At 35.6% G+C, this 144179-nt stretch overlaps 1 protein-coding gene across 1 annotated transcript; it reads left to right on the top strand.

The window, feature by feature from the left end:
• Nucleotides 1-35633: 35633 nt before the first annotated feature.
• On the top strand, nt 35634-96218 carry LRRN3 (leucine rich repeat neuronal 3). Its single transcript, XM_036758616.1, has 2 exons — nt 35634-36219; nt 92231-96218. The coding sequence occupies exon 2, from the start codon at nt 92589-92591 to the stop codon at nt 94713-94715; it is 2127 nt and encodes a 708-aa protein (XP_036614511.1). The 5' UTR covers nt 35634-36219; nt 92231-92588; the 3' UTR covers nt 94716-96218.
• The last annotated feature ends 47961 nt before the right edge of the window (nt 96219-144179 follow it).

The raw sequence follows: 144179 nt of genomic DNA, 5'->3' as shown, positions 1-144179 counted from the left end.
AAGATGTGGTCTACTTTAAGGATTTTTTAAAATTCAATGTTACCTATGCAACTATCTGGTGAAGTATATAGAGCATTCAGCATAAAGTCAGAATGTCTTCTGTTCAAACTCATCATCAGATACTTAGCTGTGTGACCCTGGGAAAATCATTTCACCTGTCTGTCTCAGTTTCCTCAACTGTAAAATGGGGATAATAATAAATCTACCTCACAAGTTTGTTATTAGGATCAGATGAAATAATGTTTGTAAAGTACTTAGCACAGTGTCTGGCATATAGTAGACATTATATGAACGATTATTCCTTTCTCCCTTAATATGTGCCTAGTCTACTAATATTAAGACTATAGAGGAATAAGAAATAACTCATATTGATCAATAGTTACTGATGTGACTTTTCATGGACTTTTTAATTCTTTTGGAATCATTACCTATTTGAAGAATCTTAAAAAACTTGATCTGTGGGTACCTTCAAAATTTTATCCCTTCTAGATGTGATCACTGGAAGAGGATGTCTTGGGAGCAACAGTCTTTCTCATTCCCCTTTGAAAGTTAACATAGCTTTTCCTTAAAAGGTATTAGAACCATCCTTAAGAATCAACTGGCTCAGGGACCTCAAGTGTCATGATATTGACATCACTTCCTGGTCACCTGAATATAAGACAGGCATGAGGAGCTCCAAACACCTTGGAGGCTTGGCTATGGACCATACTGGAAGTCTTTTTAACTTGGCAAAATCCAGCCAAATAAGGCAACCAGTTGGCATCCCCTTAAGTTACATGTGTCATCTCCACAGTAAGAGGAGAATAGGAATTCTAATCAGTTTTATTTATTTAGCACTTTAAAGCTTACAAAGCATTTTCTTTATGGCAACCTTATAAAGTAGGTAAGTAATACTACACCAATTTTAATGCCAGGGTGATTTGGTCAAAGATGTAGCAGAGCCAGGTCTTAAACTTGGAGTCTCCTGACTCCAAATCTACTATACCAAAAAAGCCTATCATTGTGATGTGCCAGATTTACACATGACCAACCTATTTAGATCCCTTTCATACACTCAGTTGGAAAAAAAAATGCCATGCCAATATGCACATTTTCTTAAAAGTCTAATAAATGTCTCATCCTATAGAAAGTGTGCATTTCCTCTCCTTCTATATAGATTCAGTATTATTCTCAGTAGGATAATTGTATTCCAGAAACATTACAACCTGTCCTTTCAGCCTTTTTTTTCTAGAAGTAGCTTTTGTGCTTTTAATTTTTCTTTGCAAATCTTGCTTTTTACTACTTCAGTGACCTCCTGCGAGCTCTAGCCAAGTTTTTTATACCACTCTTCAATAACAGAACCAGAATTGAAAAGAAGGGTTGGTGACTCACCAATAAGTGGAAACTGAGAAACGATGACAACATCACTCAGAGCAAAATCTTGGAAGTTTATTTTTATACTTGGGAGAATTCATGTCATCTATGGTTTAGATCCCAATTTATGCATATGGGTCTTTTTGATGAGGTTTTTTTTTATTTAAATGTCTGTTTAAAGTAAACACAAACACATTTTTCCAATAGTGAAGAGGCCCCCTGAAAAAGAATACACAGTATCTTTTCTAAATTTGGGGCTAATTATATTGGTAGGACCCCTCTACAGAACAACAGTATATACATACATACACACATACATACATACATACATACATATATATGTATATATACATACTTATATATATATGCTTATATATATATATACATATATATATATATGAGAGATAGAGTGAGAGACGGAGAGACAGACAGAGAGAGGGAGCTAGAAAGAGAGTTAGAGTTTAAGTTGGCATAGCCATGTCCACCCTCACATATGCATATGGCAGGCAGTAGCTTCCACCTTTTCTTTCCTTCAGGATACAAAGGCTAATTTATAAGCCACCAGCTGGCCGAAGTCCATCAAATTGTCACAGCAGAAACCCAGGGGCTTAAGTGGAGGGATTCTGAATTTTCTATCTGCCAGCAGACATTGTCTCCAATGTCCTGCTAAATTTATAATGAAGGAATAAAGGAACTTAGTAAAAGAGACAGTACAAAAAGTGGACAGAGTACCGGACTGAGAAACATGTCCACCTTTCTTCTTTTGTCCCCCACCCCATCACCTCTTCCCCAGCATCACCTCTCTGTCTGAAACAAAGGGCAAAGTCACAGCGGGTGATAAGTAATATCTATTTGTACACAAAGGACTGAAATCAGGATCAAGAGAAATAAAACTTATCATCCAGGATATTAAGTGACAGAAAGTGAGGGTGAACAGCTTCTGATATGGAAAGTAGGAGAGGAGCACAGGGGCTGTGGAATGGGATAAGAGGCTGAGGAGGCTGGAGTCCCTACTGGGGAAACCAATAGATAAACTAGGAGAAAAGAAAGGAGCAGGCCAGGGAGTTGCTCTGCCCTCTTTCTCTTTAACAACACCAATCTTAAGGTTCCCAGTCATGCCACTACGAAGTAATTAAAATAGGAGATAACTACAGCTCATTTTTACAGATGAGGAAACTGAGGCCAGTTTAAATGACTTGCCCAGGCTTTCATGGCTAAGTGTCTGAGCCTACATTTGAATTCAGGTCTTCTTCAGGCACTCTACCTATTGCGCCCCCTAGCTGCCCACGGAAAGTCATATCTGGTGAGATGTTGTTCTAGCATGAGAGAAAAAAGTGCCTGGGGGTGGGAGAAGTGGGGAAGAAGGCTTTAAGAAGGGATAGCAGAAGAGTGCTGTCTGTGTTTGGGTATGTGTGTGATGTTTGTGTGTATGTGTATATATACATATATGTATACATATATATACGTATATATGCATTATATATCTAAATCTATATCTATCTATAGAGCATAGATATATTTACATGTATACCTATAAATATGTATATATCTAGATCTATCTATAAATAGATAGGCCTAGATATATATGGATATAAATTAGGAAAAGAAGAGTAGAGAAAAATTAAAAGTGGTGAGAGTAGTGACTGAAGGCTGAGGTTTGTGGCCACCAGCAACTGGGAGTCTGTTCCTCTAGGTCAGTATATGCAAATAAAAGCTTAAATTATATAAAATATTTTCCTGACATAGAGTTTGCATCACCCAGCTATACAACCTCTCAGGTGGATTTCTGTAACCAACCAATGGGAAGGCCTAAAGTAAAGTACCTCTACCCTGCTAAAATCCTAACACACCATCCAGGACTGTTGTAAGTGAAGAGGTCAGAGTAGAACTAGAGTAGTTTGAGTTGACTATGCCCCCAAGATGGATGGATTCATTTGGACCCAGCTATGGGCCCTTTGGTCAAGAAAAATAAAAAAGATCTTTTTAGGACTTTGGAGAAGAGCTCTTTTGGTCATTGCTTTTAACCTCGTCAGGGGCTTTTCCCTGCTTTTGTCTCACTGTGAAGCACTTTTTAAACTGCCTTGGGAACTGCTTAAAGGACTGGGTGTCTGAATATGTTTTTATTAAAGGACTGATTATTTGAAATCATAGGTTCTAAGTGAGCCAATAGACCAGAACTAGAACCATGGCTTGGACAACAAGCATTTGTTCAACGCCTCCTTGTCCCAGGGACAATGCTAGGTAGTACAGATACAAATAAAAAAGTGTGATAGCTCTTGCCCTCAAAGAACTTACATTCTAATTGGGGGGGTGGGAGGTGGGGGTTGTAACCCATGTGAAGGAACAATGGCCAGGGAAGGGAGCTTGAATTTCAGTAATCACTGCGGACTGTGTAAGCAGCACAGTATAAGATCTTTCTAGTAGGAGGCGTATTAATTGGAACACTGTCCCCAGAACATGAGCAAGAGCAAAAGGCATAAAGGAGTATGTGAATTGCAGGGCAGATAGCAAGATGCCCATGTTAGCTAGGCTCTGGTATAGATCCCCTTTGGAAATTTTTTTCCCACATTACCTACCTTCTTCTACCTGGACACCTGAAGGGGCAGAATGATATTGGCAATAGCTAAAAACAATTCCAGCACAGGAAAGTGAGCAGAACAATTTAAACAACTCTGGTCAACTCAATGACCAGCTGTGAGGAGGACAAATGCTACTCGCTTCTTCACTAAGAGGGCATTGAAATGGACTCAGTATATGGTAACTTATGTTTTTGGATGTGGCCAATGTGAGAATTTGTTTTGCTTGATTATGTATATTTTGTTTTTTGTTTTGTTTTCTTGCAATGTGGATGGGGGGAGGGGAGGTCAGAGAGAGAAAAAAATACATGCTCATTAATTTTTAAAGTAATTTTAAAAGACCCATTTTAAGTGATAAAATAGTAGCAATAATGAGAGAGATGGAATCGTAGGGGAGGAGAAAAAGATAGGTCAGGCCAAGAGAAAGTCCTCTCCCCTAGCTTCTGCCATCTGTGCAAACTGTGTTAAGGAACTATACTACCCCTGCTCAGGAGAGTGGTGATGAATAATAAAGATGCTTTCCATTTTCCCTAAAGTACTGTGGAATTCAACAATATTTCAATTTGTAGTTAAAGGACAATTAAGTGCCTAGCCCAATCTACCTACCACACCTATTGTCCCTTAAAGATACTCGAGGAGACAAACATGAATTTCATAGAAAAGGTGCAAAGAATATTCTCTAGAATTTGACAATAGATTTTTACTCATTAAATGGAGTTCAATTGGTAGCTAAAGCAACTTTCCATTTATGCTAGATAAGTAAGACTAGATGTGAAATGACAGTGAGAAATGCATCAACCAAAGTGTAAATGTCTAAGAAATCTTTGAATACTAAAAGAAAATCTATAAATTCAATGAAAAGCCAATAGTTGCATGAGAATGCCTACCTACTGTGAAAAGTTAGAGGTTCTTCCTGAAAGCAAAATTCTTTCACTGAAAATTGTAAGCCAATACAGTGCAAAGCATTGTAAACCATTTCAGTGGATTTAAAATAGCATGTGGCATAGCAATGCTAATTGTCTTGATAAAATAGCATACATCATCTAGTCCTGGAGTAACAGCAAGCATAGACGTGATTATACAGGGAGAGAACTACCAGAAAAGTAGTTTTGAATGAAAATACTCTGTCTATAAAGGCAGTCCATGGTGGTGAATTTTTGCTAAAGCTAAAAAAAATGTCCATTAAAAATTATAGTACGCAATGTAGGTTGTGTGCCTTTGGGGGAGACGACTTTCAGAATTTGCTAATTGAGTTTCTATAATATGGTCAGGAAAACACTAATTGACATAAAAATAATTTTTTTTACCCTCTCTGTGTGGGACAGAGTTCATGGGGGCTACTTAACTACAATGAGCATGAGGGATGCCATTTTGAATCCAGGCAGCTCAGCCAACAGACTCCACTTCTACTTCAAACCCTAAATAAATTTATGTAATTGTAGACCTATGGAACTACTTCCATGATCTTTGTTTAAAAGGGTTATTCACACTAGAAAAGAGAATGAAGTAAAATTATACCCAGATTGTTAGTATTTCCTAACCCTTAACTCTTACAGGAACAAAATAGATAGTGACCAGCTTCTTCTGCCCTGACTCTGATTTGTACTTAGACCCTTTGAAGATTTATCTGATTTATCAACCTTAGACAAGCCTCCTACCTCTACCTTTTTGGATGTTTTTTTTTTTTTTCCCTCTGACCAGGTTCTAGACTTTAAGCTATATATTCACAAACAAGTCACCCTTGTATATTGGTTGATAATCACCTTTTGATCCACAGCTTTGTATAGTTTTATTCACTTTTCTGGGATTGGTTGTTTTACTCAAGTTGACTTGAATTCTTGGCAAAATCTCTCCCCTCAAGCCATGAGTTTAACTGAAGCCACAGAGGACTATAAATTTCTTTTCTACTGTACCCAACTTTCCAGGTAGGTCAGGATAGAAAATTCACGTTTAGATTTATCTTCAAATTTCATTTACATTTTTGTGGTCTCAAAAAACCTTGGTTTGACTTTTTTCTCCTTTCTACTATTGTTTCTAGGACTCCTTGATAAAATTTCATCTTAGGCAATAACATTTTGCAGCCAAAATTTTCTCTGTGGTTTTCACCCTTACATCATGCTATAATGAAATTTTCTGCTTAAGACTGAGCAATATTTCCCAAGATACAGAGGCACCATAGTATAAAGAGTTGTGTCAAAGAAGGGAGAAATCAAGGAGGACTGTCAGCTCTATAGGTATCTAAGAGAAGATCCAAGCTGATGCCACCAGTGTTCACACCTACTCAAGGATTGAGAGGAATGCAAAGGAAAGGTCTGTTCTTTCCACAAATACCCCTTTTAGTACCTTTTTATCAACAGATACAATAATATCACCTACTGTTTCATTATCCACACATTTCCAGTAAACCTGATTTTGACCAAAAAGAGGCTAGGGTTAACTGGAGCTAAATACAAATTTAAATTTCTGTAGAGAGAATAAACTATCTAAATGTTAGAAATTTTCCTTATTAGGAGCTCAGAGCAATTGTGATTTCATTCATAATCATTTTGTATAAAATAAAATCCCTTAAGCCAAAGAGCAGAAAACCATGTGAAGGAACCATTATGTTGTACCAAGGCTTAAACTGAGACTTCTTATCATAATGGGATATTGCAATTATATCATCTATAGAATGAAAGAGGTTTGGACTAAATGCGCTCTGAGAGCCTTCCCAGCTCTGAGAATCAACTCTTCTATCAACATAGAATCAACTATTCTATATTCAAAAGCCATTTATAAACATATAACTTTATAAGGATAATTGTTTAGTAATCAAGGATACATAATTGTGAATATGGGTACTTCTTCCACAAACACATCATAAAAAACACTTCATCCTGTAGCCAAGGTCACTAGAAACATAGATAAGCTGGTCCTTGGACATACCATCCATTACAAGGACAACACTCTCCACCAGTAAGGCTTCTAAGTGTCTGGGGTCACTTGCTCACCATGAAGAGATATTGGTAGTAGTATTTCAGTAAAAGTTGTAAACATAAAGCACTACATAAATGTGATGCATTAGTAAACTCTAATGCTTTCAGATCAAATTAGAGAGATTAATAGCTATTGTTTCCAATGTCATTCTATCTCCATTTGAGTCTCAATCCTCGCAGTCAACCCTGTATAGACCCAATTCTAAAATTTTCAGACAACTCATATCTAAATTGACATTTTGCTCTTAGGATCATGATAATAAGAAATTGAAAAGCCCTGTTTTATTTTCTAGCCTAGCTACTTGCCAATTCAAGATTGTTCCCTATGGCATCATTTCTGGTCCTGTTTCCAGTCCATTTTTTAGTGTCTCAAAATTAGTGAGATTCCATTACTTCCCAGGAGAGGTATCTTCTTTAAATTGTTGCTTGCTAAAATGAAGGTCTTTTCTAAACTGCATCTTTAGTTGTCTTTCCAATTACTGAGCAGCCCTGTGCATGCTGCTCATAAGGTGATAATTGTTTCTAATGGTCTGTAAACAAACTTCCTTTAAACTATTAACCTTCAGATTCCTCATTGGGAGACTCTAGAAGTCTTCAAGAGATGGATAGTGTTACCCTTATTTCTTTACTGCAACAGAAGCTATGTTAGGGCAGAGATAGTTTTTAAAGAAACTTTTGGGTCTTGGTTTTTTATCTGTAAAAAAAGGAATGGAACCAAAAATGATCCCTTTTGGCTCAAAATCCTATGATCCTGTAGTGGCCTACTGTGCCAATTTAGGGATTGAATCTATCACAAAATGGTGTTCCTTAGAAAGAAAGGAGTGATATCTAATTTTGGATTCCAACTAGCCCGACACAGAAATAATGAATATTTCTTGCCTAATATTTTGAATTTGACTCTGCTTCTCCCTTTTACAGCTAGGATATCACACCAAATAGATACAGAAAATTATAGAATTTTAGAACTAAAAGAGATTATGTACTGAAAGTACCTTATTTTATAGATGAGGAAACAAGGAAAGAGAGAAAATGGCTTGCCTAAAGTCACAGAGCTATTAAATGGCAAAGCTGTAATTCAAACCCATGTCTTCTGACTCCAAGTATAAAGCTCATTTCACTGCATCATTATACCTTTTACTACAAATTTCTACCTCATTATACAGCTCAAAATAACAAAAGGGTAAGCTTAGGAAAGGATCTGATATTTGGATAGCAATGATGTGTTTGAGAGAGCCTTTGACAGATGATAATTTCTTCCTTATAACCTTTTCTCTTCAACTTGCCCTTCTCCCTCTTTATCTCTCTAAGGTTTAAACTTTCAGCAAATACATCTTTCAAGATGTGCACTTTTGAAGGCTATGAGGAAGGACCGTAGAGTTCATCTTGGCCCTCTACAGTGTGCTTGGTTACATGGACTATCTCTGTAAATCCTCCCATTCTTGGCTAAAGCACTGCATGCTTGCTTCTCTGCCAACTAACTAGAACCCTCTGAGAAATATTCCTATTACCTTGGAAAAGTAAGTTTGGCTCAAACATAATCATATCCATAGAGATGCTACTAATCAGTTTTATTCTTTTGATGTCTTTATGTCATTGTTAAAAGAAATTAAGTACAATAAAAAGACTCATCTACTCCCCAAATTTTCTTAGAAGCCACTATTTTTTTAAAAAAATTCCTCAACTACTTGGATACCTATGTCTCCTCTCACTTCTTGCTCTGGCCAAGATCTGAATCACAAATACCAGATTTCAGCATGAAAAGTTTTTTTTTTCTTTGCAGTATTTTTGGCCAGGAAGAAAATCAGAACTGCCAGGAATCTCAAGAGCAAATCTGTTTGTATGAATTCTCTAGCTTGAGGACAAGCATTAAACTTATCATTTTCATGGTGATTATCATTGTCACCCCATCAAATCTGATATTTCTGTTTTGCTTTCATCTTTGTAGCCTGGGTGCCCAGCACAGTGTCTGGTACATGGTAAGTGACGAATAAATGCTTATAGACTGACCTCACAAATGACATTCTTACATTAAGAAAGCCATAAATCCTATTCCAGCTACTTGCTCTTTTAATTTTGAAAAATGAAGCCAGTCTTAATGTGCCAATTTTCCCATCTTTGGGCTGGAAAACATTAAAACTTACCCCTGGCCTCACAAGATTAAAAAAAAATCCATTCAACAAACATTTGTAGATCACTTCTTACAAATTAATAGAAAAAGCATTTATTAAATCTTATTATATTCCAGGTGCTATGGTAAGCACCGGGGATAAAAAACATAAAAATGTGACAGCCCTTGTGTTCAAAAATATTACATATAATTATATATAATATCAAGCAATATTATATATAATTATATTAATTGATAATATAACCATATAATATAATTATACATAATATAATATTATATCATATCATAATATATGAGAAAAAATAAATAGGAGGTGTGCCCCAGGGTAGGACTGTCTGGGGAATATTAAGGATGGTAAGTTGATCCAAAAGGCAGTGAAATCTTACACCTTCCAGAAACTATGGGAGGATGATAGTATTGAATTGATGGCTGTCCCAAAGCTGAATGATCTGTTTTACCGGGCAATGGGTCTGCCCTCACTAAAAGTCTTTGAACAAAACAGGTAGGACTACATAGCCACTGAGTTTATTAACTAGTGTATTAACTAGCAAATGAGACAAGACACATGCAAAAATAACTATAATACAAAACGATATCATGACTCAATTCAATTCAACAGAGATTAATTAGAGATTGAAGTAGCCTCTGTATGCAAGGTACTGTACCAAGCACTGGCTATTCAAAGATAAAAAGAAAGTCTATGCCTTCAAGGACCTTACAAAATATGAGATACCCATAAGTAAGTATGATGAAATTGTGGGGGAGGTATCGGAAGGAACATAAGCATTCAAAGATCAAAGTCAAGCCATTCATTAGTCACAGATTATAACAGTGCAGCAATCCAGTCTGTCAGTACCAAGGACAAGCATGAGTGTTGGCTCAGGTATACAGTGGGATGGGTATCCCAGGTCACAAGCCAGAATACTGAGTCTCTGTCCCTATATATGACTGCTGTTGCTGAGCAGGTTTACAGGGAGACATGGACTAAGTGAGAGGGAAACCTCAGGAGCAGTCAATAAGAAGGCGACCTGATTGCCATCCTCCTTACCAAACTCACGGACCACAAGAGCATTTTGTTTAGGAAAATCTCACATACATTACACACCTGGCCTAGATAAAGTTTACTAAACTGAGTATGATCAGAAGAGTCTTGCATAATTGCCTAAATGAAATAGGTAAAACCACTTATTGGATACACAAGAACTTCTTTGTACATATGCATGTCAATTAGTCATAAACCATGGATTCGCTTCTATTAACTAGGGCTTAGCAATAGGGCAATCTTCATAGTAAGTAACAACAACATATATGGTGGTATATAAATACAAAATATTGCAAAATAATTTTAAGAGGGAAACAGTGCTAAAACTAGGATGAGGTTGAAGAGCAATTAACAAAAGCCTCCCTCTCATAAGAGCTACCACTTTAACTTTGCTTTGAAGGAAGCTACAGATTCTAGGAGGATGTCCTAGGAGGATATTACAAATATGGGGGACCTGGACCACTTGTACAAACGGAGAGATAGAATGTCACCTATGGGGAATAGTTAGCAGGTCAGTTTGATTGAAATGGAGAGTTCAAGAATAGGAGTAATATGAATTAAAACTAGAAGGATAGATAAGAAGAAGATTATGGAAGTCCTCAAATACCAGTCTGAGGAATATATTCTTTATCTTAAAGATAAAAGGAACCCCTGAAAATTTTAAGTGTGTCTATATGCATGTTATGGAGGGACAGTCCCAGGCCCTCTTCTATTCTCCTTTACACTATTTCACTTGACCTCATCAGCTTCCACAGATTCAATGATCATTTCTATATTGATGATTCTCAAATGTTCTTAGCCAGCCCTAGTCTTTCTGCTAGCCTTGCATTTCCAACCATGTATTATATATCTCAAAATGAACATCCTATAGATATCCTAAACTCACCATATCCCAAACTGAACTCATTATATTCACCCCAAACAATCCCTGCTTCTGAACTTCCCTAGTATAGTTGAAGGCCCCCAGACTCTTAACTTAGGTATTATTCATGATTCCTCACTCTCTCTTACCACTACATCATATCCAATGAGATGCTAAAGTCTATTGATTTTACCTTCATAACATCTCTTACATATAATTCTTTCTCTTATCCGACACAGCACACTGGCATAGGCCCCTATCACCTCACACCTAGACTACTGCAAAAGCCTGCTGCTTGGTCTGCCTGTGGAAAGTATCTCCCTATTTCTTTTTTTTTCGTGGTTCAAATCTTGTCTCTGCCTTTTATTTTCTTATTATTGATTTATGTATTTTCTGTTTTCAACATTCACTTTTATAAGTTTTCAATTTTCTCCCCCTCCCTCCCCAAGATCACATGCAATCTGATATGGACTTTATGCACACATTCCTATTAAACACATTTTCACATTAGTCATGTTGCATAGAAGAATTACAATGAATGGGAGAAACCATGAGAAACAAAACAAAAGAAAACAAAAAAGAAAATAGTCTGCTTTCCTCAGCATTCTGACTCCATAGTTCTTTCTCTGGATGTGGATGGCATTTTCCATCATGAGTCCTTTGGTATTAGGTCCTTGCATTGCTGAGAAGGATTAAGTCTCCCAAAATCAGTCCTTGAACACTGTATACAATATTTTCCTGGTTCTGCTCACTTTACTCAGCTTCAGTTTATATAAGTCTTTACAGGTTTTTCTGAAGTCACCCTGTTCATTATTTCTTATAGCACAATAGTATTCCATTACATTCACATACCACCACTTGTTCAGCCATTCCCCAATGGATGGGCATCCCCTCAATTTCCAGTTCTTGGCTACCACAAAAAGAACTGCTACAAATATTTTTGTACATGTGGGTCTTTCCCATTTTTATGATCTCTTTGGGATACAGCCCTAGAAATGGTATTGCTGGGTCAAAGGGTATGCGTATTTTTATAGGGGGCACAGTTCCAAATTGCTCTCCAGAATGGTTGGATAAGCTCACAGCTCCACCAACAACTAATTAGTGTTCCAACTTTCCCACATCTTCTCCAACATTAATAATTTTCCTGTTTTGTCATGTTAGCCAACCTGACAGGTGTGATGTGGCACCGCAGAGGTGTTTTGATTTGCATCTTTCTAATCCATAGTGATTTAGAACATTTTTTCATATGACTATAGATAGCTTTAATTTCTTCCTCTGAAAATTGCCTGTTCATATCCTTTGACCATTTGTCAATTGGGGATCTCTCCCTACTTCTTGCCCATCCTTGACTAACCTATCAAAGTGGTATTTGACCATATCATGCCCCTCTCATTTCCAACCCAAACTCCAATGGCTCTCTCTCACTTCCAGGATCAAATATAATCTTTTCTGTTTGGCATTCAAAATCCTTGAAAATCCCCTTTCTAGTCTTCCTACACCTTACAACTCTTGATAATGTACTCTGTGATTCTGTGACACAGGCCTTCTTGCTATTTCTTGAATAAGACCCTCCATCTACTGACACTGGTCATTTTCTCTGCCTGTCCCCCATGCATTCATTGTTCTGCTTCCTCATCTTTGCCTCTTGGCTCCCATACTTCCTTCAAATTCTATGTAAAATTTAACCATATATAGACAATCTTTCCAATCCTTCCTAATTCTAGTGGCTTCTCTCTGTTGATTATCTATGTATCTGGTACACAGTTTGTTTGTACATAATTATTTACATGTTGTCTCTCCAATAAGATTCCGGGTGCCTCAAGATCCAACATTGCCTTTTGCCTTTGTATTTCCAGTGTTTAGCACAGTGTCCAGCAGCACATAGTAGGCATTTAATAAATATTTATTAATATTGCCTGATTCATTATAAAAGTCTGCCAGTTTTGTACTTGATGTCCTCATTGAAGATACTCATCATCCATGTGAAGAGGAGTCTCTTAAATTTTTTTGCAAAAGAAAATAGGTATATAATGCAGCTGCTATTGATATTCTATCATTTTGGAGGGGAATTAAGAATGTTTGAGATTTTCTCCTGTTTTTTTCCTCTTTCTGATGCTTGTTTATGGAAAGCAATTGATGCCATCCCAACTGGATTACCTCTGTCAAGAATCTCCTTCATGTAAGTTTGGTTCATTTGGTTTTTTCCCATGCTTGCTCTCTGTAGTGCCTTTTTATATCTTTTTATAAACATTTACTGGGCTATGATGTTAGAGTCCAGATGTTGTGGTTCTTATATCCTTAATGGTTAAAAAAACCCAATAACAATAATAATTTGTTATAAAAATCTTTATATATCTCTTCCATTTTTTTTCTTTTTACTCTTCTTCCATCTCTGTCCTGAAATGACTATGATACTATTTTGCTCAAGTGGGCCACTCATCAAACTTTATTAAACTGGTTTCTCTTTTAACTGCTTTTCTATTATTAGGTACTATTTAAACTTTTCAGGTTTCCTTGCTATGGCAATTGAATTATATGTTACACTTCTTTATAAAATTATTATAATTGTGTCAATGTCATCTCTACAGTCATTTTCCCATTTTACACTTCCAATAACTTTTTAAAATAGGTCAGGATAATAAATAATTTTTTTTAAAAAAAGATCAGTTATTTCTGTCCAGTTGGTGATCTGACTATACATAGGTAGCTGATTCAAGTATGAGTCCATTTTAATAAGTCTTTTACTGTCAATTATAATTATAACTGATTTAAGTTTATGATATTATTCAGTGTTCATTATTTCCAAAATGCCTATCAGATTTTTATTTGAAGAAAGAGATTCATTATGTAGATCAGGGCTGTCCAAAATATGGCCCATGGGCCGCATGTGGCCCGCAGTGTGGTTTCATGCAGCCCGCCTGTGGGTTTTAATTTTCACGAGAGAAAAAATAAAATAATCATTTGTATGGAATGCATATTAGATTTTTTTTAATTCCATCACTAATAAATAATCTCATTGATGTTAATTTTCTTTGGTGTTTTTAAGCAGTATTACGGACTGAACATATCACACAGAATTTTCAATCAATCTGTGGGATGCGTTGTCTGTACGATGCAGACTAGTCAGTATGCACCTACCTTTATACTGTTGTGTTGTCACTTTGTTGTTTTGTGTTTGCTTTCACACTTTCACCTGTCCTATTGATGACACTCGTTCCCCCACTTTCCATTAGTGTACTGTATTTTTTATTCTGGGTGAGACCTTTGAATAATTACTTTATTTTAATTCAGCCCTAAGATAACCTAAGGTTGGACAGTCCTGATGTAGAAGCATAAAGCTTCAGTACAGTCAACAAGTCTTTGAGCACCCTCAAATCTTTACTCTTGATCCTATGTTTTTACTATCCTTATTTCTCACATATATATTAAGGTCACCAAGTATCAGCGTGTATGTTCAACTAATTTGGAGAATCTAATAAAGTTTTTTTTTAATATAATTCTTCTACTTTTACATCCTCTGAAACCAAAGAGGGTGAATAAGCCACAAGCACTTTTATCAAAATTGTGATCTTTTAAAAAATATTTATGAGGATTTCAATATGAGACAAACAATTTTCCCATGAAATTATATTTCTTTCCTATTTGCTTGTGACACAATAAAACCAGCCCCTTTCTTTGCCTCTTTTTAAATATGAACCATCCTTTCATTTAACTACAATTTCATTCTTCTGGGATTTTTTACAGTGATACAAAATTGATACAATTCATTTCCTCCAGTAGCTTCTCACTGGACAAGCCCCTCACATATGGATTACTAAGAAACATGTTAAAGTTTACAAGTAGTCTAAAAACCATATGATTCTTTCCCATCTGTAATATTAATTAAGGGGGAACTATTTTACTGTTTTTTCTTTTGGAGCACTTATTTAATCAAGTGCCCTTGATGAGTCTGGCCTTTGTTTCTTTGATTAAATTAGGAGTCTTTGATGACCTCCTTGCCTCAAGGGAAAGGCTGGTTTGCATGGTTTTGAGTGACTTTGACACCAGAGGTTTTTAGGTCATGTGGGTTTGAGTCACACATTGTGACGTCCTTTGACCCTGAACAAGATAAATAAATGCAGAGGTTGGCATTCTCCCTTGGGGCTCTCAGTCACTGGAAGAGTGGTGTGTGACTGGGCAGCCGTTTTAAAAGCCCCCCAGCTTGTAAACCCAGATATTGATGCTTTTCTGGTAACTGTGAATTGTGATTTGGTCTGTTTATATTGTGTATGTTTGTAATTTGTTTGTATTTGCTATGAAGCTCAGGTTGCTGGCTTTTCCTCCTGAACTAAGTGAATGCTATTTGTATGTTGGATTAAAGTAAGATTGTTAACCCCTTAATGTTGCTTTCCTTAGTAAAGCAGATCTAAGAACCTGTGTTAGTGGCCTTCTGTGTGCTGGTTGTTGTTGGTTTTACACGGCCACAGTAGCTGCTAGCAAGACTGTTGCTATACCATCATACTTCCAATATTGCAGATTCGGAAGATAGTGTTTTTTTTTTCTAATTTTATTTGTTTCATGTGTTACCATGTCCAAAGAATCTATCGCAAAATTGCCAACCTACTCGTGATGAACCTCCATTCTTAGCTTGGCTGGTCCTTGGAAAGCATACTCAGTATATTGCCAATACACAGGCAAAACCTTTATTCTATAGTCAAAACTTCCAGTTTAGACTTCACTGGCATACCATTTGAATACCCTTGGTAATCCCCATATCTTCTTTGTCATGTTCTAATCACCAGTAAGATTTTTTTTCTTTCTGTACTTAGAAGAATATATCCAACTTTGATCTTAAAACAATCTTAAAAATAAAGCCTGAGCTAGCAACGCAAATAAATGCCTACATCTATTCATGCATTTGCATAATAAAATCCCAAAGTTCCAAATACACAGCTCCCTTTAATGCTAATATCTTCAAACACTATCACATGATTTACTAACTTTAACAAATTTGGAACTTATAAATTTATGTGGGAAACATCTATAAACTTTTCCTTCTTGCTCAAATTATAATCTTTTTGTTCTACCACCAAACTGGAACCTCTATACACTTAGCTCCTGGGCTAACTCATGAGTGTCTCCCAAAAAAAATGGTTAGGTTTTTAATTGAAACATGTCAGTTTTGCCACACATTGCAGATCTTACTGCTGCAGGCAAAAATAGAAGAATAATGAAAAGCTGATGTTTTCATAATACCTGGAGACACTTTGAGAGTTCTCCCATTACAGAAATGAAAGGCAAACAAAAGCAGGTTAGGATTGAAATGAAGCTAAAACAATGAGGCAGATTTGACTCAATAGTTAACATAATGTTGTTTTATTCCTTCTTTATTCTTAAAATATCATTTTAGAAGTATAACAAAAGGTCAAAAATTGACAATGTGATTGAACTTCATCAGATAAATGTCATGTACAGTTAAATATTTAATGTTACCAGAATTTACTCAATTAATTCAAACTAATAGCATGTCCTCTATGCAAACACAGCCATTTTTCTCTTCCATCAAATAATCAAACATAATAAGATAGATCTTGTATATATTATTTGTGTAAAATAAAATATTTCTGACTATGCTTCAGTTTGAGAATAATCCTCTTGATAGCAGCATAAACGTATGTTCCAGGTACATACTCACTAGTCATATAGACAGCTGAGTCATGATGAGAACTGATGAAGACATTATCAACAGAATAAATGCTTTTACACTTTTAGAAGGAATAAGCTTCCTTTAAAGCCAGCACCATTTTCAATGCACAAAAATCTTTGGATTTTTGTTTTAATCTGGGGGCAACACTGATGAACTCTCCTATTGCATCGCTTCTCTCATACTTGACATATGGTTAACTCAGGTAGGAAAGTATGTTTAAGACATTTACTTCAAAGACGCATAATCGAAATTAATGGTGAAAAATTAGTCAATATTCATTAATGAAGCATCTACTACATGAAGGTCATTGTGCTAAGCTATGGATGTATAAACATGAAAAAAAACCCACAGTTCCTTCCCTCAATGATCTTGCAATCTAATGGAGGAAAACAACCCGTAAAAGAAAGCTGAAAAAGAGGGTTAAGGCAGCGGATATACAGGAATGACGGAAAAACACAAAGGAGTACACAGTAGGGAATGAAAAGATGGCTGGCCTGAGCCAGCCTCCTGAAATGGAGTTGGGGGAGGAGCTCTTCACTCCACTGTCCAATAGAAGGGGGAGAGAGTACTGATGCGGTGTTAGTACCAACGCTGATGTGAGCTGGCAGGATGATAAGGTTCCTGATGGTAAGATTCTGGGGGTGGTGTGGTAATGGGGAGAGCAGGGAGGGAAGATGGAGAAGGCCAAAAGAGTGCAGCCAGGTAGGAAATGAGAAGAAAATATGTTGGGGGGATAAAAGAGACTAGAAGGAATCACTTAATAAAAATGTTTATGACCTGATATCTTTTAATTATGAGCTATGGTCCTTGAGTATATATGAGTCAAATACCTTCACATTTGATTCTTAGGGATGTTTCTAATGCTGAATACAGCCGAACATCCCTACAACACTGGTGTCTAAGAATGGGAATAGCACCCATTTTCAGGAAAATTATATATCAGCAGGTTTTGCTTGTGTCTACTGGATGCATTTTTTGAGGGGGGAAGGCAGGGCAATTGGGGTTGAGTGACTTGCCCAAGGTCATGCAGCTAGTAAACATGTCAAGTGTCTGAGGTCAGATTTGAACTCAGGTCCTCCTGACTCCAGGGCTGATGCTCTATTCACTGTGCCTCCTAGCTGTCCCATTTACTTGATTTATTTTTAATGGAAAATATATAAGCCAGAGTATACCCTAATCTGTATAATAACAAACCACACTATAACACATCCCACTATATTTGAATATTATTTTAAAAAATGAGAAAAGACCAGGAATCAAAAATTTCCTTAGGCTAGAAGTTGCTAATAACAACATCTCAGAGGGAGCTACCTGGTATGAAAGAGAACGGAACAGGAAGGGGCTCTAGAGTCTTGTTTTCTGATTGAACCAGGGCCAAATCTCATTAAAACACATAAAAACTCTGGTCCCAGTTGCCAACTTGTAACTCATGTAGTAACGTAAGAATTTCAAATTGTGAATCTGAACATGCATTCATTGACATCATGGGAGCACAAGTATTTTTTAGTAACAAAGTAGATCAAATCTAATCCAGATAAATATGAGAGTCCATATTTTGCCCTTCTTGGGCTGTGTCAAACTGTACAACATTGCCCTAACAAGGAATTCAGAGCAGGTCAGAAGAACATCTGTCCTGCTGATTTTGTTAGTGTGGATAGGCAGAGGAATTTGCTTTTCTAACACAAATAGAATTTGGAATGCTAAAAACAAATGTGTCTTATTTATTGTGCAATGTTACTACAATAACATGCTCTGTAAATAGTGGCATTTTAAAGCATTTTTTTTTTGTTTCTCCATTTCTTTCTCAGTGCCATAATGCAATGCTCATGGTTTGAGCACTAGACTTCAAATGAGACATCTATTCAGAACATGTTCAGACAAAATGAGTGGTTTCCTTAGTAATGGGGTCTATGTGAAAGCCTCCAGCACAGCCCCTCCCACTAGTCAGGGTTTTCTTTCGGTTTGGTAGTTCACACATAGGCTTTCAAAGAGCATTATACAGCTGGCTAGCATGCCCCAAGTCTTAAATGGATAAACCATTGAATATTCATTGCATTTCTAATTAAATGTACCCTTTATATAAAGGTTAAGGATGTAAGGAATTCGCTAATGGTGAATTTTGTTTTCTGCAACCTATTTACAGAAGAAAAATAAAAACAAAATGATTTTTCTTAAATGAACATGCTGATATCTCACATCAAGATATTATAAAACACATGCTATAGTTGCAATCCAAACTAGCCCTATTTTTCTCCCACCGTGCCAGCAGATTGCTGCTTCTGATGCTTTAATTTACTGCATAGCAATCATCCTTGACAGAGCTTTGAGATATAACTATTATGAAAAGAGTGAATTCTACCCCCTTTGTAATTCCCAAAGTATAAAAAATTAGTCATTTTAGCTAAACTAAATATGTTTCTGTGTATGTATGCGTGTACACACATGTTTCCAGGACAACAGCACAGTACTTAGGAAGAAGAAGCACATCCAATACAGTGACACAATTCTCATTCATCTGGAATATTGACTGTCAATGACAGCCAAATACAGTCAACTAGGTCAGACTAAAAATAATAAAATACAAATACTGTCTTTTTATATTTAATGCTTGTCTTTAAGCTTTCAAATCTGCAGATATTTCCTTACTATATTCAGATCATCCAAAAAAAGAAAACAAAACAGAAGATAAAGAAGTAACTTATTCCTCTTTGTTTAGGTGAGAAAATAGATAGAGCTATGTTATTATTAACATTTCAACAAGGTAGAAAGTCACTATGCTTTCAAACTATGACAAATAATCCATCAAGTAACCAAAACTGAATCTAGATGCACATGCAAATTGGTGGACAACCCAAAAAATCTTAGATTTGAAGGGAAGCAGAATGATGTTATGGTAAGAACCCTCATTCTTGTTTTTGGAAAGAGTGAGAAGCCTGCATTCAATTCCAACTTCATGCACTCAAAATGTGTATGCCAATGAGCAAATCACTTAACCTCTTGAAATCTTAGTTCTTTCATCTGATAAATAACTTACAGGGCTGCTGTAAAGAAAATAAATGAGAAGTGTCTTGGATCTCTATATTGTGGTAGTACACACTATAATCCCAGTTCCCAGGAAAACTGACTGATGGATTGTGTAAGCTTAGGAGTTCTGTGCTGCAGTAGGCTAAAGCAATTAGGTGTCCACACTAAGCATGATACCAGTACTGTTGGAGGCTCAGGAGGAGGGTGCACTGGGCTGCCTAGGAAGGAACGAACTGGTCTAGGTTAGAAACAAAGCACGTTTCAATGCTTCCATGTCAATCAGTAGGGAATTCAAGCCCATGAGTGATCACTAGATATCCAGCATGGGTGAAATGTGGAGAGAAGGAAGGAAGGAAGGAAGGGAGGAAGGGAGGGAGGGAGGGAGGAGTGGTAGCTCACACAGATATATATATATATATATATATATATATATATATATATATATATATATATATAATTCTTATTTTTATTAAACTTACTCACAAATTGTGGCTTCCTGGGCTGTATTACATTTAACAGAGTTATCTGAACAAAATGATTTCTAATGGTAATACCAGACAGGCCAGGCTTCAAGGACATTCACACACTACATTTTGCCTTAATCAATTAAACTATAATTTTTAGTAAAATTGATTTTATTAATCCTAAGTGGTAATGGAGAACATCTGGCCACTATCCTTTATATGATAACACTTCAGATGTTTAAGGTGAGCTATTATGTCACCATCCAGACCTCAATTATCTCCATTTAGGACTTTTATATGTTTCTTATCTTCAGCTTATATTTTATGGTCTTCAACTATCTAGATTTCATATTATAATAACAGTTTTCTCCATATAATTTAACATCTCTGGTTAAAAGGCTCAAAATTCAATGGTGGTTCCTTGCTTTAATCCAAATTTCATCTGCTGATAAAGAAAAAAGATTCAAATGCAATGGGATTTGATGTTCTCCATTTCCAATGAGGTAAGATTTGTACGTGTGATACCCATCACATCACAAGGCAACTGGATAGGTGTTAGCTGGAAAAAATGGTTATTAGACAACTGGTTACTCGGCAAAAGCAGTACTTGACCACTTAAGTATGTTAAATGGAAGTAGTTATCATAAATGCTAGGTCAGAAAAATATCAAAATTAAACAATGTATGAGAAGCAGCCATACTTATTCTTATGGAAATATTCATCAATTGATGCTTCCATTGCCAAGAAGTAACTTGCTTATTAGAATCATTGGCAAAGAGCCTCTGATGCTAATGAGGTAATTCTACAAACTCAACATATCCTCTTGGCTGAAGCATACAATCATCATGAAAAACACTTAGCCTTCACAGTTTGAAATAATCCAAAATTATATGACCCAGGGAACTCCTCTTTCATATTGTTGGTTTCCCACGTTTTATCAACTAGTTATATGAATACGTATGGCTCCTCAAGAGCTCAACCATATAGGTCTTGATTCCAGAAATCATATCAGTATTTCCAGGAAAGTGAAGACCCCTAGGTAGGAGACTTGTTACTATATATTTTCCTGTAGGCATTTGGAAAGAATTAAGGAACTGAATTAATGTGGTCAGAGTACTGTGAGTGGTTGTTGCTGCTGAGAACTAGCACAGAACAGCTATACTGGTGGAGGTCTAAGAGAGTTTCTTGGGCGGGGAGAGCTCTGTCCTTCACCCTCATCTCTGTTCTATGCCCATAGAGGACAGTACTGCTGACAACTCAAATGGAATCCACACTGAAACATACTCTCTTCACTTTTCTTAGTCTCTGTTTCTTCATCTGTAAAAATGGTGTTAATTAACTCTCTTGCTTACTTCACAAGACAGATTGAGACCACACGACTTGAACAAATTTTAGCACATGTGACCCTTTCTCTTCACTCAGGTTACCACCTTAGTTAAGGACCTCATAACCTTGTTTTGCTTATGTTATAGCAAAAGCTTCAAAACTGGACTTCCTGACTCAATCCTCTCACCATTCTATTCCATCCTACACATTGCTGCCAAAGCAGTCTTCCTTTAATTCACATATGACCCTATGATTGTTATATTCAGCCCACTCTAATGACTTCTTCCTGCCTGTAGGATCAAATATAAACTCCTCTACTTGCTTTTTAAACTTACCTAGCCTGGCTCTAACCTCTAGCCTCACTGGGCATTTATTCCTCTCTCACAATCTTATAGTCTGCCAAACTGGCTCCTCTCCATTCCTCACACAAATCTCTCTAACCATCCCATAAGCCTAGAATATACTCCCTCCTTACCCCTACCTCATAGACTCCCTCCCTTCCTTTAATTTGCAACTCAGGCACCATCTTCTACATGATGCCTTTCCTGATCCCCACAACTGTTGGTATCCTCCATCCAAAACTACATTTCATCTAATTACTTTGTGAATATTTATTTTACATATGTGCTATAAATATTATTTTTGTACTGCTTGTATTCCCCATTAGAATGTAAGCTCCTTGTGAGCAGGGATAATTTTTCATGCCTAGCACAGTGCCTGGCACATGGTAGCTATCTAATAATTACATACTAGTTGATTTGGAAAGCCTTTAATATTTAATCGGTAAAGAATAGGGAGCTATTTAATATTTTAATCGAGAGAATAAGGATTGCAGATTTGCTTTGGGGATTTAACCTCATAGGTTTCAGGAAGTTTTTTTTTCCTAGAAAGCAGTACCTTTGTTTTCCTTTTTGGAGTCATAAGAATTACATAGGGTGTCCCGAAAATCTTAGCGAAATTTTAAGCATAACTTAAAATTTTTAGGACCTCCTGTATTTAGAAGAAATAAAATCATTTCTACACACCCCCCCACCATGGCTATGAAAAACACTTCAAACATGGGAATTTAGTTTCTGTTATTTGTTTCTAAAACTTTTTTTAAGAACTGAAAAGATGAGAATCACATTTCCCCAATAAAACAAATCAAATTACAGTAGAAAGGTCAGCAAGGCTAAACAGAGCCTATATACTCTGACAGGCAGGCATACTATATTCACCTTAGAGAGTATCTTTCTAAGATCTTCTGTGATTTTCCTGTAGAAATACATCTTTCTGGTACATTTATTGTCTCAAGCAACATATATTAACCATCTGTAAAGGATAGGAATTTCTTAAACTTATAACAACATAGTACGTTATGGTTAAAAGTTCTAAGGAAAATGTTAGAAGTCCCCAAGAACAATGTCCCTTTAGAGCTAAAGCTTGATTGTCATAATTTCGTGCCACTTCCTGGCCAAGCTAAGAATCCAGTGCTCTGAAAAGAGGAAGGTAAAAAATTATAATTTACATATAGTACAAAATTCACCAATGCATCTCAATATACTTAAGATATAGAATCCATGCTTTTGATCTGTTCCAAAATATTTTATTGATAATTCAAGAAAATCAAATCTCTGCCTCAAATAATGATAAAAACTATTTTCATAGAGAGATACGATACAAAAGAACCTCCACTGTTAACTTTGATTTATATTTTCCAGGAGCATTGATTAATTCATCCTGATCTCATAGGCTCTCTAAATGTGACCAATAACAGGCATCTTTAAGAGAGTTGGTTGAGTAAAGTTCCTTGCCATAGAAGACAATAAAGGTAATTGACCCATACACAATTAAGCCCGTGACCTTGGCCTCATTAGTACCATGCTTAAACCACTAGAATGTAAAGTACAAGCTGAATACCTTCATTAAATATACAATTAAAGGCTTAATACTATAGTCCTCAAGAATTTTCAAAACTTCATTAATAGTTATTTCAAGATGTCTAATCAAGCAGAAAAAGCAGACGAAGTATCGTTTTTATTTAAAAATTAAGCACAAACCTGTAACCTTTTTGTATGCTCTCACATTGCAATAGTCAAAATTAAATATCTGTTTCTTAACCTTCAAAGGCCCTCCAACAATCTCACTCTCCTTATCTAATTATCTTTGTCTTCTATTATACCTAGTTCGAGCTCTGTGTTCCAGCTAGGCAAATCAGCTTTCTGGCCTTCGCAAGATTTATTTGTTCCCATCACCATACCTTCACACATTCCATTTCCCCCCATCTGGAACACCTCTCTGTCAAGTCATGTCTCTCCTGCCCTTTAAAATCCAGCTCAAAATTTATTCATTCAATCAATATATATTGAGCAACTATTATATGCAAGGCACTGTGGAGAAGACAGAGTTGTTTAAGACATCTGTCCCTGTCCTATCCTCTACTAGGAGAAATAAAACATGCAAACAAACAATTATAATCCAAGGTGCTAGATGCTAATATTGATGGCATAGACAAAAAAAAATGGCTTCAGAGGTTGAGCACATTTCCAGCTGGATGATCAAGAATGCATTATGCAACAAGGCCTTAAAGTATGGTTGAAAGTTTAACAAGTAGAGACATACATAGAGCATTCAAGGAATTTTCTAAGTGGAAGTGGGAAAAAAATAATGTGTGCTTATGTGTGAATATACATACCCCCTAGACACATGTCTATATACAAAGCATACTATACACACATAATATATTGGGAATGACACATGCATGTATATATTATATTAAGTATTCTTTTATAACATTATATTCTAACATCATATCATATATTGTGTATTACATTATAATGTATCATATTGAATTGTGTCATATCATGTCATGTGATGTCAGGTTACACATAATGGGAGACAGCACTTTGAGCAACTTGATGTAGCAGAGATTTCACAAAGGACAATATTGAGAAACAAAGGTGGAAATATAGGTAGGGGCTGTATTATGACTGGCCTTGGTTGTCACGTTAAAGAATTTAAACTTAATTTGGTAAAAATGAGCAACTGCTGAAGGTGTTATTATTACTGCTGCTTGTTAAAGCTTGATAATGTATAGGTATATTTTCTTTTTAAATGTGAATTTTATTTTTCATTTCCAATAGCAAGTAGAAGTATTCAATATACGAACAAAAATATAAATATATAACAAGAATGAGCAGGTAAGCTGAAACCAACCAATAAAATACGACTTTATGTCATGCATACATAAGACTTCTATTATTTAGCCATCACTGACTCTGCTCCATAGTATTATGCACACTGTTCTTATTTTCCCAGTCCTTTTCTGAACCTTTTTTTATTGTACTTATATCATGACTTTGTTGCTGTTTTTCCTCACTTAACTGGTTGTAGTTGCATATTTTTCCTTTGTTCTGAGTCACTTCATATACATTTTCACACATTTCCTTGAATGCCTCTCCATCATTCCTTTCAGTGCAGTAATGTGCCACTACATCCATGTACCATAATTCGTTCGGTCATTCCTCAATTGATAACACTGGATTCATTTCCAAATTCTGCCATAACAAAATGCTGCTAGGAATATCTTTTTTTAATACGTGTTTTTTTTTTTGCTTATCCGTAATCTCCTTGAAATATAATCCCAGTAGCTGGGCCACAAGGGTAAAGAGTGAGTATATAGACTTTGTGACTATAAAATTCCACGATGAAGGCTTCTGAGGACAAAAGGAATAGGATTAAAGCAATAGTTTTAAACAAAATATTAATCTAGTGATGCAGTAAAGATTGAGTTAGAGATAGGAGGTAGGAGAGGCAGAATATACTGTTTGATTAATCCAATGTGAAACAAGTACATCAATACATATTTTGAAGAAAAAAGTTGACAGAACTCAGCAGCTAAATGTAAAAGAAGGAAAGAGAGTAGAGGAAGGTAAAAATAACTCCCAAGTTCCGAGCCTAGGTGAATAGAAAAATGATAGCTTAAAAAAAGTCAGTAAGAAAATGTGGTTTAGGGAATTGAGGGGTCTTCCCCTATGTCAAACCACTCAGTCTGATCTATATGTTAGGCTAGCTATTAGGGAGGGTAGTGGAAAGGAAATTTGACATCCCTCTATTGAAACTTGGGCTCCAGGGCCCCAGGAGACATGATTTAAATATCTATGGAGCAAGCAAGCCAGCTTAGTCAGGTACTCTGATGGAGAGACAAGGAGCATGGGTCAGAAGAGTAAAATGATCATAACCACCACTTCTCCACAGACTCCACTGAGGAGCTCAAAAGTCCTGGGAAGATGAGCACCCCATTGACAACTGGTTCTGCTTCCACCCTGGAAGCCTGCAGCTATAATTAAGGTGAGTAATCACTGTGAATAAGGGATTCACCTTCCTTGGCACCACCAACAGCAATTTGGCAATCAACTGCCACTGATGGGAAGATAAGCCCCCAAACTCCTGGAGCAACATCCTCCACACCAATGGCCCTATTTCCAACTCAGACCCCAAAGCCATTGTCTAGGGGAATAACCTCGGTAATAATGAAAACCGGTAATTGCTTCTGCACGTGCTTCAGTCCCAATCTCCTCAGTAGCCACAGCTAGTGAAGATACAATAAAAAAAAAAAAAAACATTCTCACCAACAAAATTACTGGAGTTGTCATATGGTTCAGTATCAGCAATGGATATGATTTTGTTAGTGGAAAGGATGTTGAGGACTATATGTTAACATCTCCTTTGCCACTGCAGCCCAAGAACCAGAGGGCCTTTTGACCTGCATTGTAATTGAAACATACTCCATATGTAATTTCCTCCTTGAAAACAGGGATTGTTTCTGCTATTCTATTTGCATCCTCAGTGCTTAGTACAGTACTTCGCACACAGGAAGAACCTAACTAATTCATCTTATATTCATTCATAGTGTGATTTTCAGGAGGAAAAAAGAAGAGGAGGGTGTTACTGTATTTTAAACTTAACTAGACACAACCCCTAACTCACTAAGTAATCTCGGACAAATCACTTCAACTTTTGGACCTTGGTTTCCGCATCTGTAAAATGATAAGTTTATACGAGATGATGTCTTAGGTTCTTTCTAGCTCCAATATCCTTTAACTCCACAGAAGCCATTGTTTGATAGTAGCTCCCAAAACAGCTGAACTATAGGCTTCCCATGTGAGGGGAGTAGATCATCTTCAGAAGGGCAGAGAAAAAACTGATTCTATCTAGTTCCAACTACCTTTCACTTGCTATCTCCAAAAATACTTGGTTCAGGTACATTAAAAACCCCCCCAACACATTAGCAACATTTATTTACACAAACCATTTGCTATTTATGACTACTACACTTTGTAACAATTAAGTATAAGATTAAATGTTTTAGATGAATTTTGTAAGCTTTATTTCAGTCTAACTAAATTTTTGTTCAGATATGTTCAGTATTCAAAGTTTGTTGCTTAGGAGAAATGTCAACTGCTCACAATTTTTTTAAAGGTAGGAGAGATGTCATAAAGGACTTTGCCTACTAGTCCACTTGACCTTTCAGGGCCTCAGTTTTCATATATATATAAAATGGGCATGATAATAGTACTTATTTTATGGGGGATTTTTATAGATCAAATGAAATAAATTATGTTAAGTATTTTGCAAAACTTAAAATACAATATATAAACTATATTTATCACCATTATTATTGTTATTCCCAACAAATCTCAAAAGGAATAAGGATAGGAACTAGATTTGTGATTTCCTTGATATAGGGAACTCCCAAGTAAGAAACTCCTTCTACCAGTGTCATCTTCTTTGCAACTTACAATCTTAAAGAGTCACCTAGAGCACAACGAGGTTAAATGACTTTCCCAGGGTCATATTGTAAGTTCATGTCAGAGGCCTAGGATTTCCTGGTTTCCAGGCCTGCATTCTATCCATGATGACACAATGCCATTCTAATAACTGGGGGGGCGGAGAGGGGGCAGCGGTAGCTCTGCATGTAAGAGATATTAAATAAACACTGACTGACAAACCCGATTTTTACCAAACAATCAAAATTGTTTATAGGTTATATATAGTCAAGATTTTTTTATTCACATGCAAGTTGGTCATTTTGATAACTGTCCAATGCCACCATCCACTGCCTTCACCCTACTGTCTACTGAATTCCAGGACTCACCTGATAAAAGGGCTGACCAAGTATGTGTGAGTCACAGCAAATTACTTCTGAATTATCTGCCACTTTGCATTATCTATATCAGTGTTCCTTTCCAGTAGAATAGAAAGTCAAGGTTTTACTGTACAATCTTACTGAAAAAAAGTTTTTGTAGCCTACAAGAGAATTGTTGATTGGGCTGGAGATAATTTCAACTCCAGTCTTGAAATCTAAATCTAAAGGAAATAAAGTAGAAAGAATGCTGCTAGCAGTCACAAGAAGCTTTAATGTATACTGTGCACACACCCCCACATACACACCCCTCATCTGTCTCCTTTTGCTCTTTAAAACATTCTCCTTCCTATCTTTAAAATAATGAAGTACTAGGGAAATCACTAGAAGATTATAGACTGAAAGAACTTTAATACTGGGTCTCCCATACTCCACATCTTTGAAGGATGACAAGTAAGTAGAAATGACAGCAGCCACCTCTGCTCTTCCATTTGCTGGAAGCCAGATGAAAAGGACAAAACATTAATGGAAATTCAAGCAACCTTTTAACCTCTAAAGTAGCACAGTCTAACTAGATGCTTAAATATTTCCCAAACAAATTGTATGCTTTTTCTCACTTAGAAATGATAATCGCATATCCCTTAATGTAATCCTGTCGACTTTCATTAGTCCATTCTCTAAAAGAATAAGTAGCCCTCATCAAAACAAATAATGTTGTGCATGAGAACATCTAATAAAATGGGAACTTGATGAAGATTCCACCCAATCTTCTGGAGCTACATTAAACTTGAGAGCTTTTCAGTGCTCTCTAACATCTCAGTGATTCTTAACCCACCACTAAGAATCCAATGGCATTCAATAAATATTAATTGGTGTGGATGAAAAGAAAAACTGATTAACAGATAAAAAAGGTCAAGTTAAGAGACATGCTTTATGGTATCCATTATTAATGAATCACTCATGAATAATCCAATTTATCTGTGAATTCGTAGTTGACAAAAATCCATCCCCCCAGGGTCAATCTCTTGATTTGAGTGCTTCCTCTAACTAAACTCTTCCCTAATTTGTCACAGTTGTTACACAGAAAACTACCAAGCAAAATGTAGTTTTAAATATTTCCTTCCTTGTCTTTAGGCCATGCCTGTATACTACCATCTTCATCCCAGAGCATAAATCCTATTTAAATAATATCTATGGCTGAGAAATTTCTGTCAGTAATATAACAAACATAATTCAATGAAACTCACTAGCATGAACACAACCATAACCAGACAGCCATAAACAGATAATCTAAGTAGCACAGAGCCATACTTAGACAGGACCACTAGGGCTTTATCCCAGGATGCTGATGTGTGTGTGTACAACATTTTTCAGTGGTGACCAAGTCTTCATGACCCCATTTGGGGTTTTCTTGACAAAGATACTGGAGTATCTTTGCCATTTCCTTCTCCAGCTCATTTTGCAGATGAGGAAACTGAGGCGAAGAGGGTCAAGAAACTTGTCCAAGGTCATACAACAAGTAGGTGTCTGAAGCCAGATTTGAACTCACAAAGATAAGTCTTCTTGACTTCACATCCAGCACTATCTGCTGTGCCACATAGCTGCCCCTGAGGGGAATCATAGAGGAGTAGAATGGCATACTCTTACCTAGAGAAATGACAGTGTTGATTTGATTATGATTCCAGTATAGCAGCTGCTGAGTAGCAGTCGAAAGGGGCTGGTGGCGGGGGGGCGGGGGGGGAGTGGCATGTAAAGTAAAGCCTTGCAAGGTACCAGATCAAGATCAGTGGGTGACTGAGGCAACCAACAGACAAGACATTGGGCATGGCATGAAAGTGTTAAGTCCTCCAAGGTTTGATTTCAGGACTGGTTTCTGGGATATACTAGATCTCTGTTCAGAATCAAATAAAGGAATATATGTATAATGTTTTTCAAACGTTAAAACTCTTTTTAAATGTCAGCTGTTAGAATAACAGTATCCTAGTGCAATCCCTCTCATTTTGGATAAGAATAAACTAAGGCCCAGGGAGCTTAAGTGATTTGCCAAAGGTCACACATACAGGAAGCATCAGAGGAAGGATTTGAAGCCAGACCCTCTCTCTCTCTAGAGCCAGTGCTCTTTTCACTGTACCATAACATTATTACCTCACAGAGTAGCTGTGAGAATCGGTTGATTATGTATTCTTTCTAGGGTTCAACTCAAAGCATAGCTGCAAAGACAAAGTTCCTACCTCAGCATTACTCACCTTCTCTAATCCTCACTAATCAAAGGGTGGGGAAGGGCAAAGGCAGGTCTGGGAAGCCAGATTTCCCCATGCTCATTTGGTAACGGCCTTCCTTCTCTCGACTTGGTATAACACTTTGTTTTGTGCCTCTTTTTAATGTACACATGTTGGATCTTTTTGTATTATGCTGTGGCTATCATGTGTCCTTATGATCTCCTATTAAATTGCAAGCTCCATGATCAGAGGGACTCACTCTCATCTCAAAGTTTGTGTTTTCCTTGGTGGATATCATAGTATTTTACTTATAGTAGAAATTTCAATATTTGTTGAAGTGAGTTGAATTGTAAAGCATTATAGAAATTCAACTTGTTATCATTATGAATAATTCTAAATGAGCTGATAATTTTTACAGGGACAATCAAGTGCTGACTATATACAATTGGCAGATAGATGAAAATAGACTGGATAGTGTTTGCTTGATAGAATTTGGGCTTGTTCATGTAACAATTAAAGGGATAAATGGGTCTGGCTTTTAAGACTTTTCCAAGCTAAATCTGAATGGAGGAGGAAAAAATGCCAATTAGTGAATAGAAATATTACTCTGTTCTATATGGACTTTCCTGGATGCTTTCAATATTTCTATTGTAGATGTACAATAGTGGGGATCAGCCAGTGCTTAAGCCTCCACAGAAAACTCGTCCAGACTGGAAATATGGATAATGAATTCAAAATGCCCCCAAGCCAATACATTTTAAAATGGGGAGAGGTATGTGGAGGGGAAGCAAGTATTACAGAAGGTCCCTCAATGAGGTCTCACATATTAGACCATGTGCAGACACTCCCCTGATTCCTCTCAATGCATTTGCTCCAGTTCAAAAGACTGAAGACATTTCTCAACCATACATGACTAAGGGGTTGGCACTATGTTATGACAAAATGTATTGTTATCGTATGAGGAGCCAAAAGGAATAATGGTTCAAGAGATATTAACAGAATGGAGCTTTCATACACCAAGATATTTCACCCTTTTTCTCTCTTCTTTCCGTGGTTGTCCCCCATGCCTGGAATGCCCTCTGTCTTCACCTCTGCCTCTCAGCATCCCAAGTGTCCTCCATGGCTCAGCTCAAGCAACAACTTCTACGTGAATGCTTTCCTGATCCTCTGAGCTGCTATAGCCTTTTCCTCAAATTATTTCATGTCTATTTTAGATGGAGGAGGAAGGGGGAGAGAAGAAGAACAAGAACAAGGAGAAGAAGAAGAGGAAGAAGTCATGGTCATTGTCATCACAGTAACTGTGGTAGTAGTGGTAGTAGTAGTAGTACTAGTAGTAGTAGTAGTAGTAGTAGTAGTAGCAGCAGCATAGCTAACATTTATATAAAACCTTCTATGTACTACTAGCTTTACAAATATTATCTCATTTTATCCTCATAACAACTCTGAGAGGAAGGTGCTCTTATTGTCATTTTACAGATAAGGGAACTGAGGCAAGCACAGGTTAAGTGACTTTTCCAGGATCGCACAAGGACTTAGAGTCTGAGGCCCGTTTTGACCCCAGGTCTTACTGACTCTAGACCCAATACTCTTTGTACTAGGGCACCACCTTGCTGCCTCAGATTTGTATATGCTGTAACATATGGCATCTTGTCTCCCATAGTTAGATCATAAGCTCCTTGAGGTCAGAGTCTATTTCCTCTTTGACTTTATCTCCCTTAGCATGGTTTGTTGAGTGGAGAATTGACTGAATGTTTGTTGGCTGAATGGTTCATTGAACTCACATTTTTGAAGTGGAGTAAGGAGTACACATATTAAAAAACTCAAGAAAAAGCCAGATGCCTTTGCCAGGTGTGCCTAAGTTTAAGAGACTACATTGTTTGAAGGGGTCTTGCACATTGAAAGAACTCAATAATTATTTGTGAATTAGTACATAAATAAATGAAGTGTCTGGCTTTGAGTCAATAGCTATCTGGCTTGGGACTCATTCTAAAAGCAGAGGTATATGTTAGGAGGGTGAATTATGATTTTTTTCATCAAAAGCAAAAGGTTGAAATGCATATGCTTCTACATTTAAGACATGCATCCTTCCTTACAGGAAAGACTTTGATCCAGAGATTCCATTGTCTTCTTTAATTCTATGATCCTAATGAACTGTTACATTCTATCGATGTAGCCTGTTATCATACAACAATACTACTCACTCCTGCAGTCATATTTCCAACTTAAATGAGGAATAATCAAATAGCAGAACCACTATGCAATTCACTAAGCCGATCAGTAACTTTTTACTACATGTCAGCCATCTATCATGCATGGCCCACTCATATTTATTTAGCTTTCTCAGCACATCAACTTGTCTTTCCAAGTCAGCACTGCATTCCTTCAGAGCTCTATTTTTCAAACAGTGCGAGCAACAAAAATTCTGTCATCAACAGACTGAACAACCGTAACCATACAAGAGCGTTGCCTGTCTGGTGTATTAAATTCACTCTTTTTCCCCAGTACAGTTACTGAAATCCTTCTTGCTGACTATATCTCAAATCAGTTGATTCAGCAATTCATAAATCATTCATTCAACAAATATCTGTTTAATATAGAGTTTTGAACAACAAATTCAATTCCAGAAATACATCTGAAGAGCCTATCTATGTGTAAAGTCCAAATTAGAAATATAAAGATGACTAAGCATATATCGCTTAACTTTAAAATGTTAATGACCACACAGCATAAAAGGCAAGTATTCAAAAAAATTATAATTCAAGTTATAATGTGATGGGCCATAAAAGAAGTGGAAATAAAATTACACAGTCCCAGATTTGGAAAATATCTTAGGTCATCTTCACAGCATTCTTGACAATAACTATGTAGACTTACTTTAAATATTATTCCTAATAGGAAGGCACTGTAATTTAGTCAAATCGATAATCAATCAAGAAGCTTTATATGAAATATCTGATACATACTAAAACAGTGTTAAGCACTGGAGATACAAACACAAAAATATAACAAACCTTGCATGCGAGGAATTTATATTCTAATAGATTCACTCATTCCACTTTCAGATGTTCAAATTGTTAGGAAGTTCTTTTAGATGTTGCCAAAAATCTGCCGCTCTCCAACTTTCATCAGTTATTCGTAGTTCAGCCCTCTGGGTCAATAATAGCTTATCCCTCTTCCACAGAAGAGTCCTTCCTTTACTTGGATTAAACTGTCACATTCTACCTAAGTTTTTGTGTTTCTACATTGAACATCCCCAGTTTGTTCAACAGATTCATGGATACTATGATTTTTAGTCTTTTGGTTATTCTTGTGGCTCTACTCTGGACATAGAACAGTTTATTTTTTTAAATTCAGATCTATATTTGTAAAGCACCCTGCAATCCTTAAAGTGTTATATATTATTATTAATCATGATAACGTGAATAATGATATTTCACTGGCATAAGAAATTACCACTGAGACTTCTGTTTACCTATGGATATAGGTACCTGTGCTGCAAGTTAGAGTGCATGAGAATTGCCTGGGCTGTGAAAAAGCAGTGTGACTTTAATTTTTATTTTTAAATGCATTCAATTAAAACTAGATAAACACAATATATTTTCCTATCCTCTCAGATTGTAAGCACATTTTATTTCTACTACCAGAATATCTTCTCTGGCTCAGGAATTAATGAATGAACAAATGAATGGATTTATGAAGTGCTTGGTGTGTTCCAATCACTGTGTTGAGCACTGATGACACAAATTTAAAAAAAAAAGACAGGCCCTGTTCTAAAGGAGCTTACATTCTAATAAAGGCGACAACACATGTGGGAGATTTGTGGACAGTGAATTGAAACAATAGGGTAATCTAATAACAAACCCCTTCCAGATAATGATTTAATTATAATTGTCAGAGAAAGAGATGTGAAAGGAAAGGAGGTGTGGAGGTTAGGTACATGATAGATAGCTGAAAATGATCAGAGTGATAATGAGGACTCATGGTCCCATGAAGTGCAGAGAAAAGTGGCTTAACTCCCTCTGTACTTCCCAAAGTCCTATGATTGGTGTATACTGATGTGCATTCACAAATGAAATGCAGAGCATTGAGAAGACACGTTCCTTTGTCATATTTTCAAACAATCCATTTCAAGCAGTACCATATTCACAAAGGTAGTGTCTAAATAGACACAAAAAGAGGGAACAGAGAGTGCATTTCTTGCTTAAGTCAATTTGATTTGATAATTCTCATGCACTTACATAATTCTAGTAAGTTGTGATAATCAAAGGGATATATGATTTCATTCTTGATTTATAGATGACACTAACAAAAATACTTGATATTTAAACTTGAACATATTTTCCAAAAATCAAGGAGAAATATTTTAACCTTTTTTTCATCAATTATATGTGCAATACCAATCAACCAAAATTAAATCACTAAGCACCAAAGATATAAACTAAAACTTGTTTCCCAAATTATCTTATCACTCTCCACCACTGAACCTGATTCTTTTATAGGATACAGGTTTAGTCCTAGGACTAAGAGCAAAAAGTAATCTTAGATATCACCATTATAAGTCCAATCCTTTCTTTTTACAGATAAATGTTAAGTAGATGTAAATGACATAATGATTTCTTTCACATCAAGGTCACTTTTTAGTCAAAGGATGAATTATTTGAAAATATCTGCATCATTCTCATGACTTCATATACAAATAATCACTTTGGTAAAATTTGCTTTTATTTTTTAAAAGCATAAGTACTTTTTTTTAACATAAATGTGTTTTGTGATTTTTTTCCAGTTTTCCAAAACCACAGTGAAGAGTGTCATTTCAAAATTAAAAAAAAACAAATAAAATAAAGCTCAGCTTATTATAAGTCACAAATGCTTTCTTAAAACAAATCTGGGGGAAATGTCAATTTCTTTTTGTTTTTTTTTTTCCTTTTTAGTCCACTAGAGGGTGGCCTTCCTAAACTAGGTCTGAGATTATGAATTCAGCCTGCTTCTGACCTGTTGATAAACTGATTTTCACATGATATTCTTCTCTACAGTTTGCTTTTCTGACAAAACAATATTTTTAAAAATGTATTCTAATTATTATTGTCTATTTTCAAGCAATCTGTCAGAAAATATGTAGTGTTAAACTTCCATATATTTTGCCCCCTAAATGAGAAATCATGGATTTTCTAAACTTTCCTGAAATATAAAAGCACTTTTTATTATCTATTTTCTATTATGTGTAAAATAAATTCATAGGCATAACAATATATGTATTTATGTTTATATATGTATATATGTGTATGTATGTATATATATCAGATTTGTAATATTTGCCAAAGTACTAGAATCTGCATTCTACACACACACACACACACACACACACACACACACACACACACACACAGTTACAATTGACATTATACCAGAGAGGTAGAACACGACAAATACAACTAGAAATCCAGGTTTTAAAAACATCTTCCTTAATATATGTCAGTGGTGTGAATCGAGGGCTAGAAAACATACAGTGGATTAGGTATATAGGAAAGGGCAATGTTTAAAACAGTAAAAATGAAACAAAACACAGCACTGACAAGAAAATACCTGTGCTACATTAAGTAGGGTGAGTAAAGAACCAAATGCCACCCAGCACAGCTTCAAGCTGTTTTTGTTGAATCAGATCATCCTTTGTTGAACTTCAGAGAGAGGTGCTCAGGTGCTGTACCTATGAGGTGTTCTTTCTGTTTGGGAATCTTTGTAAATATGGTTTTCCTATTTCAGAACTGGAATCTACAGTGTCTCAATGACTGACAACTTTTTTTTCCAATAGAAAACTTGCCCCAAGCCTCCATGCAAAAAGGGGGAGAAGGCAAATGACACCCAGGAAAAAATATGTAAGCTGGTTTCATTTATTTGTGCCCTAAGCAGCAGTGTCATATAACAGACAGGTTGCTGCAGCCAACCAGACTTGAGCAGCTGCGAATGCTACATCTTGGCACTCTGAAACGATTGGCTCCTCTCTGGGGAGTGGAGGGTGTTCAGTTATTAATGACCGCTGAGCAGGCAGCACCATGTCAGTGTGACAACTGATCGGGTGAACGATGCACCACTAACCACCATGGAAACAAGGGGAAGTAAAAGGAGCTAGCAGCATCTCTCTTTCCTGGATCGCAAGCATCCGCCAGTCTGACAGAGAGGCAAAGAGAGCGGCTGGCAAAAGCCTGGGATCTCAAGTGCAGGCTGCTGCTTTCCCTCATGTTGTAGGATATACAGATAGGACTATATATACATGTCTATGCATGCAGTGTCTATTTGTTTATGCTCTGTCTGCACATATACATATGCACCTTTTCACACCCAGGGAAGACTGCAATTCTGTGATTCTCACACCTAAGGAACTAAGGAATCCACAGTCCAGAGACGCAAGAAGTCATCTACTACCCGGAAACTGCATTTGCAGGGTAAGTTTTTTTCTTTTTGTTTTGTTTTGCTTTGCTTTTTAAAAAACAGATATATGTGACTAAGTGCTGTTTATCAAAATTCACTTGGTGCTTGGCTTTGTGCTTCAAACCTCCTGTTGGTATTTTCTTCTTGGCTGCATCTTAATAGGCTTTAGCCTCAAATTTTGCTTCTAGAGAAAAATAAAAATTCAACACTTCCTAGTGGTGCTTGTGGAATTCTCCAACATACATTATACAAGCTAGAAAGCCCATCAAAGGATATGAGAGGGAGAAAGGGAGAGGCAATGATAACGGGAGGAAAAGATTTTTTTTTCCTTCATGTACTTAATGTAATAAGCAAACTACACAGACACTGTCTGGAAAACAACAATAACAACAAAAAAATGGAGCGGAACCCCCACTTCTCACCCCCCCCCCACACACACACCATAGGTGGATTAAGGCAAATGCTGTTATCTATCAAGACCCAAAACCACTGAGCACAGAGGTTGAATGAGCATATCACAATCAATTATTGAATTTCTGCCAGGCTACATCTTAAGGATTGTGGTAAATGATTTCCCTTTAATAACATCTCCTCGCCAGTCAGAAGGGACGGTAAGAATGTCTGATCGCTAATGCAGCTGGTACTGTACAGCCTAGGTAAAAAGGATCCCATGAACCAGAAGAGTTCTCATCTTCTTTGGTAATTAACAGGGTCACAGCAGGTTGGCTCTCTGAAACATTTCCTATTTGAGAAGACTGTTCCAACCAACTGTTATTCTATTCCCTTGGCTCAAATCAAGCTGGAAGGCTCAATTCTATTCTAATGTACTTATTTGAAACAAAACCAATCCGCCTTTTTTTTCTTCAGTGTCAGGTTGTATGAGTAAAACACAACCTTCTTTTTTTGAGGGGTGGGGGAGTGGGAGTTGTGGTGAGGGAGACAAAAAGGAGATGGAGAGTAGGAGGAAAGGAAGAAGTGAGTATTCAAAAATCACCACTCTGAATACATAAAACACTGAGGTAGCTAGCTATAAGCATTACTTGGTGTCTTCTATTTACCCTCTCTAATTTCAGAAGCAATGCCCCTGAGACCAAAACCATGCTCAGTCAAGTCTGTCAACAGCCCTGTAAGAATGATTCATGAAATACAGTGCTTGGTTAATTGATACTTTTAAACCCTGCAAAGGGCACCTAGCTACTTAATGCATGTTTTCAAATAGACAGGACAAATTTAGGATCTTGTAAAAACACTCACTACTCCTTTAATGGATCCTCTACAGACATTAACAATAAGCTAAGTATTGAAATCGGCCTCCTGGAGTGCTTCGATTTTCCCCATCCCCTCACCCACCCGTTACGTTCAATTCACTAAACAGTCAAAGGAAAAGGCTTTATAGAAAAGAAATGGTTTGTTTCTGCAATTGGAATTTCAGAATTTGTATTCTTTTGCAACATAAGGAGAACCTAAGGGACAGTTTCCTCTCAAAGACTGCCACTTTCCCATAAATGTGTCAAAAATCGAGTCACTTTACACTAGGTAAGGCAAGAAGTCAATTAATTCAGGTGACCTTTGTAAATGACGACAATAAAGCAGCTCTGACAATATGCCACTGTCTTCGATTTTCCCTCTGGAAAATGAATGAGCTTAAGAAGAGGTTTCCTGCTCACAGTGAAAAATGAAAGGTGCTGAAGCATTAGCTCTCGATATTGGCAAGCTTAGTTGCTCAGCTTCAAATGCTACGTGCAATCTGTTTTAAAAACAACATGATTTATTATATGGAAGAAAATATACTCCACTTGCTGTTTTGTTATTCATTAAAACTACTGGTTGAGCCACAGAGCAATCCTGATATTTGGTTCAACAAACACCCACTCCTTTTGAGTAGACCTGCAACCTCCTGCTTTTTAAGTCTTGTACAATGTGTGGCACTGCAGTATTGATCCTAGATTATTGTGGACAGCTTTGGGGCACAGTTCTGAATAAACTTTTCACACAAAATGTTTATTCCCCAAGTCTTACTGGCTTTTGTTTTCCAAACCTGCTTCAGGATTGCAATCTATAGCACTTAAGAAGGGCAAAAATCCCTGCTCTCTTTCAATCTTGAGTAATACTCCCATACATATTTCATGCACCACTGACTGCCACAGTGATGTGCCCAATGGATTCTGAAAAATTCATATAACTTCAGACACCCCCATACTTGGTTTGCCCTGGTGAGCAAGGGTGTTTTGTCTGCCAACGACAATGTCAAATGGTAAGGAAGGCAGCAAAATTTGAAGACTTTTCCATAGTCTCTCCCAATAATGTCATGATGACAGAAAAAAAAAAAAATGATTGCCTATCGTGATGGCAGTCTTCGATGGACCAACCTTTCAGAGGTATAGTACGTCATAAGCCGCAAGCCTGGTTAGAATGCCAAATACACACTATGTTGGTATTTTGGCTAGTGGGTAGTGTCCTAATAAATCCTAGGACTTGCTTTGCATGCTGACCCGAGAACATATAACAAAAGGGCCAAATTTGGGATGCCCAGCAGGTATCTGCCTGCTGTATGAATGCTGATTAAGATGATTATTCAAGGCATTTATTTCATTCAAAATGCCCAAATAACAAAAACTCAACACATTGTTGTTGAAAAAGCAGAACCTAAAGATTATCCTTAAACAGTATAGTATTAGTTATGAACTTAAATAACATCATTAATGGAAAATGAAAGATTAAGTGGAGAATGAGTTCCTCTCTTCTTGCCTCAGTAAGGATGTCCCTAATGACCAATTTAAAACAATGTGTTTCCTTTCAATCTGGAAATAGACCATGCAATCAGTAATATTTTTAAATATGCTACATAAATGTGATTCTAACAGTTCAACCACTCTTGTGTCATATACCATGGTACATTAAACTAAATAAAGCAAGTAAACACCAGGAGATATAGCATATACACCTCACGGATACTGTCAGTGAGAAATTCTTCATAAACTTCTATCTATGATGGTGGTTCTACAAAGAATACTTGGGGAAAGTTGACAGTTTGGTAACTGAAAAGAGATCTGTCAGAAACCTTCCTTAACATCTACAATCCCGACACAGTACACACACACACAAACACACACACACACACACACACACACACACACACACCTTCTTTAGTCTTTAATAAAAACAAAGCTATATCTACTGAGGGACCTAGGATGTAATGAGCTAAATAAGAATCATTCCTTCGGCCAAAATTTTGGGATTGCAATATAATATAAAATCAGTTAGCAAATGATTCTGAGAGGTCATTAAAAGCATTATTATGATAGAAAATGAAATATTACTAAACACAAATCTTTGTGAAGAAAGACAATGTGTTCCCTTCCTTACACTGAATTTGCATAATTGACAAATTTGTAAACGTTTAGTTGCTGTTATTATAATTCATCTTTTAAAGTTAGGGTGAGAGTTGCTTTTCTTTTTAAGGCATTCTGAAAAATCTACCCTGGACAGCTTCAATGTGAATAAATTAAAACCTAAAATGTATTCATGAGATCTCTGAATCTTTAAAGTGAATGGCACCTTGAAGATTCTCAAGTTCACTCCTCTCATTTTACATTGGAAGACCGGCACCCAAGGAGGGCCAGTGATTTAATCTGTAGTTGCAAATTTAGTTAGTTGTAGCACCTTGGGTAGCACCTTATTAGGTAGCACCTTATTACACTACACTACCTCCCCAGTATTTGAATGTCAAGCCAAAACACAACTCATTTTCAAAGTCTATGTAGATTCCAGAAAATTAGAGGAAACTTCTATCACTGGAATAAAGCACCCTAATAAATGAGAACTATAAAAATAATAAATTCAATAAGAAGTTATCTCATTTCATAAATTACATAAAGTTGTCCATGGATCCTCAGAATATATCTCAAATGTGGAATCAATTATTTACCTATGTTCCCTTACTTTGAAATAAAGTATTTAACAATTTTACAGACCTTAAAACACTACGCACATGCCACCTACTATTTTTATTAATACTTTAAGAAAATTGGAGTTTGTAAAGCACATAAATCATAGCTATTCAAAGAAGCTACTGGTCCACCATTTTTAGATCGGAGCTCTTTTTCCAGGAGTAGGGATAAGGTTTAATCTCATTACTTTCTTGTATACTTTTCTGTCTAGTTTCACAGAAGTCCTCATATTAAAGGCCATACAGTTCTTCCATAAATAAACCAATATCAATACTCAATGAGTGTAATTTAGTGCTCATTATTAAGACAATAAAAATCTATTGTTACAGAGGGATTTTGTGTAAGCTTGAGGGCTAGTAAGCAACAAGAAAGGTATTGCCTGTTAGCAGTTTTCTTATGACTTTCCGCCTCTTTGTGAATTTTTTAAATGCATTTCTAAATTCCCCACCTGGCATGACATAATTTGGAAGGAAGATATACCTTTTTTAAACACAAAGACACTTCTCAATTATAACCATTATCAAGTTTATTTTATAACATAGCAATAAATATAAATAAACCACATAAAACTGATAATGAACACAAATGCCATGATATAAAGTGGGAACAACACAAAATTCATTTAGTTGCATGCTGTTTGGCTACCAACCATTACAATTTGGATTAAATGAGAAAATACATGGAAAGCACTTTGCAAACCTCAAAACACTGTGTAAATGTTAGCTATTATTATTATAATTATAAACGAATTAGTCAGAATTAAGTTCTTTTTTATGTTTTAAATAAAGGGCATGGCATAGTAGGTAGAAATCTGGCCTCAGAATCAGGATCTTGGTAAAGTCATTTAACTTTAATGTCCCAGGCAAATCTCTAAACTCCAAGTTGCTGAAATTAGTGTCCATCTGCATTGGTAGACAGAGTTTATTTATGAGGAATTCCTGATACAAAAAAAAATCACATCTGGACAAAAATGAAATGATGTTTTCTTTTAGAATTTTAATAGGTACAATTGAGCAATGAACCTGAATTCTGAGGAATTTCATTCCAATTTTCTTAAAGTATTAATGATAATGGGGAAGCTGGGTAGTGTAAATGGCTAGAATACTTGGCCTGGAGTCAGGAAGATCTGAGTTCAAATTTGGCCTCCAACCCTTATTGCTGTATGACCCTGAGCAGGTCACATACTCATGATTGCCTCAGCTCCCCATCTATAAAACGGAGACACACTGGAGAAGGAAATGGCAAAATACTCCAGGGACAGCATCATCTAGAGTTGGACCCAACTGAACAAAAACAACAGTTAATGGTAAACAGCTAGCAATAAGAGCTGATATTCCACATACTAGTTACATGACTTTAAAGTAGTCCCTCAACCTGTCTGGGTCTCAGTGTTCTCATCTGTAAAAAGAACAGGTTGGCTTAGATGGAAGATCCCTTCTAAGCAGAACTCTATGATCCCTTATGGAGAAGTCTGTCAGAAAACAATTTTATTTTATAATTTAGTCTACAACTCTTCTTAATGGAAAAAAAAATGAGTAACATTATATTGATCTACTTGTCCATGGTTTGGTTGTTATTTTTTTTTTCTGGCACTTGCCCATCTGGTGAATAGATTATCAGGCACAGGTCAGAGTAATTTTTATTAAAAAGAGAGCAGAAACTTCTCCATGGTTCGGACCCAAGGGCACACCAACTGATTGGTGAGAAATTGTGATCTATGTATTAAAGGTTCCTGGAGGCGCCAAACAAGTGCTAGCATGACAGCAGCTACATAGTTATAGCCTTCCTGCTTAGGCTGCCTTGAGGAGAAAAATACACATGGTAAGGCTTAGGAGAGGCTAAAACACTGTGAGCAAAACCACTTCAAAATCCATTTTATTCTAAGATTCACCTGAAAAGGGGGAGGAAGGAGTATTGTTGTCATGTCAATAACTATGATGTGGAAAAATAAAGGGAAATCACTAAAAATGTGTTCTAAAATAAAAACACTCATTTTAATTTTAATTAGATTAAGCTGTCTTTGGAAGACCAACTCTTGGGTTCAGAAAAAGTGTAGTGGTGGGGTGAGGTAGGGAAAGAACTCATCAAGTGAACAGGCATTTTTTAAGTACCTGCAATATGTCAGTCTTAGTAGAATAAAAAAAAATTACAATTTTTACAACTTTGCATCAGATACCCAACAGATTCTGAAAATGTTGGCTGGCCACATTATAGGCTTGTACCATCAAGCAACAAGATACAAATCTGAACACCTGCAAAATTATCCTCTCGATAATTGAGTACCTGAGGCCTGAAAAGAAAAAAAAAAAAGGCGTACATGATCTATTAAGTGGGAGACATATTCATCAGAGATCAAGTTCACTAACATATTCACATTAGCCTATTAGCAAGTGACAAACTCATCAATGACCTTTTATTCTATTCCTACAATTTTCTGACTATTCATAAATTCGCAAAGGGTATAATACTTTTGACTTGTTTTTCCTGTAGGTAAATAGACTAGGATAGGAACTATCACTGAGGATTTAATGGGTATAGGGAATTCCAGGGACAGGAATTGCCAACACAGTTTGGTATAATCTTAAAGAGATGCCTAGAGTAGAAATGTCAAAACACAGTCTGAGGGACTCCTGAATGAAGCCTGAAGCAAACAGAATTGGGAAATATTTAACAAAATAAATTAAAATTCAATAAAACATAGATAATATTACATTAAAAGTAAGTCAACATTTTGGATCACAGGGATCCTTCTGTACAGATTACTGGCCCTGTTTCTATTTGAGTTTGACACAACTGGCCTAGATCACTGAGAGGTTAAGTGCCTTGGTGAGGTCTGCAAAGTCATCATATTTCAGACATGAGATTGAACCAAGATCTTTCTGGTGCAGAGGCTAGCTTGCTATCCAGTAAGCCATGATACCTATAATCAGATTAGACTGTGATTACAGAGAATTGTTGTTTTTTTGTTTTTTTGCTCATTCTGGTTCTTGATTATTTTTTGTAAAATTGGTGGAAATAGTCATATGTATGTATATTTTTTAAAATTTCTACTGGGATAAAATCTACTTTCATGAAATCTTTCTACATGCAAACAGAAGTTATAGTTTTCAGGTCTAGAAGATTGAAATTAAATTTCCACCTGATCTGAAGCTTACTTTTCAGAGAAAATCATAATATCACAAATTAAATGGAAGAAATAAGTAGGTAATAGATGTATTCAGCTTTATGAGTCACATTGGTCTTAATATTCTTTGAGCTTCTCTTTTCATCACTGACTTCAAAGAGATATCTCTTTAACTGGTGAGAAAGATAAGTCCTAGGAAAACTGAACTTAGCATAATTTGTTAACAATGTTAGGAGTCTAACCCATAATCCCATCTACTCCAAACTCAATTAATTTCCTCAATGGCTGCAACAGTCATGTAGAAGCAGGAAAATCTTAGACATGGATATTCAATATTTTTAGAACACCACACCCATTAACTTTTCTCATTAGGAATTTAAATAGTCACAGGGTGTGATTTCAATACACACCCAGAGAAATGACATTTTGATTTCTGAAAGGGCAAAAGGGGTTAATGGTATTACACTGTGCTTGCCTCAGGCACCAAGTGAAACAAGGAAAAGAGCTAAAATGGGATTCAGTCTAGCTTGCAATTCTGCAACACAACAGAAAGTGTAGTTAAAGGAAAGGCAAAAGGTGAGACACAGGAAAAGGGAATCAAATCGAATATTGAACACAATTTAGTGTTCTGAGTTCTATTCCTGGAGGTTCTTGAATAAAAGGCCTCTGCACACAAAGTACTATACGATTATGTTACACTAAATTACACTCATAGGATAAGAAAATTTGTTTTGTGAATAACTGAACTGATTCACCTACCAAACATACAGTTTATACTCCTCCCTCTATCTGTCGTTTATCACCCACACGTTTTTTTTTACATCAAACATGTCTCATATTTTAACTGCATGCAAAAATGCCATGAAGTGATACAGCCTTCCCTCCCACATTTTTTTTAAACAGTGGTGTGTCTGACAATTCAGTGCTTCATCAGTCAACTGTTTTACTTTAATGAGTAAGCATATTACCTGACAATTTCCTAATTGAAAGAACTTCCATTTTTTTCATGGTATGAATGGTGTCACATTTTGCTTCCCTTAGACAAAATCATCTGGCATTCATAACCAAGTTAATGTAAGCAAAGAATTTCCAAGGATGGGGAACCTGTGGCCTCAAGGCCATTTTAGTCCTTGGGTGTGGCCTTTTGACTGAGTCCAAGTTTTACAGGACAAATCCTTTTATTAAGGGGATTTGTTCTCTGAAGTTTGGATTCAGTCAAAGGACCTACAGGGCCACATGTGGCCTGGAGGCCACAGGTTACCCATCCATGATACCTTAGAGTCAGATCATATATACTGGCCCATTGCTTTATAGAGAAAGTGATACAGCAGACTACCATGGCCTTCCCGTCCCCCCCACCCCACCCAATATCCTCAAAATGAATGAGTGAAACAATTGAATGAATGAAGCCACTGATCATTTAAATACCATGTGGGACAATCATTCTATTCATATCAAGGTAATATTCACATATGTTATTCAGTTTACAGCATAATAGAAATTTTAATTCAGACTGTCTTCTTTTGCTTACTTTTTTTGAGTTAGAGATGATGAATACTAGTGCATTTTCCTCTACTCCTATCCTTTTCACTTAGTTCTATAGAAAGCTAAATCTAAAAGAAACTCTAGTATTATTCTCTACTTGATTAACTGACAAAACAATTTTTACAGTCCCTTCACAAGTGGCCCTATGAACTGGCAGCTTATATGCTCTTTCTTTCACCATTTTCTATCAAGAAAAGACAAATTCAACATGCTGCTTTACTTGAGGTCATGCAGTACAATCCCTGGTACAAAGGCATAATATATAGTTTAACTCATAGGTCTCCATTTTCGCTCTCCATAACAGTCTCAGTCACTTTGGGTATACCCTTCCCTAGTCATGCATTTTCTCTTAAACAAGGAAGAAATTGCTGACAGTATTTCATCCTACTGTTACCAGGATCTTAAATCCTCAGTGAAGAACACCAAGTCTCCTCAATGTTAATGAGCTTCTAGCTTTGAAAAGAGAATTCATGAGGAATATAACTCATCTTTCAAGTCAAACATGCCTAGGACCAGGTCTATAATTTCAGTATATATAAAGATTCTACCTATTACTAGTGTAAGTAAAAGGTTATTCATCCTTTACTTTGCAGTATTTATTTATATTCCACTACAATTAAACATCTAGATAGCATCATTTACACATCTAGAACAAAACTAGGAAACAGTGAGGTTTTGACAACTAGTCACATAATCACAGAATTTTAGAGCAGAAAGGCACCTACAAAGATCAAAGAATGTTAGAGATGGAAGGGGCCTCAGGGAATCATCTAGTCTAATCTCTTTATTTTACAAATTGCACGAGGGTTTTTTTTTTTAATTTTTAAAGATTTTTTTTTTCTAATGGAGTATCCTAGATTTCTCAGTTGTCTAAGCCAGGATTTAAATAAACAGCAGTTTTCCACACTAGATGTTTGTTGAATTTGAGGGTTTCTAGGTTAGCAACGGCCTTTAAAAGGCCATCAATGGAGCTGTACTACATGAGAAAAATCTGAATGAAGAACTAGAGTAAAAAAATCACTGGACACTTCTGTAATGGAAAATAAAAAGAGAGTAGCTTGAGGTTTATATACCCCATAACTTTTCTTTTCATGCTTAAGATACTGCTTCTTTATTTCAAGTAATTAATCCACTAAAATAAAATACAGATTTAATTCAGTGATTAAAAAGCTAGCACACAATATTAAAAATGGATGCAAATATATGTGTATTTTCACATATCATTTGATGTTTTTTGCTATTTCTTGGGTTAGATAAATAGTTCCTTAAGAATAAATTTGGTGACGATTATGTGTTGTTTACACTTTTCCCCCCAAAATACAATATATACAATACACTGATGCTATGACCATGTGATTCACTAGACATTCCTTTCTGATTAGAGTGATCAATAACTACAAAATGAAATTTTAAGCTCTTCGAGAGTTATAAGAAAACTTACACAGACTACCATATATGCTGATCATTCTGTATGATAATTTAAATAATATAATTTAATTAATTAAATCATAGAAAAGTAATGCAACTAACAACACAAGAATGCATGTTAATTATTAATGGATATCCCCCTTTTAAATATTCTAATAAATCTTGAACCTATGTAGATCATATGATACAGATAGACAAAACCTATTTTTAATTCAGAAATGCATCTCAGAGATTAAGAAGTATATCTCTTTCTAGCACACAGGGAAAAGACTGATGTTTATAGGTTTCTGTATTCTTTTGCCATGAGTATCCTGCAATAGTATGTATATAAACAAGGACTGGGTTTAATTAAATCAACTATCTAGCTAAGCATTCAATTATATTAAAAAATGTTGAATACCCAAGTTCGATTACTCTAATCAGCAATGTAAGAATTTACTTAAATATTTCTTTTTTCAGGGTATGAGATGAAAAAGCTAAGCTTTTCCTAAACTTCCCCTATGCCTTTAACATGTGTATAGGTTTCAATAATCTCTCAATGTCTCAAATGTAGAACCTCTGCCCAAGATCTAGGATCATGGAAATTTATTAAGATTCTTCGGTAGCAGTCATTCACATAGGCTATATACCTCATTAACCAAGTTAATGAATTAAAGTACCATTATTTAATGAGTATAATAGATCACCATTTTCATAATTCTAAAAATTAGCAGACATTCTAGAAGGGAAAGGAAAAACTTGAATTTGTACCTTGAGTTAGTTTCCTCTCCTCTATTAGAATTAAACTTGTAAACAAATGTGTAGCTTAGTACCAGTTTAGCAAAATTGTTAAAACAAGAGAATTGTAGAAAGCTATGCAACAGCATAGCAAGAGCCTCAACCACTTTTATCTAAACATTCTATTGAAATGATTGGAACTGGGGTTCTTTATATTTTGTGTATCACAGACTCCTTAGGCAGTCTGGTGAAGCCTATGAACTCCTTCTTAGAATCATGTTTTTAAAGAAATAAAATAAAATACATGGGATTTCAAGGAAACCATTTATATTAAAGCATTATAAAAACTAAAAAAAAAAATGTTCAGAGACCCAAGATGAAGAAACCTTGATCATGGAGCTCCAGGGTCCTGTGCCATAATGAGAGAATATTAATGTTAAAGATAGGGGCTTTTACTCTATAGTAAGCAGTTTGGAAACAATAAAAACACTATGAAGTGGAAAACCATAGTCTCACAATTAAAGTTACAAAAATTCCAAGGACAATGGGAAAATGTCTAATGAGCATAAGCAGACTGTAACACTTGACCAGGAACAGTTTGAATGTAATGTGGTATAACATTCATTACTTAGGAAATGCATGACCAGAAAAAGAGGCAGGCAACACAGGTTGTGAAGCCATTGAGGGACTATGATTTATATCTGTGGAGAGAATATATGCACCAGAAAAATCATAGATTCTTTCAAAATGTCAACTAAAAGAAGCGACCAACTTATGGCTTTTATTATGTCCCAGAATCATAGATTTCTCCTTGCAAGGGGACTGAGGAGGCTTTCTAGTCTAGATTAACAACTATATGGCCCAGGGTGAGTCATTTAACTTCTAGGCTCAGAGAGGTTAGATGACTTTAGTAGGTCACAGACCTACTAAATTTCAGAGGCAACATTTGAACCCAAGTCATCCCCACTCCAATGTCATCACTTTATCCACTATATCATACTGCCTAAGTCCATAGTATTAAGACTGACTCTTAGGGTAAATACAGAAATAGATAGATAATTGACTCTAGACTAGGACACTCGACTCCTCAAAATGCATTCAAATAAATACAGGCATGCAGGCACACACACACTCACACTTTCTAGTTATAGAAATAAAAGTGTTTAGTTAAGATAAATTTCAAGTATCTTCATTCTGAAGAATATCAAAAGGAGTCATTAAATGCCAATGTTTCCCTTGTTTACTCAAGTGGGACTTATTCCATTTAACAAGCAGTTGTGTTACTGTATGAGTATATTAGAAAAGAGGCTGTCTCCATTTAATTATCCTTCACTTTCATCACTTAGAGTATGAAAAAAATGTAAATAAAGGCTTTTTGCTAAAAGAAAGGAGCACACCATTATGCTTTACTTAATAAACAAATTAAGACTAATCAATTCAGAACATAAAATACAAGGCAATTTGGGAGGGAGGGCATTATCACCTAGGGGTGGTGTGGGGCAAGGAAAGGCTTGGTAGAGCAAGTGGTGATTCAAATGAATCTTGAGGGAAACCAGGGATTCCAAGGAGTGGAGGGGAGGAAGGAGAGCTTTATCAGTAAGGAGGAAGGGAGGGGAAGTCAGTGCAAAGGCACTGACACTTAGACATGGGACATGATGAAGCATCATGTGGGAGAAATAGCAAGGAGGACAATATTGATGACTTTGTAGAGTGAGTAGAGGGGAAGAATATGTAAGAAGACTGGACAGGTAGGAAAGGGACAGGATGTAAAGCCCTCACCCTGCCAAAGTGCTTACAATTGATCCTGGAGGTACTAGGGAGCCACTGAAGTTTATTGAGTGGGGGTGGGGGTAGTAAATGGAATGTATCCTATTACTGTTTTTGGAAAGACTGTCCAATTACTGCTAACTAGGTACTGCCTATCCCTCTCTAGAGAAAAACAAAAACACATTTCCATACCTATCATTCCTTTATACCTGTAGCCTCCCCCAACCAGAATGCAAATGCCTTGAGGTCAGAGATGGTTTCTGTTTTGTATTTCTATTTTTGGTGCTTAGTGAAGTGCCTCATACCTAATAAGAACTTCACAAATACATTTTCATTCATTCATGTCCCTGGAAAGAGAAATGGAAAAGAAATCTACCTGGAAGCAGTTGTCATTAGTCCAAAGTATCCACACATATTAAAAATAGCTATCAAATTATCCCATCACTGTCTTGACAGGTGTAATTGACTACAGGTTGTAAAAGGTACTAAATTTATCGCTAACTCAAACATATTCTACTAATGATGCTTCAGCATTAAAACTGCATGTGATTATTCTTGCCAGGATGCATATTTAGTATTACTTTTACAGATGAAAGGTTCAAGTTTTGTTGTGTTTTGTTTTCTTTTGTTTTCCACTCCTCCAATTGTTTGGTTCATTCTTTGGTATTTGTCCAGCGACAAATTTAGCTTGGCCATATATTTCATGATGCATTTCAGTTTGGAAATTCAAATTACTAACATTCCTTGCTTATGTGAATCTATCTGCTAATCAAGCCTCCATTTTAAAAAGGAGATTACAAAAATATACTTCCTACTCTAAGTTAAACCCATCTTCTCCATGAATACAGCGCTCCCTACGGATTGTGTGTGAAAGCAGCCTGGTTGAGTCAGTCCAGATAAGAGGCATGGATGATGATCAGTTTTAAAGCCTTTAAGAAGATAAGGGTATTCACTCCCCACTGATTTCTGGAGTCTATTTTTCAATTGTCATAAACATACACAATCTTTGGTTTTTTTTTCCTTCCAGCATTCTACTAATATTTGAGTTGATTGGTGGGTGAATCCATGAGTGCTATCTACTCCTAAGAGGTATTTCTCATATACAGATATAATGCCTATGTCTCACACATCTGTGACTTCAAAGTATTGCAAGAAAAGAGCATTGACACCGGCATCAGGGAACCTGTATGCAAATCCTGTCTCTGATGCCACCTGTGTGACCCTGGGCAAGTCACTTAAATTTCTTCTGCCTCATTTTCTTCACTTCTAAAATGAGGGGGTTGGAAGAGATAGCTTGAGAAGCCTCTTCCAGCTCTTGATCTGTGATCCTATGAATAAATAAAAAAAAATTATGCAGGAATCCTTGGGAAGACCACTCAGAAACCATAGCTGAAGAAGAATGCAGAAATTTAACTGAGGTCTAAGTATGGCACAGAACTCATTACAATATATTCGATTTACTACTGGGACAAGTCATTAATTATCCCTGGACCTCATTATGATTCAAAATATGCCCATTTCCAAGTAATTCAATAATTCAAGATGTTAGGAATGCAAACATACATTTTTTTTTCACAGCTAGAAAAGACCTTTGAGATTATTTCCTATAATCCCTTTATTACAGGCCAGACCAGTCAATACAGATTTAGATAGTATAGCCCACCTGCCAGACCACCTTTTTGTCTAAGTACCATCCTAACAATTAAGAACAGATGACAGTTTCTAAATTCAACTGATTGGGAATAAAGGCAGGCTATTTTCTATGAAGGGCTCTCATTTACATAACTCCCTGACTGCTGTGATTTGGCAAGGGCCCAACCTCCTGGGCCCCTGCCAAATGTTATCATCCAGTCACATTTCAAGGTGTAGCTTTATAAATTGGCAGTTTATTTAAAGTAATATGTTTGTTGCTACTGTTAAGCATCATGCATTTTAATTACATAGGATCATAGTGTGTTTTTTTTAATAATTTGTGTTTGAAGGTGACTTTTACCAAAAGGTTACAAACTAAAAAACATTTTAAAAACAAAGTAAATATTAAAACTGAAAGGAAAGCAGATTTGTAAATAGCAGGCTTTAAATATTTTTCAAAGCAGAAACATAAATGCTATATCACTACTAACCTCTCCAAATGCTAGGCAAGCAATTTCTGTGATTCTGGATTAATACCAATATAAGCTGATTCAGTCCTGGACCAAACAACCCTTTAAGGCGCCTAAGTCAAAAAGGTTAACAGGAAGAATAGCTGAAGGACTGACTCATCCCACATTTGTGTTAAATTTGTGGTAAATTCATTTTAATATTCACTTATAAATCCTATTATAAATACAGACAGCTAAAATTAGAGTTATTTCTGTTTTCCCAATTTTAATGACAATAAGAGAGAAAACTGAAGAAAATTGCATATGGTGACTCTGAGTTGATAACTTTTAAAAAGTGACACCATATATTCTACTTTGCTGAAATATTCACTGATGATGTTGACTATTTTTTCATTAGCTTTTGTTTGGTTTGTTTGTTTTTATGAGAAGGGATGTCCAGAGAATTGCCTCTGAGATACTAAAAGTTTAAGTAATTTGCCCAAGGTCATCACATTGACCAAAATTTTCATGGATTTTATTAAAAATGCAAATTGCTTTCTCCTCTTTATTTTATTTTGTTCATTAATCTCATAGGAATGTATATAGTTTAAAAAATTCCTTCAAAACTCTTTATAAGGAGTAGTATTGCGTAATGATTAGTAAACAGTTTCTGAGTCAAAAAGATCTGTTTTTAAGTCCCAGCTTGGATATGTATAGTATCTATAAATGGACAAGACATTTAACCTCTCAGGCCCCTCACCCCCTCCCAGGATTCCCCAAACAATCACAAATTTCTCTAAAACTAAGTTTCAAAGCAGCTGCTGATCTTCATTGGTAAGGGGAATTTCTTTACTGGGAATTCCCCTTATCGATTAAACCATAGCTCCAAATTCCAATCCAACCCTTACAGACACTTACACACAAAAACACATCAAGACTTTATTCTTTCCTTTAAAACACAAACATGTGTCAACTGGCATTGTCTACTATAGTACACTGCCATCTTAGACACTTAAAATCATTAATAATACTAATAAAGAGTACATTTTTTCTCAGCCCCCAAATTTTAAATTTTCCAAAGAAAAAAATTTACATATTATCTTCACTCCTGTAAACTACCTTATCCTAAGATCTTGCCTTCATCACTAGCATACTAACAAAGCAGTTCTGCCACCCTCTATCTGAGCTATAGAAAAATTGGGCCTTTCCTCCTCCTCTACAAAAACATATGCTAATGTTCATGCCTGGAAAGCAAGGCTACTTTAGGTTATATTTAATGATACTTCTTAAATAAACAAAAAATCATATTATTAAGCAAATAAATCAATACAAACTTGTGTTTGTGAAAAGAATCACAAGCGTTCAAACCCTATCTCTTAACTTTTCTCATTCCTCCTCCTCTAATATGAACCAGACAGTCAGCTCTAGACCTTGACCTTAGGGTCTTCTAGATAGTCATGGATTCATATGAAAGAGAACAGGAAGAGAAATAAAGATGTATGGAAAGGGACAAATGGACACAGGAGAACAAGATAAATCGGGGAGAAAAAAAACAAATACTGATACTCTAATAGGGAATAAGAAGTAAAGACAAAAAAAAAGCATAATCATTCACAAAGAATTAGAATTAAACATATAAGCTTCCTATTATTTATTTTTGGCGACCTTATTTTTGCTACTGGAAATTTTGGTGTTGGAAGAATAAGGGTGTTTACATGATACTTTACATGATACATCGCACTTTAAAGGTATGCAAATCATTTATATACATTATCTATTTTTTTTTTACTTCTTCTACCTTCTCCCCCCAAGTGATCCATCACAATTCATGCCCCTTCATATTGGAATCTTAATTACTCCTTCTGTAAACAGAATTTGAAGGCTACAATAACACTTGAGGTCTGAGCATGAGCAAATATATGTTAGCTTCCCTCTCATCTCAATACCAACCTCCACTTTTAGAGTTCAAAATAGCTGCTCAGATGGGGGAAAAGGAAAGTTCAAAATCAGACATTCCACCTTTCAATGCACATCCAAGTTTTAAACCACTGATGCACATTTTTCAGGAAAGGAATAACCTCTATTTCCCTATTTGAAGATAAGTTCTCTAAGTCAAAGAGTTGATTTTAAAGATAACATGATTATATCTTTTGTTCAAATGAGATTTTTAAAAGCCATGTGCTATTCTTTTAAAAACCTTCTCATGACTCTTTTTACTAGAATAAAAACAATAACAAGAAAAGCAACAACAATAATAATTAATGAGAAGGATAAGGATGGCTAACATTTATAAAGGGCTTTCAAATTTGGAAAGATTCTTACATATATTATCTCACTTAATCCTCACAAAAATGCTGTGAAATTGATGGTAACTTAAACCTCCTTTTACACATGAAAAATAAATGGCTTTTTAACCCCCACAGTTCCTATACAATTTAGCAATCATTTCCATAGACTGTTAAGCACCACCTCCACATACATACACACAGTGTGTCCCAAAAGTCTTAGTGCTGTTTTAAGTTTTAATAGCTAAGAGTAAAACTGCAATAAGACTTTTGGGAAACCATATTTAGCTAGGGGCTCCAAAGTCTGATGTAATTTTAAGTTTGTCATGTAGCAAGCCCTTGAAACATCATGCCATATACTCAGAATGTTATCTTTGTGTTAATATTACTGTCTACTACTTTTCACTGGAAAGTTACAGTATTTTAGTTACAATAAGAGTGACAGATTTCTTTGAGCTGGCCTGAGGACCTTATTCACCATTTACAGCTTTGATTTAATAGAAAAGTGCAAAGTTTTTAAACAACTAATTCACAAAAACACGTAAAAACTACAGAATTCCTGAATAATGGGGAATTTTCTCAGCACTCCTCCCCACATTTTTATTGAGGGTAGAATAAAGCTAATAGATTTAAACTAAAAAAAGGGGGTTATTGTAAATAATAGGAATTGCATTATCATGCTGTGTGCCTCTAGAATTTATTTTAATGGAAATTGTAGCATATTCATTTATTTTTCTCCTTAACAACATGGAGAAAGTGAATTTTTAAAGTGAATTGTTTCTTTTGATACAGAGGAAACCATAATGACACTAGATTCAGAAACCCAGATTCAAATCCAACCTCTCATCATTATTACTTGTGTGAGCTTTGGCAATCATTAACTTCCCTGAGTTATGGTTTCCAGTGGACTAGATAGACTCAAAGATCCCTTCCAACTCTTCATCCACATGATTGTGTGAATACAGCAGGGATTCCATGATTACAGCATTGCCTGGATAGATATATAAAAAGAGGCAAAAGACAGTCCTTGCCTTCAAGAAATGTACAATCTAAAGAAGGAAAAAACCTGCAAACAAATAGGTACAAAGCAAATTATGTGTACAGGATGAATAGGAAATAATTATAAAAGGGGAAAGCACTGGAGTTAAGAAGGGTTAGGGAAGACTTCTTGTAGCTGGTGGGATTTTCTTTGGGATATAGAGGAAGCCAACAAGATCAGGAGCCACAGCAAAAGAGGAAGAGCATTACAGGCATGGGGGAGAGCAAGAGAAAATTCCTGGAGCAGAGAGATGGAGTGTCTTTTTTGTGGAACAGCCAGGAGGCCAGTTTCAGTAGATCAAAGAGTAGATGTCATGAAGTAAGATGTAACAAGACAGGAAAGGAAGGAGGGGACTAGGTTATGAAGGGGTTGTAATGCCGAAGACAGCATTTTGTATTTGCTCCGAGAGGAATTTATTGAGTGGGGTGAAGGGGGATTTCATGATTGATTCTGAACTTTAGGAAAATCACTATAGTGGCTTCATGGAGAATAGATTGAAGTAGGGGGAGAACTGAGGAAGGCAAACCCACTAAAAGTCTATTGTTGGAATCAAGGCATGAAGTGATGAGGACATGCATAGAGTGGTGGCAGTGTCAGAGAAGAGAAGAAGACATATTCAAGCGATATTTCTAAGGTGAAATAGGCAGGCCTTGGCAACAGCTTGGATGTAGGAGGTGAGAGATAGTGAGGAACAGTGGATGAAACATAGGTTGTGAGCTTGAGGGATTGGGAGGATCTTCACTGTAAGGGGAAGATGACCAAGAGATGAGGGGGAGAGTTTAGGGGAATTCTGTTTTGGACATATTGAGTTTCAGATATCTACTGGACATCAGGTATCTGAAAGGCAATTGCAAATGTGAGATTAAAGGTCAGCAGAGAAATTGGAGCAAGAAAAACAGATCTGAGAATGATCATCATAGAAATATTGATTAAATCCATTGGAGCTCAGGAGATCACAAAGTGAAGCAATATAGAGGGAGAAGAGAGCCCAGGACAAAACCCTGAGGGACCCCTACAGTTAAAGGGCATGATCTGGAGGAGAGATCAGCAAAGGAGAGAGGAATAGTCAGAGAGGTGGGAGGAAAATCAAGAGAGAATATGATCCAGAAATCTAGACAGAAGACAGTATCAAGGAGGAGTAAAGGACATTGTCAAAGCTTACAGAGACGTCAAGAAGAATGAGGATTGAGAAAAGGCCACTGGATTTAGAAAGCAAAGGATCATTAGTAACTTTGAAGAAAGTAGGTTTAGTAGAATGACAAAGTCAGAAGCCAGATTGTAAAGCATTTAAAAGAGAGTAAGAGGAAAGAAAGTGGAGATATCTGTTGTAGAGGGCCTTTTTGAGGAGTTTCCCTACAAAGAGGGGAAGATATATAGGATAATAGTTAGCAGGGATGGAAGGATCAAGTGAGGGTGTTTTAAGGATAGGAGAGAGATGTGCATTTTGCTGGGAGTAGGAAAGGAGCCAGTAAAGAGGGAGAAATTAAAAATAAGTGAAAGAATGGGGATGACAGAGGTGGCAATCTGCTGGAGAAAGTGGGTTGGGATGGGATGGGATGGGATGGGATGGGATGGGATGACTTAAACAAGTAGAGGGACTGGTAAGAAATAAGGCTACTTCATCTTGTAAGACAGAGGTGAAGGAAGAGAAAGGAACAGAAGGCACCTGAGTGATAGGAGATGAGGAAAAGTGTGAGGTGGGATCTCATGGCAAATGGCCCAAATTTTTTTTTTGTAAAATATGCAGCAAGGTTCTCAGCTGAGAGCATGGAGGGAATGGGAAACAAAGGGGATTTAAGGAGAGATGAAAAGGTTTGGAAGAGCCACTGTAGAGGGTGGGATAGCGAATTGATTAGGGAGGTAGAGGCTGTTTTGCCTAGCAGTAGGGAGGACCTGGTTGAGGTTATATAACATAAATTTGTTCTGGACTTAGTCAGAAGGGTTTTAGAATTTTCTCCATCTTTGTTCAGCAGAACCTATGAATGCAGCGAATGAGAAGAGTAATTAATTCAAGGCTGAGTCTTGACTAGGCGTAATAAGCAATATGGTAGGGGGATAGAGATTCAAATAAGAGGACAGTATACAGTGGAATTGGTTCACCAAGGAGTCAAGAGGGGCAGAAGAAGAAAGAGTGGCTAGTCCAGGGGAATTCCCCTGGGAAATAACTGAAGGGTCAAGGGAGAGGTGAAAAGCCAAAGATTGTGGTCAAATAGAGGGATTTCAAAATTCTTGAATATGGAAGTAGTTCATTTGTGAGTGATGGCAACATCAAGGGTATGGCCACCATTTTGTGTGGCAGAAGTGGGGTGGAGGAGTAGTTTATGGGAGGTGAGTAAGTTGAGGAACTGAGTGGTTAGGATATTTGAGGAAGAATAAATATGTTTGTTGAAGCCCCCTACTATAAAAGCAGGAGTTGGGGAGGAGAGAAATCTTCTAAGCCAATTGAGGAAGGAAAGGGATTGACTTGGAGGTCTGTTGACAATAGCTACCTAGATTTTGATTGGGTGGTAGATATTAATTGCATGAACCTCAAAAGAAGAATGGTTACCGAGTGATGGAGAAAGGGAAAAAAAACCTGAAGTGTCAATATTGAGCACTGCCTCCACCTGTGAGCCAATGGTAATGGGTGAAGGTGCAGTTAGTACTGATAAGGGAGGCTAGAGAGGCTGTGTCAACAAGAGGGAAGCCAGGTTTCAGTAAGAGCTAATAGATGGAAGGAATGGGAAAGGAATAGATTGTTCTTGTCCTTGAGGAGTTTTACAGATTTTCAACATATTGCAGAAACAACTGATCAAATTATAACAAAGGGTGTGTGCAAAATTTCTTGTTTTAGATTGAACACAATGGCTTCATAAAAGACCAGAATATCTTACAACCTCTTTATATTACAAATGTGTACTACAGAATTAATATGCCACCAATTCTTTTATGTGAATCCCTATTTAAGCTTGAATTTGATAATTTGTCAGAATTTTTTTTTAAAAAGCAGTATTATCCCCAAAATTCACAAAATTATATCACTAACCTTCTTTTTCAACCAATCCTTTCCTGAACTGGAAATTAGCCCAGGTAACTTCAGAATTATGTAACACTGAAGTATAGAATCATTATCCAGGACAGTCTACTAAAAACAGGAGATGAGAACTATCCATTATAGAAGTGTACAAATTGATCAAATCAGGCTGCATATGTTACCATTTTCCATGACAACAGTAACTTATTGACTGACAATTTACATCTGGTTTACTCTCTTATTCTGCAAATCACAAAAATGGGTTTCCCTAGCAACTGCCACGTGTTACTTAGCTTGCTAGAGGGAGAAACATACACACATACACACACACACACACACACACACACACAAAGTGCCTTCTAAGAGACAAATACAGCATTTATTTTTATTGTTCCTCCCACCCCAGGAGAAAAGATCTCGTGATAGTGGTTTATTTTCTCATAGCTTTAAAATTGGCTTTCTTTTTCCTTCTGATACCCTTTGCATTTATATTATGCTTTCCACCAATTTGTGTAAAATGGAGAAAAGAAAAAAGAGAGAGGAAAGAGCCACAAATGGAATGGAGACAGATTGTGTAAGTCACAGGTACCTGATGTATCTGATATAACCATTGTCTTTTATTATACATTAACATTTTTTATCATCATTTTATCTAAGTGCATTTTTCCCTCATCCAGACTAAAACCCAATACTTTTGATGCTTACTGAATCCAGGGTTTGGTGTTTTTGTTCTTGTTTTTTTTTTTCCAGATATACCATGCTTACCCAATCTACAACTGTTTTACACACACACACACACACACACACACACCTGAACACTGAAAACACTAAACAGAAAAACTATAGAGTAATATAAAAAGCCCAAGCATATGATTTGCTAAAAGTGAATTTGAGATTATAATAATTATGTTTGAAAATAAATCAATTTCATAAGGAGCCCTACAGCCCACAGTAGATGATAACACAGTCTATTGGAAAGAACATGGGGCTGGAAATCAACAGATAAATTTCACATTGTAAATTTCTTTCTTTTTGACTTAGGAAAACCTATTTAATGCTCTAAAACCATAGCATGGCACAGGGGGAGGAGAGGAGGATATAGGGCCATTCTTGGATTTAGGAAAAGCCCTTGCTCTAAAATATTGTGTGACCATGGGCAAATCAGCTAATCTCTTGGTCACCTTGAGTAACACCCAAAGGAAATGGGTTAAAAATGAGTTACTGATCTGTACTAGTGGAGGAAGTTCCCATACCAAGAGTAGGTCTGAGATAGATAGATGGATAGGTAGATAGATGGATAGGTAGATAGATGGATGGATGGATAGATAGATAGACAGACAGATAGATAAAATAATCTATTGACCTTTTGTTTGAACTGTGTCATATAAAGAAAATACTCAGCTATTACTTCTTGTGAATGCTAGGGAAAAGTGAGATGATATATGTGAAATACTTTGTGAGTATATATACATATATACACATATGTATTTGTTTATGTGTGTATATACATATATATGGATGTATACATATGTGTGTGTGTATAGAGCAACATATCGTCAGAAAAGTTTTCAGAATTGAATATAAAATGGTTCATATGTGAATCAAGTATGTAAAGGTCATTTAAAAGCTGGATTACTTTCCAAAGAAAACAAATTTCTATTTTTGCCAAAACATAATGTTGTTAAAAAGGATGCCCTAGAGGGAAAATGTCCCCCCCCCACCTTTATGGTAAATGCTCTACTTGCTACCATCATTGATATTCAATGAAATCATAATTAGATGTTCTTACTAATTAAAAAATTAAAAAACCTTATCTTTTCATTCAATGTCTTTTCATAGGTGTACTGTACATAAGAATTTTAACAAGAATGGGCGGGGAATTGGCCTCAAAGTCAGAAAGAACTAAGTTCAAGTTGTGCCTGTGTGATCTCCCATATATCACTTAAACTCTCAGTGCTCTAGGCAACTCTCTAAATATTGTTGTCCGTCAATCAATAAGAAGTTATTAAGCTTACTATGTCCTAGACATTGTGCTAAGCACTGGGAATACAAAGAAAGGCCTCCAAACCACTTGCAACTAAAACAACAAAACCTCAGTCTCTGGTCTTGAGGAGCATAATTAGGGAGAAAACACTGAAGATACATACAATATAGGGACCTGAAAGTGGATGGCATGAGCCATTGAGGGGACTGGGAAAAGCTTCCTGAAGAAGGTGGGGTTTGAGCTGAAACTTGAAAGAAGCCAGTGAAACGGAGAGATGGTGAGGGAGCAAAGTATTCTAAATGAATAGAAGAAGGATTGAAATGGGAAAGGGCTTGAATCAAGGAGGCCAGTTAGGATACTATTGCAGTGGTGCAGCTAAAATGAGATTAGGGAATGAACTAGGGTAGTGACTTTGAGTGGATGACACTGAGGTTGCAGGCCTGTATGCGGGAGAATGCGGCTGCCACAGAGTAATGATAAAGTTACCAAGAAGGTGTCCATCCGCTTCAATTGAAGGAAGTTCATTGCCAGGCTCCCCCTTGACCAATGAAATCACAGGCCTGGTTTTAACAGGTTATAAAAGAAAAACAAAAAACAAAAATAGAAACAATAAAAACAACAACAAAAACCACTTAGGAAAAACTCTGAGTATGAAGTGAGAACTTCTTCATTCTGGTCCCAGACTTCAGACACAAGCTATGCTATCTTAAGCAAATCTCTCTGGGCCTCATCTTCCTTTCAGGAACCTCAGAGAGCCTTATATTAGATGATTACAGGATCACAGATGTAGAGCTGGAAAGGACCTCAGATGTCAAGTCCAACCATCTCACTTTACAGATGAGTAAAGTGAGGCTCAAGCATGTCTGGCTCCTTCCCAGGATAAATGGCAGATTTAGAATTTTACCCTTGGCTCCAGGACTCCAAATTTTTCAGTGTCTTTTGATTTTACTTTGCTGTCTCACCTATGTCTAAGATCTATTTCTGCTCTATCAGTCAATGCCATAGTTCCCGAGATCAAAGCTTCAAACAGATACATGAGATATAGAAGATAGATCAAGATAGAGATATATATCACAAATAATAACTATCAATGTACAAAAATCTGATATATTCAGAATACAAATAAATATTCCCTCAAGTCTTGGATATAAAAAAGTGCCTTCTCACCTCTTGTGAACATAACTAAATTAATCTGCTGTTCGATTTAATCATACTAAAGGAATGGAATGAACACACATAGATATTTTTTGGCATTTCCTTAGGCAACAATATAGAGCAATCAATTCTAAAATAATTGGGGAAAATTTGTGTTTTGTTAGAACAGAAAAGCAAAACATTCATTCAACAGTACCACATAGAATCATTTGCTTAATAGCATTTCTAATATGCTATGCATTTATTCAATCTACTTCTTTCTATATTAAAATGCAAAACAATTACATTGGATGTAAATCCTAGTAAAAACAATCAAAGTTTCCATTAAACAAGTAGAAGCAAAGTTAAACTACTATGCAATTTTCAGTATCTCCTAAATAGATAGTACTTACATGCAATTATTCTCTGTGGATATAACATAGAAAGGAAACGTTTAGGGGTTTTGGTTTTGGTTTTTTGCTGATGCTTTTAAAGACAAACATGGAAAAAATATTTTTTTAAAGTAATTTTTAATCATTTTAAATGTATGCCACATGGAAGCAAAGTATAATTAAAAAGTGAGGCCTAGCACAAATAGGACTTTCCTTTGAAAATTCCTTGTGTAAATGACAAATATTCAAAAATTATTCTGCAAGTATGACTAAAGAAGTTTTTGTTACTTTCCTATTATCCCAAAGATCCTTTAAAAGATGCTTTCAACCTTTCATTTTAGGCATATTTGTCATTTCTCCTCCTTGTGCCTTCTCCATTCCAGCCAAAGTGGCCCACTTGTTCCCTATACACGTCATTCATTTCCAGCCTCTCTCTGTGCTTTTGCATATACTGTCCCCTGCACCTGCAACGTCCACACTCCTACCTTCCACATCTTAGGATCTTGAGTTTCCTTCAAGACTTAGCTTGCTTCTACCTACTAAATGAGGCCTTTCCTGATGTCCAAAATTGTTAGTGACTTCTCACAGACCCCAGATTACTTTGAATTTATTTTATATTGATTTTGTATATGTAGAATGCACTTATGTAGAAAGTTAGTTTTTTGACTGGTGAAGAACATTTAGTTTTTTGTCTTTGTATATCTACCCTCTAGCATGGTGCCTTGTAAATAGTAAGTACTTAATAAATGCTTGCTGAATAAATTAACTGAAAGAAATTTAGATACCTTCAATATTTTACTCTTTTGAATCTCTTTCTTCTTCTGCATGAATGTACATATGTGTGTATGTATATATACATGTATATATGCACATAAATTATTCATAAAACACCCATAAATCATATATAACATATATATGCATGTATGTGTGTAAAATCACATAATGACATTAGATGTGTTTATACTGAATATTGACTGGCCCTTGGAACCCTCATATTAGAACAACTTCTGTTCATTAAAATCTCAAAGTGTATATTTTCAAGAAATGACACCAGCATGTATGGAATAAAAAAAAATGTTAAATGAAAGCTACTACGCATTTTAAATTTTACTTTGTTGGAGAGGGAAGGGGGAAAAAGTATGCTTTAATTGGCGAGTAACTGAAGTAATAATTTTAAATATGAGATTCAATAAATGTGTTTCTTGCTCTGATTAAATGTCAAGGCCACAGATTTGTTATTTCATATCTAGTGAGCAATAATTTTGTTAGATAATAATGAACTCCCAAAAATTTATTGGCAACACTCTGTTGCCCATTTCAGAGCTTTGACTCATATTCTATACTTCCATGCCTGCAGATAATACAATTAGTCTGGGGCCATAAAATCTTCCAGACCCAGTTCAAAGCTTTGAGCAAAGCATTTTACTGTCATCCAGTCTCCCTGTACTTTGGGTTCCCAAGCTGAAGATCAGGACTAACAATATTGCCCAGTCTCAGAATAAAAAACATGAAAGTCCATCCTTTTTTGGTTTACATTAATTTCTCCTGTCCTCATTCCTTACCCCAGCCCGGTGTTAGGGTTCAAGGAGTTCTTTAGGAAAAAATCATTCCTAAGGTACCAGTGATAAACAAACTTCCTTCAATCTCATATTTCCTAGAAAATTCTTTCCTCCACTCCAGCACTTAGGCTCATCTCCTAAATTCAATCTCATAGATTGTTGTAGCAATGATTGCTTTCCGTTTCAGCACCATTGGGCTTCTCTCCAACAGCATGAATCAGCTAGAAACAAGCAAGGTCAGACCTCCATCCATACCAAATGTGGAGACCTCAGTGCTCTCTAGACACTGATAAGAACTGAACACTACATTAAGTTTCCACTGTCGATTAGCAAAGCTTGTCAAATTTTTCTCCAAAACTTTTCTCAAGGAAGTTTATGGTTTAATTATCTTGTTGGTAAGATTTCTTTCATCTTACATCTGGGGAGAAAAATGACATTACATTCTTTCAGCAGGAAATTGTGTGAAGACCAACATTTCTAAAATGCCATCAGTTTTATACTCTTTTCTATGTGTAACTATTTTCCAAAAGAAATGATATGAGTTTTTTAAAGTAAACTTAGGACTCAAGTCCTTACCTAACATAATCCCATGACTCAGATCATATCTTTAAACAGCAACTGACAAAGCTTATCTTAAAGTGGAAAGGTGCACACTAGTACGGGCAGAGAGGTCATATCTTCATTAGTTCCACCACAGCAGATTTATTTAAGTCTGTCTCGTAAGGAAGAGATTGTATGGAGTTACTTTTATGATTTTCTTGAGAATAATCCATACTTATTATTGGATTTTTAACCATGCTGTTATTTTAAAGTGGATGTTTGTCACACTTCTGTAGTCTCCAAATAGCAAATATTTCTTCTTGGTATGCCAAGTTTATGTATTGATTTGATAGTCTGTCCACGAGAAGTGATATCAGGCATCTGACATTCATCAACCAGTCCAATACTACTAATGATGTGGATGGTACATTACTTTATTTGTTACATATAATAATGTTGTCATAACTCACAACAAAAAATAAATGTTCACAGAACTAAATAGCATTTGCTCATGACCCCAAAAGATTAAATCTATATATGTTCTTGTTTCTAATAACATTTACTATTTTTAAAGTAACTGCTTTGTTCCACCCCATGCCAGATGATGCATAATTCCTGACTTCAAAGAAACACATTCCATTTTTTTTATTCCATAGTTTTATGCTGCCCTGGTTTCCTCCAAGTCTCAGCCAATACCTCACCATCTGTAAGAAGCCTTTCTCAGCATTCCTTAATCTTAATGCCTTCCCTCTTCCATCCCAATTTAGCCTATATCTTGTTTGAACATCTGTAACATATTATCACCGCTATTAGATCATGAGCTCCTTAACAAGAGGGATTGATATTTTGTTTGTTTGTTGCCTTTCTTTGTATCCTTAATGGTAAATACACTGCACAAAGAGGTGTTTTTTTAAATGCTAGTTGACTGGAATCATTTATATACATGCACATATACATAAACACATTTATATGTGTGTACACACCCACATATATATTACTTACATACATGTACATACGAATCACAACCCCTTTATTACTCTAGGCAACTCTAAAGACGACTCTCTAAGATAAGTCTCTAAATTACTGACAAATTATTATTCTGCATCTGTGGCAGAGGTTTGCACAAATGGATATGAAATTATAGGTCTGCCTTCCCACCTAAAACACATTCAGAAACATACATGCATATGAGACTATACCAGATAAAAATCAGGATAAATAGGGAAATCCATTTAAAGCAATGAAGGATGTTGTAAGTGAAGGCATATGCATAGAAGAAGGAAGGAAAATACCAAGGAACATAGAGAAGTATAGTAGGTCTGTGTAGACCCCATGAAGGGGAGTAATGAGAGATAAGGCCAGAAAAGGAAGTTTAAACAAAATTGTGGAGGACAATGAATGGTTTACATTTTATTTATTATGATGTAATATGGAGCCACTGAAGGTTTTTAATCAGGCATGATTTGAATAATGAAATAGAAAGGAAATCAGCTAGTGGAAAGAAGACAAGAAATATCTTACAGTGGCAGAACTAAGAAGAGATGTGAAACTTAACGGGAGAGCTGAGAAAAGCAAAGGAGAGATAATCTAGATCAGGGGTGGGGAACCTGCAGCTTCAAGGCCACATGTGGCCCTTTAGGTCCTCAAGTGTGGCCCTTTGACTGAATCCAAACTTAAGAGAACAAATCCCCTTAATAAAAGGATTTGTTCTGTAAAACTTGGACTCAGTCAAATGGCTGTTAACCTAGAAGGCTACATGTGGCCTTGAGGACACAGGTTTCTCACCCCTGGTCTAGATCTTGCAATGGCAGGGTGAATAGGACTTGGCAACTCCTAAAGTGTGTGGGGTGGGGAAGAAACAGAGAGAGTGATAACTATAATATTACAAACCTGAGTAACTGGTAGCATAGTGATCCTACCATGAGAAAAAAATGTGTAAGGGCAAGCTTTTGGGGGAAAGATAACGAATTCAATATTGAAGATCTAGGGTTTGAGCTGCAGGCAAGTCATTCAAGTGGAAATGTCAAGCAGGTAGTTGGAAATATGAGACTGAATTTCTGAGGAGAATTTGGAGGTGAAGACAGAAATATAGAAATCAAGTGTAAAGATGTGATAACTAAAACCTCAAAAAAGTATACACGAATAACATCAGAAGGGAGATATAGGGCAAAACTGAACTGCTAATGTCCTAAATGTTTTAGCTATCTCCGTTTACTTAATTATTAAGTATATAATAACATACTTTCATTAATTTAAAAGTGCTTTTAGTGAGAGTACTACTTATTATTTAAAACAATAATGACAAGCAACCTTATTTCATATAGTAGAAGCAAGGTAACATAAATGAGTATGTGAAATATATTTAGTGAGTCACCAAAGTTTTCTTCCCCCAAATTCAGATATTTTCTACTATATCATAAGATTTAATACCTACTATATCATAACTAAGGCCGGATTGTGCGAATATTATCCTTCCTTCCATATTCAGCTAATACCCTAATAGAATGCTATGAAATTTGGGTAGATTGGAGGGGGTTTCATCCCTCTCACTCACTGACATAGGGAACTCCTGGTAAGGAAATGTCTGTATCAATCCATATCAGAAATGGTTCAGCAATTGCAGTCTTAAAACTATAAGTGGAATGTTTAAAGTTTAAATGACTTGCCCAAGGTGGTACAGCTAGTGAATCCAAGAGGCAAGACTTAAATTTAGCTCTAACTGACTCTGGGAAGAACTTTCTATCTGCCTCATCATGGTACATCTCTTTTAAAATAGTAGAAACTTAATAAAATATCTTAAATCAATGTTAATTATTATAAGAGTCGACAAAATATGATGAAAATACAAATGGCCCATGATTCACTAATCTGAGTTCTACTGCCACCATTCCCACTACCTTATACTGCAAATTTAGGCAACTCATAATATTTCTCTAAGCCTCTGTTTCTACATTTCTCAAAGGGATGGCCTGGACTAGATGGTTTCTATGGCACTTTGAAGCTGTAACATTCTAAAAATCTGGACATTTTGAAAAGCAGACAACCAGGCAGATTTGCTAAAATGTAGTGAAAGATAAGATGGGATAGGTAGTTACTGTGACTAGGATACAGAGATCTAAGGAGACTGAATTTTACGCTATAAGCAAAAAGGGGAAAAATCAAAGGTTCTGAGCAGGAGAATATGTTGAGCTGTGGGGCTTTCAGGAACCTTTGTCAAGCTGCAAGATGTAGGAGAAAGGGGAAAGAGACATTAGCAAGAAGAACAGTTATAATGTCTCAGTAATAATCCAGATATTTGACAAATTTCTGAATCACAGAATGTTATCACAATGGAAGACACCTTAGAGGTCATCTAGTTCAAAACTGCCATTTTACAGATAAGGAAAGTGAAGTCTTGAGAGGCTATAACATGCATAAATCATACAGCAATGTGGCAGAAGCAGAATTTGATGCCATATCATCAGCCTCTAAATTCAGGGCTCACTACAGGGCTTCTTAAACTTCTTCAAGTCACCACCCCTCTTCCCATTTTGGCTTGTTGACATTGTGTGGCCTGAGGGCATGTGCAATGCAAAGTGCTCATATTTTATGTTCAGAACCAAGGCTACATTGAAGTTATGCAACGCAACATGGGCAAACGCTGCCAGAAACACCCCTGATTCATTACACATTTGATCTTTAATTAATTTCAGGTCATTGCACATTCAGAAACTTCTACCATTGCCAATTTTTTCATGACCCTATACGGGGTTGCTACCCACAGTTTAAGAAGTTCAGCTAGGACACCGGCTATACAGAGAAGAGGAATGCCCTCCTAAAGTTTACAGGGGGGTGATGGGAGAATCCAGTTTTCTTTTTCACAAGAAGCCCAAATGAAATGTTCTACCCAAAGTGGCTTCAATTCTTACCCTTAGGGAAAAGGAAAGAATCAGGCAAAATAACACATTTGCTCAAATGTTTCTATAAACTCATTGATATGTTTTCTGCAACAAGGGAGATAAAAACCTGTCTGTGCCTGCCCATCTTGTGCAGTTCTGGTACATGTCCTCTGATAAGCTGATCACAGAGGCTCCAACTAATTCCCTGAAAGTCCTGCCTGCTTTCTATATGACACTGTGGATAGAATGCCAACAACGGAATCAAGACTTGAGTTTAAATCTGGAATCAGATGCTTGCTCTCTGTTTGACCCTGGGACAGTCACATAATCTCTGTCTTCCTCAGTTCCATCAACATGGGATAATAATAGCTGCTATCTCCCAGGGTTGTTTCAAGCATCAAATGAGATAAAAATTGTAAAATGCTTAACTCAGTACCTAGAACATAGCAGAGACTTAATGAATGTTTGTTTCTTTTCCTCTTCTCGTCTTTCTTTTCTCTTTTCCTTCCTTTCTCTTTTCCTCACTCCTTCTGCCCTCCACTACTTCCTTTCCTCCTTTCTTTCTTTAAACCCTCCTCCTTTCCTTTTTCTTTTTCCCTCCTTCCCTCGCTTCCTTCCTTCCATCATCCCAAGGAAAGGCTGTCCACCTGCAATGCCCTTCTCTCACACTAAATGGCTAGTCTATCTTCACTTCCTATTACACACTTTCTTGCTGAGATTTTTTACTACTGTTCCTGGAAATTCCTCACTGGTTAAACGGTGCAGCCTGTTCATAACCACTTTAAATGTCCCACTGCCTCTTACATGATATTCATTTTAAATTCCTCAACATCTATTGTATTTCAAATCTTGTAACCATACACCAACGCCAAAAGAACGCTCATCTTAAAAATATGAACTTTGATGTCTATGAGATGGTTTGGATCATAAAAGAAACTTTCTAATCTCCTGAGGCAATTCATTCTGATCTCCTTCTGTTTAATTGTGTCCAACCCAACATGCATCTATCTCAAGTATACATAATGATAGACAAGTTCTATAGGTTGTTCACCAAAATGCATGGACAAGACATTCTTCATCCACTTGGCCTTTACCTGGGTAGCAAAGCCAAGCTCTTTTGAGTAGTTATGAATCTTTGCTAGGAAATTCTACAATGTTCTGGGTCTTGATGATATATATATCAAGATCTCCACAAACAAGCATCTAGAAGAGCATATTATCTGTAGAGAGGATTTGTTCAGTATCAACTCGGCACTAAATCTCTCCATAACAGGGGCAAACATACTTATCTCTGTTTTATGTTTTGTTGATGTTTATGAAATGAAGATCACTGAATATAAGTATTATATAGACAGATAGATTGATAATTGGAGGTATAAAGAAGAATCTTGAGTGATTTTGATATGCTGATAAAAGACACCTTATTGAGGACAGCCTTTGTAGCAGCATTTTGTTCTATCAATTGCATTTTTCATAACTAAATGAAATATATACACAATAAAACATTATATTCACTACATCTTTCAGGTAATTATGAAATGATAACTATGTGGCCCACTGTAGAGTTTTAGTTGCATAATCCTGCTTGCTTCATACCTTCATTGAGATTGCTTTCAATTGTTTTGTAGATAAGCCTCGTTATTGTTTGGTATAGCTGCAAAAACAGGCATCTAAGTATGAATATTGTAGTTCTCTCATTCGCCTTTTTATATCTATTAAGTCAAATATTATCTCTTCCCCTTTAGTATCTTACCTTTCTCAGAAAGCTTGTGAATCCATCAACACCCTCATAGCACTATCGACTCCAGCATGGAACTCCTCTTCTATCTACACTTGATCGATTTCAGTTGCTTTTTTCCTCATTTCTTTTTAGTGCCATGTATATATCTCCTATAAGCATGTCTCAGACTCTGACAATAGAATTCAAGTGTGGTGCCTCTTTTGTCCTTGACAGTGAGAATATCTTATCATATAAATCTTTTTCAGATTTTTTTCCCATTTTTAATCTTTCCATTGTCCTTTTTCCAATGATTGTTTTTCAATGCCTCTAGGATGAATGAGTTGAGTTGGATCTCCTGCTAAACTATCTTAAAAATGGTTTTATCTTTCACTGCTTCTCTTTTCTTTATGAGGTAATACTGCTTTTAATAATCCATCATCTGTCGCCTTAAAATATGACAAACAAGTTCATATTTTAAACTACTGTCATCTTTTTCTGCCACCTCTCTCTGCTTGTCTAGTCAAATGTTTGCTGACTTTTGGCATCCCTTTTAATGTAATTTCTATTGTCACTAATGACTACTTTTTAAAATGATTCAAAATTGAGTTGTTTCAATTATATGCCGTATCTTTTATATCATTAGTAATGTTTTTTTCTGCAAACTCTTATACCCACACATATGTGTACATACACACACACACACACACACATATATATATATACCTATATTTATTTTTTGACCATTCAGTGTTGTTATTTTGCAGAACAGTTGCTATGAGGATGACATAATAATGAGTCCTTTATTATATGTTAATATATAATCTATTTTAATTTTTTTAACTTAGCTGATACTCATCATGTCTAGTACTAAACAAGTCTTTTTTTTTTCTTTGAAGTGTTCAGAATGGAAAGCATGAGGCTTCTATTAAGACTTTGGTCTCCCTGATTTCTTCTTCTTTAATCATGCTTTCTAATATATTTCTCATCAACCTCATATAGTCTCACCTTCACCCAGAAACTGTTGAGTATCAAAGTGCATGGTGATTTGAATTAGAGTCTCTTCTGGTTTCTTTTATAGCAGTAATGTGATGACAGTGGTGAATCCATTCCTTCAATATTATTCCTACTCATTGGACACTTGACAAGGCTCTTATATTTAGGTTTGAAATAATCAAATTATACTTTACATGTAGTCTAAAATTTATTGATTCTTAATGTACTCTGCTCTCCTTTTCACTACTCCATCACTGTCCTTGAAGGAATGGAAAGAGGTCATGAACTGAACTCCATTTTTGTTTGGTTGTTTTATGCATTTCCCTGGCAAATATTTCATCACAAAGTGGTAAATCTACTGGTAATAAGGCTCTCTGTACTTAGCCCCTCCTTGGAAAGTATACTCAGTCTATTGCTGGAACTCTACTCAAATCTTTTTAAGCATGGACCTACCAGACCCTATGCTATGCTGGTACAGCTTTTGAGAATCCAGTCATCTCCCTGATGACTTTGTGGAAGTAAAACAGTGACTTTGTGGAAGTAAAAGGAGGTAAAATGACATTGCCATCATTGACCTTAAGATTATTTCGCTTGCAATCACTACCCAAACTCTTCCTCATGGACAGAGGTGTGAGATAAGAAGATAATTTTTTTCTTGAAAGGTCATACTGTTATTTAAAGGACAGGCAGCTAGCAATGCAAGAGGGCAGTTGCTTCCCCTCCCCCGCCCACAACCATTAGTAATAGTCAATGCTCAGGACTATGGATGTCTTCAGGGAGAAAGAATAGGAGTGACATCAATGGGAATCAAAGGGAATTTCCCAACAACAGGCAACAAGAGAAAGTCACAGTCAAAGGTAGTTTATCAGGGGTATCTGGCACAAAGCACTGATGAAAGCAGAAATAGTGAGAATTAGAGGGGTCCAGTTGTAGGCATCATAAAAGTATTCTGAATATCACAACATGGCAGATGACAATGGGAAGATAGCCAACAGGCTTCTGGAACTACACTAAAATATTTTGGTACCCAGCTAAAGGGACTGGGATTATGAAAAGAATCCCATTCCCTGGGAGGACAGGCAAAAGCAAAGCAGGGCTTGAGACCCAGAATAACTAGGGGGTAGGAAGGTAGAAACTCAGACATTGGGAGAGGTGAAGAGACCCATGTATTGGAACTAGGATATAAGGCAGGGTTTGGTAATACTAGGGTACAGCTATGTGGCACAGTGAAGGGAATGCTTGGCCTACAGACAGGAAGACCTGAGTTCAAATGTAGCTTCAGATACTCAATAACTGTGTTCTTGGGTGAGTAACTTTATTGTTATTGTTGTTGTAACTATTATTATTATTATTTTTATTACAAGGTCAGAAAAGGACCGACTCGGAGAGAGACATGATCCCATTAACCCCAACTATTGTTGTTGTTTTATTATTGGAGTCATTAAAATTATTATCGTTACACGGTCAGCAAAGGACCAGCATGTTGATGAACAAGCAAGGTCTGGTTCCATCGGTTTTCCTTGTCTAGGGACTAAGTAGGCCTTGGAATCTGAACTGAGTCTAAACTGTAGATGAAAAAACGAGTGGTGGAGATTAACTTGCAGAAACAGGAGGCTGGGGATAAGCATGAACGAGGAAGCAAGGTAATCTCTATAAGATTAAGGGCTTTTGAGGTAAAGTGATAGATTGAGTATCAAGTAACTTGGGGTGTGTGTGTGTGTGTGTATTTTCTGTTACAAAATGAGGTTAAAATCCCAACACATTCATATGCTGATAACATACACTATCTTGTCAATCTCAAGATGCATAGATACCTCTTTGTTACTAACTTCTCCTGAAAGCCCATATTTGGCCATTTAAGAGAAGTCAGATTATCAGACAGAAGGCACATGTTAGTGTTATTAATTGCATTAATTCCATATACAAAACATTTTAATAAAATTTAAAAGGTGACAAAACATGATTCAATTTTTTTTCTTGGACTGCAGTTTTTAAAACTTCACTTCTGCATGTAGGCAGGCATGTGATGTATTTCAATAAAAGGAACCCAATCAGTTGCCTAGGAATTGTGCTTTATTTAACATAAGAATTAGAAAATGAACAAAAAACATTTAGGTCCCCATCTCGTTTTCAACATTTGGAGGGACTCATGTAGTTATATAGGAATGACAAAATGTATACATTATGTTCAGTATTTGAGGTATGCAACATATCTTCTATAATGTAATAAAAAGTAGCAGAGCTCTTCCTCTAAATTTCTCGTTGAATGCTAATAGGTAATGTATGTTCTTGCAAACATTAAAATAAGCTCTTGGCTATTTTACAACAGCTGGCAGAGTAAGATTTTGGATACATGCCTGTTCAAAGATCTTTTCGGAAGATTCCATTTGGCTAAAGGGGCAGCCTTAAGAAAGTGAGTTCTCAATCTAGGGTGATCATTAAGAATTCTTTCAAACTGAGTTGTGAAATTGCACTCTCTTTTCACCTAGGTTCTTAGTTTTCACCTCATATTGTGAAGCTTTACTAGGTGACAACTAGGTGCTATGTAACCTGTTGGGAAGAATTCCTTATTATAAATACAGCCTGCAGATAATTAAAGGAATATGTTACTATCTGCTCAGGCTAGGAAAAGTTTCGACTTTTGCATAATGCAATAGCAGCCCTCACTGGATAGAATTGAAATGTGTTTTTAGAGGATAAAATGAGAAATGTTCACTTAAGAATTGGGCTTGAGTTATGGAAAGGCATTTACTTACTGCATGGGATGGAAAAGAGCAAGTAAGTCCTTTACATTCTCATTGGGAAACCCCAGCTACTTTGCACTTGGTGCAACATGATCAAGAAAAATTGATTTAAATTGTATAATGACCCTGCTGTTAAAGCAGTATTTTGTATTCATTCAACTCAGAATTCTTTTTACTTTTATATTTTTCAAATTAATAAGGAAAACTTTCCTTGAAGAATGAAAGTTATTTGTTACATTGATATAATTATTTCCAGTACAATAGTGCAGTGTGTTATAGGCAAACGCACTATAAATCTAGGTTCCAGAAAGTTAAAAATCCAAATTACAAACAAAATATACTCTCCTCTGGCTCTTCAACTACAGAATGACAATAGTTAACACTATTTAGAATGACCCATATTCTATTCCCAATTTTCCAAACATATTTTCTAGTCTTCATCTTTGTCCTGATTTTTCTTTTTTGGATAAAAACAAAATTAAAGTTCTACAGATTTGTAGGGAAGGATTAGCTCATATTAGTCCAAGGAATAAAAAGGACCTGAGTAAAGATTAGTCATTTTCTGTTTCATTTTGCATTAATGATGAACTCAAATCAAATTCATGTAGGTCAACTAAATGTGAAGAAATTGGCAATTTAAAAAAGTTCTAAATAATATAGCTAAAGCATGCTTAATTCTAGGGCCATTTACTCATGTAGCATCTGAGCTGCTATCTCACAGAGAAATGAGCATAAGCATTATGCTTGTATTTTTCTTCCCATCCCCTATCCTCAGCTTGTCCTTTCCTTCATATTTCTTATAATCTACTAAAACTTGCTTTCTCTTTAGCAAGAAAAAAAAACTTGCATTTTTTTTCATTTTAATCAGATTTGCAATTTCATCAATGTAAGGAATTCTTAGGCATATTTTATGTACCACTATTAATTGATTTCATATGATTAGCAACTTAAAGACTGAGTTGCACAGAACACTAAAAGGTTAAGTTACTCGGAGGGGAAACTTGAACCCAAGATGCCCTGATTCTGAGACCAGATTTCCACACACTACCTGATACTGCCTCCCTAGAACTCCCAAAGTATGGATTAGCTAGGTCTAGTTCAATACCTGAATGATATAGTGAAACCTACATTAAATAGAATTAATAATAAAGCAGGCCAAGTGTAGGATCCTGTGACTTAAAGCTAGAAAGACCTTAGGGATCCCATAGTCCATCTTATCCTGTGTGTGTGTGTCTGTGTGTGTGTCTGTGTGTGTGTGTGTGTGTGTGTGTGTGTGTGTGTGTGTGTGTTGGACACTTTTAGCAGTTTCAGAATCATGTTTTTAACTACACAAAATAAATAGGTAGAATTGCAAAAGAAACGAATTATATTGAAACAGAATTTCAAAATATTATTCAAACAAGTTTACATGCCCGAGGTTAAGAACACAGATACGGCCTAATCCCTTCATTTTATAAATGAGGAAACTGAAGCCAAGACAGTTTGAACATTTTGCCCAAGACCCCAAAATAAGTAACACTTGAAATTTGAAAACAGGACTTCAAATTCCAAATCCACTGAAGTATCAAGGGAATTTTAGTTCTCAGTGTCCCTAAACACCTAGAGACAAGCATGCACTAAGTCCTTAGTACATATGCCAGGTCCTGTGCTGAGCACTTAACAAATATTATCTCATTTAATCTTCACAAAAACTCTGAGAGATAGTGCTATTATTATATCCATTATGCAGGCAGAGGTGAAGTGACTTGCCCAAGGTCACACAGCTAGTAAATCTCTAAGGCCAATGTTGAACTCAGATCTTCCTGAGTATAGGCCTAGTACTCTATCCATTGTATCACCTAGTTGAGTTTTCCACATCAAATCATCCTTCAGGAAAATCAGGATTAGTGAGTAACCAGTAGAATTAATAAAATTCTACAAATATAATTTTTGCAAATTTTGCAAAACCCTAAAACTTCCTCTAAGATCTTCTGTATGACATTTAGGAATCTTGTAAATACAATTTCATAATGTATTTTTTTAGGTTTATCAAGTAAGATTTTTTTATAATTCCATTTTAAAGCCTTCTACATAGTCTCTATGACATATGCTTAACAGCATCCTTGTTAAGGGAGATGACAAGAGTCATAGCTTCTATTATGAAAATGAGAAATTAAAGCATGGAAAACAAAGTATGGAAGCCGCTAGTGATATTTTGGGTAGAGAATATAGAAAATACCATCAGCCTGGGTAAAAGCCAACCATCATTTTCAAGTGAAAATTGAAGAACAGTTGCATGTTTTAATAAGATCTTAGATTTAGAGCTAGAAGAGAACTTAATAGTTATCTAGTCCAGCCATCTCATTTTACAGGTGAAGAAACTATGGCCCAAACAGAGTATCTGACTTGGCCAGAGCCACACAGATAGCAAATACAAGAAGAACAAGAAATTGGAACCCCCATACTCTGACGCCAGATAGAGTGGGAAATTGTAAAACTATGCGGGAGAACATTGTGTTAGGATCATATCCCTCTCATAACTATTTGCTCTCAGGAAGATTTTTCTTTTATTTTCAACTAAGAGTCAGAATGATAAGAGGAGGTCTTTTAGTTAAGTTAAATACAAATGCATTTAGGATCATGATTAAGTAAGTTCATTTGGTCAAAGAACATATTTGCATGTTAAATTTAAAAGCATTATGAGAAAAAGCAGGTCTTCTTTGAACAGAGTAATTTTTACTATAACAAGATTTTAAGACAGCCACATACATATGAATATGTCACACTTACAAAATTTAAATGTAAAATATTTGAATATATTTGATAGTAGAAATCCCTCTTATATAGAAAATGTGACCTTTCCATGGCATTGTTAAATTTTTCATTCAAATATATTCTTTGACCAGATGAACTTATTTGATTAGAACTCCATGCGCATTTGTACTTAACCTAATTAACTGCTCTTTTTATTTTTCAGATCCACAGTAAAAACAATACACTAGTAAGTAATAGTATTTTATTTCATAATAGCTGTATACCAATTTTGTAGCATGTACTAAACAGAAAGGAACAATTCAGAGACCATCTACTCCGTCTTGTCAGAATAATATTCTTTTCTCAGATGGAATTTCTAGTTCTCTGTAATATTGAAACTAAAATATTTCTTCATCCCTATATCAATAGTACATCAATGGACTCTTGTCAAGGGGCTTCCTTATCTCCTTCAAAAGCCAATAACTTTTTGTTCTGTCGAACAGAACTACTCAATCAAGAGTTCAAATGTGATGAAGACCTTTTCAATGCTATCTATACTGGGATACAATTTTGTTTCATAAAAAACATCTCTCCTGAGAATAGCAAGAAAGCATTTACTTGGGAGCACCAATAAAAGAAAAGACATATTTTTTCCTGTAATATCTATCTTCCATGTAGTCCCATAATACTACCCTACATTCTGTGGAGACTCCTACTTGTGAAATCTAAGGAGCACTAGGCAAACTTTGGCATGCAGCTCATGTGGAAATCTCTTCTTGTTGCTGTTGTTAAATTTTCATTACTTCCTTTTAATTACAAAATGAAGGTACATTGTGTTCTCAAATTGGGCATCTGACTAACTGAAAAGGAAATGTAGAGTGAAAAATAACAACTTAAAATTATTTAGTTATTTTCCTCAAAGTGTTATACCAGAAATGCCTTATGACTCAGGTTAGGTATGTGTGAGACATGAATTTCCAAATTATTATACTGCAAGATGTGATATGAACTTTGTAAATTGGCATACTCACAGAGGCTTTATCAAGAAATGGAGTAGAAAGCAATTTTTAAAAAAGTACTATGTTAGTATAGGAGGGAGCCAATTTAGGGTGGCATCATCTACTGTATCACTGTATATAAATCACTGTGCTTTACCTTTGCCTGATCAAATGTAGAGAATCTATTACTACTTCTTCTCCCATTAAAAATTAGAATTAACTAACAACCTTGGTTTTAGGCAGGATACCATATTGTAGTCTACTATTCCTCTTAACATAGGGTTCATTTTTTTTATTTAAATTTATTTATTTAACATATTTGGTTTTCAGCATTGATTTTCACAACAGTTTGAATTACAAATTTTCTCCCCATTTCTACCCTCCCCCCCCACTCCAAGATGGCATATATTCTGGTTGCCCTGTTCCCCAGTCAGCCCTCGCCTCTATCACCCCCCTCCCCTCTCATCCCCTTTTCCCTTCCTTTCTTGTAGGGCAAGATAAATTTCTATGCCCCATTGCCTGTGTATCTTATTTTTTAGTTGCATGCAAAAACTTTTTTTTTTGTTTTTGAACATCTGTTTTTAAAACTTTGAGTTCCAAATTCTCTCCCCTCTTCCCTTCCCACCCACCCTCCCTAAGAAGTCGAGCACTTCAACCTAGGCCACGCATGTATCATTATGTATAACCCTTCCATAATACTCATGTTGTGAAAGGCTAACTACATTTTGCTCCTTCCCAACCCATCCCTCTTTATTGAATTTTCTCCCTTGACCTTGTCCCCTTTCCAAAGTGTTTGTTTTGATTACCTCCACCCCCATCTGCCCTCCCCTCCATCATCCCCCCCTTTTATTTTTTTTATCTTCCTCCCTCTTCTTTCCTGTGGGGTAAGATACCCAACTGAGTACGTATGGTATTCCCTCCTCAGGCCAAATCTGATGAGAGCAAGGTTCACTCATTCCCCCCTAACCTGCCCTCTCCCCTCCTCCCACAGAACTGCTTACAAACTATTATCTGGCAGAATCAGTCAAGAAAGAAAGAAAAAGAAAGAGGAGAAAAAAGACAAAGCCAATGAATAAGCAACAAGCAGATACAGAAAAAAAAAACTTTGAAAAGATTTATCAAATATATGCACTTAGAAATCATGTTCTTGACAATAATCCAAATTAGACAAAAATATGCACACAGATATTGCCAAATGAACCAGCTATTCATAAATCTAAATGTAGGACTCTTTAAGATATCAAAACTTACCCTAAGAGACGAATCTAAAAACATCTTCGTAACTTCCACGAATTTGTGCAAGTCAATAAGATATTGGTGATTCTTCATCTAGGAATAATAAATGAATTATAGCTCAGTGGGAAGTGCCTATGTTAATATTTCCCCCTGCCATGTACAAAGCATGACAGTTTCACAGTAAGCAGTGGACACAGCAACAGACAGAAAATCTTTTTGAAGCCACATTGGCAATATGTGCTCCAAAGAAAATCTGAGATACGCAAATTTATCTACTTAGTTGTGCTTTCTTTTTTCAAGTTAATTGCAGAAAAAAATAGAATAATTAAATTTTAAAACTGGAAGGGACCTTGGGAAGCATAAGACCAATCTAATTTTATAGCTAAGAAAACTGAGGACCAGAGAGACCGGACTTGCTCCAGCTCACAAGCTAGGAGCAAAACTGTGACCTAGAAGCCATAGTCTTTATATTATACTGTGATACCATATGCTGTATACTAAAAATAGGATGTCACTCTTAATTTAATCTATAATTCTCTTAAAACCTAAAGCAGCCAATGTGCCTCAGTTTCCCCATTTGAAAAAAAATGGTTACAATGACATAGAAGATAAGCCAGTGTTAAAAACACAGTGAATGAATACTTACTTTTTTGTCCTATAACAGATGGCTAATTGTTGGCATTGTAAAAATAGCAAATAACAAATGAAAAATGAAAGAAAGTAAAAATAAGCCAATCATGCAATCAAAATCCATTGGCTTCTGGAATCAAATTGAATAAGCTACCATAATGCTATCATGACAGCTCCCTATTATACTGAATATTAGTATATTCACTCAGAGACGAAATATAAGCATGGAAGGACGAGGTCGGGTTTGGAAATATCATTTGTTTTGCTAATCATGTACAAAAATCAACTTTACATGTAATGTTATTAATGAAGTGCTCAGTTGAGCAAAAACTATAATTAAAAAGAAATACAAATCAAAATGCTTTTCATAATTAAAATGACAGTATACCCCCAAGCTAGTAATTCATAAGCATGCAGAAATCATTCCAACTGATGTGAAACATTGCCAAGATCTGGACTTCCACTTTCCTCTCTCTACAAAGACAATTATAATTGAATAATTTCTGCTGTGCAAATTATGCAACTTTTTGTAAATACCTCAAAGTTATAAATGTCTTATGTTAGAAATCTAAATCCAAATCTGTTTTCTCCCATGGATTATGGCCATATAGCCCTTTCAATTCTAATAGTGGATTCAGCTACCAAGAAAGAAGTTGAAGTTGCTCCTGCACTAGGCCCATGATGTCATTTCTACTGATGCTGCAGAACTGTTATGAGGAAAGCATTTTGCAAACTATGAGAGCCATACAAAGTGAGCTAATATTTCTAAAACTATTATTTTGTGCCTATCTAAAATTTTGACACAATCCATTTCATTTATCAACTTTACAGTTTTCTTTCTCTGGTTCTGCTAAAATATGTTACGATAATATTATCAATAATAACAACTGACATTTCTGCAGGACCTAACGCCTTAAGAATGTCTTTTCCTACAGTAGCAATATGAAGATGGGATAGCAATAGGAACTGAATTTGGGACTTTGTTAATACAGAAAGTTCCCTCTGCCACTAGAGGTTAGCAGCTTCTTTGAAACTGTTAGTCATAGAAAGATGCCTATAGCAGCAAGAGGTTTAGTGACTTGCCCCAAATCACAGTGCATCAAAAGCAGTGCTTGAACTCAGTTCTTCCTGATTTCAAATCTGGCTTTCTATCTATTGTACTATGTTGCTTCTTACAATAGTGCCATAGAAAGGTCCACAAAACCATAGGACTAAAGGAGGAAATGTGTAAGGCACGTAAGCTGTAATCTAGTCCAAGAACTTCCTTTTGTAGATGTGAAAACTGAGGTTCCAAGAGGTTAAGAGAGTACTGGAGGAGAACAGAAAGGGAGTGGGTCAGGACAAGGCGGAATGGCGAGAGAGAGACAGAGAGACAGAGAGAGAGACAGAGAGAGAGACAGAGACACACAGAGACAGAGAGACAGAAATAGACAGAGATAGAGAAACAGAGACAGAGAGAAAGGAGACGAGAGGAGATGAAACGAAATATTTTGCATGAGTATACAAAATTTCATTCAGTTGATGAAAGGAAAAAAGCTAGCAATTTCAGAAGGCTGAAGAAAAATCAGAGGCTGAAGAGTATCTTTAAAGCAAGGGTTTTTTAACAATTTTTATGTGTCCTGGAACTCCTTGGCAGGTTGGCAAATCTTAAGGATACCTTCTAAGAATAACGTTTTTAAATACATGGAATAAATACAGAGAATAAATACAGAAAATCTCAAAGGAAATCAGTTTTATTGTAATAAAGTTTTTTTAATCATGCAAGTTCATAATACTGAAATCTACCACTGCACTCTGATACCCTTGTTTAAAAGCTAATATCCTTTTCTTACATATATACATTTCTGCATATGGGGGTATATACAGCTATGTATAAATTCCAAATTTCAGTATAAGTATCTGTACAGTGAGGAGAATAAACAAATGAAAATTAAAATAAAATAATAAATACTTTATTAACGTGAAGGCTCTTCAAGGTGACTCTTTTATTACTTTATTTTAACAATATTTCATAGGATTACAAAATGTTAGAGCTGGAAAGGACCTATGTGAAAATGTTTCTTATTTCCTCAACTGTTAGTTCTCTCCCCAACAAACTCCCTTATAATGAATGACTTTACGTAAGTTTATATAAACATGTATTTGCATGTATACATATGTGTATACAAATATATATGTATGTGTGTGTTTGTACCTGTTCTTTCTCTTATCAGAATGTTAGGTCCTTAGAGTAGGGAGAATTCCATTCTTTATATTTGTATCCCTAGATGCTAAAACAATACCTTGCTAAAGCATTTAATAGAGACTTTTTGATTGACTTTAGAGATTACCAAGTGAGAGGATGCCTTCATTTTGGAAATGGGGCAGTGAAGATTTCATGACCCACCCCAAGGTCATATAGAGATTTTGCTAGTGTAGTCCAAAGCTTTTTATAATCGAAAGTGCTACGGTCTCAATCCAAAACTATTATGTCTGCATCACTAGGAAGGTGGATAAAGTGCCAGATTCAGAGTGTGGAACACCGGAGTTCTAATCCTACCTCAGGTGCTGACTAGTTATATGATGCCTGGGGAGCCACCTAACCTCTCAGCTTTCATTTCCTCACCTGTAAAATGAGGATAATAAGTCCTGCTCCACAGGACAACTGTAAGGGTCAAATGAGATGATATGTGTAAAGTGCTATGTACACCTTGGAGTGTTATATAATAATAGCTGCTATTGTTAACAATAATAAAACCACCTGATCAAAAGAGGAAAGGAATTGAGAAAATGGTCCTCCCCAGCTACTTCTGAAGAGGCAATGCTAACATAATTACTACTTTTTTAAATGAAAGGCAACAGCTGCTGCTCATTTTCTTTGAAATCTTTAAATCCTACATACACTAAAATTGCATTTGTAGTCGTTAGGATGTCTAAAATGAAAAAATAATAACGGGCCTATGGTTGACTTTGCCTCCCAACATCATTCCCTGAGAAGAGGGGGCATTTTGGTTCCACCTCAGGTTCAGAGCTACTGTAATTGCAACCTATGGTGGATCCGGGGATAGAATGTGATATGAAGACTGGAGAATGTCCTAAATTGGTCCTAAAGTTCATTGCAAGTTCACTCAGTTCCCAGGTAGTCTTATGGATTAGGTTTGACATTAAAGTAGAGCTAAAATGTGTCATTTGTCAAGGACTTCTGCAGTCATTCTAGTCTTTTATCTATCCCTGGAGTGAATTTCCTATTGGCTAACAGACCTATGACCTCATGAATGGGAATTCTAACAACGCAGAATGGATCCATTCATGTATGTCCAAACTCTTGCCCATGTCCTGATATAAATCCACTAGAGGGAGGACCACCTAATATGATAGGGTTCTCACGAACTTTCCACACAAAAGTACACTATAAATAACATGAAATAAAATTCACCAAATATTTATATTTGTTGCCAAAAGTATTATGTTGAGAACTAAGATTTTATTGTAAATTTGCATTTTTATTTTTTGAGTTGGCAAAAACAGAAAAACCTAGCAAAACTAAATACTAGTCTCTACTGACAGCTCTTTAATTAACTTGACCAAAAGAACCAGTTAATCCCAGCAATTTATGCTCCAAGGTAGATTCTTTTCGTATTTAATAAAGTGACTAAATTATCTGGCTAGCTAACAAATTTATCCTTTATTTTGTTGTGTATGTACTTGAAAATAAACTTAGTTTTACCAGAAGAATAATTGCATATAACTAACCAAAAATTATTTAAAATGCCTTAATCATTCAAATTACATGATTAAAATGCAATATATGAAGTCTTTTTATTAATGAGACAACAGAAAAAATAAACTACATGTTAATAAATTGAGGGGGAAATGAAATCATATATGTGATTTTATGGCTATTTTATTTATTTTAGTTGAGATTCTTTTCTCTTAAATTCCCAGTTTTTAATTTGCCACCATTTAAGAATCACACCTGTCAGACTATTCTGTAAAGTTAACATAAAGAATTTCCTTAAGAATAATAAATTCAAATTCAAACAATGAATTAGAACTTAGGGCTAAAAGAAATACGGATTTCTCCCAGCTTTAATAACCAGGAAAAAGTAAATGGTCTTCAAGTCGACTTATTTACTACAACTATTATGGCATGGTATCCATTCAAATGGTCAACAATACCCAAGGGGTATGAAACCTTCAATTATACTTGAAAAGAAAGCCTGAATCTTACAACAAGGGAATATAAAATCATATAATGGGAAAAGTAAATTCAAATTTTTTACACAAACGAGTTCAGCTAGTAATTTGGTATAGAAGAAAATTGAGCTTCTTAATGTAGTCATGTCAACTCCTTGTCTTCATTAGTTATTGAACTTAGGCCAAAAATGTATCTCTTTTCCACTGATTTTTGAGGGGAAATACCTTTGCTATCCCTAGACTATCATAAAGAACAGTGAAAAAAAACAATGGATCGGTTAAAGGACCTAGGTCTCAGTCCCTGTCCCACTCCTAATCAGCTATGTAATAACTATGGGCCTTGTTTCCTTTATCTATAAAATGGGGATGCTTACTAGATAATCTACTGCAGATCTAAATTCTGTATCAGAATGGGAGATATGCCCCACAGTTGGTTTTGAAAAATTATGATAAAAACACTAGATTTCAAGTATTGAAGTGAATTCTCCTGCTTTCTTCACTACTTCATTTTCTTGGCCTTTTATTTCTAAAGACTGGGAAAGATGACATAGGAACATTTGAATCACTGCTGGTGAAGAGAAAAACTAAAAAAATCTCCTTAAGCAGTAGAAGACAATGTTTGCCATAGGTAACTTTCATATTTAACTCTTTCTAGAAATCATTTTCATTTTTAGGAAACTAGAATATACACAAGTATTAGGTATTCAGTATGATAAAAGAATTCCCAATATTGCTTTCCTGTAATGGCCTCTAATGTGAGACTTTATCTTGTCTTCTTCTCATATAAAACATTTCGAGCCTTTGGCTCTCCCTCAGGCAAAGTCTATGTCTGGGAGCCAAAAAGAGAAATAAAAGATATAGTGAGAAATCCACAAAATAAAAATAGACATATGAATTAGAGAAACTATTCCACCCTTTTAAACCATGTGTTATGTCACTGAATACTCTTATGCAGTTAATAGACATACTCTACAGAACAATGGATCTTACAAACGCTAAGAAAAATATATCTTTCAAACTTTACCTGTCCAAGTGCTACTTGACTAGAAAATCCAGATTTAGTGGTATTAGCTATATTTTTACAATATATTTAAAATCTCTTAGAAAATTTACCTGATTCTCAACGAAGGCATATAAATATTAGTCTGTTGGCTGCTAAATTTGATATTCTATGCCCATCACTGTGATTACTGAATAGTATATAAATACATGCATTTCACTGAGATGCAGATTTTAATAGCTCATGAAAATTCACAAATATTGCCTTAAACCTTTGGCATCATTTAATCATACTTTATTTTTGCTTCCAGTCCACTTAAAAGTGTGCTAGATTCAGAAGTCTAAGATTTGAACACTGGCTCTGCCACTTACTAGCTGTGTGATCTTGGGCAGGTGACTTAAACTCTTTGGGCCTCAGTTTCTCAGCTGTAAAATGAAGAGACTGCCTTAGATGATCCTTCCACTCCAAACTATATGATTCTATGAATCAGATATCTTCAAAATAAGAAGAGGGACAATTGGATATTCTTAAATAATACTATAGGGCCTAGCAATCGAAAAGAACAAATTAACTGGAAAATTAGTTGTTGCTAATCTTTATGAGGGCAAGATTTTATGCAAGGGAAAGAAGGCGGTTTGATGAAAGTGTATACATTTTAAGAGTATACCACTATTTATATCACTCCTCTCACATCTCCCTATTTTTATTTAAAAAGAAAATACAGAATCTTTCTGTAATTTATCCCTTCTTCATAATTTCTTCTCTGGAGGGATGCCATTAGCAGTAGAAACAGAAGCAGCAGCCACAATTTTGAAGTTCTGAAGGCTCTGGATTGGCATGCTGAGTAAAATATTTGTTAACAAAGTATATAGGAGAGAGAATGCTAGTTATATGAACAGATGCAGTATATCCTTTACTAAAAATTTCCTAAGCTTGAAAATGAGTTAAAGGTCTAAATTCTCATCCTATATGCTCAATAAATGGATATGGCCAATAAAGGGAAAAGAAAAGAGAATTCTCACTGATTAAAAAAGGGGATTTAACTGAACATGTTTAATAAAGACCAGAAATAAAATACATGATGTAAAAAGCCCAACCTTATTTTGTTCTGAAATGTTTAATGCTTCACAGTGATGTACACTAAGGCAGAGATAAAAAAAAGATATAAAATGCCTTTTTCCTCTTTTTTTTTCAGTCAATGTTGCAGTCAGGGCTGTTGCCCAGAAAAAGTTCTGAAATGATTGTGATGGCAGAAATTAAGAGACTGTTCTTCTATGAACAAATCTGAAAGGCAGCTTTGTAGGAGCAGCTGTGTTTTGAAAGTACTTCCACCTCTAAATTGCTCCTTGTAAAGTGAACTCTTTTCCCTTTTGCCAGTAGGGCCCACTGCAGTGTAACTGCTACATTTCTACTTTTATCACTGTCTGACCACTGAAGTGGAAAAAGAAAGATTGCCAAAATCTGATGTATTTTTTCCCCTTTTGTCTTTCTGAATCTGTTCTTAGATGTCTGTTACTCCAGTGACGAGAAACAATGTTGAGGGGTATTCATATTCTGTAGGCAACATCAACTCCTAAATATGGTGATGCCCCTTGGTGAGTTGACCCATTGTAGGAGTGCAATTAAAAGAGACCAAATAAAATGAAACTGGCACTGTTTTTAAGAAAACTAGTGTTCTTATAGTCACAAAATCCAAAGAAGCCCAGGATATTAGTAAAAGCAATTAAATGTGGTATATACTCTCTCTCTCTCTCTCTCATCCATAAACATACACACACCCCAAATTTAAGAGAACTTTAGTAATTTACCCAAAGACTTCAAATTCAGTAAGACTTGAATAGATAACATGTAAAGACATGTAACATTATCTTATCAAGGCTAAATCAGTGAACAGTTACTTTTCTTGTTCCATTCCATTAGGCATTTTTTGCATCATAATGGTACAATACAAAAAATGATAGCCATCTATTTAAAAGATCAAAAAGAGAAAATCCTATTTAACAGATCATGAAGAAAACTCATCATCTTATCTGCTCTTCATGTAAATGAAAATTATTTTTACTATATACTTTGTGGAACATTTAGCAATTTTAAAATATATTGTTCTGAATGAACAAGATGAATTCTTCTGGTTTCCTTTTGTTCCTCTGAATTTCCTATCAGAGGATCTGGAATTTCTAAACCAAAAAGTATTCACTTTACTTGCCAAGCATTTCCAGAGATCAGAATGTAGCTTTTTTTAAAAAGATGACTTCAATTGCAAATGAGATTTGTAGTAATACTTAAAATGTAGCAATTTTATAGGAATACCTAATATTTTGAAACAAAATAAATGATCATTTATGTGATATTTATTTTGTTGCTGAGTCTGATTTGTATACGTCATTTACTCAGACCATTGAAAAATATATTTAGTAGCAATAGCCAATTCACCCACATTGGCTTCCTGACCTTTCATCAAAATCTAATTTGGTATTTCTTTTACTATGACATCAAAATACCGGTTGACTTTGAAAATAAGAGAAAAGGGAAATGGAATCTTCTAAAATAATGAAGAGTACCAGATCATTTAAAATTAACTGATTTAGATGACACAACCTGATGACATGAATTCATTTCCATTAAAGTCTCATTTCTATCTTTTTTCTCATCCTTTTAAAAAATTCAACTTGCCTGCCTTTATTGTTTCTTTTATCTTTCTCTCCCTCCCTTTCTTTCTTTCTTTTATTCTTCCTTTCTTTCACTCAGGTCCTCCTGACCTTACTGTTTCTTGAAATAATAATTCTTTCCTAAAGACTTCAGATTTTAAAAATTGCTAATTTTACATTTTAACACTTCATATTTCAACAGGAAATCTAGTTTGGCTTTTAAAAATCATTTTACTTGGTTTTGCCATGTGAATATGAATGACAGAGATTTTAAATAATCATTTCATCTAAAGACACAGGAATTGAGTGATAAATTTTCCAGACTACCTTAAGTGTTTTAAGTTAAATTCTCCTATAATGCATTGTAAAAGTTTCTAATTACTAATGATGTCAACATTTTTAAAACCTAAGGAAAAGGTAACTTGCAAGGTCACAAGATGCTGAGTGCAAAACCCCAATCTATTTTTTAAACGATTAAAATGATCTTTTCATTCTGTAGTGCCTAAATTCTTTCTACATTCATGGGGCTGAAAATTAATCTCCAAAGGGGAAAATTAGTAAATACCCTGAGTTGCTATAAGGAAATTCCAAAATGATTTGCCAAGAAAAGTCACATTTTAGCATCTACATTATCTCATAAACAATGGATGAATGCAACACATCCCAAGTTGGTTTCCTGGAGTAGCATGGAAAGCTCATCTTAGCCAGCTTTTCCTGCATTCTTGTTCCAACTATTAAGTATGAGGCCATAACTACTCACCCTGATACACAAATGGTAACTATAAAGACTTTTGGGACCTTCTGGTATTGTTTCACCCATGGGTTCTCAACAGCTTTTGTGTCATAGATGCATTTGTCAGTCTTTTCAAGTGTATGGGCCTCTTCTCAGAACAATGTTTTTAAATGCATAAAAATATGTATGCTATGAAAGAAACCAAGGGTTGGTGAAAATAAAGGAGTACTTTTCACCATCCAAGTTAATGGATTCCTGTAGTCTCTCCACAGATCCTTTGGAACCCATGCTATAAGCAATAAGTATCTCCATGTAATAAAAAATATTAATCAATGGATATTTATTGGCTAAATAGCATATATTTGTCCCTAAGTACTACTAGGAATGGTCATAGGTGTCAAGGAGCTTCCAAATTAAACAAAATGAAGAGACAAACACATTTAGTCAAAAAAGTTACACAAAATAGTAATCATTTCAACAGGGCTAAATACACCATTATGTTACTAGTGTAATATACACAGGCAAGATCTAATAAACGTAAAATAACACCAAAACACATTTAACTCATTTCAGGAATAGTTTTAAGTTGTCATCCATAAATATCAGCTGACTGAATATAAATATCTTCAGATAACACCAAAAGAACTATAGAGTTAGAAGCAAGAACAGTTCTCTTTTTCATAGACCTTCCAAAATCTGGAGGGGATTTACAAATCCAGCACAGGAAACAAAACTTTATGCCTTCTATCTCTGATGTTGACTCCGTCCAAACATTCTATTAGTGAGAGAAATTCTTAACCTTGCCAGGGACCATGAAATAATCAATATTACAATAAAAATGCTAAATTTCAAACTAGCTTTCCAATCATGCTTTCTATACTGGAGATTTCTCCCAAAAGGCTACAGGGAAACTGGCTTAGAGACCTTTGGATTTACTTACCTGTAGACATTCTGCACCTCAGATTAGGTCAAAATGGGATGGCTATTGGCATAACTACATAAATAACATAATTAGAGATGATAATTATAAAACAAGCAAAGAAACAAATTAAAGGAAAAATTGTCTACTAGACCTGCCAGATACAATAAAAATATACAACATATACAACATTTGCCAAAGACATATTAAAAGGATTTAGTACTTTGTTTTTTTTCATTTGTCTCCCTTAAAGATGATGAAGTAGTCTCTCTGCATGAGAAATTATGCTAATAGAATAACAAAGCTGGAAGGAACCTTGGTGCTATCTAGCAGTTCCCTCATTTTACGAGAGATAGCATCTTATGGTGGAGATACTAATGAGGTCTCTAAAAAACCAGAGACACCTGAGTTTCAATTCCGTTTGAAGCATTGACTAGCTATGTGACCATGGGCAACTCATATAACCAAAATGTAAGAATAATATGTTATCAACTAACAAAGGAAATGGGAAGATCTAATGCTAGTTCAGCCTATATTGTTGTTGTGCTATTGATTTGTCATGTCTGACTCTTCTTGACCCCATTTGTGGTTTTCTTGGCAAAGACTTTGGAGTGGTTTGCTATTTCCTTCTCCAGCTCATTTTACAGATGAGGAAACTGAGGCAAACAGGGCTATGTGGCTTGCCCAGGGTCACACAGCTAGGAGATGTCTGTGTTGAGGCCACATTTGAACTCAGGTCTTCCAGACGCCAGGATTAGCACTCTATCCAATGCACTACCTAGCTACCTAACAACAAACAAAATGCTAGTTTAGTCTACGTAGGATTTAAATCTTGGCAGAAGTGCAGCATAACATAGTGGAAAGAAAGCCAGTCTCAGCCCAGAATACCCAGGTTCAAGTCTTGCCTTTCTGTGATGCTAGACAAGCTATGCAACCTCAGGCTAACCTCTAAGAATAGCTGCTGATCAGCAGAAAAGGGGTTAGTCTCCTTGGAGAAGCCCTGTGCCAATGAAATTACAAGTCCAGTTAAAATATAGAACTAGTGATTGGTGGTGGAGAAAGAATTAAACCTAGACCTGTCTTCCTTATCCATTCGACTAATGCTACCTTTGCTTGGGCTATACCTTCTCCAGTGGAACACTCAACTTTGCCCCAGGTCCCTTGGCTCTGATAGGTCAGCTTTCAATTTAATTTACAGGGGCCAAAGCCTACATATGCCACTTCCTGACAGCTTTAAGCCATGCCACAGCACAAATACTCATTCCTACCTTTCAACTCCCCTTTTATATTTGAGATCTATTTAAAGGAATAAATTTCCCTTTGTGTATTCCTTTCTCCCATAAAAATGGAAGCTCTTTGAGGGCAGGGACTTTATTGCTCATTTTTATTTGTGTTTCTATCACTGAGCATATTCCCTGGCACATAGTGAGAGCTCAGCGAAGAGTCCTATGTAATTATCTACCTATTTCTAGAGACAATGACATAGGTTTAAGATATTTCTTTGAAGATAAAAATAGTGTTTGTCTATCCATAGTAGTCACTTTATGAAATGTATTTATCAATATTAATAAAGCAATTGTGCAGTCTCACATCATCACAATGTTTTCAGTAGGAGAAAAAAGAAGAGACATATAGTAAAATGTTGATTGCTTTAGATCATTGTTTCAAGACAGACTTTGGAATGAAAATAGCTCTTCATTACTATAATAATGATTTGAAGTTATTTAAACCAAAATTGACAGCAGTGTGATTGATTAAAAATAGTATGCCTCAAAAATGTGTTTGTTTTTCAAACATAGCAGCTATAGGAATTACAGCTATGTGTGTCAGATTACTCATGTTTCTGTTAAAAAAAAACAGGAGTATTCATTTGAAGAAGAACCATATAAGTGTGTTTTATTTACATTATAAAGACATCTCAGTGTTAATAAGTAAGATAATACACATAATCTTTGAGTAAAAATAAAACAAGTGGAGGTTACTCTGAATTTTTGCTTTAGAAATCACTGAGAATAAGTCAAATGATTCAGTGTTTGGTGGAGAGACTAGACAAATATGATGACAGTCACTATTACATGACATTTGTGCCTTAGTGATGGGTGACTCAAGAATTACATGAGATATGGGAAAAAAGGAAAGGTGATGAGAATGTAGGGTTGGGAAGGGGTTCAGAGATCAGGTAGCATTTTAGTTGTACTTTAACATATGGGCAGATAAAGAAGGCGAGATTGGATATTCCAGGCATGGGGAGAAACATGAGCAAAGACATGCATTGGGATAGAGTAGAACTACATCTCATGCATGGAATAAAATGAGGTAAGACTTCAAAAGGAAAGGATAGGTACCAGAATAATGTAGGGGAATCTGAATGCCAGGTAAAGGAATTGGGGTCTACTTGGTAGACAAGGGAAAGCTGTGAAGATTTTTAAGTGGAGGAGTGATCAAACCAAATTTATGCACAAAAATATTAATCTGGCAATGCTACACAGGGTGGTTTAGAGGGCTGGAGTAGAAAGTAAAAGAAGAACACAGGCTAGGAGGCAATGTTAGAGCATAGTAATAAGGGTGTGCACTATGATGATGGCAGGGGGAATAATGAGGAAAATGTTTACAAAAGAGGTTTTTGCAAAGGTAGAGTTGAAAGGACTTAGTAATGGATTTGGATAAGAGAGATGAAGGAGAAAATTACAAAAAATTAACCCCTAAGTTATGAACACAGGTCACAGAGTGAATAATTGAGACACAGAGAAATTTTGAGCTCAGAAGGAATGGGCCTAGGGCACAAAGGTCAAGAGATACTTTGAGTTTGAGGTACTAATAGGGTATTAAGTATTACCCTACAGATAGCTGGAGATTGACCCTGGAGCTCAGAAAAGCAGTCCAGAATTATTGTATTAAATTAAAGTGGTAACTATGTACATCAAGGTGGATCTTCAATACTTGGGAAGACATGAGATGGTCAGTGTCCTGTGAGAGCTAAACTTTGAATTAGAAATACCCTAGTTCAAATACTACCTCAGATTCTTACTAGTCAAATGAATTTGGGCAAGTCACTTAATACATCTCTGCCTCAGCTTCATCATCTATAAAACAGAGATAATAGTAGTAGAGGATGGTTGTGATGATCCAATGAGACAATAGATGTGAAAAAAAAACTTTGGAAAGAGAAAATTGCTATATAAATGTTAGGTGTAATTATGCAAAATACTACTTAATAAAAATCTTACAGAAGTAGGGCTATGGAGAGGACAATAGAAAAGCCAATTGAAGATCAATATTCCTTATTCACTGAACTAACATGCCTCTGAACAACTCCAGCATGCCTTAAGAGAATGGTGTCACAGTTTGGCAAGCTGAGTTTGAGACATAATAGGATTATTTAATTGTAGCCAGTAAATTAGCATGTATTAACTTTTACTGTGTGCCAGGCACTGTGCTTTGTGCTTTCTATTGAAAGGATTATTTACTTTTATTCTTTTAGCACAGAAATCAACGAATCCAGCAATTATTAAGAATCTAGTATGTGCACTTAGCTAGACACTGTGATTACAAAGACAAAACAGTCCCTAACCTCAAGGAGTGAACATTTTATTAAGTATACATGTATACATATAAGTGTATTATATATGTGTATATATATACACACACATGTATATATACATACACACATACACACACAAAGTAAACATGAGGTTATTTCAGTGGGGCAGAAGCACTATTAGCTATGGAGTCGAGATAGGTTTTTTGTAAGTGATGGTGCTTGAGTCAGACTATTGAATCTAAGTCTTGGAGGTGAGAGACAGAGTGTCACAGGTACGGAGGACAGAAGGAACACAGTGACATGAGATGGGAATTCTGTATATAATAAAGAACAAGAATGTCAGTTTTGCTGGGAAAGATAAGTGAAACGTGTATATAATGAAAATAGCAAGCATTTATTTTCTTTCATTGCCAAGTTCTTAAAGGATAAAAGCATATTCATTGAAGGGAGTTGTAAAGAGAAAATGTAATATAAAAAAATCAGTACTAGGAATTTTAGAATAGTTAAAAAGTTTGAACTCCTAAGGATTCAAAGGCTCATACAGTCCAAAAATCTAAGCATGGTAAGTTAATATGTGTAACCTTGTGTGCATATTCATTTAACAAACATTTAGCCAATGTTTTGAATATGTGTATCTCTCAGATAGATACATACTAGGTAGATAAAGACGAGTGTATTGCATAAATACACATGCAGGCTTTGACTTCTGATTTTAGACAGAGAACTCTGGTCTGTAAATTCATTCCACCAGTACAGAAATATTTATAATTTATAATCATAGATATTTGCTTGAGTTAGAGAGTAGAAATGAGTTACCCATGGTCACATAGGGAGTATATATCACTGACAGGACTTGAACTCATGTCTTCCTGACTTCTAGAATGATCCTTTATCCATTATGGCACTCTGCCTCTTCAGTAATAAATAAACACCATATGCAAAAAAACTCCTGACCTTATGAGGTAACTCCTGAGAATGGTAGAAAAATATATTAGGGTTTTTCTTTATATTGCCTACCTTCCAGAAGTAGAATAGTCTAGCAACAAACATAAGATATTCATAAAAATAAAATAATAATACCATGTCCTATTTCTATATTCAATTATAAATTATTTAAAGTTGATTTTTTGTTTTTCTCCACAAGGTTAGGCAGTGTGAGCATTATTATGATGTCTATAGATGAGGAAACTGAGGCTCAGAGAAGTGAACAACTTGTCCAGCGTCCTACAGCCAGTAATTGTTAATGCCAAGATTCCAAGTCATCTGCTGACATTGAGTCTAAGACTTCCTTTCCACCAGTTTGTCTCTAGAAAACAGAATACGAAAGTCCAGTAAAAGCAGTAAAACCAAGATGTGACTAGTACAGGGGAAAAGATTATATTGAGAGCTACAAAGTATCAATGCCAAGCTAGGGGCAAACAATCATTTTTAAAAATGATACTTTTTCAATGGTGCCTAAATTAATTAAAAGTCTGCTATGCCTTTTTATACTAATTGTTTCCTTTGCTTAAATTGTAGGTCATGCAGCCATTGTTGCAGACACTAATCAACCATGGGATATGAAATTATTACTCCTAAATAAATGAATTGCTTAATCTCCAATGACCAATTATACATATTCCATCTTCACAAAGTATATCAATTTTATCTCATCAAGGCAATAGTGACCTTCTGTTCTCCAATATGTATGGGATGTTTGGACAATGCATTTGCAGCTTTGACACTCTTTTCCAGGAAGACAAACGTTATATTTCTTTGGTATTTATCATTTGACAAATGCAAGAATTTTCTTTATCAATCAGATCTTATTGAACTTAACAGCAGCTGCTGTGGAATGTTTAAAGGTCCATTGTATTTCTGAAGACTGAGAGCTAAGATGAAGGACATGCCACTCAAAATTCAGGTGCTACTTGGCCTAGCTCTCACTGCATTGGTACAAGCTATAGATAAAAAAGTGGATTGTCCACCATCATGTACATGTGAAATAAGACCTTGGTTTACACCAAGATCCATTTATATGGAAGCCCTTACAGTGGATTGTAATGATTTAGGTCTTTTTAATTTCCCGGACAGATTGCCTGCTGACACACAGATCCTACTGCTGCAGACCAACAATATTGCAAAAATTGAAAACTCGGTAGACTTTCCAGTGAACCTTACTGGCCTGGACTTATCACAAAACAACTTATCCTCAGTCACCAATATTAATGTAAGAAAGATGCCTCAGCTTCTTTCCATCTACCTGGAGGAAAATAAACTTACTGAGCTGCCAGAAAAATGTCTGTCCAGGCTAAACAATTTACAAGAACTCTATATTAATCATAACTTCCTTTCTACCATTTCACCAGGAGCCTTCGTTGGTCTACATAATCTTCTCCGACTTCATCTCAACTCAAATAGATTGCAGATGATCAACAGTAAGTGGTTTGAAGCTATTCCAAATCTAGAGATTCTCATGATTGGAGAAAATCCAATCATCAGAATCAAAGATATGAACTTTAAGCCACTTGTCAATCTGCGCAGTCTGGTTATAGCTAGCATAAACCTCACTGAAATACCAGATAATGCATTGGTTGGCCTGGACAATTTAGAAAGCATCTCATTTTATGATAACAGATTTGTTAAAGTGCCCCATGAGGCTCTTCAAAAGGTAATTAACCTCAAATTTTTGGATCTAAATAAGAATCCTATTAATAGAATACGAAGAGGAGATTTCAGCAACATGTTACATCTAAAAGAGTTGGGGATAAATAATATGCCTGAGTTGATTTCTATAGATAGTCTTGCTATTGACAATTTGCCCGATCTAAGAAAAATAGAAGCTACTAACAATCCTAGATTATCATACATACATCCAAATGCATTCTACAGACTTCCCAAACTTGAATCACTCATGCTCAACAGTAATGCCCTCAGTGCCCTGTACCATGGAACCATTGAGTCCCTGCCTAACCTCAAAGAAATCAGCATACACAGCAATCCCATCAGATGCGACTGTGTTATCCGCTGGATCAATATGAATAAAACCAACATTCGACTGATGGAGCCTGATTCACTGCTTTGTGTGGACCCTCCCGAATTTCAGGGTCAGAATGTTCGGCAAGTACATTTCAGGGAAATGATGGAAATTTGTCTCCCTCTGATTGCCCCTGAAAGTTTTCCTTCTAATATGGATTTAGAAGCTGGGAGCTATGTCTCATTACACTGTAGAGCTACAGCAGAGCCAGAGCCTGAAATCTACTGGATTACACCATCAGGCCACAAGCTCTTGCCTAATACTCTTTCTGACAAGTTTTATGTCCATTCTGAAGGTACATTAGACATAAGTGACATAACTCCAAAGGAAGGTGGTTTATACACTTGCATAGCAACTAACCTGGTTGGTGCTGACTTAAAATCAATTATGATCAAAGTTGACGGTTCTTTTCCCCAGGATAATAATGGATCTTTGAATATTAAGATAAAAGATGTTCAGTCTAATTCAGTTCTGGTATCTTGGAAAGCAAATTCTAAAATTCTTAAATCCAGTGTTAAATGGACTGCTTTTGTTAAAACTGAAAATTCTCATGCTGCCCAAAGTGCTCGAATACCGTCTGATGTCAAGGTATATAATCTCACACATCTGAATCCATCAACTGAATACAAAATTTGTATTGATATCCCTACTATCTACCAACAAAATAAAAAACAATGTATTAATGTCACCACAAAAGGATTGGATCTTGACCTGAATGGTTATGAAAAGAATAACATAACAGCATTCATTGCCTGCCTAGGAGGTCTTCTGGGAGTAATCAGTGTGATATGTCTTTTCAGCTGCATCTCTCAGGAGATGAACTGTGATGCTGGACACAGCTATGTACAGAATTACCTACAGAGGCCAACGTTTGCATTCAGTGAGCTTTATCCTCCTCTATTCAGCCTTTGGGATGCAAGAAAAGAGAAAAGCACAGCACTTGAAGTAAAAGCAACTGTTATAGGTGTGCCAACAAATATGTCTTAAAAATGGCAGTTAAAAAAAAAACTTTCTGTGAAGAAAAGCACAAGACTATAGTTGTGCTAAATAAAAGGGACAGAAGTATTATGCTTTAGAAAGAAGTCTAGACTTCATCAGTGCTGCTGCTGACAATGGAAACATGTATGAGTTCAGCATTTTTAAAAAAGTATTTTAATTAACTGGCTTCAAAGGGTACTGTGGCAACCAAATAAAACAACTTCATTTTCTAGACCTTTCATTTGACTTTTCTGTCTGGAATACAGCTCAAGTGAACAAGAACATTTTCTGTATTTTTTTTAAGTATGTAAGAGTAGTTGAACTGAGCAATACCTTCTCCTGTGTTGCATTACACATATTAGCCACGAGTTTTTGCAGTGACCAGATAAACTTGAATTGGCACGTGGTATAGCAAAATGGACAAATTATGTAGAGTAGACACAGTGAGTATGTGAAACTTTTTTATGAGGAAAAATACATTTTGGATTAAAATCAATTGCTTTTGTCTTGTTTTGTTTCTAAATAAAAACAATTTCTGAGAGATACTATCTGACAAAAATAATCATTTTAACGGCGGATTAAAAAAAACACCATTCTGTTATAATGGAGTTCTGAATTCTAAGGGGAAAACTTTTCATGGGCTATTTAATTACATCTCATGCAAAAAAATATATTTTGTACTTCCATGACATTAAAAAATAGCAGCATAGTGTTTTATATTTTGAATATAGACAAAAATATTCATAAGGGAGTTACATATTTAGAGTACTGTCGCAGAATTATTTCTTTTTCCTTTCCCCTCACAGCAGCTTGAAGACTAGATTTAATTACTAGCCTCAGACAGTGTAAATTCAAGACCTGAGTTAAAGAAAATATTTACTCTTTAGTTGCATCTCAATTCAAGGGTTTTGCTCTATAGAAAATTCTGCCAAATTTTAACAAGGTATTTTCAAAAGATATTTTTTCTCAAAGATATATCCCCTTTGTGATTGTGATGCTAAACGCATAGTATGGTTATATCTCATAAGAATGCACAATTAGTTTAGTTATTTGATATGTTTTCAAATATAACATGGAGAAAGACTTCCCTATTCTGTGGTGTTAATAAAGTAAGATTATACTTTAAAACATAGCTTATAGGTAGTAGACATTTCTTATTCCAAAATCCTTGCTTTTAAATATAAACATTCCTGAAAGAAGTGCAAATTGAATAAAACTATTCCTATGTCCAAAGTTTAAATAATTTGCACAAAAATTTAAGCAATGCCAAAAGGCTAATTAATATTCAAATAGTTAATAATGCTACCTAAGTATTTTTGTGATTAGAATAATATGGAAACAGTATGATGGGGGTAATTTTGACAGTTGTTAAATAAAATTTTAAAATCTGGGTAATTGTTGATCATATCACATAGAACATTCATAATTTAGGTTCAAGAAAAAATTAACTTCTTTTAGGCTTTCTTATTTGTCAAAAATATGTACATCTTCTCCATATCCCTAACACAGGCTAGAATAATGAAAAAAAAAATCTTTGATATAATAAAATACAAGTGCTGCAGACAAAGAGCTTAACTGTGCAAAGTTACAAGGCTTCTGTGTTAATTTTTGCAATGTCTACTCAAAATCAGTTGTTTAACTTTTATAACAGCACACTACTGCATACTGTCAAAATATCTTTGGCCCATAAACATTTACAGAATGGAACTTTTATAATTTTATCTGTCATTAGTAGACATTTGCCTTCCTTACCTCCAAGCTTCTGACACAATGACTTATGCATAATTAATATTTTATATTTATTAAATTAAGCTGAATTAAATTATTGATAGAATGACTGTCTCTAATTAAACCTTAGCTACTTCTGATTATCTGGGAGGTAACTGATAACTCCTTCATTAGAGAAGAGAAAAAGGAGTGTTAATTTTAAACCATTCTGAATTTCAACCTTACAAAATCCATGTTTCTTGAACACATTTTATAACCTGATGAATCACCATCATACATTGGCTGACATTAGAATTTATCAGTGAGACATGCTCATATATCATGAGAGATTTCAACACCACGGACTGAGCTTTTTAGAGCGAGGCTATTTGTCAAAAATACAGGAGCTAAAATATGACCTATTATGATGAAGGTACTGTATAGGTCAGCAAGAATTTGCCTATGTATCTTGTATGTTTGTTTTTTGCACATATCTGCATTGAGAAGTATTTCAGGTAGAGCTCAGAGGGGAGAATCTAATTTATTTTGAGAAATGATTCCATAGAAAAAATGGTATGAAATAAATGCTCTGAAGGAGCACCTAATAGCAAGCACTGAAATGAAAAATTATTTTTGTTTCAGCTGAATAAATACAGCTGTTCATAGTGAACCATAATGCTATTTACTTTGTTTAAAATCTAATCTAAATTGCCATTGAGGGAGAAAATACATTTGTTTCAATAACAAGAATGACATTTAACACTCCCTATGTGACTTACTAAATAAACCTCACACATAAAAATTACCTATGCACTAGTCAAGGTACTCAAAGTATGTAAATGAAAAGAGATTATTCAAATGTGAATTAAGAAGAAAATATAGTACAGAAACACAAAAATTCTCATCAATAACCAATAAAATCTTTAAAGCAATAGGGCTATGTAAATGCTAATTTTTTTGTGACAAGAAAAATGTACAAAATCGTAAAGGATTACATATTTGAGTAGTTCATAATCTAATAAAGTATTCTAATTTCACAATGATAAATGAAATGTATTTAATTTTAAAGAATCATGTCCAATTGAAACAGGAAATAAAATGAAATAACATGACCATCATAACAGCAAAGAAACAATGTTCAATATGCAAATTTTTCATGATTTACTGAGATGACGACAGAATCTATGATGATTTGCAAAGCAGAATATAGATGTATGCTACTAATTACAAATATTTCAAAATAACTGCAAACACACATTCACGTAAATCAAAATATTATAGCCCAGCTTTGAGGGAATGTAGAATAAAACCAGGATATGATAGTATTCCGGCTAAAATTGAATTTGGGCTAAGTGTTAAAAACAGGGACTAAATTTCATCTTGTTTTCCCTTTTATGGGTTTTAATAACCAAAAAACAGGCTGTGGCCTAAACAGACTTTCCTCACTTTATTTTAGTCATTATTGAAATGTATATAACAGTTGTATTTTCTACCAGGAAATGATTCTCAGTTTTTGTTTTAGACAAATCACAAGATTTACAACTTACAGGGTTATCTAGCACCAAAATAGAATTGTTTTTCACAAGATAGATATAAACAACATCATAAATATCAAATTGTGCTAATACCTAGGCCTGTTCATTGATGTATAAGATCAAAATTTAGTCAGATTGAGAAACTTCTTCATCTGATATAATTATCATTAGTTCAATTCAGTATAGACAAGCTACTATGAGATTAAAAGTAATGAAATATGAAATAATATTCTACAAATTGTCAAATAAAATTAGGAAAGAATAACAATTAAATATGAAAAGGTGTCATCCTGCTATATAAAAACAAGTTTAATCACTTTTCCCAAATTGAAAAGGATCTATGTCATTAACATTAATGTTAATATATTATATATTAGTGATGAGGCATGAATAACTACTGAATAATTGTTTCATATGAGAACTCAGAAATAGTAAGTCAATGTCCAGAAAACTAAAGAAAAAATAAAAGTTTAAAAGAATTACTCAAAATGGACAAAAAGATTATCTCACATTTTCCTATTGCTTTTGTAAATGTGGAAATAATTCTAATTTCACAAGATAACACTTTGAGATTTAATCCAGATATTATTTTTTCCAGAAACTATAGGCTATAAGTGGTATTTTAAATGTGATTACATTTTCTTTTATCCTACTTTGCTCTGTCTCACCCTGAGAGATTATACAATGAAAGAATATGTTTTTAGGGTTTTATGTTGTCATTCTAACATTAATCATTCAAAGGGCACAAAGGGCAGCTAGGTGGTGCAGTGGATAGAGTTCCAGGCCTGCAGTGAGGAAGACCTGAATCCAAATCCAGCCTCAGACACTTACTAGCTGTGTGGCCCTGGGCAAGTCACTTAAACCTGGTTGCTTCAATTTCCTTATCTATAAAATGAGCTGGGAAAGAAATGGCAAGAGACTCCAGCATCTTTGCCAAGAAAGCCCCAAATTGGGTCACAAGAGTTGGACACAACCAAAACGACTGAATGACAAATTGTCAAAAGAATATTGAGAGACCTGCAAACTAGGTAGATACCATAGATGGTCTCTCTTTGATAATTTGATTTTCAAGTATATAATGTTATCCTTTACCTTTTTTTTCTCCTTGGTCCTACAATTGCAATTCTTATGATATTTTCCCTTTGTTAACTAGGTTGATGCTTAGGAACATTGTAGCGTTGCCCTGAAATAATATACCCATGTCCAGAATTAGAACTGATTAACTAGAAAATATATCACCAACAACACAGGATTCCATGCAATAGAAGAAAGGCATTCCAGTTTCAACAAAACAGGGGACCCCTTTCATAGAGTAATACAAACCTTATTCAATATTGAGTGTGAAACAAAGAAATGAGTCTTCTCAATTCCTTTTTCTACAGAGTTAAAAAATAACAGTACCAAAGCAAAACAGTTTAGACACAGAAGGTAAAACAGAATTGTTTTAAGTCTTATACAATACCAGTCACAGGCCATCTTTCTAAAATTATAGAAGGATGTTTTAGTAAATGATAAGTGAATTTAAAAGAAGTTATTCTATATAAGGAACTTTGTTAGACTCTGAGGATCCAAAGATGAAAAACAGTATAGTTCAAGTATGTTTTTCTTTACAAGTGATCCAGTGTTCAAATTGGCTGTTGCATCATCCTGAAAGCACCTAGCATTCTCTCATAGATCTTATCATTCCAGGTATTGCTTCATATCTGCTCAAAGAATACAGAGCTCCCTGTGTTGAAAATTCATCCCATGTAGTTTTGAACTTAATGTTTGTAGCTCCTGGCATAATTTGTTGTGCTCTTAACAACATCATATTCTTAACTGCAATATATGCCACCATAGCACTTGAATTTACCACAAAATCTATTCATTATAGACTGTGGGAAGAAAACTTCAAATATCCTCAAATCCAAGTCATTTTTCAACTGAGAAAAATGACAATCCAAAAAGTGAAGTGATTGGTCCAGAAACACTTAATTTATGACAGAGCTCCACATCTCCTGACAGTCATTCTGATACCCTTTTTATGAAACAAGATTTTGTGATATATTTAAATGTATCTCTTTGGAACTATCCTGAAGTTATACTACCTGTATTTCAATGACAGTGACTTAAAGACAAGAGATGATTTATAGTGTGTGTGTGTGTTTACGTATGTATGTATTATGTGTGTGTATATATACATATATACACACACATACATATATACATATATGTGCATGTATGCATGTGTGTGTGTGTGTGTGTGTGTGTGTGTGTAATCATTTTTATAGCCAAAAGAGTTTTGGTTGACTTTAGCGGCCTTTCAAAAGAATGAACTACAATGGAACTTGAAGACAATATAGTGCTGTGTGGTTTTGTATTTATCTTTCCTATCTATAATATATCTCCAAAGAACTAATAGGATTATATGACCATTGTAAGGAAACTTCAACTATTCATTTTAACATATGGTTCTGTGTCTTAAGTTATCGATGGAAAATTCAATTGTGATAGCCATTCATAATGTTTACTAACCTTTGGAACAAGTAATGGAGTCAGCCAAACACATAAATTGATTCTCCTAATCCTTGCATTGCAAGCAACAGAGAGCAATATATAACACCTTTCCTGTCATTTGTGGTACTAGCCTCAAGGCTGTAAAAAGAGTAATAGTTCTTTAGATATCAAAAGTATGATTAAAACGATTATGACCAAACACACCCAAACAGGTCTTCATAAGAACATTATACAATATTATGCATCATGATAAGCTATAGGACCATTTTAAAGGGTCATAAAATAATTCATACACACATAAAGTCAATATATACATATATTCATATATAAATGTGTGCTTATATGCATACACACGCACACACACACACACACACACACATATATATCCTGTTAACATGGTTACTCAGAGAGGTTACTTATTCATATAAGGACTAACAATTGTATTCCTGATGCACAGGAATTGAGAAGCTTCTAAAGAGAACTTCTTACTATTCTCTCGGTCTCTAATAATAATAATACTATAATTGCTGAATATGATATAAATGCATGGGTATAAAACCATATGATCCCTCAGCATAATAATGTATGTATGTATGTATGTATGTATGTCTTTTAGATTTCAAGAATCTGAAGCCATACTTGGAAGAGTATAATACAAGAAATAAAAATACTCGTGTAGGTTTGCTAAATTAAATTTGTATTTATGCAAACACAAATATGTTATTACTTGTAATGGTAATATGACTTGAGATCAAAAACAAATACGTGAGATTAATGGAAGATTACATGGGACACTGATCTTATTCACTCACTAATTCAGGGTGGGTTTTGTTCAGTGTCAGTTCTAAACTTAAAGAAATAGGCTCTCCTTTCATGACTTTCTCTAGTCCTCTACAATCCTGTACTGTACAAACCAGTTATGGGTCATCCCTTGTTCAAAGGAAGTGGGAGGTTATGGTTGGTTTTCAATGAGTTTGGTTATAGAGGTCGATTCCTGGGCCCAGCATGGCCCCAAGATCCTAGATTCAAGGGGATTTGAATTCCCAAGTCAGCTATCAAACTAACCTGATTTCTCAAAAGTCAACATAGGCAGAAAAGTTTCAAAGTAATTCTGAGACCAAATAATCATGAAAAGAAGGAACAGATGCCTTGGAACCTGCCAAGATGGAGCTAAGCCCAAACCAAATAAGCTTCTAGGGATGGAAGGGGCATTCATAAGGTAAAAGGATAATTGTTCATTTTGTTCAGTACTTTAGATTAACTGAACTAAACGAAAATCATTTTAGGCTATGTCATAAATATAAATGTTTAAATTTGAATATTAAAATTATTTACAGGAGAAAATGAGAAGACAATAATTACATAATTAGATGATGAAATATATTTCTCAATTTACTTTACAACTCAGATAAATATTCGATTACGTTTGAGTGTAAGATGTACTACTAGTACATAATACCATTATAATAGCTCAAAACCTAATATCTGAAGTCCACAAATATATAGAATCATGATGTTACATTTGGAAGGGATCACAAAAATAATCAACTTCAATCCTGTCATACTAAAGATTTGGATATTAAGGTCTAGGAAAAATCGATTAACTTCTCAAAGTCATTAAAAAAGCAGGTGAACTGGTATTTGAATCCAGTTCTCTGACTTAAAATTCCATGCTCAAATATTTTTCTTTTTCCACTATGTCATTGTCCTTTTCAAGTGCTACCAAGTAGCAAAACTTACTTCAGGGCAATAAAAGATATATTATAGAAATGACAAGACTAAGTTATTTGCATTTCAAACAACACAAATGTGTGTGTGTGTGTGTGTGTGTGGACACACACACACACACACACACACACACACATACATATATCAATCGAGTTTTGTGTTTAGTTTTAAGTAGGTCATCAAGAGCAACCCCGAGACACTAGTCTTTCAGATTCTCCCCAATGACTTAACAAAATCAAGAAAAAGCAAACAGCCTATTACCTTAGGACTACAAGGCATAATAACTTTTTCCTTCAAGTTTTTTTTTCTTTCTAATCCTTTAACAGGAATGTGAGCATGTTGTATCCTCTCAGCAGAATATAAATTCCTTGACGGCAGGGATTAAAGAATTTTGCACCAGAATATCTGGCACAACCTTATCATTTGCTTGTTTGGTTAAATGATTGAGCTTGTACATAAAATGTTCTTATTAATTACTTGTAATTGCTGCTTACAGAAGTTTAGTTGTATTTTAACTATCACTATCAGAGAGAAAATGGTAGTCACAATCTTTAAGGTCAAGTCAAATTTAAATATCAACCAATACTTATCAAGCACAAATTCTTTGTAATGCAATACTAATTATCCTGCCACTTTCAAGTTTAGGTATTTTTTACATTGACCCTTTACACATCTGTTCTCTTGATCTCAATAACATTTGAAAATGTATAACAGTCATTTCGCTTTTCACCACATGGCCAGAATTTGAGATAATACTGTGGTTATGAAAGCTCTATAATCAATTGTATAGGATATGGATGTTTTGGTACTGTGTTATGTAGGGAACACAATACCCCACGTAGGACTTCCTGTGAATATGCACTGGCCTCTTCAGTCACCATATCTTCATTTATGCTGTTCCCTATTCCAGAAATAGCCTTGTCTCCATTTTCCAGTAGCTGAACTCCTACTCATTCTTTTATGCCCAAGTCAAATTATACCACCAAAAAGACTTTTCATTCCCTTAAACTCCTTATAATATTTTGTTTTATGACTCTTTGATACAATTGTCAGGTATCAATTTGCTTTACATTATATGTCTATGTATGATCAAGTCTATAAGCTCCATCAAAATACTAAATGTCCCAAATGGTGCCTGACAGAAAGTAGGAGCTAAATTTGAATGAATAAATACAAGATGAATTCAATACATTTTATTCCCTTTAAGACTAGATTTGAGAGAAGGTGTTGGGAAGAAGATAGAGACAAAGCAGAGATAAGAGGAGAGGTCTACAGTAGGGCTTCTTAAACTGTGGGTCACAACCCCACAGGGTCTACACTGGCTAGAGTAAGCAAGGAGCAGAAGTTCCCCTGACCAAAACTGTCTTCCTTTGAGCTTAATAAATTTATCATTTTAAAAAATAATCACTATAATTTATTTTTACATCATTATATCTCTCCTCTCAGCAAGTGATCTCTTAAAAAGAGAAAATTAAAAGAGAGGAAAAAAGGCTCATCAACATGATTAAACATCCAACAGCCCCAATGTCACATGCAATGTTCCATACCCATACACACCCATCTCTGCAAAGACAGGAGGAAGATCAGAACCCATAATTCAGATTAACAATAAAATGGGAATTTTGACAGTCGTCAAGGAAGAATGGTATATTGTACATTTCTGTGAGATCAAAGTGGCTCAGACTTTGTTGTCAGTTTGGTGTGTGGGGCTGAGGGGAAATGAAAATTAAAACAGGAAACAGAGCATGGTTTTTGCCTGATAGATTTTCTCCCTAGTTTTCCCTTAGCTATTTAGTTAATTCTGCATTTATTAAACTCTCTTTTTTATGGATAACCATTTTGCTAAAATCATGTAAAGAGATTAAAAAGAACACCAGTGCTAGTTGGAGGAAGAACCACATTAATATTCACTGGAATTCAAGTCAAAAGATGTGGGTCTGGGGCCTGACCTTGTTAGGTGTAAAACCACTGGAAAGACTCTCTACCTCCCTAGGCACTCAGTTTCCTTATATTAAAAATTCTTTCCTGCTTTGGAGTTAAAAATTCCTGTAATCAACCCTTTACCAATTCTTTAAGCTACATGTGTGGAGTGGGGAACTTGAGATTGTGAGAGAATAACATGAGTGCACTGGGTATGAAAGACAGAGGATATGGAGTTGAAAAATTCAAAATGAGGAGCTGGGGAGAGACTAGTATCACAATTAAACTTTATATAATTTGGAATTTTTCCCATGTAGCTGTGTCTCATGTAGTTTGTTGAAACAAGAGAATTACTTTGGAAATAGTCACCTCGGGTTTCCTTAACTCAGATTACTTTTCACAGTCAAGCGCAACATCTTTCCATATTAGTTAACATTTATATGGCACTTTAAAGTTTGCAAAGTGCTTTATATAACTATCTAACATGACTCTCACAACAAACCCCCCGGATAGCTACTATAATTATTCCCATTTTACAAGTGAAAAAACTGAGGCCACACACCAGGTGGCTGACCCAGGATCCAAACTTATGTCATCCTGACTCCAAGTCCAATGCTCTCTACATATTTAGCAGCTCAGATAACCTTCCTCTGCTTAGAAGAGTAGAAAAATGTGGAGATGTCAGACAGAAGACATGCAAATGTCCTCTCCTCAGCTCCTCCCTTTACTTTAAGTCAGTATGACATTATACCATACTTATAGGATTTCCTGATTTAGAACCTTTAAAATGATCATATTTTCCTGCTAATTCTGTAGACCCACTCCCCTACATTCACTTATTAAATAAAGTATTATTAATTAGAGAGAAATTAAAGATAACGTTAAAATCAAATTTTTCCCCTAATTTTAAATAGCATATAGAAGAAAAAGTACCAAGACATTCTGGACACATTTGACATACTAGAAATAACATCATTTTTTGGGAAAACATGTTCCTTTAGCTTTGACTACTAGTCTGGTTCTTCCTCCAGGCACCACTGGTGTTCTTTATAAATCTTTTTTTCATGTCTTCAGGAAACAGAAAGCCATAATATAAAAAGAAGAGAAATTAAGAGCAGAGTTATCTACACATTTAAGGGAAAATTAGGGACAAAAATTTACTAGACAAAGCACATCTTCTGTTTTCTGCTATAATTCATGATTTCCTCAAGCTCTACAGACTAATCTCTTGCGATAATGTCTGAACCATCTTGATATTATGAGTATAGTGCATTTCTGAAGATGAATTATTTAATCTGAGATAAATATCAAATAATTTATTGAACTCTAACACCCTATGTATCTAGCTTGCAATAGCAAAGCTAATACGTAGCTGTAGACAAACCACATGATTTTTTACAGGTTACTAGATCTTATCTAGTTTCCATTATGCACTCCTAAAATGTACCACGTTTTCCACATGGTCTTCTATCAAGACAACATGCACAAGTTCTAGGAACAAAGAGCACTGTTCCTCAAGACCTCAAAGATGATGATCTGATCTTTCTGCACATACTTTCCCAAACATGACTGTATATCCCCCAACATGGGAAATTTACATAGAGGAATAGGGAAAGACATGAACAAAGCTGCCCCAGTGTTTTGGGACAAGCACAAGTTCCAGGTTGGTTACTTAAGAGAGGTTTTTAACCTCTTAAGTTCTCATTCTATAAAAGGAGGAGGTTGGGTGAGAAAGGTGATCTCTAGGCTATCTTCCACTCTAAATCCTAAAAGCTATAATAATAAATTTTATTTGGAAATTTTTACAGATGCTTCAGGGGACAGGTGGATCTATAACCATTCTTAGATATTTTTATAGCTACTTTAGATATTTGCATTTAATTCATCTAATTTTGTTTCCAGATATTTATAGATAATGCTGCCTAAAAAAGTTATAGGTCTTATATATATTATTTACTACACAGATTTCTCTTAAAAAGAACTAAACTTAAACTCAATCCCAAGAGCAAACCAAATCAAACTAAAAAGTTGAGAATTAAGTTGGTCGACAAAGTGGCATTTAGTGGAAAGAGCACTGACTTCCAAGTGAGAGGACGCGGGTTCAAATCACATTTCTGATATTTATTGCCTGTGTGACCTTGGACAAGTTACATAAAATCCTTTGGCCTTAGTCCTCTCACGTGTAAAATGAAGGAACAAGAATTCATGATCTCCAAGGCCCCTTCCAAGTCTGAATATATAATTCTATGATCCTACGTATGACCAATGGGATAAGAACACATTAAATTTCCTTCTCTAGACAGCTTCAGGGATAGGGAAAGACTTATATGAAGAGATATAGAGAGAAGAAAGCAAAACTGAAACGATATACACAGTGACAACAACCATTTAAATTTCAACAAAAGTCAGATGAAATACAATAAACAATGTTGATACTAACATATATGCTAAAGTATATACTCCTCCTTTCTTTTAAGAAGCTAAAAACCATAAAGGATGAGTTCTTTGCTTATTATCAGTTGAAAACAGTTTGTTTTTTTTTTAATTTGTATTTGCTTAATTCTGTTTCGGATGGCAGTTTAATTATCAGTTCATTGGGGTTTAGATCTGGTGTCAAAATTACATTTTTTTAACAAAATAAAATTAAAACAAGTATTGGATTAGATCATCTCTAAGGTTCCTTACAGATTAACAGTACTATGATTATCTTTTAAAAATAATGAGCATTTATTAACTGTTCTATATAAGGTACAGTGCAGGCAATGAAAATATTTTTTTAAATGTGCAGTTCTTGATGTCAAAGAGTTTACATTCTGATCTACACAGTAATATATAATACATGGTAGAAAGTGGTAGTGACAAATTATACTGGGAAAATTTGATTAAGGAGAGAAGACTTTCAAAACTGAACAAAGAAAATTTCCTTTAGGAGGTAGCACTTGAAATGAACCTTAAAAGGAAAGTTATTCAAATGGTGGGGGTGAGCCTATTCAAAAGCAGGAAAACAGTTTGTGCAAATGCAAATGAGCCCTTTTAAAAATGATGAAACTAAGGCCTCCGAGAATTATTTGTACAAAGTCATCAGATGATTGGTCACAGAGCTGGAATTCAAATTCAGATCCTGCAACTACAAGATCAATATTCTTTCCATTGTACCACATGGTCTCCTAAAGATAAGATAAGTTCACTTTCGGACATGTTGATTTGGAGGTGCTTGGCAGTACATCTAGATGGTAATGTTAAACAGACAAATGAAGGTTAGGTACCATAGTTCTTCAGGGGAAAGAGCAGGGCTAAGCAGATGCATGAGGGAATTAGCTCAATAAAGATTATAATATAAGGCATGGGAGCAGATGAAGTTACTGAAGGAGAAGGAACAGAGAGAAAAGAGAAAAGGCCTAGGACAGAAGCCTGTATATATGCACACTTATTGTGTGAAATAGGAAGAAAATGGAATAGTATTACAGATGAGGAGCTTAGGCACATGTTCTGCTGAAGGTAGAATATCACAAATAATAAAAGTCCAACACAATAGATAGATAAATTGGAATTAACAACAAAACATCAATAAACTATAACTATTAATAACAATAACGCCTCGGAGAGCTGCAATGGAGAAACAAACAAATGCATGTTTGAATCCCAACTCTGCCACTTATTAGTTGTGTGACCATGAATAATTAACATACGCTCTCTGAGCCTCAGTGTCTTTATTTCTAAAATTGATAATAAGACCTGTTTTTTCTATTTCATAGGTTTTAGGTGGAGACCAAAACAAACTATGGAAAAGGGTTTATAAACTAACTGTAAGGCTGTCAAGTGGCTTATAAACAGTAATACTGACAGTTTGAATATCTGTTCCTCAATGATGTTGTAGAGGACACTCTTGGGCAAGTATGGATTCAAAGAGGCTTTACTAGCTTTATTTACTGGGGAGGATGTTGGGCAAGTCAGTTAGGCTCTCTGGGCCTCAGTCCCCTACACTGGTAAAATGAAGGATTGGACCAAAAGATCTCTGTGATTTCTAACAACTCTAAATCTATGACCCTAGATACCTTTCAAGAACCTATCAATCCTTATATTCCATGTTTATTCATTTACTGCTTTAGTTTGCAAAATGGTTGCCCTAAAATCACATTGTGGAGACAGTACATACATCATTATCTTCATTTCCAAAGAAAATCTGTCTTCTCTTAAGAGTCTTGCCCAAGATCACACTATCAGAGCCAGAACACAGACACAGGTCTTATGACCCCAAATCCAATGGCTTTTCCCCAATATATAAGATAGCCACATATATCTTTATCAATAATAAAAGGATAAGGACACCAACTTCTCTTTTCTATTATTAGACAGGAAACAAATTCAACATAATCTTTATCAACCAGATCATTTTGCATGCCCAATAAATCTAAACTAAATTTAAGATGGGGAATGCTTATCATTAACAGTGAAAGTTACAATTGTTGACTATGAAAATAAACGGATTTTTCTCTTGAATTTGTCTTTTTAATCTCCTAAGTTCCCATGATCCTAAGGGTAAAGAAAAAGACAAAATGGTTAAACAAGTTAACAGCCCTTAGTTGCTTTGCCAGGCAGACTGAGTTATTAAATACCTTTGGAATTATATATCTTCCCAGCTCAGGAATAGAGGACACTCATGTAAAATCAAGAGTTGAGGGCAGAATTTTCTGCCACAGATGGAGTTTTAAGGATCATTCTTGAAAAGAGGACACACTAAGAAGAGGAGAAAAGAAGATGGTGGTGCTTCCTCCCATATGGCTCTTCCTTGTAGAGGCAATAACAGTGGTGTCAACATCGGAAGTTTGCCTTCTCAAACCCATCCTGCCTCCAGGGAGTGGAAGGATTTTAAAAGCTAAAGCAACAAGGTATAAGACTATTTCTTTTTAAATCACAGATGCTTGCTCAGGTGGCTGGAGCGGGGCAGGGGTGGGGACCAAAGATTCAGAAGAAGTAGCAGTCCTTATCCTCTTAAACTCTTTTAAGATGGATGTGTCTGGCACCTGTTTTGAAGCATGTTTTTTTTTTTTAATTCTGTTATACACTGTAGCTAACTGGTCTATTCTTATTTCTCATAAATACTTGTGATTAACCCTGACCTTTTCATTTCATTGTGTTCCTTTCTTTGCAGAATGAGGGTTTGGGACACCTTGGGGAGCTACACAAAAGAGAAGAATCATTCCTAGGGAAGAGTTGTGATTCCAACCTTCCAGCTCTTTGTTTGAGAGATTTTCCTCTCTACATGAGGACATAATCAGGAGCCATTCAAACGTTGCCTAATTTCCAAGGCAGGAACTTGGGCCTTTAAATCATTAGACCATGAGTCTAAACTTGTAAATCCCAGTCTTTAAACAAACTTTTGAAATAAATCTTAATGATAATGATTCGCTTATCAATTGTTTATATGTTAAGGAATACTTCTAAAATTCTTTAAAGTGATAGGAAGATATTAGAAAAAAATTGGTCTTTAAAGTATTTAATTCATTACACTGAAAATTTATTATTGATTATTACTATCTAGGAAGGATTAGGAAAAAAGCTTTCTAATCTTAAACAAACAAAAATGGAGACCTTTTATTTTATAAAGGCCCTTACTACACAATGGGATCCCACCACCACAACATGCACATATGGAATCTTCAAGTTGCTGTATCAAAGCAGCAAAATCTTGTGGCTATTTCCTCTACATTTTTGAAAGTTCTATTTCATGTGGAAAAATCCTTTAGATTTATTCTGCACTCCCAGATAACAAAGACTAGGATCAATACACTGAATCTACAGAGGCAGATTTCTGCTCAGTGTAATTGAGAAATACTATAAAGTTTTTAATATGATTTACATATACTTTCTGTTATGTTAATGAAAATGGGAAGAAATTCCCATCCATTAATAGGCCCATGTGATCTGCCTGGGTCACATGGAAGCTGGAGTCACATGGAGCCTGTGGTGGGAGGACCTTGCTGAACAGGTGGAGCAGGAAGGGGTGGAGCAGGGAGTGAGTCAGAGCTGGAAGAGAGGTTCTGGGAACTGCAGCTTGGAGAGACAGAAAGCAGGCAGAGCAGCTAGCGTGAGTGAGAGAGGGAGTAATTTTGCTTAAGGGAGCCTGGTTTGTGAGAAGGCCTAACAGAGGGAAGGCTTGGGGATGGTGGTGACCCCTGCATTGCTAATGTGTATAGATTTCTTTGTGGCTCTGATGGATTTGGTTTTCTGGTGTTGAAATAAATGTTTTGGTTCTGTCTTCCATGAAGAGAGTCTGTTATATTTCACAATTCAGAACTATGCCGGCATACTCTTAGCAGCCACAATCACTGTGGGTATCACATTGGCGCAACACTTTCTCATGTAATCTTAACAATATCCCTTTGAGGGCCATGTGTGATTATTTCCATTGTCTCTGTGAGGAAACTGAAAGTCAGAGAGGTTAAATAACTTGTTCAGGGTCATGCAGCTAATAAGTGTCTGAGGTGAGAGATGAAATGAGGTCTTCCGTACAAGGAAAAAATGTCCTACCACTTGGAGCTCTCTAAAGATAGAATGGGCTGTTTTATGAGAAAGGCAGATAAAAAGTGAGTTTTCCAAGAGGCCACGTAGTCCAACCCCTCATTTTATAGATTGGGAAACAGAGGCACAAATGGGCAAAGTGACTTGACAAAGATTTCATAGTGTACAACAAGTAGAAGAACTAGGACCTTTCCTCCTTTCTTCTCTTTTGTTCTCTCTTGCACTTCTATAAGTTACCTCATTACTTTCTATGACACAAGAGGTACCCACAATCTTTGCTGAATCTGACTGCCGGCACTCAGGAATAAGAGCCTGTTGATCTTAATACAAACTAGAACAGTATGTCTCCAAGTATCTTTCATAAAGCATTGAGGGTCCTCTAGATAGTTACAAGAAAGTTTCACATGGTATTAACATCAATGTGTGCAATTTTCCTAGAGCTATAAGTAATTTAAGACACACATAATAAGAAAATAATAAGAGGAGGAAGAAGAGGAGGAGGAACTAACATTTATAGCACTTAGTATGTGTCAAGGTTGTTGTGAGGATCAAAGATAATATTCATAAAATGCATAGCCTGGTACCTGGCACATAATAGGTGATATTAATAATAATAATAATAATAATAATAACCATGTATTTAGTTCAATGTTCCATAAACCTTTTACAAAGTATTTTCTTTCTTTTAGGAAATATTTGTTACTTTGATAAGATAATAATTGCTAGCAACAGACTGCCAATTTCCTACAATTTTTATTCAGTTATTTCAGAACAGTTTAAAAACAGTGCATTTCAACAACATCATGGCTTTTGTTCATTCCATAGCAGTACAAGTGCAGTGTAATCAAGTGTTTGATAGCATCTTTCACAAGGTAGACGAGTCTATCAACACAGCTGCAGTTATTAGTCTTTCCCCCTAAACTGCTAGAGTTGATTTATAAATAAATGTTTACATATTTTTATTCTTTTTTCTGAGTTTTAATCTGAAAATACTGTCTTTTTACTAACTAAAGAAAATGTCTCGTTCAGAAGAGTGTCAGGATGCAAAAAGAGATCATACACTATTGAGTAAGAGAAGGAGAACAAAGCCCAATAGAGTCTAACGTATACCCCAGAAAGAGGGAGAACAAATTCACATATGTACAGAAAGGGAAGAGACAGGATTCAATATCATAATCCAATATCATATACTGCAGGAGAAGATAATACCAGGAGCAAAGATAAGTTCAAACCATGTACCTTGAAGACAAAGATATTTCAATGAGGAGGAAATGATGGAGTCTAAAGAGATCAGTGTAGCTGCACAGGACACTCATTAACAGATTCAGATTCAATGAAACCTGTTGACCAAACGTCAACAAGAATATCTAGGGTGTTATAAGAATAGTACCAGAACACTAACACCCAGAACGTACTAAAGTTGGTAATGCATGCCAAAGACAAAAGAAAATACTAGCTGGTTGATTGGTTGGTTGGTTTGAAAGCTAGCCTGACCATGCCAGAGTAGCAGGAAGAAGTACTATCTAGTTCCTGTGTCAAATATCTTTCACAAAGATCTAGAAAATGCTACAGATTCAATTCTGATCATTAAAGTCAAGAAAAAGTCACAGTAAGTCATTTTTCCAGTCCAGGTCAGCTTCGGGAGATGGAGGAGTCTGTGGAGATTGAAGAAGATGGCTAGCCTGGAACATACCCTTGGAGTCTAATGTCCAGGAATTGAAATATCTTCTAATGTCCAGGAATTGAAAGAGAGCTGAGACTAAACACCAGGGCAGAAACAATCACCAGGCAGGAAGAGATCCCAGAGCATCCTTGAGCTAGTGTAGGCTGCCATCTGGAAGCTCTTCCCCCCACTACCCAGGTGTGGTTCAGACTGAAAGCAAATCTGCCCCTAAGAGAAGCAGAGAAGACAGTTTGCTCATGGGCTCTAACTGTGTATACAGCAAGAAACAAGTTTAAATGCAAACAGTAGTTTTGTAATTCTATACAGTAGTTTTGTAACTCAGTTCTAGTTTCCAGTCCAGGGAGAAGCCAGCAATCAAGTAACCAGGGAAGGAGTCCCAGACCAAAGGGGCGCCTGAAGTTTAGTCATTCTGAACTAGCAGAGCTTCCTAGCTAAAAACTATGCTATGGGCAAGAGGAAGAAGGGCCAAAACCACTGCCAGGACTCAATGCACATAATGGTACTAGACAATGTTTTCACATTAAACTCTTATTTTAACTTTCCATTCCCTTTGAAAGAGAAAAGTCTTTAGCCTGGAGAAAGAGAGAACACAAACAGATTACAGTTAAAAACCAAAGGTGAGTGAGAATATGAGAAGAAGGCACTAGGTACCCTCAATTACTTTATGTCATAAAACCTGACAAATGACATACTAGGTCACTGAAGGCATCAGTAGATTCCTGAGCAGCTGTCAGTGATTTTTAAAGCATTATATAGGATAGAAGTGCTACAGAATTGAGAAATTACAAAGATTTTGTCCAAATTTCCAACAAAAATGGGGAAAATGTCTTCAAACTATAGGCAAATGAGTCTGACTAGAATTTCTTCCAAAATCCTCAAACAAATTAGTGAAGGGATAGTATGACTTATTTAGAAGCAGAAACAGTGATCAATGAAAGTCTGTAGTTTCCTCAGGAACAGGATCTACCAGACTAACTTTCCTCCTCTTGTTGGAAGAATAACTAGGATGATAAAGGAGGGTAATGCCACAGTCATAGCAAAGCATACTTTTAGTAAAGCATTTGAAAAGCCTCTTATGCTTTGCAAACAAAATGTGAAAAATAGGTAGCTGTCTACTAGAATTTATCAGTTTATAAATTCCCTTATGCCATTAGGATTGCTTCTATAATTATCTTTGTATCCCCAGAAGCTAGTACAGTGCCTGGCACAGAGAAGGCTCTTAATACATGCTGTTGTTTGTCCTTGGTTTTTGAAGAGGACCAGTGACATCACAGGGTGATGCCTTGACTTGTATGTGAACTGGATTTAAGTGAGGCAGAGTTGCACAGTTGTCAACCTCACTCTCTCTTCCAGAGTCATCAAAGTCCAGCAGCAAGACAAAAATCAAGATGACTGGTGATGGCCCATGATGCAACAGATGACCTTAGTGTTTTCTATGTCTGATCAAGTTCTAAGTGCTCCATAGCACCTGCTTCAGCCACCTTCATGGCTGTTGCCACAAACTGATCTCATCTGCTTATTCCACCAAAGAAAGTCTTCACACATTTGGAGGAGATATCCTCCCAACTCACTGATGGGTTTTAGCCTTTCAGTTACCCTCAAACTGGTTTAGCCCTTCTGCTGAGACAGTTTTACCATGGTGTGGCGATTGCACAAGCTACAACTTCTTGGAGCCACAGGTGAGAGTTGGGTGAAAACTGGATGAGCAGCCATGCAAAGGGCCTGGCAAATTCTCACACCAGAGGAGCTAGTTCTCGCTGAACATCCCGTATTCCCATAAATACTTGTTGATTGATTGTTATCTCCTTGATAGATAAAGATATAGAAGCTCTGCTTGTCAAATTTTCAGATGATATGAAGAAAAGAATAAAACACATTAGATGAAAAAGTTAGCATCTAAATAGTTCTCAATAGGTTTGAATGATGGGCTGAATCAAACAAGACTGGATGTGAAGTTGTACCCTTGGGTATAAAGAATCCATTTCATGAGTACAAGATAGGAGACTCACGGCTTGATAACTTGATCTGAAAACCCAGCCTTAGTCAAAAATGTGGTATGGTAGACGAAAATGCTAATATTATTCTAAATTGAATTATATGAATATCCAGAAAAAATGATAGTATATTAGGCTCCACATATCTAGAGTACTGTACTGAGTTCTAGGTGCCACATTTTAAGAATTATAACAGTAACACAGAGCACATTGAGAAGCAGGTAAGTAGGATAGTGGAAAGACTACAGATCACACCAAGTGAGGATCATTGATGAAATTTATATTATTTAATATCAATTCAATCTTCACTGGCTTAGGCTAAATCTTTTACTCTTTCACAATCGATTCTCTACTATACTTCCCACTAGATCAGCTCTACAACTTCTCAAGTCAGCTATACTATCCCCTTTATTTATTTTCAAATTAGCCACGTTGCCAAAAAACTAGAAAAATAAACTGAAAGGAAATCATATTGCAATCTGCACTCAAAATTTATCAGTTTTCTGTCTGGAGATTGATATCATTTTTCATCACGAATCTTAGAATTGTAATAGATCATCACATTAATCAGAATAGCTAAGTCTTTCAGTTTATTGTAATTACTATACTGTTGTTACTGTGTACAATGTTCTCCTTTGCTTTATATCAATTCATATAAGTGTTCTCAGGTTCCTCTTTGTGTTTTCTTATAGCACGATAGTATTCCATCATAATCACATGCCATAACATGTTCAGTCACACCCCAAATTAATGGGAATCCCCACAGTTTCCAACATTTTTGCCACCACAAAAATACCTGCAAGAAATATATCTGTACAGAGGTGTCCTTTCCCTTTTTCTTTGATCTCCTTGGGATACAGACTTAGTAGTGGTGCTGTTAGGTCAAAGACTATGTACACTTTTATTAACCTTGAGGCATAGCTCCAAATTGTTCTACAGAATTGCTGGACTAGTTCACAGCCACTCCAACAGGGCATTAGTGAACCTATTTTCCCCAAATCCTTTCTAGAATTTGGCTAAGATCTAAATGGTATGACATGATCCTTCTCAATTGTTTTAATGTTCATTTCTCTAATTATTAGTGAGTTAAAGCATTTTCACATGACTATTGATAGCACTGATTTCTTCTACTAAAAACACTGTTAATATCCTTTAACTATTCAGCAGTTGGGGAATGGCCTTTATTTTTATCAATTTATATAGTGCTCTCTTTCAGCAGAGGACTTCACCTCACGCTTTAATGAAAAATAGTGAAAACATATTGAATGAAAAAATAATCTTTTTCCTTAATTCTACATCTCGAATCCCCTTAATTCTTTCATTCTTTGCTTCATATTCAGAAGAAAAGGTGACCCTCACCTTGAAACACGTAACCCTCTCTTAACTTGTGTCCTTGACACTATCTTACCCCTGTCTCCGAATTGGATGCACACAAGGAGGAAAATATTCACAAACTCCCAACTTTTGTGCCCTGTAATGGCTGGGGGTGGAGGAGTGGAGAGGAAAGGGAGTGAGAGTCCTGGTCTATATTTCAAAATAAAACAGTCTACATGCCAGTTTTGAAATTCTGACCAGTCTAGACATTGGTCATTTATCACCTGGACTACTACAATCACCTTACTAGGCAGGATCTATGCAGTATTTAGAAAAGCATGGGTTTTTTACAAGCTAATTAATAACATCACCATCATAATAACACTGAAAAATAGAAGTTTATACTGAAAGTTAGAAAGAGTATTTCCCTGATCACATATTTTCCTAGACTGATGTCTGACAAGCAGAGACTGGAAAACAGGAAAACAGAAGCAGAATAATTATTTTCCATTAACTTCAATGCTCTTAGAGGCATTTTGGATGCACAGTTCATATAGGCAAAAGCTTTTCAGTCTCAAATAGAAAGAAAATCAGGATCTTTAGGAGGAAAACCTATCAAAAGAGCTCCCAAGTGATCATCCATCCAAGCTATTATTTTTTTAAGCTTAACAGGCTGCAGGACCAGAACCCTAGTGGATCACAGGGTCAGCTGGAAAAGCAAACACTAGAGTGGCTGCAGCTGTCTTTTTTCCATATTTCAGGCCACTAGTCAGAGCTGTAGTAAGCAAAAGTAAACAAAAAAGAACTGTTTGATAGCCCAACTACATTTATTTCCTAGGACAAAGTTACTGGTGTGTTTGTGTGTGTGTGTATGTGTGTGTGTGTGTGTGTGCATGTGTGTGTGTGTGTGTGCATGTGTGTGTGTGTGTGTGACAGAGAGAGAGAGAGAGAGAGAAGAGAGAGAAGAGAGAGAAGAGAGAGAGAGAGAGAGAGAGAGAGAGAGAGAGAGAGAGAGAGAGGAGAGAGGAGAGAGAGAGAGAGAGAAAGAATGCTCTAATCTATCCAAAAGAAACCTGGTGGAAACCAGGCCAATGTTGCCCTTGATCTAAAAATAAAATCCTCATTGTTGTTACCATAAAACTCTTAACTCTTTGACCTAAGAAGGAAACTCTCTATGTCTTCAAATAGACCTATCTGTAAATGTCTGGTCCATTCCACAATGTGAGTTAATTACTAAAAATCAACTTCTGGTTCTGTTTTCGGTTAGAGGCTTTTGTTTTTCTTTAACTTCATTTAGGTCCCTTATGGATTTGATGAGATAATATTTAACTGAAAGCAGCTTATACTTCTTAAAGACTTGACTGTGACAAATTGTTAACCTCTATTTTCTGGGAACTCCTTTTCTAAAGTGGCTGAAAGGATACACAGAGTAAGATGTCAAGAATATGTTATGTAAAGATAAATAAAACAAAGAGTTTTCTTTTGATATATAGAGGTTAATTTTTGTCATAGGATAAAAGGATAAGAAACAAAGGCCCAGAAAGACTAACCAAAAGTCACAAGGTTATAAATGGAAGCATCAATAATTTCTTTCAATTGGTTAATTTATTATATTTGCAGTCAGAAGACATGAGTTCAAATACTGATGGAACTCACAATTTAATGAGAGAGAAACATGTAAACAAATATATATGAACTATATACAGGATATATAGGAAATAATTAACAGAGGAAAGGAGCTAGAATTTAGGGAATAGGGAAGGCTTCTTGCGGAAGTTCTTTAGTTGGGACTTAAAAGAATCCAGGGAGGTCAGTAGTGAGACTGGAGGAAGGGGAGCATTCCAGGCATGGGGAATAGCCAGCAAAAATACTTGGAGCCAAGAGATGGAGGGTCTTGTTTGAGAAACAGCAAGTAATCCAGTGTCACTGGATCAAAGTTATGTGGCAGAAAATAAGGTGTAAGAAGACTAGAAAGGCAGGAAGGATTAGTTTATGAAGGGATTTGAATGCCAAACAGAGTATTTTTTATTTGATCCTGGAGGTTAGAGGGAGCCACTGGAGTTTACTTAGTATAGGGAGGAAGTAAAGGTAGAGAAGGGGTGATATGGTCAGACCTGAGTGTTAGGAAAATCACTTTATTGGCTGAATGTAGGATGAATTTGAGCGAGGAGAGATTTAAGGAATGTAGACACGCCAAGAGGCTATTGCAACAGTATAGGTGATGAGGGACTGCACTACAGTGATGGCAGTGTCAAAAAAGCTGGTATATTCAAGGGATGCTGCACAGATGAAGTCAACATGCCTTGTCAACAGATTGGATATAGAAGTTGGGAGAAATCCAGTAGCATTCCAACGTGCCCCTTTTGTTTGTCAAGTCTCATTTCTACTTCTGACGGGGAAAAGATTGATGGGGTCCTGGAATGAAAGAGTAGTTGACAGGAACATAGATTTGAAGCTGAAGAGGACATTAGAGGCCATAGGGTACAACCCTCTTATTTTACAGTAGAGGGAACTAAGAGAAGTTAAGTGATTTCCCCAGAGTCACAGAGCTGGTGTCTAAGTCAGGATTCAAACTCATGTCCAGCATTCCATCCACCATGTCACCTAAGCACTACTATATCTCAGTTCCACTAACAATATTAATAGTTTTGTTTCTTTTCATAAAAACAAAAAGGAGTAATATGAAATTAAGTTTCACGAATGACTCATTTTGTATTCCATTTACAATAATTTGCATGTTAGCGGAGCCATTTAGATACCATTTAAAAACACTCATTTTTTTTGTTTGAAGGAAACATTTTTTAATCAATGTTTATATGGTTGCTCAATGATTCATTTCATAGTTTCTTAATGGTGGGAAAAAATGTGTTAAACCAGCATCACAATTTTCTATCATGCAAAACAAAACTCACACAAAATGCCAGCATATTTTCTCATATATTTATGAAGAATTTTCTTTTGCATACTCTTAGACCACATTCTTCAGAGTAAGACAATGCAGATGTAATCAAGCTTTCTAAAACTATGAGGCAGGACAAATGATATAGAATAAAAATATTTCAGCTGAGAATTAAAGATATTAAATTATCACCTTAATTTTGGAGTGACGAAGGCACAGTGTCAAAAGTAGTTTGATTTCCACTGTCCCTGATCCTAGTGACAATTCACCATCGCCATACCTGGCTACGGGAAGACAATGCTGATTTTTTAAGAAAGCTTTAAAAATATGAATGAGTCAAGTCACTGTTCTTGTTTCAAGATATACATGATCTCAAAACACAGCAAGGATACAGCAGTAGTCATCACACCTCTAGCTTCCTTTATGATAAAAATACTAGAGAAACATAAATTTCCTCCTGTATATTTGATGCATGTGGATAACAATGTATTGTTATGTGTAATCTGGCTGGATTTGTTCTGCTGGGAGAAATAGGGCTCCTTTCGCCAAAGCCTTTCCCCTGCTTTTGTCTCTTCTACAAAGGCATGACCAGGGTGACAGTCTCATAAAGGAAAAAACCCAAGGCACTGACTTCTTTTTTACTGGCTTGGCCTTCCTCCAGCACAGCCTTTTTCTTGCCCTATATTAACTCGAAGGACCATATGACTAAAGCTAGAGGGAAATACTGTGTTTTTCTGTTTAGTTGTAAAAGCTTTTTTTTTATTGGTAGGATAATATGTAATTTACCAAGTTTCTAACATAACCATTCAGTGTAACTTGTTTTCAATTTTAATAGCCAGATATATAGAAACTAGTGACAAAAAACTCTTCAAATTGCCTGCCCCTTGCTCTGTTAAAAACACAAAATCATGCAAAGTAAATAAAAATAATCCTGAAAAGAGACAGGGCACAAATTCCAAAAAAGTCAAGGAAATAGCACTCCACTGGATACCTTGCTTTTGGAGAGTATATGTACATTGGTACATCTTCCAAATAAGTGTGGTAGAGATTATGCCTTATGAAATATTACCTATTTTCAACTGAATAAAATAATGTAGAATTTTTTATTCTGTGTATGTGTATGTGTTTCATTTTATAGCTGGTATGTATCAATACTTCCAAAAAGAAAGTAAAAGGTACGGTTGTTCTACAATGGCCAGTACAAGGCTCGAAAAAAAATTATTTGGATACTTGCTTAGAACAGCTTCATGTTTTTGAACATTTCAATAAGTACTGGTCTTCAAAAGATAAAACTTCCTGGAGCAAAGGAAACCTGTTCTCACACAGCAGTATCACTTCACTAGAAGGAAATAAAATGCTGACAAGCATGAAACAGATATATTTCAAATGCACAGCCACTAAAACAGTCTAGAGTGACAACTATAAACTTCTTTAGTTGGCATCTTAAAAGACTTATCGATATCACTGTCCTTCTATTAAGCTCTATTGGATTATTACATGGACAAATGAATGAAACCAATGTTTAGGAACACGTTTTTCATCAACATGGATCCATCATGATATTGTAGGAGAGATAGAGAACTGAAAGTAAGGAAATCTAAATTATTTAACTAACAGACTAACCTTGGGGGAAAATACTTAATACTTTAGGGCCTCAGTTTCTTCACCTATAAAATGAACCATTAAGTTTCCTAGTGGGTATAAGATCTTAATGTAGATAAGCCTCGACATTTTGGGATTGTCTCCATTTTTCTATATTCAGGGAAAGTACCTAGAGATTGTACAATTTAATCTAACATGCAGATAGGAGGCATTTCATTATCCTGGTTAAGCACAAAAGTAGCAATTTCAGTGTCAGTGCTGCCCATAGCTAGAATTCCTGAAGGATGCTGGGCAAGAACACCAAACTGACATCACTGAATACACATGGGGATAGATCAGTCATTGCCTAGGACAGAGGGGAAATGAGAAATAGGAAGGTGATACCAGCATAGGAGAAACCAGGATAATACCTCCCTGACAAAAGAGACAATTGAATTCTGGAATCATAACTCCTTCACAATTATTTTAGATGCTTTTATTTATCTTCCCCAGCTATGTCAGCTTCCCACTGTCTCATATATTAGACTACAGTTTTAATTATTATTCAATTTATATGCTAAAGTAACTAAACTTTAAGATCCTTATTTTTAATTAAAGGGAGTTTAGGGATGGGTGGAATGTAACTTATGAAATATCACCTATTTGCAGTTAGAAAAAAAGGATATTTACATTTTGAATTTTAGGCCAGAATTGTGACGGTATAGGAAATTCCCAGTGAGGAAATTTTTTTTGTTGTAATTTGTTAGTAATTTTTCAGTGGTGACCAAGTCTTCATGACCCCTTTGGGGGTTTTCTTGGCAAAGATACTGGAGTGATTTGTCAACTGAGGGAAAGAGGGTTAAGTGAATTGCGCAGAGTCACACAACTAGTAAGCGTCTGAGGTCGAATTCTAACTCAGATCTTCCTCGCTATAGGCCTGACACTCTATTTGCTGCACCACCTAGCTGCCCATTCCTCTACCAAAGCAGATAAACATCTGCTCAGGGATTTAGAATCTTAACAATTTATGTGGGGCAAAGAGAACTGAATCAGTTTGATTAGGGGTAAAGTCAGGAGTAGTCAGTGATAGGATTTGAACCCAGATCTTCTTTCCTTCAAACTCTAGTTCTCTATCCAATCTCCATCAATGGAAGTTAAAATTTGTGATTCCTTTAAAACAAAAATTCTTAAACTTTTTTTGTGTGTGTCATAGATCCCTTTGACAGGCTGGGCTCCTCAGATAATGCTTTTAAATGCATAAATTCAAATATATAAGATTACAAGGGAAACAGATTAGACTGAAATATTTTTAATTCAAAACAAAAATGTTCAAACATCACAGTTTAAGAACCCTTATCTAGAATCGAGAAAGTTGGCTAACACTCCAGAGTCATACCCGAAGTGTTCAAAGCAGGACTTGAGTCCATATGTCCCTACCTCCAACTCCAAAACACTACCTAGTACTTCACATAATTTCATACTAAAATAACATTACGCAATAAAATAATATTGCAATAAAGCGTTGTTACTAAATTTGTATAAAAATAAACTAAAAGGGTGAGACAGATTTCCTTGCTCTAATTTTAGAAATATCTGAAGTTCTTGCAAATGTCACAGTACATCAGAGTGGAAAAAATTTCCATCTGTCTAATCTAAAGGGGTTACTTCATGAGGTTTGCCAAAGAAAGCTGTTGGGGTTCTAAAGAATGGGCTTCTAACTTTCCTCAGAAGCAGTTTCTAAAACCACTCAAATAAATGGTCAAATATCAAAGCTAAGACATTTTTAATAGTCATGAGAAACGTTTCATTATGCTTGCATCAACCTAACTGCTCACAGCCCCAGCTTACACAGGTACAAAATGGTACTTAGGCATATTGGTATAGGAACATACTCTATGTGACTAACAAATTTTTTAAATTAAAAATGATATATAACTTTATACCTAGTGTTCATGAATTTTTTTAATATAAGTTGAGTGTTAGAATTCTAATAAGTATTTTTGCCTTATGGTAAAAATGTTTGTGAGAACGATTTTTAACAGGGATTGTAATAGTTCAATTTAGAATGGACTCAGTCCTCAATTCTTTCACCAAAATCTCCTGGCCTCTAGTCTCTTAGGCAGTGATGTCAAACTCAAAGATAAATGGGGCCCACTAATCTATATATAAGGATCCTTGACTCAATTTCTAAAAGTAATATTATTTATGAAGTATTGAATATTTATTTCATTAAATATTTTCCAATTTCATTTTAATCTGGTTTGGTCTGCACTCAGGAGTGTTGTTGGCCACATACAGTCCATGGATCTACTGGACACCTCCATCTTAGGGTATCAATCTATTCTTCACACCACTGTCAAGATAATCTTTCCAAAGAACAGCTCAAATTCTTTTATCCCATTGCTCAAAAACTTCCAATGGTTCCAAAGTAGCTAAGCAATAAATTGTAAAGATGCAGAATAAAATTCTACCTATAACAACTGACCTATGAAGTACCTCTGCAACAAATACAGTTTGAAAGGTATGAGATTTCTACTTTTTTTTCTTCAGGAGTCAACAATTTATTAAGTACCTTCGTAGAGATATTAAGCTTAGATAATAGGGAGATATCGGCCTTGGGAGAGATACTAAATTTAGATAATAAGGAGATGGCCCTTGAACTCATGGAATTTACAATCTCGCATATACAAAATTCTCCCATATTTAAACATTGAGGGGTAAGGCTTGTGTTAATTGGGTAATTACTTATTCAGAAAGCAGAAAAATGTTTAAGGTTTAAACCTTAACACTTTCATTTGATGCCGTCAAAGAGTAAATTATCCATTAGGAAGTGTAAATCAAGCAAGTAGGCAAGTCACTTTAGACACATTCTATACAGCTAGATAATGGAAGATGTGAAAGTCACTAGGTACCAAGCAGTATAGGCCACATGTTGCTGAACCACATGCCACTGGTCCCCAATGCTAATAACATGGACCACTTAGAGAAATTCTCTGCAATTTTCCTCCGTTTTTATGACGCCCTGAAAACATACGAACAAACAAATTAACTCCTGATTGGGAAGATAACCAAGATTAGTTAATAAATTTTCCCAATGACAAAATGCTATTGATAATTTTGGGGACTCTCTTTTGAAAATCAGAATGAGGTTCTACAAACACACTAGGACTACCAAATACGGAGGAGGGAAGCATTGTGAGATAACAATGAAATACATTTTTCCATTGGAGTCACTTCAAAGAGTCACAGGGCACACAAAGCCTGGGAGCTCCACTAAATTAATAAGCCTGCTGGAAAGCGGTTACATCATCCACATGTTATTCTGTAATACTCTAGCCTCTTTCTCAGTATTCATTGCTCTACTGCTTTTAAAAATAAAAGCAAATCCATACTCAAAACTGCTCCTATTTCAGACTTCCACCTCTAATTCTGCCTTTGCTATTTCTGTCAAAAACTCGCTAATTCTATGTTTGTAACCATGGTATAACCTGTCCCTATTCCCTTGCCCTCATTTTGCCATATCCTTATTCATTAATCTCCCAATACTATGTGTTTCATCTACAAAACATCTCTGAATCTTTCTCCTTTTTAAACTGACAACCACTACTACCACTACTACCACTACAACTTGGATTTAGGTTCCCATCACCTCCACCATGCCTATTGCAACACCTCCTACGCTACTAACTTTATGCATACCTCCTCCCAATCCTTTCCCCCAATTATTTTTCCTTTTTTAGAGGTCTGGTCAAGTATTGCCCAATGAGTAAAACTGATACTCCTTTGCTTAGCATTGAAGGTTTTCCCAAATCTGTCACTGTCTAAATTTTCCAGCTATATCTTCTGTATGACTCCACGCTCTAGCCAAACTGAACTATAACCTATCTTCCAAAGGTATAACGCTTTCCTGGCTCTATGCTTTTGCTTATACTGTTCCCAATGCTTGAAACGATCCTTCCTATGACCTACCACTGTCTCTTGTATGCCTACTCTTCACTTAAGGAATAATCCAAATGCCACTCTTAAATCTTTCCTTGATTCCTTATACTTTATAACATTTTTATAGCTCTCTAATCCACTTGGCATATTTTATGGTACATTATAATTACTCCTGTAGATATATATATATATATATACATATATATATATATATACACATGTATAAATGTGTATATATATATGTATATATATGTGTGTGTGTGTGTGTGTGTATATATACATATATATACATATATATATATCTCCTTACTAAATTATAAGTTCTATGTGGGCAGGTACCAGGTTTTATTTAAATTTCATTTCCCCTAGATCCTAGCATAGTTCCTGATATACTTAACAGGCATTTAATAAATATTCATGGAATTGAATAAATCGTGTATATCTTTGAAAATGTTTTCTAACTACATTGTTAAAGGCTTTTAACTTTTTCACATAGTATTTTATAGTTAAAATGTGAATTCCCATATCCAACTGTGACAGATAAAACAAAATCAAAACAAATTAAACCATAAGTTTAAAACTATATAAAAATAAGACATAGCAATTCAACCTAATTATCAATTATCCTTCATCCGACTTACCCGTTTGAGTTCTACTAACTTTTATTGTTGTTCAATAGTTTCTTCAGTAGCGTCCAACTCTCTGTGACCCCATTTTCTTGGAAAAAATACTGCAGTGCTTTGCCATTTCCTTCTCTAATTCATTCACAAATGAGAAAACTGAGACAAAGAGGTCGAAGCAACTTGCCCAGGGTCACACAAAGTGTCTGAGGCCAAATTTGAACTCAGGAAGTTGAGTCTTCCTGATTCCAGGCCTGGCACTCTATCCACTGCATCACCTAGTACAGCTAAGTTAGTTTACTAACATAAAGTGGCAAATAGCTTTTAATTTGAGATAAGAAACTCATATATTGTATCTATCATCAAAAATATGTCATTGCCACCTACATAATTGCATATTGAAGAAAAAAGTAAAAGTACAACGGCCAGAGTTTACTTTGAGGCTTTTCTTTAGTAAGCAGGTTTTACAAATGACTACAAATGACGTCTATCATGAATTTAAGAATATTTGATTAAAATAATTTATATTAAATGATGAGGTCTCAACATCATTAATAAAGAATAAGTAGCTGGCCCAGTGTGAATAGGACTACAAATTAAAGGGGTCATGTATGTTAATGAGAAAAAGGTCATTTTTCACATGTGGTTTTAAATATAAAAATCTTTTCCTCAGTGATTGAAAATGGGACAATAGACTGTACCTGTAATATGAGGCAGAGATGCCCTCAATTAGGTGACTAATTTTACCAGCCCCAAATCCTTTTATTTTCACTTAACACTGAAATTAATCATTGCAGGAGGAATTGTGTATATGCTTAATGGGCATAAATTTCCCTGGACTGTGGCAATTACTGGAGAGAAAAATAACTACTTAAGATTTAGGACATGTTAAAAACAATTTACATCTTTTCACGTGACTTGAACCATGTTGTCGTACTTTTGTCCAGTTTTCAATTGATTTTTAAAAATTATTTCTGCTTTACAACAAAGACTGCATTACAGGAAAGTTTTTGTAGAGGTCCATAATAGGCTAGGCCTGGCTTAGGCAGAGCTGGTACCTCAGGTCAAGACTGGATACTCATGGAACATTTCAGCAGTTAACCAAACAAGGTTTACTTCACCACAGCATGGAGCTCATAATCAGCAAGGGTGGACCTCAGTTGAATAAACTTTCCTATCTTTGTTGCCCACAATGGCCTGAAGAAACATGAGTGTCATCCTCAACTCTTCACTGTCACTCACAACCATGTATTTAATCTGTTGCCTAATTTTGCCATTTCTACCGTAAAAAAATCTCTCTCATGTCCCATTTCTCTACTCACACAGCCACCAGTCTGGCACAGGCCCACATCATCTCTTGCCTGGAATATTGTGACAGCTGTCTAACTGGTCTCCTTTCCTCAAGGCTTTCACCACTCTGATCCAACTTATATTCACCTGCCACCTTTCCTAAAGTGTAGAGCTGGCCATCTCACCCACCCTGCTGGAGCTCCAATGACTCCCTATTATCCAAAGTATCAAATTTAAAATCCTTTGTTTGACAGTTAAAGATTCTCATGATTTAGCCCCTTTCTATCCTTCCAGTTACTTCTCATACCTTTCCAAACACTCTACATTTGAGCTATACTGGCCTATCTCACAACACTCCATCTTCCATGCTTGGAATGCCCTCCTTCCTCATCTTTGACTCCTCTCTTCCCTTGATTCCTTCAAGACTCAGCTCTAATCTTACCTTCTGTAGGAGGCTTTCTCTGATCTGGGTCCACCCCCATTAATAAGTGCCTCCTCTCTAAGACTGTCCTCCATTTACACTGAATATATTCTTGTATGTACATAGTTATTGCACATTGTCTCCCTCATTAGAATGTGAGCCTCTTGTGAGCAAGGACTGTTTTTGCCTTTCTTTGTACCTGAAATACTTGTCACAAAGCCTAGCATATAATAAATGCTTAATGAATGTTAGTTGACTCATTGACCTACTGAGATATCATGATGAGGGTCCATTTCTTTAATTTTTTTCTTTTTAGTATAAATTTAACAATCATAATCATCACAAACTTCATGATATGGAAATAAGATAAAAAGGGGATTATATAAGAAACTCCAAATTCATTTTTAAAAATCTTGTTTTATGTAATCTTTCAACATTGTTTTCCTCTATATTATTGTGGTCAACATGTAATTTTGTTTTCTCTTAGATCTGCTTATTTTGCCACTAAAATTCATACAAGTCTTCATGTTTCTCTAAATTATTTGTATTCATTATTTCTTACAGCACAATAACATTCTCTTCATATGGTACAATTTGTTCAAAAATTCCCCAGTTGATGGTACTTCCATTATTTCCAATATTTTGCTGCCACAAAAAAAATTCTTCTAAAATATTTTAATATATTTGGTACTTTCTCTTCTATCTTTGAGCTCTTTGGAGTATATGGCTAGTGATGGTATTAATGGATCAATCATACAGTTTAGTGAAGTTAGAGACATAGTTTAAATTTGTTTTCCAGAACAGCTGGACCAACTCGCAACTTCACCAATATTGTTTTTCCTTAGCTTACTTATCCTCAAGGAATCCCTGCAATATTTGTCATTTTCATCTATTATTGTTTTTGCTAATCTGATGTGAGTGGAAAATCATAAATGTTTTAATTTGCATTTCTTTTTATCATAGGTTTTCCTGATTATGTTTTCACGTACTTGTTGGCAACTTGTTTTTCTTACTTTGAAAAGGGCCTGTTTTTATCTTTTGGCCACATCTACCTGGGAATGGCTTTAATTCTTATATTTGTTGCAAAGATATTTTTCCACTATCCTGCTTCTTTGAATTATAACTGCACTTAATTTTGCTCTTTTGAAAGCTTTTTAATGTTGTGTGATTGAAATTGCTCATTGTATTTTCTATGATCACCTCTCTCCCTTGTTTAGTTACAAATTTTTCTGCTTGAAAAGTACTTCCTTATATTTAGGATAATTAGGTCATTTATCAATATGAAGCTTACTATGCTATATGGATTAAGTTGCTAGTCTACACCAAATTTCTGTCAGACTTCTTTACATTTTTTCCCATCAGTTTTGTCAAATAGGCAGTCCTTTATCCAAGTAGTTAGTGTGCTTAAACTATTTTTCTTTTTTTTAACACTACTGATCAACTGCTTTACTAAAACTACTAATCAACTCCAATCAACTGTTCTCTGTGTATCATTTAGCTCATGTATCTATTCACCTTTTCAATTTTCAACTATTACCAAATTATTTTGATAAATGCTACTTGTAGTATAATTTGTGATCATCATTAGTGTGAGGCCCTCTTTTTTCACATTTGTTTCATTATTTCTTTTAAAATATGGTTTTTCTTGAACTTTTCTTCCTCCGAATGAAATCTGTTGTTATTTTGCCTAATTTTACATAACTCCAGAGTAGTTTGATTAATACGGAACTAAATTTGTAACTTTGGTAGTATCAGACTTTGTATTATATTGGCATAGTCAAACTATCAATAATTAATCTCTGTAACTATCTGTCCAATCATTTTACAGTGTTTGGCAGTTATATGTAGTTCATATAACTCATGGGTGCATCTTGGTAAGCTGAATATCAAACATCTGTTTCATTTTATGGAATATCAGAGAAATGGGAAGAGCTTACTCTGAAAAGGTACCTGAAAAAGAATGTATGTTGCAAAATTACTTCTTATAAAATGATTCTGATTTTTTGATGAAGGTTTGATTAGCCTCAGAACCCAAGAGATTCAGTCCATGATACCAAGAAGAGATTGTCCAGGGAACTTCTCAGAACAGAATTTTTATGGTTTATGGTTTCTTGTATAATGTCAGTCTGAAGGATGGAAATGGGAATCAAGATGGAGAGAGTTATGGTATATAACTGGAACTTTGTTGGTCACATCTTTCCTTCTCATATATGTTCTTCTAAGAAAAAGTGGGCTACCATTAAAAGGAATAGGAAATGCTTTCTATATTAGTCCAAACCTATGGAATTTTTTAAAATAAAAGATTAAAAAAGCTTTCTTAATGGTCCAGTGATGATACCATCCACATACTGAAAATTCAATTCAGTTTCTTTACTAATATTTTATTTCATTTAGAAATTTACTTTCCATCACTGTTCAAATTTTCTGTTCATTTATCTACATCAAAGCATACTTTATACTTCTTATCAAAATCAAGGAAGAAATTGAATACTAATTTTCAATTGAATAGCTTTTTATCATTGGCAAAGTATGTTAAAATGTTTAGTAATAATTCATTTGATCCTCTCAGTAACCCTATGAGAAAGTTAATGGAAATACATGGTACTAAATTTATAAATGAGGAAAGTGAGATTCATTTTAGTTTAAAAAAAACTTGCTGACGTTCATTCAGCTAATAAGTGGCAGCAGTGGGACTTGAAGCCAGCATTAATTGTGGGTTTCCACTTTGCTTAGCTAACATCTTTTTCTTCATTTCCTAATAGTTCTAAATCAAGAGCTAACATGGCCACAGAATATTCCATGAGGCAGCCATAGTTGAAGGATGGCTAGGGTATATATTTAACTTCAAAATTACATATCTATTTTCATAATATCCATTCACAATTCTCCAGTACAGCTGCCACTATTATTTCCTAAAGGAAATACAAAAAGAAATTATTTTTGTATCCACCTCACCATTCTTTTTTCTCTCTGTTTTGAAAATTTTCCTACTTCTAAATAGTTGGTATAAAGAGAGAAAATATATTAAGTCCAAGGAAAAGGAGAGAGTTTACATAAATAAAAACAAGGCATATATTTCAGCATCTACAGGAAAAAAAAACCCTCAGTAATTTAATAATGTGAAGTGTATGGAATTTTTCACCATAAACTAAAATCCAATATCTACATGAATCAATGACCAAAATATAAGGCTAGATCAAGGGTCCCCAGTTTTTCATCTCACCTCTGCTAATGATCCTTGTACGATTCCTTAGCAAGCTACTTTACTTAAAGATGATAATAAAGACTGTAAACTAAGGAACCCAAGAGCTATTTTAAGTAATAAGTCACTTTAAATTATAGTCAATTTAAGGTAGTATTTACATTATATATGTAATACATAATATAATACATTTATATGTAATCGTATGTAATCACTTTTAAGTAAACACAAAAATTAACTTTCCCCATAGGTATGGTAGAATCTAATCCAAACCCTAATGCCATTTATCATTTTTCAGGAAAGGATTTATGTTTCCCCACCATGATTTAAAGCTCATATTTCCTAATTACTATAGAGATCCTTAGCAAGCCTCTTGTGGGTCATATTCCTAGGCCAAAGCCATTATCAAACTACCTTGTCAATCCAGATCCTATTTTATTTTCTATGGCAGGCACAGCTTAACCTACAGTGTTTGTATGTTTACAAATGGATATTCCATCCAAGTGTCCCTGATCATATGTGTAAAATCAAGTATAAATAAATAATGAAGTCAAAGGGCAGGAAGATATCATTACCTCCACAAACACAGGGAATATTCACATATAATTCTTCAATGATTACTTATGATTATTGTCATTTGTGACCTACACGCTCTACCACCTTTGCGATAACTGGGCATTACTAGTCACCCTTCCAATACCTGCACACTCTTAAAGAAAACACACACACACACACACAGAAATTACTACCTAGAAATGCATTTAAAATCAAGTAAACTTATGGATGAATTAATTTATTTCACAAAAAAGTTCTCTACTTTACAATATTAGTCCATTAAACAACAAGAAATTAAAAAAAAACACATATGATCATGGCTGAATCAAACTGGCAATGATGACTTGTCAGTTGGTCAACCAGTCAATAAGCATTTATCAAGTGCCTACTATGTGCTAGGCCAGACCTACACAACTTGGCAGTAGGTAGGGGCCAAAATTAAAGTAGACTAAACCTCTTTGGCCTGCTGCAGATAGGTTTTTAGTGGTTCACTTTCCAAGTAAAGGTATAATTAATGATTGAACTATTTCGCACATAAACCACATTAAGAAAAAGGAAATTTCAATTAATATCAATTAATTATACTTATTACCTGAGATTTGTATTCATCACGAAATCACATTAAAAAATTTACTTTGCTAAGTGATCCAATGTTTAATACATTTTTCAGGTTTTCTACTGTTTACATTTATTTACACAGTGAAAATAAATGACTCTCGCTCCTCTCAAACTAGAGACAGACTGATAATGGTTAGTTGCCACGGGTCATGTGACAAAGAGGAGAGAGTGCACAATCGCTGAGCAATCACAACCCACCCCCCAAGTTACGTGACAGGGACAATAGTGACTAGCAGAACACAGGTTAAGCAGGGTATGGACAAAACATTCTACTTTCTTTTACATTCTCTACATTTTTTGTGGTCGGCCAAAATCCCTTGGTGGGCCACAAGCAGCCCACTGGCCATATTTTGTGCAGGCTTGTGCTAGGCACACTATTAGGTTCTAGGAATATAAAGCAAGGCAAAAGACAGTCCTTGCTCTCAAGAAACTCACAGGCTAATGAAGGAGATGACTGGCAAACAAGCAGGGAAAACAAGATATATTTGGATTAAATTGAAGACAAGCTAACAGAGGAAAGGTACTAACATTACAGGGAATTAGGAAAGGCTTCTTGTAAAGACAGAATTTTAGCTGGGACTTGAAGAAAGTCAGGAGGGAAGGATAAGGAAGGAGAGAATTTCAGGCATAGGGGAAAGCCAGTGTAAATGCCCAGAGTCAGGAGATGAAGTGTATTGTATGAAGAATAGCAAGAAGGCATATCGTCACTAGATTACAGAGTAAACAGGGTAGGGGAGCAGGAGGTAATGTATACGAATACTGGGAATGCAGTAAGGGGTAATGGTATAAAGCACTTTGAATGCCAAACAAAGAATTTTATATTTGATCCTGAAGGTAATAGAAAGCTATTGATGTTTATTGAATAGGGACATGACTTGATCAGAACTTAAAGGAAAAGAACAGTTTAGAGGTGAACCCATTCCTCATGGGAGGTAGCAGTGATGACCTGGGAAAGAACTGAAGGGTTGAGGGATTGGAAGTGAAAGTGAGTATTAAGAACAATATTTGGAATTTCTAAACAAAGGGAGAGGTGGAATGACAACAGATGGTGATCATATAAGGGAATTACAGAATTTGTGAACATGAAAGTGGAACATTTATGGGTGATGACAAGATAAAGGGTATGAACATCTCCATATAGCTGAGGTGGGATAAAGGAATAAGTCATAGGTGATAACTAAATTGAAGATCTGGGAAGTTAGTGTGCTTGAGGGAGTAGAATATCCATGCTTAAGTTAAGTTCTCTACTGTAAAGGCAAGAGCTGAGGAGGAGAGAAAAACTGTAAGCCAGGTATTGGACACATTGAGGAAGAAAAGGGGAGTGTCTTGAGAGTTGGAAGGTAACAGCTACCAAAATTTTTACTGGGTGGTAAATACAGATTGAGCAACAAGGTGGCATAATGGATAAGAGTGTCAGCCTTGAAGTCCGGAAGACTCACCTTCCTGAGTTCAAATTTGGCCTCAGATATTTACTAGCTGTGTGACCCTGGACAAATCACTTAACCCTGTTCCTCATCTATAAAATGAGCTGGAGAGGAAATGACAAGCCACTCTAGCATCTCTACCAAGAAAACCCCAAATGGGACCACAGAGAGTAGGATATGACTGAAATGACTGAGCAACAGCAAATAAAGACTAACAAATTTTAAAGGAAAAAAACACTGATGGCGGTAGAGGGCAAGCTTGGAAATGGCGATGATGTACAAGAAGTAATTCAACTTCTCCGACTCAAAGAGAATAAGGGAAAGTGAAACCAGTGCTGGACAGAATAAGCAAGGAGGCTGTGTCATGAGGAATTAGCCAGGTCTCAGTGAATACGAGAGTATCACGGGAGTGAGAGTGAAAATGGCTTAAAATGATATCCAGTCTGTTACATACAGAGCAGGAATTCCAGAAAGCACAATGGCAAGGCTAGCTTTAGAGTGTAAGCTTGAGGAGGGGTTGGATTGAGGAGGATGAGAATAAGGTAGCAGTCAATGACAGAACAGATTATAAGGTCTGAAAAATGATAACCAAGAATTTGGAATCACTGGGTTAGGAACGACAAATGTGGGCAGTTTGTTCATCATTGATTGAGCTATGAATTCAGCTAGGTTATCATATTCCTAAGGGCTCAGCCTAATGATGGGCTCCAATTCTGGCATAAGGCAACTGAGGCAAGGAGACCAACAGGGAGAGACAACAAAATGCTATTTCTTTCTTTTTCCCTCGAGCATTCCAGGCCAGGAGAGAGATGGAAGGAATATGATGGAATGGCATTTCTCTCCTTTCCAGAAAGGCAACAACAAGTGAGACTGGCACATGATCTGCATATATCAATTTGTGTCACTAAAGGCATGCGGTAAAGTAAGGGCTAACAGCCTGATTAATAGCCCAAGTGCTGCACTAGTATCTATTAATTATTATTATAAGGAAAGCTTTTAGTCCATTGGGAAGATCTTCTAAGAACTGAAGAGCATGAATTGGCTTGAAATGGAAGGACTATGCTCACAAATGAGATGAAGGAGCAACTGAAATAGAATAAGTCTACCTGACAAATTATAAGCACCTCATAAAATTAGTCATAAAATAAATGTCATCATAGTGGGATGCTAGCTTTATTGGTCTAGGGAAGAAGGCTACCTGGAATGAGGGACCTAGAAACTGAAAAGATTTGGAAAGGGGTGCTCAAAGACATCTAGGTGGTTCAGTGGACAGAACATTGGTGCTATAGTCAGGAAGATTCAAATTCAAATATAGCCTCAGCCACTCACTAGCTGTGTGACCCTGGGCAAGTCACTTAACCTCTGTTTGCCATAAACCACTGAAGAAGGAAATGACAAATTACTTTGCCAAGAAAACCCCATGGACAGTATGAGCATGCTATGTCCACAGGGTCACAGAGCTGGACATAACTTAACAAAAATAACAACAAAACTCAAAGACAAACTAATCCTATTGAAATAATGGTGTATTTTCCCCCATGCCAGTGCTAGTAAAATTTTATTAGAGGCAACACAGTACAATAAAAGAATACTAGCTCCAGAGACTGAAGACTTGAATTCAGATCCTATCTCTCACATGTACTACCTAAGTCACCTTGGATAAACTTTGCCACCTCACTGGGTCTCAGCTTGCTCATCTGTAAAATGAGAGGGCTGGATTAGATGGCCTCCATCTCTGGATCTATAACCCTGAATTTAGGCTATACTTTTCCTTCTTTTAAATATCAAAGATTTGACAATGGACATGTTGAGGTAGATTGAGTCTCATCAAAAGTAAAGGGAAGAAAACTTTAGCTACAAGATGCTTTCAATTCAATTTGAAATAAATTTATGAAGTACCTCTTCTATATAAAATACTGAGCTTGGTGCTAGGGATAGAAACACTAAAACAAAACCAGATCACAAGAAGTATACATCCTAGTTCTTTCTCCCACTTTTTGTTCAAGACCATGTAATGAGTTTACAAAGGTAACATGGATTACAATACATCTGGATGACTGAATCTAATTGGACATAACAAAGAACAGATAGCAGGCGTATATTCTAAGTTCCTATTAACAGAAACTCCCAATATATACATAGGAATAAAATGGACTACTAAAACAGTAACTGGCAAATGATAAAAGGATCAAGGAATCAAATTGTGCTTAGATAAGAGTTTGTTGACTAAAATGTCTGATTCATTAGCAATGCCTTCTCCTGCTTAGAGCATGGTTAATAATGAATTTGTTTATCAATGATGATAAAGAAATATTTAGGAATCTTTGTCTTTTAAGACCATATTCCTTCGAGATCAGAATATGGTTATACTTATATAGAAATTCCTTCTGAAAAAAAATGTAACATTCAAATCTCAAAGGCAACTTTTTTTAAGTGGTCAATGGTATTGAGGGAAAAATGCTTTTAAAATAATTAGTTACACTATATGCAAATTGGCTTTATTCAGCACCCAAAAGAGTTTTAGAATTCTTGAAAGGTAGTGGGGGAAAAATCATGAAAGGGAAATACTGAAAAAAATATCAATCCCAGGTGCCCAAGATTTCTTCATTAAAAAAAGAAAATCAAAGGGTTAGGAAGGAAAAAGCAGAGTGGTTTGATTGCAATACACCCACATATGAGGGTAATTGTTAAAGCTGACCTATATGTGATGAAAACTAGTGACTCAAAAACCTTGGATAACAGCAAATGTTCCTTTTAATTTTGTAGAATAAGTTGATCTGTCCTATTTCTATTATAATTTCATCTTTTTTTTACAGGAGGCAAAAGACTCCCAATGAGCTTGGACAAAATGTCATATTATTAGTCCTCAAATTCCCCACCAGTCCTCCACAGGATATTACTTTTTTTCTTTCTAGCTCCAAATTGTCCATTCCCTATTTTAGCTTAGGGTATTAATTCCCAGTTTTTCCTACCCTACATACATATGACACACAAAAATCTATATCAAGGACAAAGATACCCTTGATAAGTTTTCATAAAGCTTACTTCAAAGCATTTGAAGATTGGAAGACTAACCAATATCCAAAGATGTTAACAATAATTGTGTTTTGGTGACTAACATCTTCGGTAAAAGCACAGGTAAAGGCACACTACCTATTGTGCCTCAAGTGCTTGCCTAGTAAAGCAGACATAAAATCCCAATATAATATACTTAAATTACAGCCCAAAGTAAGTTAAACATGAAGGAAATCAAGTCAGAGGACTTAGGTTCAAATTCTGCCTGTGACTCTTAATAAGTGACCTTGGACAAGAAGAGCAAATGGAGTAAGTACCCAAGGTTACTCTGTGAAGACAGGGCTGCAGTTTCCTCATCTATAAAAACAAAATGCTTCTATTAGATGACCTCTAATATCCTTCCCAGTTTTAGATCTAGGATCCTAAATCTAGAGACAAAGAAATTTTAAAAGTAAAGCCGTACCTATTCCCTAGCTGTGTTATATCAACTACACTATTATATCTCCCTCTTAAGCAAGTATCTCTTATGATAAGTTACCCATTACCTACAATTTCTGCCTCCTGTCAGTAAGAGTCTTAGGTCAAAGATGGCAAAGGAGAGAGGAGAGAATATGAGATACTATGCTAATTAATAAAAAAATTAAAAGGTTAGCATGACCCAAAGTCTTCCTTCTGAAGTGAACAGTAGTGAAGGAGATGGAACATTTCCAAACGCTTTGATTTAACCTTTTTAAAGTTTGATATGATGGGATTTAAAAAGAGATTCTCAATTGTCCAAAGTATAGGCTAAATAGAATTTTTCCCTCAATTTATTTTCTTATTCCTACATTACCCTCTAGATATAGAGTATAATTCTCTTCCTTTACATTATTAAAGTTGCACTAGAAAATAAACAGCTTTGAAAATCTCAGATTGTATGATGGTTCCAAAATGGCTAAAGAAATTTAATTCCATAATGTGATTTTTTTCTAGATGTCTAGAATATTTCATCCTCCTTTTCACACACATACCCTCACACCTCAAGAGCAAACACCTTACAATCTAGCTTTTAACAAAGAAAGTATCGAAAAGATAATGGAAGTTGGGTGGGAGGAAAGAAAAAAAATAAAGAAAAATGGCATGAAGGGGAAGCAAAACACATCCATAAAACACTTTCCATTTGGTTCAGGCCTCGTGGTTAAAAGCTGAATTCACATTTATCCCCCTAGATTGTGAATAATTCCCTTTATGAGCACGGTAGTCAACTACACACAAAACATAAATCTATCACTTGACCCCACAAGACAAGGGACTACTACTCACTGCAATGTCAGCAATAGGAGAAAGCAGAGGCATTTTAAAATCTAATAGGGATATTGTACCAACAATGCAGGTGAATGTTGTTTTTATTCAGTGAGGAAATCTTTTGGCCAAGAACAGCTTATTTGGATGGTAGGGTTTTCAATAAATGTGAGCATATACTTAGCATTTAATAAAAGAACCGATAAGACAAAAGAAAAGTCTTTTTCAGGAATTTTTGTTATTCTGTCAAAAAAAAGAGTAGTGTTATAATTAGGAAGAATGGACAGGAAAGAAGAGAAACAACTACAAGATTCTAAGATCCTGGAGAGTAGATTTTTTAAAAATACCCTCCACTGCGGGGCGTTTGTCAATCCAGATAGGGAAAAGGGAGAGGTAAAAGGATTCAGGGCACTTGGAGGAGAGAGTGGAAAAGAAAAGGATGAAGTCAACAAAATTTTATAAAACTTCTACTATGTTCCAGGTACTGCGTTGTGTTCTGGGAACACAAAGAAACCACCCTGCTGCCCCATCCCCAAGCCCCTACTCTCAAAGAGTACACAGTCTAGTAATGGGGGAGATAGCATGCCAAACATGCCAAAAATGGTGTACAAAGAAGACATATACATAATAAATTGGAAATAATCTGAGAAAGAAGACATTAACACAAAGGGAGATCTAGAAAGTCTTGTTGTAGAATGTGAGATTTTATCCAGAACTTGAAGGAAGCCAGGTCATAGAAATGAGGGGTGGTGGTGGTGGTGAAGAATTCAAGGCACACCAGAGAGCCAATTAAAATGCAGCTAGAGGATGAAGTGTCTTCATCCAGGAAGAGCCAGGAGAGAGTCAGTGGATCATACAGTGCATAAATGAGGAAAAGGTATAAAAAACTGGAAAGGAAGTAGGTAGCCATGATGGGCTATGAATTCCAACCAGAAGGTTGCAATTTATTGAATAGTGAGATGAAATGGTCAGCCTTGTCCTTTAGAAAGATCAATTTGACAGCTGAATGGAAGATGGACTGGAAAGAGGAAAGACTTGAGGCAGGAAGACCAACCAAAAAGCTATTATAATAGTTCAGGCATGAGGCGACAAGAGCCTGAACCAGGGTGGTGTCAGTGTCAGATGAGAGAAGGGGGCATTTACAAAACTGTGAGGAGTAGAGGATGACACCTAGGTTGTGAGCCTGGGTGACTGAGAGAATGTTGGTGTCTTGAGAATAACAGGAAAGTTAGTGTGAAATTAAAAATTGACACCCCACTTTATTTTGCATTATTTATTAATTGAAAATTGTATCTAATCACTGGAATCAGTACTTATGGATTAGAGTTAGATTTAATTGTAGAGGCCTTAGAGTTTATAAGAATTTAATTTCTCCATTTCTCTGGGCTACAGCCCGGTATCAATCTATCTTACCCTAAAAGGGAGGAGGGATGATGAGTCTACATGGTCATAAGATGTTCTGCCTGTCGTAAGCCTTGCACTGGACCACTCTGGTATAGTAGTTGCCTAACACAGCTCATTCCAGAAGGTGTTAATCAGCTCTGTGTTTTTTCCCATTGCCATAGCTCCTAGAGGTTCTTTTATGTAAATCAGGCCAAATGTAAGCCCACCTCTAACTCTGATACAGGCTAATTACCATGTTAGTTTAGTTTACATCGCCAAACTGTTTTTAGCACGTCATATAGACTATTATATTTTAACTGTTTAAAAAAGGCTTCTCTGGCTGTCAAAGGTATCCTTGGCTATCGAAAAGCTTGGGATCTCATTTTATTGACAATTGCTAGCATTCCTAATAAGCTGATTATGTTCAAAAGCTTGTGCCTCAGTTTCTCTTTATTAGCGATTGTTATTGCAACATTAGGAGAACAGGAGGTTTGAGATAGGAGAAGATAACGGAGTTCAGTATTAGACATATTAAGTTTAAGATGCTTTAGGGACAGTCAATTCAATGTACCCAGCGGGCAGTTTGAGGTGTGTATCTGAAGACTGGGAGAAAGATTAGGGCTGGATAAGTAGATTTGAGGATCATTAAAAAAGAAAAGATAGTTGAATAAGTGGAAACCAATGAAATCACCAAATGAAATAGAATAGTGGAGAAAGAAGAGGGGAGACATGATTGAGCCTTGGGGGAGTCTAATGGGTGAAACCAAGATAAATATACTGAGGAAAAAGTAGTCAGACAGATAGGAAGAGAATGAGGAGAAAGCAGAGTCACAGAAACTTAAAGACAAGAATATCAAGAAGAGGGTGAGTAACAATGTCTAAGGCTGCAAAAAAGGCAAGAAGGATGGAGACTGAGAAAAAACACATTGGATTCAGTGTTAAGGGATCACTTGTAATTATGGAGAAAGCCGTTTCAGTTGAAGTCTGAATATAGACAGTTAAGAAGATTATTTCCAAGAATATAGATAGTTAAGAAGAGAGTAAAAGGGGGCAGGTAGGTGACACAGTGAGTAGAACACTGGCCCTGGAGTCAGGAGGACCTGAGTTCAAATCCGGCCTCAGACACTTGACACACTTAACTAATTGTGTGACCTTGGGCAAGTCACTTAACACCAATTGCCTTACCTTCCCTCCTCAAAAAAAAGAAGAAAGTAGAGGCAAAAGGTGGGTTTCTTCAAGTCTTACCTAAAATCCCATGCTCTGCAAGAAACTTTCCCATTATCCTTAATGCCAGTGAATTCCCTCTGAGATTATCTCCAATTTATCCTGTGTATATTTTGTTTGTATGTAATTATTTACATGTTGTCTTGCCTGTTAGATTGTGAGCCCCTTGAGGGAATTGTGTATGTATATGCATGCATGTGTATGAATATGTATGTGTGTGTATATACATATATATATATATCCTTTCTTTGTATTCCTGGTGCTTAGCACTTAATATATTTATGTTGATTTGACCTGATTTGATATATTCAAAGTGCTTTGCAAACCTCAGAAGTCCTCTATAAATTTTTTTAATAAGAAAGGTGAAGTTAAAAACACATTTTGCCTATTTCACCAAGGGTTTCTGTTAAAAAAATAAAATTCTATAAAATGATTAGACAAAAGCTAAAAATGTAGAAAGGTTTATTAGAACTTATATCACATTCACTTCTAAGCCATAGGGCAATTTGGTACAGGGGAAAGAATATTGACTATGAAGTCCAAAGACCTGGGTTCAAATCACTTTCAAATCCTACAAACCAGGTGACTTTAGGCTCCTCACATACTCCCTGAGCCTTAATTTCTTCATTTGTAACATAAAAAGAATCAGACTAGTTGACATCAGAGGTCCTTTAAATCTCAAAATCTCACTACATTAACTTGGGAACGTACAAGAGGAATTGCTGCTACTCAGCATATATATATATATATATATATATATATATATATATATATATATATATATATATATATATATATATATATATATATATATATGGGTTTGTAGATAGCCAGGTCACTTAATTTGATGCCTTGCCATTTAATCACTTTTAAAGAGACTTTAAGTATTACACACAACATTTAAAGTACCTATGTGATAATAATATTCTTTTTGTTGATGTAATCTTGTCATCCACAATGACAGAATTTTTATAAGATTTCTGAGGAATAAAATTATTTCAAATATTTCAACCAGGTTTTTTTCAATATGCTTCCAACTCATTTCTTACTTTCATAATTACCCCCATGACAAGGTATGCTAGAAACAAAAATACTCCTCCTACCATCCAAGCCCAGAACTAGCAAAATCTTCTGACCTGTTTGTCTTCATTTTACAATCCACAGAAAACTACACAAATCATTTCTCTTTTCACCACAGTCAAATGAACTCCCAGGCCTGAAAACATAAATCTCCCGCTATCTCTTTTGAGATTTTGTAACAAACCACTCAACTTGACAGAATAAAGTTGGACAAAGTTCCAACTAAGGTTGTTGAGAGTGAGGTTAATAGACCTTGGCTTTAATTCACTTTGTCCCTGTACTGGCTGTACATTGCAAATATTATTTAAGAAAACTAAATAAAAAGGAGTAAGTTTTGGCTATCGTCTTTGTTTTGTTTCATTTCTTCCCCACTGAAAGTTCCAAATTAACTGTTCAAAGCTAATAATACCTTAGAAAGGAGAAAAAAATGATATGCATACACAGAAAGATAGAATGTGTGTATGTATGTACATATGTGTATAGACAATATAGGTGTATCCTTTTTTGTATCTCTGCCATGCATGAATTTCATACATACACACACATGTGTATGCACATATATGTATGTATATGTAAACATGCATACATATACATATACATATACATATACATATACATATATCTATATATGAGATTCACTCATGGCAGAGATACAAACTTTTTCTCATCAACAAAATAGACATATTTGCTCATAAGGAGGACGATTTTGTACTGGTTTTGAGGATATAAAGATGAAATAAGACAAGGACATGTTACCACTTTACCATTCTACTTTATCTTTCACCCTTTTTTTTAAACAAACATATATTTTTTTATTTTATTTTTTGCAGGGGGGAAGGCAGGGCAATTGAGGTTAAGCGACTTGCCCAAGGTCACACAGCTAATAAAGTGTGTCAAGTGTCTGAGGCTGGATTCAAACTCAGGTCCTCCTGACTCCAGGGCTGGTGCTCTACTCACTGCACCACCTAGCTGCCCCTCTTTCACCCTTTTAACAGCCATTTCCTTTCATATTTAACCAATCTGTGAAAAATTCGGTGACAGGAGAACCTATTGAAGAACTTTGAAGAAAATAGCTATATTCAGTGTCACACTTTTCTACAGGGGATGTTTTTGCACAAAAATATGATAATTTTTATTTTTGGATTCATAAATTACTGTCATAGGAAAATGGCAAAAAGAAATCTCAATCTGAAAATGCACTATTTTTTATTTCCTCACAGCATTGATCAATTTTCTGAATCTCTCATATGATTTGCATTTTGATTTGGATTCATTATTAGAACACTAATTTTTAATGATGTTCTTATTCCCCTATACCCCTAACTTTCAAGCAAACGAAGAGTATTTTTTACCAAGTAATGAACATTTATTGCTTAACCTTGGCCAAATTAATGCTATATTTAGAAATTAAGTAACTTATCTTGATCTTGAAATCTAGAAATCAATGAGTTTTCGTGGCTGATAAACAGCAAGCAGAAATACATAGATCAGAAAACTCAACAGCATTTATTGAGTTTTGTTTTTTGTTTTGCATCTGATTTGAAGGGTATTTGCCAGGAGGGATTCACCACAAACAGCTAAATCTGTGTTAAAAATAAGGCTTAGAACTGCTTCCATTTTCCTGATTAAAACTTTATCGGACTCAACGAGCTCTTAAAAGGAAATTGTCATACCACTATTAACCCATAAAATTAGAAATTTCAAACTGAGAGATGTTGAGTTCTGCCTTTTTTAATGTGAATTTTCCATGTTTATAAATATGTTCCTATCAAAGCTAATAATTTCAACTTTTAAAAGATGGTTAATACAGAAAGGTTCTTGACTAATTATCATGGCTTTGGGGAGTTTGAGGGCAGATTAATTTATAAATGTTGTGCTTCTCAGTCATTAAAATTTAAATGCAAGTCATTTATATCTAATTAGTATCATTCATCTATGAACAAACTGGCAATTTTTTTCCCTGAATGGTGTGAAGTCCTCTATAGTATTGAATTCCATGTCATCACTGAAGTATTAGAGAAGTGCTCAGTTTTCTAGTTTGATTTGTAGAATATATTCAATAAAGTTTCTTTACTATGAATGACTCCATAATCATTTGTATTTCTAGTAAGTACTGTCAGAAACATTGCCTTACAGTTAATATTGAACAATGTACAGTCCTTCTAGTCAATGTTGGACATTGACCATCTGATATCTAACCAAGCCTTCTGTCAATTATTCTTAAGAACTACAAATGAATATGTAATTTCTTTTTTATCCAGACATCTCTAGCTAGAGTCCAAACAGCTGGGCTTAATGAAAAAGGTTTTTAATATAGCAAAAGGATAGAAAATATATTGACATTTCATGTCACTGTTTCTCTTTATGTACCACTAGAAAAAAAGAGAAAACTATTACTGGCTAAAACTGCATATGAATGATTTTAAACTTGTAACAAATATATGTTAAAAGTTACATATAGTATGCATACATATGTGTGTATACATATACATATTTTATATTTATATATACATATATGTGTATATGTATGTATACATGCATACATACACACCTAAAATGTATTCACCTTTTAATGAGAACTATATCTTTTCTTTATGGCATCTGCACAGTAAGTGCACAAATCTCCAAAAGGTACCAAACCTAAGACATTGTAAAATCAATTGTTCCCTGAATGACTGCTCATACCCGCTCAGTATGAATTATTGCCTTATTAAGTACCAGGGACTTTTTCCCCCTAACTGCACACCCCATTGTACCAAATCTAGTTAGATGAAGCAGAAACAAATTCATATTTCCTAACACTTATTCAAATTCTTTGGACTAGAAATCACATTGCAGATAGGCTTTAAACATTCTGCTGGATGATTCTCCTAGTCAAATTCCTACTAACAAGTCTCACATGTATCATTACCATTTTTCTCATTTGTATTTAAAAAATACCCCACTAATTTCACAGTACAATGAGTCATTCATTACTTAATCTCTTGTCTCATACAGTCTATTAAAATTAAAGATGAATATGCCCTGTTGTGCTACATTATTGTTTTCAACAGTGTACATTTAATAATAAAAACAATGAAAAATCCTAATTTAAACATTCATGAAAGAAATATTCCTGAAGATCTCATAGCATTCTCTTTTATGGGTTATCCTACACCGAATGGATTCTAATTGGATCCTCATCTTTAGAGGAGTTTGTTTTGTTTTTTGAATAGTGATCTAAGTATATAACTATTAAATTACACCTAGATTCCATAAATAATGCATATATTATTAGCATGTGTTTAGTTTCAGGCAAATACTACCCAAATGAGGAATATTTTATGAAGAAACAGAATTTTATTGTTGATATAAATGGAAGGAAAAGCACTATTTAAAGTTCCATATTTGAAACCATTTTTCACTGTCATGGTTGTATCTGTGTTTAAGACAACGTACAAGAGAGATAACAGACTAAGAAAACTGGCTGTCATTTCTAGATGTTGTGACCAGATATGGGCAACAAACGTCTGCAGGAAGGGATTATGAAGAAGTTACTGATTTTATCTGTTGTTACCTGTTTGGCAATTAAATGTCATCACAACCTGGCCTCAATGCATCTCTCCTTAATACTCCCTTTAACGTACACTATGTTCCAGTTAAATCGGCCTCTGTACTGTTCGTCTTCTATGCCAGGGCACATTTCCCATCCCATTTACAAAGGCTGTCCTCTATACCTGCAAAGATCTTTTCTCATCTTCATCTCTTAAAATCCATAATTTCCTTCAAGGTTCAGCTCATGCACCACGTTCTACATGAATATTCCTCTATATCTGACAGCTTCTATTGCCTTCCTCAAAAAATTATCTTGTGTGCGAGAAAACATACACATGTAGATACATAAATGTATGTATACAGGGAAGTATATGTGTGTTGTCTTCCACTTGGCGGAATGTGACCTTAATCAGAAAAGAGACCATTTCCCTTTTCTTATTGTATACCCAGAATGTAGCATTTAATAAATGTTGATTGATTGTGAGTCACTAACCATTGGTAAAAGGG

This window comes from Trichosurus vulpecula, chromosome 5 (assembly GCF_011100635.1).
Source record: "Trichosurus vulpecula isolate mTriVul1 chromosome 5, mTriVul1.pri, whole genome shotgun sequence".
Taxonomy (NCBI): domain Eukaryota; kingdom Metazoa; phylum Chordata; class Mammalia; order Diprotodontia; family Phalangeridae; genus Trichosurus; species Trichosurus vulpecula.
The sequence above is the reverse complement of the archived record's forward strand: the minus strand, read 5'-3'. Positions and strand labels throughout refer to the sequence as shown.

What these genes read in the sequence shown, in the direction of transcription:
- LRRN3 (XM_036758616.1), top strand. Translation starts at nt 92,589, where the DNA reads ATGAAGGACATGCCACTCAAAATTCAGGTGCTACTTGGCCTAGCTCTC.